This window comes from Symsagittifera roscoffensis, chromosome 1 (genome assembly GCF_963678635.1).
Source record: "Symsagittifera roscoffensis chromosome 1, txSymRosc1.1, whole genome shotgun sequence".
Lineage (NCBI taxonomy): Eukaryota > Metazoa > Xenacoelomorpha > Acoela > Convolutidae > Symsagittifera > Symsagittifera roscoffensis.
This window is the reverse complement of record NC_087062.1, coordinates 66,667,332-66,789,227: the sequence shown is the minus strand read 5'-3', so window position 1 is coordinate 66,789,227 and position 121,896 is coordinate 66,667,332. Positions and strand designations below refer to the sequence as shown.

At 39.8% G+C, this 121,896-nt stretch overlaps 5 protein-coding genes across 5 annotated transcripts; all 5 read right to left on the bottom strand.

Annotated features, from left to right (window-relative positions):
- Nucleotides 1-2,582: 2,582 nt before the first annotated feature.
- LOC134856920 (mitochondrial fission 1 protein-like) lies at nucleotides 2,583-3,185 on the bottom strand. The gene has a single exon (XM_063873210.1). The coding sequence runs from the start codon at nucleotides 3,180-3,182 to the stop codon at nucleotides 2,709-2,711; it is 474 nt and encodes a 157-aa protein (XP_063729280.1). The 5' UTR covers nucleotides 3,183-3,185; the 3' UTR covers nucleotides 2,583-2,708.
- Nucleotides 3,186-7,232: 4,047 nt separating this feature from the next.
- On the bottom strand, nucleotides 7,233-33,309 carry LOC134847925 (uncharacterized). The gene is made up of 13 exons (XM_063865218.1): nucleotides 32,995-33,309; nucleotides 32,360-32,632; nucleotides 31,373-31,621; nucleotides 30,675-30,852; nucleotides 30,397-30,510; nucleotides 28,753-28,947; nucleotides 27,792-27,997; nucleotides 27,432-27,626; nucleotides 21,569-21,661; nucleotides 21,206-21,498; nucleotides 12,540-12,649; nucleotides 12,014-12,310; nucleotides 7,233-8,186 (listed from the first exon to the last, which is right to left on the bottom strand). Exons 1-13 carry the CDS (start codon nucleotides 33,203-33,205, stop codon nucleotides 8,075-8,077), a joined length of 2,526 nt encoding a protein of 841 aa, XP_063721288.1. The 5' UTR covers nucleotides 33,206-33,309; the 3' UTR covers nucleotides 7,233-8,074.
- Nucleotides 33,310-38,207: 4,898 nt separating this feature from the next.
- LOC134847918 (uncharacterized) lies at nucleotides 38,208-56,720 on the bottom strand. The gene is made up of 10 exons (XM_063865206.1): nucleotides 56,394-56,720; nucleotides 56,274-56,327; nucleotides 54,504-54,621; nucleotides 54,135-54,428; nucleotides 52,906-53,102; nucleotides 51,707-51,904; nucleotides 51,311-51,491; nucleotides 50,581-50,733; nucleotides 49,924-50,378; nucleotides 38,208-38,614 (listed from the first exon to the last, which is right to left on the bottom strand). Exons 1-10 carry the CDS (start codon nucleotides 56,714-56,716, stop codon nucleotides 38,320-38,322), a joined length of 2,268 nt encoding a protein of 755 aa, XP_063721276.1. The 5' UTR covers nucleotides 56,717-56,720; the 3' UTR covers nucleotides 38,208-38,319.
- A 79-nt stretch (nucleotides 56,721-56,799) lies between these two features.
- LOC134847912 (ADP-ribosylation factor 3-like) lies at nucleotides 56,800-58,630 on the bottom strand. Its single transcript, XM_063865191.1, has 3 exons — nucleotides 58,236-58,630; nucleotides 57,840-58,066; nucleotides 56,800-57,478 (listed from the first exon to the last, which is right to left on the bottom strand). The coding sequence occupies exons 1-3, from the start codon at nucleotides 58,492-58,494 to the stop codon at nucleotides 57,422-57,424; spliced, it is 543 nt and encodes a 180-aa protein (XP_063721261.1). The 5' UTR covers nucleotides 58,495-58,630; the 3' UTR covers nucleotides 56,800-57,421.
- A 59-nt stretch (nucleotides 58,631-58,689) lies between these two features.
- On the bottom strand, nucleotides 58,690-60,723 carry LOC134847907 (glucose-6-phosphate isomerase-like). The gene has a single exon (XM_063865177.1). The coding sequence runs from the start codon at nucleotides 60,691-60,693 to the stop codon at nucleotides 59,035-59,037; it is 1,659 nt and encodes a 552-aa protein (XP_063721247.1). The 5' UTR covers nucleotides 60,694-60,723; the 3' UTR covers nucleotides 58,690-59,034.
- Between the last annotated feature and the right edge of the window lie 61,173 nt (nucleotides 60,724-121,896).

Below are 121,896 nucleotides of genomic sequence, written 5' to 3'. Positions count from 1 at the left end.
CTTTGATTTGTAAACTTTTCTAAGTTCCAACTATAGTTACGTTTTTCGACGCGATAAATTGAGAGTTCCGGTAAATTTCCTGTCTTAAACTCTGCTGCTCGTTCAGTCGCGGAGTTAGTGTAGCTACAATTTATTTGTGGGGCTACCGGAATTGATTTTTTGATGGAAGCAATTCTTATACCAACGGATGCCTGAAAAGACGTTACTGTGTCATTTCTCTCGCTATCATTCATTTCAGACGTCTGCTTAACATCTAAATAACGTTTTGTCTTTACCGGATTGGAAAATGAAACCAACCGTGCATCGTTTTCTAAGACTCTATCGGCCGTAGTTTTTTGACAGCTATAGAGGTGTCTAACTTCAGAATCACTTTTAAGCCTGCGATAAACACTTTTTCTGAAGTTTCTTGATATACTCAAGTTACTACAGCTTTCGTGGATTAAGCAGGAATAATCCAAATCTGAATCAGAATTTGGAGCACAATCTGCCGTAAAATTCGCTTCTTGGGAAAATTCCCGACGTCGATCAATATCCGAATGATTAAAGGTTTTAGAAACTTTTGCTTTTCCCGATGCGTCCGAAGAAACAATATCGGATAGTAATCTCCTACTTCGTTTCAAAGGGCTGATTATTTTAGCGGTATTATTAGCAATATTTAAGCTACTTGGACGTTCAAGCAAGTTGCTCCTGATAGTTTTGCTTTTAAGTGACTCCATGGATCGTACAAACACATCCGGCCCAGAAGTTGAACTGGAATCCAGCTCAGAACTGGTGCAATTGTCCGAATAGCCAAAAAGGTCGTCACTAGTAAGCATTTCCGTACCATCAAATCTGTTGAATCCATTTTGATAGCTGGGTTCAACTTCTTCTGTTTGAGTGTTTTCCTCATTGCTTTTGTTTATACGTTCCTGGAGAGCCTTCAGGTTCATCCGATTGACTTCAACCACGGCAGTCAAATTCTGTAATTTAGAGTCATTTCTTATTAGTGGATCGGTAATCAAAGTCCATGAGTTAAGGTCATCTGTCTTTAGGCTGAATTCGTTGTTAAGCTTGGCGTAAAGGTCCATGAAAGTCAAAAAATTTGCATTTTCATCAGGAGTGTCCGATCTAAAAAGCTTGATTGATTTCGTGGCTAATTCGTCGCACAGCTCTTTCTCTAAGCGGGCTTCCTGAAACCCACTTTTGAGCGATGGAGATGGAAGCGACTTGCAATTGTTATGTCTGATGTGTCTGCGGAGCTTTCGGTAGGTTCTGAAGTTTTCTCTACAGGATCTGCATTGATAGTGTATGAAAGAAGGCTTCATCAGAATTGCTTCGTGGTACTCCTTGAAATGTTTCGAGGGCGTCGGCATTTCGACGAAACAGTTTCTGCTCAAAACCTCGCTCAAGTTGACCGCATGGCAGCTGTAGTCACAAGACATTTCATTTGAAGGTAATGTGAGCGTGAATTAGTTCACATTCAGTAATAGAACCGAATAAATCTACGGTAAACTCCACAATAACAGAACTGAAAAGAAAACTTGATCACTGTCCTAATTTGAAAACGGTGCTTTGAAACCAAAATGGCGTCTTTAAGGCAAATCAAAAATTCATCACGATTCCGGATTCTAATACGAAATTATGATTAACGTCAAAATCTTTTCGTAGCATTTTGGACGAATTAAAAATTTAGTAGGAACGGCAATAGTTTTCAGAATCGACTGAAAATTTCTATATTATGCTATGAAAAAATGAAGCTACTTATTATTGCATCTAAGCTGTACAGTCGCTTATGGGAATTTCAAACTACAAACCCAGGTAAATGAAAAAAAAACATTACTTTTAACAGCTATTGAAAATTTCACAGATATTGAAATTACATAGAGATGAATCAGCTCGCTATAACCGCCATATACATTTCCAATTATGCAAACTTAGACAATCAGGCTTGGCAAAATTCGGCAATCATAAGCAGCTAAACTTAGCTAAATTATGCGATGCGAACGATTTGCACTAAATTATGCGGGCCTTTGTGGAAAAATAACAATTCTCTGGAAAAATATTGAGGTAATTTCAATGATTATCAACAACAACACTCAATACTATTACATATTGTGCACTATCAGGGGCGGATTTAGGGGGGGGGGGGGGGGGGGCGGACGCCTCCTCCCCTCAGGGATTCGACCCCCCGCCTTTGGTACTTTTTAAGAAATCCATTTTTGGCCGACCGACCCTAAAATTCTTCTAAAGGCGCAAATATATACTAACTATGAGAAGCGTGCGCCAAAAAACGCGATTTTTTTGTCAACATTTTCCAAAAAGTGCCCCCCCCCCCCCTCGAGAAAATCCTAGATCCGCCCCTGTGATTTATACAGGAATAAATTTAGCAATAAAAATGCGAAATAATTAAAGGTGTCAAATTCATCTTCCAGCTATTTCTTGAAACTAAGAACAAGTACAGCATAATTTTTTTATTTAACACTATTTTCCATTAGTATATAAATTAATTCTACCAGCAATATGCGTCAGCGGCAGTTGCCATCAGGTCTAAACATGGGAGTTTCAACTGCTTTAAGGAAACCAGCCGTGATAAGAAAAACAAGTTGAGTTGTGAAAATAAATTAAAATTGCGCAACTAACTATACGGAGATACAATGATTCTAATGGAATTTCAACGATAATTCATAGATGCCCTGGCAAAAAAAAACTATTAAAATCCTTCTGCGAAATCATCGTTTTCTTGAAAATGCTAATAGAGCTCCTGCAGCCAAGGCGCCGATCAGCCCCACCGACGCTGCGCCTCCAAGAACTGCAGCGCCTATGATTCCGTCACGTCTCTGCTTGTTGACAATGAGTTGCTTCAAATCTTGAGCTTGTGAGTTACTTGGTTCCTTTTCTAACACCAGAGAGATCAAAGGTAGTGCCTGTGAGTACTCTTTCAGTTTGTAGTTCCCAACAGCAAGATAGTAGAGACACTCTCTCGCTCCGGCATACGAGTTGTCAACTAGATTCTTGAACATCTTCATGCCCTTTTTGACGTCGTCTTCGTACTGGCTCTTTACAAGACAACAAGCATACTGGAACTCGTCGTCCTGGGTGAGACTCTGGTTTTTGGACGCTAATCTGTACTTTGCCTCAATGTACTTTAGATCTGCCACTGGAATCGGCTCGTTGATCACCTGCTCCGTTTCGCGCAACCCCATAAACTATCTTGAAAAAATAGAACAGTTATTTTATGGTAATTTAGATCAACTACCAACGCTATAGTCCGCCGATATTCGGAATGAAATATAATTGTTGGTTAGTTTTTACTACTGACAAATTTTTGAGTATTCTGGTTGCTGATTGCTTTATCTAAGTAATATATAAAGGGCTTAGTTATCAGTATAAAGAGATAACGAAAAATTTCGAAATAATTGTCGAATAACAAATAATTCAAATATTTGACGGCAAAAAGAAAACGCTTGATTAACCCAATACTATCGCAGAAATGAGAAATACATAACATAACATGATTAACAAAACATTGGGAAGAAGTTCGAAATCATTTTCAAAAATGAAACTTAATGGCAACCCGTACAACTGGTATTCATTAAAATACACGAAAATTGTGCAGTAAGGCTGACAAAATCTTTAACCAAAAAAAATCAGCCGAAAACTTTTCGCGATTACTTTTGGATATAAATTACTTGACATATTCAAGCTATTAAAAACCAATATAACAGAATATCATCGAGTCCAGGCGCGTTTCCAAGGTTTTTTAAGCTCTCCCAAAACACAATTAAGATCATCTTCCGCCCTAAATGATCTTTTAGGACAATTTTGGGAATGTTTTCAGCAAAAAATTGCTTTTTTCCGGCTCGCGCTCGCTTCTCAAACTTAAGATTATAGTGATGCCAAAGGCATATAGCCAAGTGGATACCGGAAAAATATCGCGTGCTAATGATAAGCGATCTTAACATTAAGACTAAAATATCAGAAAAAACCTACAAAATACGAATCTACGAAAATGAAAACAATTGCCAACGTAAGCACTGCCACCAAACAGTTGAAAAAGTCAATGCAGTTAGGAAGACCGAAAAAGGAACGTTGAAAAAGGAATGGACTTTATTGGAAAAAAATATATATACTTTTATATACACAAAATTTTCCACCGATTTTTGGCCCACCTATTGATTTCCACATTTATCTCAAAATACTTAAGACGCTATACCAAATGTGAATTATGGAACAAAGCAGCGTTTTTAACAAATTGGAGTATATGCTGTCTTGAGGGACTTCAGAGCTTAGATTTGAAAATTGTATTTTTCGTTTTCATAAATCTCTCCCCTTGCGCTCTTAGATTGTCGAATTTAACACAATTTGAGAAAACAGAATCAATAGAAAAAATTTATTATTCCGCTGAGAAAACAAAAATTCACCTTCGAAAATGAAGTCGTTGACATTTTTTTTAGCCATTTCCACATTCATTACGACCTACATAAAATTCTTCATTACTTTCATTGAAACTTATATATTAACACAGCCAACAGACAGTTTGAAAAAGTCAAAATGGACGGAAGTAAACAGCAAAAAAAACTGACTTTAAAAAAAAGTTCAATTTTGAAATTCTAACCGAAATATATGGTTTTAAAACTCCGATGAATTTGATCGACAATATCATGAATCAATATAGTTCTAAAACTCCGATGAATTTTATCGGACAATATCATGGATCGATAAATATATTTTTTTATTCCGCTGGTAAAACTGAAACAAAATTCACGTTAAAGTCTAGCTTTTCGTGACCTTTACACTTTCGCTGTTTGATAGTGGAGTTTGCTTCCCTTTTATAAAAAGGGAATGAATTGAACTTGAAAAGAAATCAGAAGTCAAACCGCGAAAAATCAAACTTCAGCGTGATGAAGTTTTGAAACTTTTCCTAAAAAAGGAATAAAAAACTATTACTGTTCCGACCACTTCCGAACTTTTGAAAAATTGCAAGGAACTTCGTATTCGGGTGTTTCAGTTTTTGTTCCGACCACTGAAAATGGGGAGGAACTTTGTGTTCGGGTGTGTTTTATTTGTTTCCTTTTTATTTTCCACGCAAAATCAGCTACCACAAACAAACATCAGACTGGGTTGAGTGATATATCATAAAAAAACTCTTTCAGTCATGATTGGAACTACCCTAAATAATTCCCAATTTTTTTTTCTAGTGTTGAGAAAAACCGGTTTGAAAATTTTGATTTTTTTGTCCTAACTCGATCAAATAAAGCAAGCGAGCAGGTTTACAACAGCTGAAATGCATATACTATGCCTAATTTAAGACCTTGAAACTCAATTTTAAGCAAGTAAAACTAGTTTTGGGAGTTTTTTGCTACATTTCGGGATCTAATTTTTTATAGTTTTTCTTGTCATTTTTCTACAAACATTTTTGTCCAATTTGCCTATATTACTATGACTGTCTAATATGCTTTAATCATATTTTTACGTAAGATGCTTTTATCACACCAAGCAGAAAAAAACTACATTTATTTGAAAAAAAAACTATGGTCGGAACATTCTTTGCTACTTGCAAGTAACTGACTATCCTGTTTTTTGTTTCCTAGCTAAATCAGGTGCTAAAAATAAGCATCGGAGCGGCTGGCCAGATTGGAACCTAGGAATTTTGCCATACCAGGCAAGCTCGTTGCCTCCAGGCTAAGTGAGCCGGGAACGCTAACAATTTGAATTAATTCTGAAACAAGGTACCATTGGAGATGAGTCCAGAAGTACACTAGAGATCAGTCCTGTGAAAACTGGTTTGCTGGAAAACAAAGTCTAGTACCCGATTGCAATACCCTAGCTTATCGCAAGGGCAATAAATTATGAAATTGAAAAATATTGCATTTGACAAAGATTCAGTTGAAAAATTTCTGTAATCGAGTTTTTTTTTATCGTTTTGTTTGAAAAACAGCTTTTTTACTAATCAAATTACAAGTTATTAAAAAGCCGTACATGTGCTCCAGAAGTTGCAACTTAGATTGAAAAAATAGAATAGCCGTACATTAATACTACGCTCGCTTAAGCGCGTTAGTGTAATCATACGATTTGGTCGAGTGTTATTTCATAACACAGAGGCGAAGTTTCGCCTCGGAAACACTAGCATGACCACGCCAAGAAGCATCTCTAAAAAGAGCAATAAAAAAGGTAAAAAAGCCTCGAATTACTAAAAATTTGGCAAGGCTTCGGATTCGATCTGCGGCCTACAGATCACGAGTCTCACGCTTATAGTAAACGTGCCACTTAATAAGTGAACACTTTCCGCTTGCAATGAACACTTTTATTTGCGGGTTAGGTTAGGAAAAAAAAAGAAGATCCGCACTAATACACCAGCTTCTCGCAAGTGTGATAAGCGTTTTCAATGAAACTTCTAAACCAATGTAGAATAAATTGATTTCTTAAAATGTTCGCATATTTTGTCGAAAAAAAACTAGAACATTCGTCGAAAATTGGTCTCTGCTTGAACTATTTTCGAGAATCCAACGAACCAAAAAAGGAACATCAGTTTAAAACCACGACATATAAACACATGAATCGATTGGCATCAGCACCAAAAGATATGAGAAGATTAACGCCTATTAGCTTAACAAAAACGCTTTTCAATCAAAAGAAAGTAGAAAAATTTAAATTCATTTATTAATCTCTAATCATCTAAAATTGCAAATGCGGTTAGTAACCAAATAAAGCAGCAACAAATGCATCATTCACTGATTGACCAAATTAAAACACTTTTTCTGTAAGGGTTGTGATGAAACTGCATAAAGCCCTAATCAGACAAGAATGGAAGGCTAATATGTACTGAAAAATAATTCACTTCTATTGTTATTTTAATTTAAGTTAAAATTAGTTAAAATATCAAATCTGTTCTGAACTATATGAAACAAAAATTCGACCAGACTGGATTGAGAATATAGAAATTGAGAATATAGAAATTGCAGAAAGCTAGAAATAGCTTATGTGTGAACGCTGACCTTTAGTGAAACACCAATCAAACAAACATCTTTTTTCATTCTGAGTCATCTGAGGTATATATTTTTTTCAAATTTCAGAACTTTTTCACATTTTATCATCGTTTTTGCATTTTTGGCGAAAAAGTGACTTGATCAGAAACTTTCACATCAAATCAAGATCTAGACACTTTAAACCAGTTTCATAAAACAAAATAGAAATTGATAATTCTCGACTGATTTGAAAAAATAATTCATATACTAAACGCCTAGATAGGAGTTTCAGAAATAGTTGCGGTAATTTTTCCGTATATCATAAATATTTTCGAATAGCATATCTGATCCGTCAAAAACGCGAGTTTTTAATTACTGGACGATTTTGTACAATGCTTAAACATACATCGCACCTACTAAAGATCACCAAAACGACGTTACAAGCTACACTCAGCAGCTAAAAGGTAATTTCACTAAAAAAAATCATAGCCAATCGAAGATTGGAAAAAACAAATGAACGCAAGTAACATAAAAAACACTGTCTTTGTTGGAAAAATCTGCACTTTCGAACTTCATAGAAAAAAAATAGATGCCCTTTAAGCTCTTTGAATTTCTAGAACGATTTATGATTGGCGCTTTTTTGATAACATTAACCCAACTCGAGAAAACTGGATCAATAGGTAAAATTTTAATTCCGCTGGAAATTTAAAAATTAAATTCCACTTTCTAAACTAGAAATTGTTCGTTTTTTTTGCGCCATCTCCACGTTCGTATTTGGAGAATGCTTTTTAGTATCTTTCTGCAGATGAATTTCAATTGAACTCAAAGAGTGCATATATACCTAAGAGCATTCATAAATGCATCAATATGTATGAATGCACATCTGTAGTTATTAGAGACTTTATGCACATTTTCCTTAAAAAAAACAAAGCAAAAAAAATCAGCAAGACCCACATAAGACGATTCACTACGTTAATTACCATTAATAAATCTAGCTAAGCGCAAGTGTAAATATGGTTCAGCAGTGGATGGCTCTTCTGGTTGCCCTGAGGATAAAAATAAATTGCACATATTTGAATTGACTGTATTTTTGTATGAATGACGTGCACAGTGCAAAGGCGGCAGTGCAGTTATAGAAACGCACCGAGTGCAGTGTAGAACTCCTGCAGGTATTTGATGAGTTTGGAGATGTTCGGTCGCTCCACTGCATCATATGCCCAACAGCTGCACATGCATCGGTATCTAAACACACCTAACTATAGATAAGATTAAAAAATATATATTTCTTTTCTGCAATAATGTTGTTTGCTTTTCTTTTATCAAAGGACTTGAATTGAAATTAAAAAGAAATCACATTTCAAAACGCGAAATATCACATTTGAGCGTAAACAACTTTTAAGAATTTTTCCTGAAAAAAAAACAATCATCACGAACCATAGAAGAGTCTTCACTACGTACTTTCCTTGACTCTAACTAAAAATGCTACTTGTTCCGACCACTGAAATTTCGGTTTTCGGATTATTTTAGTTTTTTTTCGACCATTGAAGATGGGGACAAGCTTTGTCTTCGAGCATTTTTTAAAGTTTTTTTAGCACTTCACGCAAAATCAGGAAACAAAGCTAACTGACAGTTGGAAAAGAGTAATGAACACAAGGAAACTGAAAAAAAAACTGATTTGTTTTTCACAAAAACCTTCATCTTTTAAACTTCGAATAAGAGAATAGATGGCCTTACAGCTCTTTGAATTTGTAGAATAATTAATGGTGGACATTTTTTAGTTAAAATTTGAGAAAACTTCATCAATAGGTAAAACTAATATTTCGCTGAGAAATCTGATAATCAATTTCCGTTTTCGAAATTAGAAGTCGATCACGTTTTTCGTGACCCTTACATTTATGCGGTTCGAGAGCAGAGTTTGCCTTCCTTTTAACACTGGAAATGCACTGAACTTAAAAAGAAATCAAAAGTTAAACCTCGATAAATCAAAGTTGAGCGTAAATAAATTTTAACTTTTTTCTGAAAAAAGAACAAAAAAATCACCCAGACATATATAAGACTACTCAATACGTTCATTTCTCTTAACCAGAAAAAACACTGAAGTGAAGCTGCGCTTTGTAAACTCTGGCGAAAAAATGACAAAAAAGTAGCTCCATAAAGCAAAATAAGAAATATATAAAAACAAGCCTTCAAAAATCAAACTTTTGCTATAGAGGAATCGATGCTACGACCAGGCGTTTTATAGTCTCCTGTCCTCGCATCTACAAAAAGTGCCCTGATAATTTGCAAACACTGGCCGTAAATAAGCAGCTACATAAACTAATAAATAGCCAATGCCATGCAGCAAAAGTGGCACCAAATACAAATAGACACAATTTTGCATGTAATAATTTAGAATATAACAAACAGGCATCCACGCTAACTTTGGATGTGAAAACTTTGAAAACATAAAGTCAAATTACTTACATAGAGGCGAAGCTGCACTTCGCATACACAAGCAAAAATATGACCGACAACGCTACTCGGAAAAACTGAATGAGTAAAACTTTGAGTCTACAAAATTTCTTAAGTGACGCACGCCAATTGAGAGTCTACATAATTGCAAAGTCACGCATGCCAATTATGACGCATTAGCAGTCATTTTCATTTTATAAAAATTTACCAATTAACATGCCTCAATTTATATAGCAGTAATAAAAAAAATTAAAAGTATTAAAAATGTATTTTTTTTTTAAATTCGAGATTTTTTGTGAAAACTATCTCTGCACACGCCATATCAAGTGCAAAGTGATAAATTTCGCTGCTAGTGACAAATCAGTCATGGCAAATAATACTCCTTCAACCAATTTGGAACGATTTCTTTGACGGATTGAATCTCCGCTTACGCTTTTAATGCCCGAATATATCGCGCGTTAGTTGTCCCAAATTGGTCAAAATGGCAATTTTTAAACCCCCATAACTTTACGAGAAAAAAATCACAGGTGAAATATCTCTCCAAATTGAAGCTCCGGATAAAAATACTTTTCGAATGATAGAAAAAATCCCGTCAAAAATGGTAAGTTAAAAAGCCGACATTTGTCTGAAGAAAAAAACCCTCTCGAGCAGAAATATTCCGCTATTTTCGATACGAAAGTCGGAACAAGACTGTTCGTATCAGGGCGAAACCTTGAATGTTCCGCCTGCCTTTTGAGGTCTATGAAGCAAAAAATAACATGAAAAAAATTAAATGTAGTAAGATAAAAATAAAATAAAATTTGAGATTTTTTTTGAAAATCAACCCCTACACGCCATATTTAGTACAAAGTGATAAGCTTCGCTCCTGGAAAAATATCAACTATGGCAAAAAAGTTTCCTTCAACAAATTTGGAACGATTTCTAAGACGGATTAAATCTCTGCTTACGCGTTAATAGCGCGAAAGATATCGCGCGTTAATTGTCCAAAATAAACCAAAATGGCAATATTTGAACCCTCATAACTTTACGAAAAATGATCACAGGTGAAATATCTCTTCAAATTTAGGCTCAAGTCAACAATACCTTTTGAATGATAATAAAAAATTTCGTCAAAATGGCCAGCTAAAAAGTCGAAATTTGTCTGAAAAACCCACCCCGAGCACAAATATTCAGTTACTTTCGTTACGAAAGTTAGAACAATAATAATAATCTGTCTTAACATCCTTAGCCTTGGCTGGACTTAATAGCTGGTAATTGATCAAAATTAACACTTTCAAAATGAAAACATCTTATCGCAACATTATTTGCGTCGCAACAATAGTTGCGACTTAGGTTGGAAAAAAAAAACAGTTCATGCCATAACACAAGCATTGCTTGTGTAATAAAGTAGGCATTTGGAAAATATAGCATCTAAGATATATTGAGTTTGAAAATTTGTGAAACCGAGTTTTTATTATTAGTGTTGTTTGAAAAAAATAGCCTTTTTGGGTTTGTTTGACAAATAAAAATGTATCATTTTGGTTAGCGTAATACTAATTGAATGACAAATCAAAAGCTATCAAAAAACCCGTACAGGTGCCCCAGAAAAATACCAATACTTGAGACTTAATTTGAAAAGAAAGGAAAAGTCGTACTTTGAAACTACTCTCGCTTAAGCTCGCTAGAGTAATCATAGGAATTCGTCCAGTGTTATATCATTAAAAAAAGCTCTTTCAGCCTAGATTCAAGAGACCTTTAAAATTTTACAAAAAGCTTTTAGGATTGAAAAAAAAAACGGTTTGAAATTTCTGACATTTAGTTTAATTTCGAACAGAAAAAGCGAGCGAAAAGTGTTATAAAAAATTTTTATTTGTGACGTAGCCCTGAAATCGTAGTCTAACTCCAGAATCTTTTTAGATTTTTTAGCGCCTTCTTCAAAACGTTTTTATTTAAAGCTTTCTGCAAAAATTTTAGAAAAAATTTCAATTTTTGTGATTTTCTTTTATTTCTATTTTTTGAGAAAAACTGAAGTCGAATATAACTGATTTCGTATAACTATCGAATATGCCTGTTCCAGGCTTTCTTTCAGATCCTTTCATCACGCCACATGAAAAACGACAATTTGAAGAAAAAAAAACGGCTATCCTTGTTATTGCTCCCCTTAGAGCAGCCGTGGCCGTGTTTAAGACGCGCGGCCTTTAACATAACGTCGCGGGTTCGAACCCGATTCGGTCACGATTGTAGGGGTCTCAGTGTCATCCGCGCGTTCAAGGTGGTACCGGCTGCGGCAAAATCGATGACATCTTTCTCCTCCACGGAAAAATTCTCGAAGATGAACGGTAGGAGTTGGGCCGAAAAAATTTCTCCCAATTGGTTTAATGGTCACGTTCATCAAACAACTGATAATATTCTTAATTACTATTCATTGAAATTATATGAAATTTCATTCCTGAGCTGTCCTTCAAGCAGATGTTTTCTATTTCTTCATAGGAGCTATCCATATGCAAGCAATACACCTGCGTCGCGAAAAATGAATTATAATAGAATCTTCAAGCGGAAATAGAAAAACTGAAATCATTATTATTAGGTTCTATAATGAACCCTATTTAGAAGTGCTCATTTAGCCTGTCAAAACTAACAGAGCGTCTGGGCAGTTCTGAGGCTGGTACAGTCTTCCTCCCTCTTTTAGAAAAGACACCATCTCAAAAGGGTCAATGTCTTCGTACGGGTTTTCAGCTAGGGTCCATAACTCCCATAGGGTGATACCAAAACTCCAGACATCGTTAGCCGGCGAGTAGATGTACTTGGAAATAGCTTCGATTGCCAGCCATTTGATAGGCCTGTTCACGTTGTCGCCGAGACACTGGTAGTCTTCTGGGAAGAGATCACGTGCCAACGCAGCATCGCCTATCTTCACCACCCAACCATCGTCTAGGCTAAAATTTGTCAGAAAACCAATTGCAACTAAGTTCAAACAATGATTTTTCAATATAACATCTTATGTGTAAAATATTTGTTCCACGGCTTTCAAGTTCCGAGGGCTTTTGATTCGCATGCATTTGTACTCTTTATCTGATTTCAAATTTCAATTTTGAGAAACCCCCTCAAATTTAATTAAAATTTCGATCCTACTTGAAGATAAAAACAGCTACAAAAAATACTCACAAGCAGTTTCTTGTTGCCAGATCGTTGAACTCTAACTTGCTCTTAACAATAAACTGCAGACCATGCAAAATTTGGATGCCCATGCCCACCACGTCACGCGTCGTGAGAGACTAAACAGAACCCACGGCATGAGAATCACAGTTAGGCTAAGAAAATCGAATCTTCATTTGCTTTGACAAGTCACTTAAAATTTGGAACAAAAACAAATTTACAAAATTATCAATGGAAAAACATTTTGAAAATTCTAATTTTTGTGAAACCACACGCTATGTAAAGTTCAAACTAACAGGTTTCTCGTCTTGTAGCGTATTAATATGACCCAAAATTTTGCTTCAAATATTTTTGGAGACATTTATAAGCCGGATTAATTCATCGCATCAGCATTGAAAGAACGAATAAATTGCACTATACTATCCTCAATTGACACGTTTCAAATCACAACACCTAAACAAAAAAGATAGCAAATTTTCTCAAACAAAAAACCAGACCGATCACAAAAATTCCGTCTTTTTCTTCAAAAATTGAAAACATTACACACAGACGCGAAGCTTCACTTTACCAACGCAAACAAAAAAGCGACAAGAAGTAGCTCTTAAAAAGTCAAACACTAACAAAAATAAAAGAAAAACCTTGAAAAGAAAAACTGCTATGTTCCAAAATCGAACCCGGATCTCGAGATTAAGAATCAGTCCTAGCTTCTGCGTCATGGTGACTTGACAATTATCAAAGACTAATAACCAAAAAACCAAATACGAAGATAAAATTTTAATGCGGCAAAAATAAACCAGAATAGGGGTCCAGTCACAGCTGGAGGTAACTCTTTGATAATATAAAAGGAACTGATGCGAAAGGTAATGCGAAATTTTCAAAATGTCCAAACTGATTATTTATCAAAATTACTGAGGGAACGTTTTTGCGATGGGGATAAAAACATCTCCGTTTAATTGACTTCTTAATCTCAAAACAGGCAAAAAAAAATTAAGCGAAGTCAACCAGGATGTTTACCATGTCTATGGCGAATTCCTTGCAAAAATTGATAGAATCAAATTTCGCAAGGGATACACCTATAACTTGTCTTGTTCCGTTGAATCTTAATTACACAATTGGCACGGTAGTTTTCGAGAAAATCAGAACTGTCAGCATTTCGAAAAACGGACTTTAAGTCCACAAAGACTTTCCTTAAAAATAGCGCATGGTCGCTTAAATAACAAAATTCATGGCACCTGTTCCTTTGATTGAACCTGTTCCTAAATTCAGATTGAGCAAATTAATTGCTTAAGTTAAAAAAAAACTCCAAAAAATCTTGAAAAAAAATTGAACCCAAATTTTCGTATGTCTCTATAAAATCAACTAGAAGCCCAGCTAAGAGTGGAGGTACCTGATTGATATTTTTTGGAACTTTTAATAGTGACGTGGAATGAATTCGTTAAATTCAGAAATTTTAATTTGGACAAAATTTAAGTTGTTTCTCTGCTGAAATAAGCGAGAACGAAAAGCTTGAAAAATGGGAACCTTCCGAACGACAAAAATATTACTCTTGCTATTAATAAAGAGAAGCCGCTTCTGTAGTAAAACTTCTCGCAACCTGTTTATTTGAACCCTTCATCTCAGATTTGATAGGATAGTTTCTAAAAAAAATTCAAAAAGTTTTTAAAAAACGGTCAAAGTTTAAGAACTCGACTTTCCGAAATCCGCAATTTTTTTCTGCTAAAAACAAGTAGTGGCCGGTGAAGTACAAAAAATTCTCGAAATCAAGTTTCTCGGTCAACAAATCAGACAGTTGACGTTTCCGAGAAAAAAATCGGTCAAAAACCAAAACCCTAACTTTCCGAGATCCCTAACTATTTTCTACACAAGGAAGGTCGCGGCCTCTTAATCAGATGAGATACCCAAAGACGGATTTCTCGATTGAATACTTAGCCTAAAATTGGCAAGGAAGTTTTCGAGAAAATAATTCCAAAAAACGTTCAATAAATCTGAAATTTGACACTCATAGCTTTTTGAAGAAAAAAAAATTGCGCGTAGCCGCTTATGCAAAAGAATTTCACATAACCTTTTATTTAGAATGAAATCAGATTTGGAAAGGTAATTTTCTTATGTGTAAAAACCAAATTGGCCGTAGTTGATTATGCAGGGAAGCTTCAAAAGCCCGTGCTTCAATCAACCAATAATCTCAGATTTGGGAGGATAGGTTTCGAGAAAGTTTTTGATTTTTCCGAAGGCAATAACTTTTGTACAGATAAATTTGGACATAGAAGATTATGCACAAGAATTTTGTACAAAACACTCTTTGGATTGAATCCAAAATCTCATATTTAAAAGTGTAGTTTTGAAAAAAAAACGATAAGTTTCAAAAAAACTGTCAAAAAATAAAACTGACTATTCCGAGGGCCATAGATTTTTGGGTAGACAAGTTTGGGCGTAGCCGCTTATGCAGGAAAGATTCACACAGCCCGTTTTATCTATTCAACCGAATATCTCAGATTTGATAGGTTAGTTTTTACGAACACGGGAAAAATAAAAATGTATATGGGTCAAATGTCCTCCACAGACTTTTCCGAAGGCTGTAGACAGTGGGGTAAAGTAAAAAGAGACTAGGTGATTATGCAGGCATACAGGAGAGTAGACAGTCTTTTTACTGATACACTTTCTAGAAATTGGTAGAGAGTTTTTCGAGATATATTAATGATATGCAAAAAATAAATAATTAAAAAGCGTCTCAAAAAATAACAAACCTAAGCCCATACAATTTCAGAATGTCTATCAAACATGTTTATAATGTTTATCAAACAGGAGTTTCAAAAAACACGCAAAGCAAGACACTTGAATTTCAAACTCACAGGCGAATCTGAGCTTCGCAGCATTTGCAATACAAAGTACAGGTTTAAAATTGCATGATACTCAGAACTACTGTCAATTGTTACCCTTGAAAAACCAAACGAGTACAACGAAAAAAAAATATTTTTGTTAAAAATTATTGAAGTGTTTTCAGGGGGTCTCAATGATGTTGAATTCGAGCATTATCTATTGTACAATTAATATTGGAACTTAGGAAACAAAATATTTGGTTAACAAGCCGATGAAATTAAAGCTTAATTTCGATCAAAACATTTCAGCAAAATAATTGACAAAAAAACATGTATGCCCATGTAGCTCCACAAGTGCCAGGATGTTTACCATGTCTATGGCGAATTCCTTGCAAAAATTGATAGAATCAAATTTCGCAAGGGATACACCTATAACTTGTCTTGTTCCGTTGAATCTTAATTACACAATTGGCACGGTAGTTTTCGAGAAAATCAGAACTGTCAGCATTTCGAAAAACGGACTTTAAGTCCACAAAGACTTTCCTTAAAAATAGCGCATGGTCGCTTAAATAACAAAATTCATGGCACCTGTTCCTTTGATTGAACCTGTTCCTAAATTCAGATTGAGCAAATTAATTGCTTAAGTTAAAAAAAAACTCCAAAAAATCTTGAAAAAAAATTGAACCCAAATTTTCGTATGTCTCTATAAAATCAACTAGAAGCCCAGCTAAGAGTGGAGGTACCTGATTGATATTTTTTGGAACTTTTAATAGTGACGTGGAATGAATTCGTTAAATTCAGAAATTTTAATTTGGACAAAATTTAAGTTGTTTCTCTGCTGAAATAAGCGAGAACGAAAAGCTTGAAAAATGGGAACCTTCCGAACGACAAAAATATTACTCTTGCTATTAATAAAGAGAAGCCGCTTCTGTAGTAAAACTTCTCGCAACCTGTTTATTTGAACCCTTCATCTCAGATTTGATAGGATAGTTTCTAAAAAAAATTCAAAAAGTTTTTAAAAAACGGTCAAAGTTTAAGAACTCGACTTTCCGAAATCCGCAATTTTTTTCTGCTAAAAACAAGTAGTGGCCGGTGAAGTACAAAAAATTCTCGAAATCAAGTTTCTCGGTCAACAAATCAGACAGTTGACGTTTCCGAGAAAAAAATCGGTCAAAAACCAAAACCCTAACTTTCCGAGATCCCTAACTATTTTCTACACAAGGAAGGTCGCGGCCTCTTAATCAGATGAGATACCCAAAGACGGATTTCTCGATTGAATACTTAGCCTAAAATTGGCAAGGAAGTTTTCGAGAAAATAATTCCAAAAAACGTTCAATAAATCTGAAATTTGACACTCATAGCTTTTTGAAGAAAAAAAAATTGCGCGTAGCCGCTTATGCAAAAGAATTTCACATAACCTTTTATTTAGAATGAAATCAGATTTGGAAAGGTAATTTTCTTATGTGTAAAAACCAAATTGGCCGTAGTTGATTATGCAGGGAAGCTTCAAAAGCCCGTGCTTCAATCAACCAATAATCTCAGATTTGGGAGGATAGGTTTCGAGAAAGTTTTTGATTTTTCCGAAGGCAATAACTTTTGTACAGATAAATTTGGACATAGAAGATTATGCACAAGAATTTTGTACAAAACACTCTTTGGATTGAATCCAAAATCTCATATTTAAAAGTGTAGTTTTGAAAAAAAAACGATAAGTTTCAAAAAAACTGTCAAAAAATAAAACTGACTATTCCGAGGGCCATAGATTTTTGGGTAGACAAGTTTGGGCGTAGCCGCTTATGCAGGAAAGATTCACACAGCCCGTTTTATCTATTCAACCGAATATCTCAGATTTGATAGGTTAGTTTTTACGAACACGGGAAAAATAAAAATGTATATGGGTCAAATGTCCTCCACAGACTTTTCCGAAGGCTGTAGACAGTGGGGTAAAGTAAAAAGAGACTAGGTGATTATGCAGGCATACAGGAGAGTAGACAGTCTTTTTACTGATACACTTTCTAGAAATTGGTAGAGAGTTTTTCGAGATATATTAATGATATGCAAAAAATAAATAATTAAAAAGCGTCTCAAAAAATAACAAACCTAAGCCCATACAATTTCAGAATGTCTATCAAACATGTTTATAATGTTTATCAAACAGGAGTTTCAAAAAACACGCAAAGCAAGACACTTGAATTTCAAACTCACAGGCGAATCTGAGCTTCGCAGCATTTGCAATACAAAGTACAGGTTTAAAATTGCATGATACTCAGAACTACTGTCAATTGTTACCCTTGAAAAACCAAACGAGTACAACGAAAAAAAAATATTTTTGTTAAAAATTATTGAAGTGTTTTCAGGGGGTCTCAATGATGTTGAATTCGAGCATTATCTATTGTACAATTAATATTGGAACTTAGGAAACAAAATATTTGGTTAACAAGCCGATGAAATTAAAGCTTAATTTCGATCAAAACATTTCAGCAAAATAATTGACAAAAAAACATGTATGCCCATGTAGCTCCACAAGTGCTAAAGATGTACTAAAAGGAATATGCTATACAAAATTCAGAACCTAAAACGAGAGCTTAATCGACAACAATCAAGCCGAAAAACCATCATCCCAAAACAGTTATCTCGAAATTAACAGAGCCCAAAACATCAGAGCAGAAACCCTTCCAGCCGAAAAAAAAATTGATACTACTACAAAAAATTCAAATTCCTTAAGAATTTTTTTTTTCAATTTCATACATACCTATAAGAAACTAAGTCCGGAGCAAACACAAGCGAGGAAATGCAAAAAAGAGCTCCGAACAGGCAAAACAAAACAAAATCAGGAAAGAAAATATTAAAAATACACTATGGGAAAAAATTTTTCTGAGATGAGGAATAACACGTTCTCACATCTGACCCACGTCTCCTAGTATTTTTACTTACACCAGCCACCAATAAAGCAGCTGCAGTTTCTTAACTAATTGCCAATGCTATGCAGCAAAAATTCGACCACAAAAATGTTTCGATGATCCCGATTTGAATCTACCACCTGTTGATTAGAAGTCTCACTTACTCACATTTGCGCCAGGGACGCTTGGAGGTAAACTAGTGGCCCAACTAATGCTGGATGCACCTGTTTTAAAAATTTATTCTCTGATAGTACTGATACCATAAGGCGTAACTTTCAAAGTTTCAAAAAATGGACTAAACGCAAAACCCTAGTGATTTCCCTGCTTAAGTAAGGGATTATCCGTTTAATTAAAGGAGAAAAATAGTATTCACTCTTTCAACTGAATTCTTTATCTCAGATTTTGCTGGGTAGTTTTCGAAAAAAGTGAAATAAGATTCCAAGAAACTATAAATCCATCAACTTTTCTCTAATAAAGCATGGGAATAGCATCTTATGCAGGGAAGACTTTCACATCCTGATTTTTAGATTGAACCCTTGATATAAGATTTAGCCAGAAATTTTTGTGAAAAAAAGCATGAAGTTTCTACAAAAAAAACAGTAACAATTTCAAAAAACGGATTTTTACGATAACGTTATCGGCTTTTCAAAGAAAAAAAATAGGTTGAAACACTTTAAACAGGGAAAATCTAAGCACCATGATAGTATGATTGAAGTAACAACCTCAGAATCAGCGAATTAGTTTTTGAAAAAAAAATAAGTTTCCAAGAAACTATCAATTAATAAAACAATTGACATTTCCTAAATCCATCAACTTTTCTCTAATAAAGCATGGGAATAGCATCTTATGCAGGGAAGACTTTCACATCCTGATTTTTAGATTGAACCCTTAATATCAGATTTAGCTAGTAATTTTCGTTAAAAAAAGCATGAATTTCTACAAAAAAAAACAGTAACAATTTCAAAAAACGGATTTTTGCGATAACGTTATCAGCTTTTCAAAGAAAAAAATAGGTTGAAACACTTTAAACGGGGAAAACCTAAGCACCATGTTAGTATGATTGAATTAACAACCTCAGAATCAGCGAATTAGTTTTTGAAAAAAAATAGGTTTCCAAGATAACGGGCAAAATTTCAAAAATTGGATATTTTCTAAGGCCATAATTTTTTCAAAACACAGGGCTTGGCCGCTTACACAAGGAAGATTCGCATAATTTTTTTTTTCGGTTCAACCCTTTATCTCTAATTTGACGGGGTAATTTTTGAAAAAATTCACCAAAGTTTCAAGAACTAACAAAAATGTCAAAAAATGGGCTTGTTTCAGGCCACAACTTTTTTTCTACCGAATTTAGGGAAAAGCCGCCTAGAAAGGAGGATCCCCATGATTTGTTTTTTTTTTAAATTGAAACGTTCATCTCAGATTTGCGCATTTAAAGTTTGAGAAAAAATGAAGTAACACGAAAGAGCCGCCAGTTTGCCCATTGGTACCATTTTTTTGCACCAAGTTCAATAATTTTCCAGAGCGTCGCAAAAAAAACATCAAAACCCATATATTTTCATAATACCTGTTGTTTTCAGCAGGACATTAAGCTAGCCAAAACCGAAGCCGCAGCATGTGCTATTAAATTCCCTATGCTTAAATATGATTAAATTGAAATATACCAAAAGTTCCACCAATAAGCACTTTTATTTGCGACTTAAATCGGAAAAAAAATTCTTCGTAATAATACACTACGCTTCGCTTTAAAGACTTTTTCCCGAAAAAAAGAAAACCATACGACCAAATTGAGTTTCTTCATTTCGTTCATTGACACATAGAAGATTGAAGCCTAATGAATGATTGACCGAATTATCCCTATTTCGAGCCATCAGACAAAAAAACTTTTTCAAATAATGTGAATAATGGGAAGCAAAAAAAATCAAAGCGTTGCAATTTCCAAGAAAAACCATCAATCCGAGAAAACCGTCAACTGCTCACTTCATGAAAAAAAAACTAGCAATACACCCAGTATCATGCAAATCAAAAATATTGAAGAATACGAAAAAAAAACACGACTGTCGTCAAAAGTTGAATTTTTGAAAAATGACTTCTAAACTTATGTTCGATTTCTGTTCGAAAAATAAAAAGCAAAACATTAACACAGAGGCGAAGCTGATTTATGCACTACTTACGATACAAAACAAGAAAGCGACCAAGTCGGCAAAAAACCGAAAATGTCGAAACAGCAAAATAACAATTCCGCGATGTCGCAACTAAGCCGACGAAACGTAAGCAGACAAATAATAAGCCCACATTTTTTTTTGAAATGGAATGTTTCCGATTGAAAAAAATCGGTCCAGTTATATTCGAATCCACAACCTTTGCCGTACCAGATTCATTCGCTATCTCCATATCAATTGCGCCAGAGGCGCAGAAAAATTTGAATTTATCATGAAATGAGCCAAAATTAACTTATTCTAATTTTGACCAATTTGTGAAGAAAGTTATTTGCGGAAACCCAATTGCAATACCTTTTTTTCAACAGTCTAGTAGCATTATTTAATTCGTCAAAATTTTTCGTAAAATCCAAACTAAAGTGAGTGTTTTAAAAAAAAATGCTGAACTTTTGATTTCAAGAACCTTTCTCTCTATTGAAACAACTAAACGTTAAAAAATCTCATGAACTAAAAACGAAAAAAAAATGTTCGAGTTACGAAGAAAAACACATTACCTAAAGTTTTTTAAATTCAAGAGACTTATGATTGACATTTATTGACTTCTGATAAAAACTAATACTATTTGAGAAAACAAAGCCATTACTTTTATTCCTCTGAGAAACCATTAATTTAAAAATCCACTAAAAAGCATTAGGTATACAGCAAAACAACATCGCTTGACTAACTCGTCGATACTATTTTTATAAAGGAATTTTAAAAGAATTAATTTGCGTGATTCGACGCATGAAATACTATCGTTATACCTGTCTGGTAGATCGAAGATGTCGAAGATGCAGTTTCAAAATCCCAAATGTAGTCTGTGGGTACACGACCAGAGGAGGTGGATAGTACTTGTTTACTTCCTTATCCCTTTCCCCCTTCACTCCCTGTATCTCTTTCGGGTTGTGTTCCGATTGGGAGGAGGGTAGATTGTTTTCCTGGTTGCCGTAGACTACTGTGAGACAGGGCAGCACGTGGGTGCACTCGGAAGCACTGACTGAGGAGAATACATGACACTCGTGCAACATCGTGTCAATCTGACCCACCGATGACTGCTCTGCAAACATAGCATTAGAATGTTCACAAGTTATTCATTTATATTTTGGATTCTTGTAAGTAAGTGCTACCTTTGACTGTTTTCACTGTGATCGGGTACTGGAAGATGTCACCACTGGCCCCCTTCATGGCAACAGATGCGTTGTGTAACAGTCCAAATGTACCTGATAAACAAAAACAAACATAGGATCTTGTTAACTATTCTCCCTGTTTCGATTTTCAGAAATTCGACATTGGCTGCCACATTTTCAATATTTTAAAACAATTTTCAGGTAATATATTTGTTTTAAAATTCCTAATCTATGTATTATATAAATACGAGTAATACGAATACGAACGCGCGAAAATGAAAACCCAATTAATTCGTGGCATTTTTGAAATGTACTTTATACAGAAAAAAAATTGTCAAAAACAATACATGCATAGGGGGAAATCACAAGGAAGAAATAAAAATCAGGAAATAGTTAACAAACATAGCCTACATTCAGTTGGAAAAGAGACAACGAACGCAAGAAAACAAAAAATACTGACTTGTTGTTTGAAAAAATCTCAACTATCGCACTTGAAAGAGAAAAATAGATAGCCTTAAAGCCATTTGAATTTCAAATACAATTCTTGATTGACATTTTTTGCTTGCATTAACTGAATTTCGAAAAACTGGATTGATGGGTAAGTTTTTAACTTCACTGGAAAATCTTAAAATTAACTTCCTTTTTCGAAACCAGAATTCGATCGTTTTTCGTGACCTTACACTTTTGCTGTTCGATAGTCGAGTCAACCTTCCTAGTAACTAAGTAAATGAACTTATATATAGCTTTTACTGAATAGCCATCAAGACCTATATCAGATTCTGAACTATGCTCATCGACTCTTAAATGCCTTATGATCAGATGAATAACGAGCTTTAAAGAGGAGCACTTTAAACTTAAATCAACTTTTGCGTTTAAAAAACCCAACCATAAATTAGACAGCTTTAAAAAAAGCTCGAGCAACTCTAAGACTATAAGCAGTTTTAGGATAATATTGTTCATTTGCTTCAAAACATTTCCAAATACTCTTTTTTGAAAAACAAACTCCAATACTTTGTTTTCCGAAATTTTTCAAAACCTGACTTTTCTTTCAGAAAAATATGATTTCATACATTTTAATACAGAGTCGAAGCTGAGCTCCGCACCACATGAGATACAAAAATGAACTGATTAAAATCAGAAAATAAATTTAGAAAAAATTGAAAAAAAAACATTCAAATAACCGATAAAAATAACCTTTTTCTCGATACAAATTGCAAGAAAAGCCCAAAATGTCCGAAACAAATTTTCCTAATTTACAAGCAGCTTTCTGAAATGTACAACGCCAAATTTTCTCTGCAGAACTAAGCCGACAAAAATCAAAACCAATTTTTCAGATTGCCAAAAAAAAACAGGCCTCGATCGCAACGGAACTCCCGGACTCTGTCGTCTCAGGCATGTAACAGTAACTTCAGCAAAAAGTCGCGATACGAGAACTAAGCCGACACAAATTAACAGACGGACCATATTCCAAAAAAGCGCCATAACTATTTCTAAAAAAGCAAGTACCAGCAGAACTCGAACCAAAAGCCTTTAATGTCAAGCAGTTGCGTTGCCTTTACACCAGATGGTTGAGTTAATTTATAAGTAGCAAGCGATAACAAAAGCCGAAAACAGATGAGCATAAACCCTTCATTTCAAAAAATTAAACATAGCCAATCGAAGATTGGAACAGAGTAATGAAAACAAGAACGCATAAAAAAATATCTTATGTCGCATTTCCAAGAAAAAAATAGATACCTTTTAAGCTCTTTGAATTTCTAGAACAATTTATGACTGGCACTTTTTTGATAACATGAACTCAAGTAGAGAAAACTGCAAGAAAAACCCATTCAACGGGAAAAATGACAAAAACTGGAAAAAAAATGAAATTTTAACCAATCGATTTGGAAAAATAACCAGAAAAAAAGAAAATTCACTTAAGCCGGATATTTATACTGCTAACATGCTCAAATCATGTCCATGACAACAGAAAGGCCCCGAAGATGAATTAGTCCAGAATATGTTCCAGGAAATGTTCCAAAAACATGACTATGACTTATTCGAGAACGAACAGTTAAACACATGCAGGATTTCTTCGCGAATGAAAAATTGAAAACAAATTTTGTACGTATTTTAATTTTTCGCATTAAAAAGCGTCCAGGAGAACTTTCTTTACACATGCAAAAAGTATACAGAACTGTGCACGCTGATGAAAATTACATATAAATATTGCCTACTACTTCTAAAAAATATATCTTGTTCATGCCATTACTAACAATTACTAGCTCCCTATGGTTAAATTCTTGTGACATTAAACTGAGTACCGGCAAGCGTTTTAAATGATAGAGAAACATGACTTGTTTTTAGAGATGACAGAAACTGCAATTGTTTTGAAAAAGCAGCTATGTCAGCCTTTCAAATTTAATTTTTCATTCTCTCAGGCTGTAATGAAGTTGTTTAAAAGAACGTGGAAAATTGCACACAAAAAAAATCGATTTTAAGACAGCTCGTTAGCACGCTGGCAAAGATTTTAACAGCTAGGAATAAGTTACGTTCAAACAATGGACAGAACTTCATTCAGCAAATAAGAAAAAAATACAGCTAGGCAGAAAAATGTCTTATTCGTTTAAAATCTATAAAAAAAAAAGATACCACAAACCATCAAAACATTGATCTTATTTCTCAGCACGAAGCTTATTCAGTAGTTTTTATCAGCAATTGTGCTTTATATCAAAAATCTTCTGACGTCTCACGAAGAAATTTCACCGCCTTTTTCACATTGAAGGGTCAGATTAAATAAAACTAAACATAAGTTTCATTTTCACCCTAGTTGTCAGTTAACTATTTTCTGGTTGCGTTAGTATTTTTCGTTACAAGTTGTCACTATACCGGTCAAATAACTTCGATTGAGTCAAAAAAATTGGTTCCTAAAAACCAAACACAGCCAGCAGAGAGTTGGAAAACAGTGAATGGACGCAAAAATAACAGTATATTCTCAAGCAGTTGTTTTAAGCCTAGACAAAAACTAAAGGCTTGTTTTCTTTTAAATAGAAGTTCAATAAAAAACACATAGCCTTAATTTTCCTTGAATTTCGTAAAACAATTTATGATTGGCATTTTTGATTAAGTTGACACAACTTGAGAAAATTGGTTCAATTGGTGAAATTTTTTTTCCGCGTGGACATCTGAAACTTTAATTTAGTCTTCGAAACCAGAAGTCGATCATATGTTTAGTGATCTTTACACTTGTTCGATAGTGAAGTTTGCTTTTTTCACACAGAGGCGAAGCTGAGCTTCGCAGACACAAGCGAGGAAAATTCAAAAAAGCGCTCAAACAAGCCAACAAAAAAGCAGCAACAATTCGAAAACAAAACTATGTCAATGTTCCGGATTTTATCTCCGACCTGATAAATAGGAGTGTAACTGATGTCCTTGCATTTGCAACACGGTTATTTGGAAGTAAACTAGTGTCCCAGCTAATGCAGGATGTTCCTGTTTTAACATTTTTATTCATATATTTTTTTGTTACGGAAATGCGACTTTCAATATTTCAAAAAATTGGACTTTAAGCAAAAGTCTAGTAGTTTCTCTGCTCAATTAGGCAATTAGCTGCTTATTTAAAAGAAAAAAACTACAAATTGCCCTTCCAGTTGATATCTTTATCTGAGAGTTGGCTGGTCAGTTTTCGAAAAAATTGGGGAAAAAAATCCAAAAAACGATCAAAAGAGCAAAAAGTCAAACAACTTGACTTTTCCTCAAACTTTTATAAACTTGGATAAAATGAAATTTCCCGAAGTCCATATCGGCTTTTCTTGAATAAAATAGGGTAAAGCAGATGACGCAGGGAAAATCCAAGCACCATGTAAGTTTGATTTAACTATCAACATCAAAATAAGGAGGTTAGCTTTTGAAAAAAAGCCTGGCAGCTAGAGCAGGAAGGACTATGGAAGATTCATATGTGGAAGATTCATATATGAACAAATGCTATCGAATTGCTTATGTTTAACACAGAGGCGAAGTTGCACTTCGCATACACAAGCAAAAATATGACCGATAACGCTACTGGGAAAAACTGAATGAAAAAAAACTTTGAGTCTACAAAATTTTATAACTGACGCACGCCAATTATGAGTCTACATAATTGCTAAGTGACGCAAGCCAATGAAGACGCATTAGCAGTACCAGTCAATTTGAAAAAACAAATTTACCAACTAACATGCCTCAATTTATAGAGCTGACGCATTTAAACTAGTATACGAAAAAGTTCATTAAAAACATCCGACCCTGCCCAGGTTCGAACCCTCTTGTTTTGCTGCTGGTCTCTTTCTCTACCTCTACGCTACACATCCATGATGCCTTAAAGCTAAAGTGCTATTTGTAATGTAATAGTCTGTGTTAATATCCTTAGCATTGGCTGTACTTAATTGCTGGATCAAAATGAACACATTTCGTCGCAACCATTGCATCGCAACAATATTTGCGACTTAGGCTGGAAAAAAAGAAAGGTCATACTATAAGGCAAGCTATGCTTGTGGTATTAGGCTTAAATATGACTAGCGTGTAACGCACCTCCGGTGCTTCGAATTTTCAACAACTCAAAAAACTATTCTTTGAGTACACTCTGACAGCACCCAATTACAGGGTTCGTATTTACAAAATTCGCAAAGTTTTTTACTACCGTTTTTTTATACAAATTTTGAAGAACCATAAAATTTTGTACAGTTTTAAAAAATATCTTCGAAAAAATGAACTAAAAAACGTCACATCTGGGAAACTGAAAGCAATTGAGCAGTCGCATTTGAAAGATTTCATAAATCATATCTCGAAAAAGAAAAGGATTTGAGCAGTCATATGTGGAGGCAAAATTCGCGAACCCTGAGAGTTCCCTCAAATTTTCAACAACAGGATTGCAATCTTCAAAGTTTTTGTCATATCTCGAAAACTACAAGGAATTGAGAAGTGAGATTTGGAGGCAAGATTTGTAACCCCTGAGAGTACCCTGACAGCACTCAACTACAGGGTCAGAATTTCAAAAATTGAGAAATTTTTTCTAAATTAAATGTTCTAGAAATTTTGAAAAATCTCAAAATTGCCTATCTCGTAAACTAAAAGGATTTGGTTATTCATATATGGAGGCCAGAATCGCAAAAGCTGGGAAAACTGACAAATTCCTATTATTGGGTTGCTTATTTCAAACTTGATGAAATAAACACTGAATTTAAATTGGAAAATTGAAAAAAAAACCTTAACCATTGCAATATACGATATAGCTTAAACGTGAAAAAATTCTTTTGTTAAACATGCTAAAATAATACGTTGAAAAAGCTTAAACATGGCGAGATAGTGAAGCCCGAATTTAAATATATAATAGATTATTTTAAAATATACCAAATGAGCACTCAAAGTTTATTCCACGTAAACAAAGGAAATGAACTGATTTTAAATGAAACCATGAAAAATCAAATTGAGCCCGAAAGCCTGAAAGAACGAAAAAAAATCGTCAGCACTATGTGAAAGTCTGAACTACAGGCAACGACTCTTAATAATCCGAACCTTTTCCGAACAAAGAAACAATCACAAGACTTGCATGGACCACTTAAAAACCAATAACGATCCCTAGATAAGTAGTTAATATGTAGGTGGTATATTAAAAAACTTGGAAATGATAAATTAACAAAAATGACCATTCTGTGTACAAATTTATTTATGGGTGAAAGTTTTGTACTCGATGGTCTTATCGCAAGGGTAAATATGAAAGATATTCAAGAATCTGAAACAAACTTGAGATTCTTCAATTCATGATTCTTCAAATTTTAAAGAGTTTAAAGCGATTTCGATCGATAGTCAAGGTAAATTTACCCATAAACAAAAAGCGCAATGTTACCTTGTAACACCATCTCAGTCATGTTCACTTGCTGCCTGGTGATGTTGGTCAATACCACTTCTGGTGGCAACAGAGGGTGCTGCATGCCAGAGGAGCCAGGAGTAGTGGGACTCATTAGATTACTTTCTGAACCTCGAACGCCCCCACCCAAATTCATGACTGGCTCACTCGCAGCTGGAGTTACACATGTGGGACCTTAAAATTGATGCTCTGGATTAGACATCACTTCACTGCCCAACACAATGTAGATACCTGATACTTCCGAATTCAAAAGAAATTATTCTGGCTTCTTATTTCACTTTCTAAGACTTATGGATTCCCCTTTAGGACACTTCTGAAGACGTGACTACATTTTGCTACCTGATCCTCCTCCGACTGAGTTAGCAGCTGTGTGCATGGGGGCCATAAAGCCGGAAGTGGCCGGAGAGAGACTATTCATCAACTCCAGTCCCATCCCCATTCCCCCTGGTGGCAGTGCATGATGCATAGGGTGCACGTGTTCCATAGGCACAGGACTACCTTGAACCATGCCTCCGTTGGCAGATGACAAAAACATGTTGCGATTGCTGAAACAGTGCTCACTATTGAAATCCTTTACTATACAATCACCAGTCAAACTTTTGCCCTTTATTCTCTTTATATCCTTAACATAGCTTTTTCTTCCGAAAAAGATTTATGAATAACCAACCTTGGCAAAAAAATTCGAATAAACTTGTCAAGAAACACAATTGCCAAGCACGGAGACGTAACCGAGTCAAATAACAAGGAGACGAAACAAAGATATTCAAATTGCTTATATCACACAGAAATTTGATGCTTTGCTAAGTTAGCCGATGAAAATGAGAGGACCAGCGATAGTCTTACCCTAAAAATTTTCCTAGAAAACAATTTTCAATATGAAAAAACAGCTCCCGGTCGGAATTGAAATCAGCACCTTCATCGTCCCAAACATAGGCGTTTCGAAGAATTTACTTGAGTTGTAACACGCGGAACCGTCAGGCTAAACGTGCAGAAACTATTATTTGAAATGAACATCACATCATACGTGCGATTCTATCGGCAAAGTTGTTTATGGGAAACACGTCAGGCATCCGATTACAATATTTTTGCAAAACGCTAAGACAAAAATCAAAATTTTTCTGGGTAATATTTGGAAGCGCAATACTATCCGGTGATTCCAAATTTACCAAATTTAACAAAACTATTTTAAAGACTTGAATTTGACTGAGTTTTCTAAAGATAATCAGCTAATAAAATCTTCAATCATCTCGTTAAAATTACATCCGCGAATTCATCAGCTTTCGTTTAATTCAATCCTTACCTGCTCCCCATTTTATTGAGCAGTCCGTGACTCATGTTAGCATTATTGTAGTCAGGTGGCTGCAACTGAGTAAGAGAAGACACAATGCCATTCGCAGCGTCCACTCCCCCTCCCCCCGTACGAGGGAGGAATTGACTGCCGTGATTGTTGCTGCCCCCTATTATTGTACCACCGCCAGTTGAAGATGAGTTCGATCTGAACAAAGAACCTGTTTTTTTATTATTCCCGCGGAAAAACTATTCTCAAATTAGACAAATTGTAACTCAAAATTCTGGGGCGAAAATGTCTTTTGGAGATGCGCAACTAACTGCTAACTTATCAACATAGCCAGCGGACAGTTGCAAAAGAGTACTAAACGCAAGTAAACAGAAAAAAAACTTAGTTGAAAAAGTCTAACTTTCGAAATTCAAAGAAAAAAAATAGATGCCCTTTAAGCTCTCTGAATTTCTAGAAAAATTTATGATTGGCGCTTTTTTAACACCATTAACCCAAGTTGAGAAAACTGGATCAAAAGGTAAAGTTTTTATTCCGCTGCCAATTAAATTACACTTTCGGGACTAGAAGTCAATCATAATTTTCGTGGTCTTTACGCTTTTGATGTTAGTGGAGTTAGTCCTTTGAACAAAAAATGAGCTGAATTATATGCCATTTCCACGTTCGTATTTGGAGAGTGCTATTTGCGTAACTTTCAGCAGATAAATTTTAATTTAACTCAAAAAGTGCATATACAGTGCTGATTTAAGTTAACCGGAAAAAACGAAAATTTGAAATTTCAAACTCGTTTTTCTCAAATTGGGTTGATGTTAGACAAAAAATGAAGAGAACAAAAATTGCTTAGATTGTCCCCAGAATTAATAAGGTGCATTTTTTCTCAAAATAATTCTCAACCAAAATATTACCCCTAAAATGGGTCATTATGGCTCTTTTCAATTAATCAAACATTACGCTGAAACTACTTCGTTAATTGATGAAAAATATATATCACAAGAAGCCTCTTACACAGCCCAACAAAGTTCTATAAGGGTTAAACCTCCAAAAACCAGTATACGAGAAACTATTTTTGCTTGATATTCAGGAAACGTGATTTTTACTTATATAAACCCAAAATCTTTGCTTAAAAACAAATTTTAAAGTATTTACTCAAAATTTTGAAGATTCAACTTTTCTGGAACTCTGTTGGGCTGTGTGAAAGACTTCTTGTGATATATATTTCTCATCAATTAACAAAGTAGTTTCAGCGTAATTTTTGATTAATTGAAAAAAACCAAAATGAACCATTTTTGGGTTAAAATTTTGAAGAAGAAATTGTACCATATGAATTCTGGTGAAATTCTAAGCAAATTTTTTTGTCTAATCTTAACCCAATTTGAGAAAATGCGTTTGAAAATTCGAGTTTTGTTTATTTTGTCCGGTTAATTTAAATCAGCACTGTAAACCTAAGTTCATTCATAAATGCATTAATATGTATGAATGCTTATCTGTAGTTATTAGAGCATTTTAAGACTTTTTTCTGAAAAAAAATCACCAAAACCTATATAAAAGTCTTCATTACTCAAAATAACGAAAAAAGATGACTGTCCTTACAAAGTCATTATGTAAATACTCCACCTAACTTCGGCCAATTTACCAAAGATGTGAACTTACCTGTAGTTGAGTTGTGATGCTAGAACTGATTCGCTGAATTGTCCGCTGAGAAGAAGAGCGGCCCTCTGCTGCTGCTGACTTCCACGTACATTACTCATGTTCATTTTGAAAGACCTAAAATTACCAAAAAATGAGGATCGAAATGAGATACAAGAACTTGCGGCGTACTTTAGCAGAGCCCGGAAATGAGAAAAAACTCTGAATCTATAAGGTGCAAACTCGTAAGTTCAGATAATGATTGCACATTTCGTAATTTTTTTTTCTGAACTCGCACTCACTGTGCAGTAGCTGCCCCTGAGGCGCCATTTGGCTTCATGTCCCTCAGATGGTAGAAAGACACTGCCAGCGTGGACACGACAACTAACAGGAGAGTGGCCAGAGCAGAGCACAAAAACACAGCCACCGAAGACATCTTCATTCTAGTGCCCACTCTCGCCACTGTTGACACCACAGGCTCTATACAGGTAGAAAGAAAGAAGAAAAATTTATTTATCCAAATCATTTCAAAGTAAGAAATTTCATCAAAAATTACAGCAAGAATTTATTAGCACCTAAATTTATGAAAAGAGACTAGGAGAGGACAGACAACGGGACTAATGTCTACTTTACAGTCTGCTTGATATGATTCTTCATTGTATTGTCAACAATTTCTTGGAGAGAAAAAAATTATGTTTATTCATACTTATTTTGCAAAACTGACATTTTTTGACATTTGATATTTTGCAACATTTCTACTGACCTACATGAATAGGAAGAACGGAGAGTTGGCGGCAACTTGCTTTTTCAAGAACTTAAGTAAAATTGAGATTGACCTGTACGGAAACATTGAAAAAAGATAAAAGGCAAAAAATGACAACGACAGAAGTTTTCTTGCTAAAACTTTCTGTTCAAATAACATAATTTTTTCTCATAACTTGAAAAGAATCTTCTATTTCTGTGTTTTTGTCCTAGAAAAAAGCAACGAGTACCACCCCACCTGGCTTGAGTCTGCACACTTTGATGACGGTGAATAGGACGGTCCTCGAGTTGATCTTGCTACCATTATCACCCAGACCCCCCTTGGACATGGCGGCCGAACTGTACATTGCTGCAAAGGTGAAGTTCAGTTTCAGTTCTACCGAGTAGGTCGAGTCGTCTCCTGGTGACTTCGAGGTCTGTTTAGTGTTGTCGGAGGAGTGAACAGATTGTCCCGGTGACTCATGGCATGACACGAAGATGGACATTTCTGCAATAAATCAAAGAATAGCACTTAAGAACCAACTAAATTTAGTTGCCTGATTATTTCCAATAGAAGTTTACGGCAGACAATCTGTCAAGGAAATACGTTTCTTTGATCATTATTAAAACCATAAATATCATTTTTTGGCTACTTAAAATATCGAAACAATTCATAGCTGTTACGATCCTGAGCTCCAATATCTCAAATGATTGCGCCAGTACTCATTTTAATTCTACTAATTGCGCAGGTGAGCTTCCTAAAATTCATTCGCACTTCAGATATCTTCAAGCGTTGAATATTCTCGGTTGACAATTATTTGGATCGTAAAAATATGGTATCTGGCTCAGCTGTTCTTCACTTTCTTCATAGGCACTAGTGGTAAAGCGTTCACTTTCAGATAGTCAGACCAAAAAAATTGCATGTAGTTCTTAAGCAGGGGCACAACAGCGGTTCGCCGTGATGAGCTGTACAGCTCGTATGTTGGTCCTATCCCTCGTGGATAAATGATCTTAATAATAGCTCTCACTTAATCTCTAGCTTCAGGTCTACCACAGCCTGGCCGACTTCGACTGTAATAGTGGCACCCCGTGAAAATTCTACACGCAAAAAAACGACCTTGAGTTTCGCTAGGCAAAATAACTCGTCTAGTATGAGGGGAAACCTTAGAAATTGATTAATTTTAGACAGGCTGGATAGCGTTTCATATATCCTCTGCGAATCGCAGACACTAAAATTATTACTCACTTCCCCACTTGTTTGGGTCGTTGTTGAAGGACGAGTGCTCCTCGCTCCAACAAGGTGACTCCACTTTGCAGTTCTCTGGCCGGCTGAAGTTATACCACACCATGCCCAGACTGTCATTTACAATTGTGGCTCTGGTCTCGAACAGGAGCACCAGAAGAGGAGATACAAACATAAGTTGCACCTGGTTAACCTCTGGTTCCAACGTGATCGGACGTCTTAAAGCGCCTCGCATCGCAATCCCATTTCTGATGAAGTGCATTTGACCCCTGATACCTGAAATTAACTCAACTCTTATTATCATTTTCCTGCCGATCGCCATCTCATAAACAACATTTCCTGGAAAAAACTGAATTCCGCGTGAAAGACTTCATAAGTCTTAATATTTGAAATCCAGATACGTAAACAGATCACACTATCTGGTGTCAGCAATAAAAAACAATACTTCGCAGTTCATTTCAGCTAATTCATTAGTAACACCAGTGTGCCACATAATGGAATCAGAAATTGTTATAATGGAACTTTGGCAAGCAAAATATGCAAAATTCTTTGTCTTAGTTTTAACAAGCAATCTGGACGACTTGATTCTGTTTTTGTTATACTGTGTTGGTACAGAGATGGTGGTAGCAGTTACTAACCATAGAGATCGTAGCAGTTCTCTTCGGGCATGTAGAGATCTAACTGGGTTCCCTTCATCAACTGGTCATCTTCATCTCCCTCTTCTAGAGAGATGAGTTTGTTCACTGACCTGCCACTTTCTACAGTGGACTGGACAACATCCAATACACCCAGAGAGAGAAAGACACTGAGTGACAGCAGGGAACAGCCAATCACAGTCCTGCTCTTCATTTTAGTCAGTCCGAGCGCCAGAGGTCTACATCAACCTCACTTGACTAGGCAGTGTCAGTTAAGATGCCGGCTCATTATTACTTATTTTTGATTGGTTTCAATTCAAATCTGAAACAAATCTTTCGATGAATTTTAATAGGGTTATCGCCAGCTTTTGATAGCTACTTGCAGTCAAATCATTATTTCCGCTTAAAATTGCCTTTGTGAGCACATCTGATTGAAGTGAAAGACAATCACAGGACTAAGACCAGATTTAATTGACACTTCAATTTCAAAAGTTACGGAGTCGATACTACGTCGATCAATCATTAGCTTATCAGATTTCAACATCAACACTACCGCTCGCATAAACAATCAACCTTTTTTTTCAATTTTCATTTTGTTCTGATCATCGTAGGTGAACAATTTTTTGTTTCAGGCAGTTTTCGATGATCGAAACATCAGTTTTAGACAGCATCCAAAACAGTTCAATGACGACAATTTCCAACAGCAGTCATTTTTGTAGTTTTAATCGTTTACAATTTCGCACAGGAGAGGCTACTTTTTTCGCACAATTAAAATTGAACGGAACTCTAAACGCAGCCAACAGACAGTTGGAAAAGAGTCAATGAACGCAATTAAACAGAAAGAAAACTGACTTATGAAAAATCTCAACTTTCGAATTTCAAAAAAAAATAGATGCCCTTGAAGCTCTTTGAATTTCTCGAACAATTTATGATCGGCACTTTTTTCGAACTATGAGAAAACAGGATCAATAGGTAAATTTTTCATTTCCCTGGGAAATCTGAGAGATAAATTCCACTTTTGAAACTATAAGTCGATCAGTTTTTCGTGAAAAAAAAACAACAGAAACACCAAGACCTATTTAGAGTACTGACTACGTTCATTACTCTTAACAAAAAAATACCCCAATTACGGTAATCAGATTAACATAAAAATATGTTTTCAGAAAGAAAAACGATGTTTCAAGTGATCTCCGCTTGTGAATAATTCAATTTGAGCAACCACGACTTTTAAGACTTTTTCCTGAAAAAATTATCATGGCCTACATAACTGATAAATCATTTCGTTCATTTGCAATTAACACGTTTTAACAGGATTTTAATATTTGAGAAATATTTCTGCCCTCAGCTCCAGCCGCGACCAATTTTCGGGAGTTTGAAAAATGACAATTTGTCCAACTTTGTTAACTTCTAAAAATTTTTCTAACACAGAGGCAAAGCAAAAAATAATAAAACATTGCAAGTTAGCAAACAGAAAAAAAAAGAAAGCCAGTAAATCGAAAAACGTTTAAAAAAGAATGAAAAAACATACAAATATGAAAATCCGAATTTCGTCTCAATAATTTTCAAATGAATACTCGGAAATTTAGCAAGAGTTCAGAAAAGTTTATCTAGCGGCAAATAAAGGATGAAAATCCATTCTTTTTGAAAGGCGCAAAATTAAGTCACTTACCTATTAATTCATTATCAGAAACCGTTTAGACGGATTAAAGCCTTAAAATTAAAAAAAAATCAACGTTCAAACCGCAGATAGCGTTCAAACCGTGGACACCTTTTAGAGCTTTAAAGATATTTATTGCGCTGGGCTCCAGCTGCGACCAATTTTCAGAAAAATACGGGGATTTGAAAATTGTCAATTTGTTCTGCTTGTGTTAATTGAATACAAATTTCTAACCCAGAGGCGAAGCAAGCATTAAAACGCGTAGCAAGAATCAGGCTCAGATAATAATCCGAACTGAATTGAGGCACTATTTAAATAAAAATAATGTTTATGACGAAAAATTAATCATTTCGTAATCAGTGCGTACTAAATTTTTGGTGTAAAACCCTCCGAAAACTGGCATCTCATAAAATTCTTTTATCTTTAACCACTCACGGATATTTTTCAGACTCTCTACGGGAGGTATCCGAACTTTTTTATCAAAATTTTTGTCGACCATTTTCTAGGTCGAACAAAATGATTTTCAGAGCTCTCCCAAAAAAATCAAGACGCTATACTTTATTTTGAGAATATGTTAAATTTTGAGTCACTGTTAAGGGCGGTTTTTACAAATTGGCTTATGTATAGTGTCTTGTGGGACTTCGGAGCTTAGGTTCAAGAACTGATTTTTTCCAAAAATGCCCTTTTCGCGCTTTTAGATCCAACAAGTGTGAAAATCTTCAAACGGCTCTTTTTATTAATAGCCTACATTATTTTACTTTTACATCTCGTGCTCACATAGTCCAATTGTTACACTAAATAATCAAGATATTCCATCAATAGTTGGTCTTCATGCCTAACCTCGTTGGTCTTCTCACCACTCTTTACTCTGTATCATTGACTGATAAGTGAAATTTGGCAAAACGTCATTGAACGCGATGAAACCGAACTTTCGAATTTCAAGAAAATACAAGTGCTTCGAGTAAATTATGATTGACTTTTTTGGATTTACAAAAATACTTAATTTGACAAAACTTGATCACAAAGTAATTAACTTTATTCCGCTGGGAAAACTATAATTTGAATCCAATTTTGAACTAGATGTCGATCACGTTTTTCGAGCTCTTTACAGTGAAAAAAAAACATGCATTGAAAATTTTCAAACTTTAACAGAAAATTCCTCCAGCAAGTTCAAACAACTCCCCCCTCTCTCCTCCCAAAGAAAGTCCAAGTGAATATTTTCAACTCCAAAACTCTTATTTGAGCTTTGCAACTTAAAATCATGGCCAACAAGCAATTAGAAAAAAGTCAATTAACGCAAAGGAAACAGAAGAAAAGCTGACGCAACTTCAAACTTTGAAATCCAAACTTAAAATATATGTCTTTAAAACTATATGAACTTCACAAACAATTTATGATTAAATTAGCTCTAGTTCAATAAGCAAAGTTTTTATTCCGCTCCAAAATCTGAAAACTAAGATCCACTTTCGAATTTAGATGTAGATTACAATTTTCGTGACCTTTACGCTTTTACTTTTTGATAGTTAAGTTTGTCTTCCTTTAACAATGAACTGAACGTAAAAAGAAAATATAAGTCAAACTGCGAAAAATCAAATTTTCCAAAAAAAAACCATCAAGAAAAAAGTGTCAAAAAAAGTGTCTTCTTTCGTTCAATGAAACTTGAAAAATATTATTCAAGCAAAAGAAAAATTTAACGTCGGCTCAACAAATTTAGGCTTAAGGAAAAATCTAATTCATTTTCCAAACGTTTTGCGTTTGGTTATGCGCAAATTACTCGTTTCTGATTGGTTCAAAAATAAACAATTTGTTCAGTAATTAAGTGAATGAATCTCCTCCTGAAACAAAATTGGTATGGGGGAGATCGCTTTATTGGTCCAACTATTAAAGATTATTTATATTAAAAAAGCAAAACTGTGAGCAAACAGGCCTTTTTCACAATTTCTATATTTCTATATGCGGCTTTGGTCACACCAATACAAACTGGAAAGCTATTAAGCTCACAAGCAAATCCACTGATTTTTTCACAATAGCTAGAAATGCAAATGAGTCAGTTCACTTTAACAATTCCAACGGATTTCATCTAAATACGGTAGAGCTACTACATTAACACAGATGCGAAGCTGAGCTTCGCAAACACTAGCGAGAACACGACAAAAAAGCAGCTTTATGAAATTAAATAACAGATAGAAATAAGCCTCGAGTTAGTAAAACTCGACTAAGTGTGGGCTTCGAGCAATTCTCAAACCTCAAGAATTGGAGTCTCACGCCCTGCCCTCTCGGCCACCAACGCTTAACAACCGGCAAACATTAGTCACAAATAAAAACAGCTATATATGCGAACACATTGCTAATGATATGCAGCAAAAGTGGCAACGAAACACACTAATTTTGCATGCAATTAAATGAAAAGCAGAAAACCACATTAAGTATAAATTATGCATTTCAAAAAATTGCGAGATATAATCGATTAGAAAAATTCTGAAACCCGAGCTTTAATTATTGTTATGTTCTTTGAAACAAATAGCTTTTTTCGGTTTATTTGATGAATTAGAAATGTATCAACTGTGTTAACTTATTACTACTCGAATGTCAAAGCACATGCTATCAAAAAACCGTCAATATTTGCGACTCAGGTTAGAAAAAAAGAATAGTCGTAGTATAACACCAATGATGAATTAGAAATGTATCAACTGTGTTAACTTATTACTATTCGAATGTCAAAGCACATGCTATCAAAAAGCCGTCAATATTTGCGACTCAGGTTAGAAAAAAAAAGAATAGTCGTAGTATAACACCAATGAAAAGCAGAAAACCACATTCAGTATAAATTATGCATTTCAAAAAATTACGAGATATAATCAGTTAGAAAATTTCTGAAACCTAGTTTCAATTATTGTTATGTTGTTTGAAACAAATAGCTTTTTTCAGTTTATTTGATGAATTAGAAAAGTATCAACTGTGTTAACTTATTACTATTCGAATGTCAAAGCACATACTATCAAAAAGCCGTCAATATTTGCGACTCAGGTTAGAAAAAAAAGAATAGTCGTAGTATAACACAAGCGCTCGCTAAAGCTATTTGTTTGAAACAAATAGCTTTTTTCGGTTTAAATGATGAATTAGAAATGTATCAACTGTGTTAACTTATTACTATTCGAATGTCAAAGCACATGCTATCAAAAAGCCGTCAATATTTGCGACTCAGGTTAGAAAAAAAAATAGTCGTAGTATAACACCAACGCTCACTAAAGCTGGCTAGTGTAAGCAGCTTAAGATAGAAAACTTTCTCCCAGACATTTTCGCAAGAATTAAGTCTCCTATAATCTCATCAAGACTAACTACTAACACAACATTAATGAAACTTATAACAACGCTGATCAAAAAGAAGGCAAAGACAGACAAATTTCTCAATAAACAATTCAACGATTTAATATAAGATATAGGAGTAAACACTATGATCAGGGGACTTAATGAGAATTTGGTAGTTAATTCCAAAAAATGCCAAATTTCAGTTCTTGAGAAAGCTTGAAAAAACTGACTGCTTTATTGCATTATAAAACAAACTACATGAACAATCATAGATACTTTAAAAAATACCGTAAAAAAACCCACGAAATTATTTCGAATATTTTTCAAAAGGCAATTCATTAAGTATCTGACCATACTTAGCATTAGCACCCAAACGATCCGGAAACAGCAGAGCTAAACCCTTTTTTCCATCGAGAAATATTCAGACTGGTTTGAGTGGGACGCAAAAAGAAGTCTACAAAAGCATCTCTCTCCATCTTCGCAGCAGGGTTCGAATCCCAGTACCTCTGCATGTTAGCCCATTGTGTCATGTGGCCTCCTAGTTGCATTTCTATGTGGCTCAAGTCCTTCGCAAAAGATTGCTTGCACTTTGAAAGCTCCGCTTGAGACTGCTTGAGGCGTGAAAGAGACGCCTCGCACTTTGTTACAGATTCCTCGCTGAAACAAAAACTTAGATCTACATTTCCAGTTTTAGAGGAAGCACTGAATTGATTCATTTTGTATAACTTCTACTCAATATCCACTCAAAAACAACAGCTACACAGACCCGCTGAAACGGACCCAAATTTTACATTGATCAGAAAATTATCAGCATCTTGAACACATTATTATTTAACACAGAGCCGATGACGAGTTTCGTTACACTTGAGATACAACACAAATACAGCATTGCAAGCTAGCGGATAGAAAATTCGAAACAAATATATTCACATCAAAATTATATATCGAAAATGGCCTTAGAATACGAAGTTACGCGCTTCACCACTAAACTAAGTGAAGAATGGGCCTGCAATTGAGAGAGGTTTTAGGAAAAAAGCAAGATTAGTTTCATATAAATTTGAAAAAAAAAGTCGAGTTCCCGATTACAAGTACACTTGCTTTCGCAAACAAACAGCTGAGACTATACCAATGAATTAAAGAAAACAAAAAAAGATGTATCACGTTAAAGCTCTTAAGTACACAGAGTCTAGTAGGTAATTTTTTTATTCTGCTGGAAAACTTAAAAATGATATGCATTTCAAAACTCGAAATCAGTCACATTTTTGCGCCATTTGCAAATTCATTTTCGCAAATGAATTTGAATTGAACTAAAGACATCAAAAGTCAAATCTCGAGTATAAACAATTTTTAAAACATTTTACTGAAAAAACTGACCTTAATAACTGTCTTCGCAATGCTCATTGCGAATCCTAAAAAAACACAGACCCCCAGCTTCTGTTTTTGTTGCGACCATTGAAAATGGCGAGTATTCGGGTGTTTTATTTATTTATTTTTTTGTTTTCCGCGCAAAAAAATCAAGTTCCACAAATAATCATTGAAATGAGTTGAGTGATATAACATATTAAAGCCTTTTTAGTCGTGATTCGAAAAACCGTGTCGAGAAAAACCGGTTTAAATTTTTCGTCTAATTTCAAGCAAAACAAATCGAGCGAGGAGGCTTGTAATAGGCTTAAAACGTTGTTTTAATTTTTCAAAAACTAACTATTACTTACTTTAACACAAGTGAAATCAGTTACCAAGAAGACGTTTAGCGCCTACTTGGGATTAAGAAAATAAAAACGAATCGACAAAAAATTCTGTAACAAAATACGCCTGACTTTTAAAAAATATAAATTTATTTAATATAAAGCACTGATGACAAATCTCCTTGATTTTTTTTACTATCGAAACTTTAGGCTTTCGTTTAGATTCTCTCGTCACACCAAAAACAAAAAACGACCCGGAAAAGAACTTAATATTATGGGGCTGGGCAAAAACTTTCTGGTGGCGGGGGCTTTCATTGGAAAGAGCCGGAATATTTGAACTTTTATGTCCGTAAACTCCGCAGGAAATTTCGTTTGGTTAATCAAATATGTGGCAAGCCTAGTCTGCCGAGAACTGGTGGACTGCAGAAACCAACTTCAGGTGCGTATACGCGAAAAAAAATTAGCTCGATAAAAATAAATCACATCGCTTTTTCTTCGTATTTGTGGTACGGTGTAGTACTGTTGCCACAGTAACCTTGAGAATAAGTGGTATTAATATTCTGTTATGTATTGTTAGTATTATTCAAGGCCATTCAGGCTGGCCGAACGCAACAGTCATTTGGACGTTTGCAATCTGAAGAGAGATATGAAAAGATAAACATGATCTCTTAACAAAAACCAAGTTTCAACAAGAGGTAAATTACAATTTATTACTCTTCTGTTTTATTACTAACTAACACCCATAGCATAGGAATATCACATGGCGCAGTCAGTAGGATTTATGTCCCAAGACAATAGAACGGATATGGGAATTCCTGTATTTTGGACTACCGCGAATTCCGACCCTCCGTGGAATTTTAAGATATGGCTAGATCAACTTTTACTGGCAGTAACAGTAAAGGAGAGCGTGAATCCGGAACTATTGTTAGAAGAACCAAAGGAAGTTTTGTTGGAACCGTTACCTAGGCCGGAGACTCCACGAGAATGCACAAGCGATTGCAGAGAGAGAGGCCAGAAACCAACTCGCACGGTACAAAATTCTTCTTGAAAACGATGAAAGAGCTAGAGGACCAAAGGTTGGACACAACGTATATTATAATGAAGTACAAAAAAAGGGTAGCCTCTAGATTATTCCTAGCGTTAGGAACAGAAGGGAAAAAGAAATTTGTACAAAAGAATCCGCATGTGGAAGTTTCAAAGTTAGAATTTCGAGAGATGGTTGCTTTGGCAAAGATTGCATTTGACAAAACACAAAGCGTTACGTATGAGCGTTACAAACTGTTTAATCGAGCTCAAGAAACAGGCGAAACATTAGAGGTCTTTCATGCAGCATTAACTGCCCAAGCAGCCAAAGCGGAGTTAGGAACACTTGAAGATGAACTAGTGCGTGATTTATTCATATCGAAAATGAAGAATGTGGCATTGCAGGACACATTAACATTTGAAACATTCTCACCAGAGGAAGTATTGAAGAGGGCATTGAAATTTGAACAGAGCAAACAGACAACTCAGGCATTTCAAAAAGCGAACTCACTGACTGCAAGTGCAGGTCAAATTCACGGAACAATGAAAATAAAGCAAGAACCAATCATGAATATTGGTAATAAGAATTATAATGGCAGGAGACAATCGAGCAATACGTACAAAAAGAAATCATACTCGGATAAAAGAGAGAGGAGAAATCCTATAGATTCGAAAACGTGTACTCGATGTGGTCGATTATTTGGAGAAGAGTGTAATTTGATTCAGTCATTTGACTCGTGCGATGAGTTTGAAATAATGGCTATCGAATTTTAGTTGTCGTCGTTAGAACAGATAGACGAATACATAAAACAGCAAGCGAATAGAAAACAAGAAACCAGGGACAGCGGTAAGGACATACAGAAGGTCGATATTCGCAGAAATACACGATCGCAACAAATAAGGTCATTGAAAGCTTTGGTGAGAATAGATGACCATTGATACCGGAAGTCCAGTATCGTTTCTTAATTGGGCAACCGCAAAGCAAATATTAGAGACTTCGAAAAATACGAAGTTCACTCCACGGGAAAATCTAAATTTGACTGCTCAATTTGTGGACTACAATAAACAGCCAATTAATATACTGGGCGCAATCACTACAACTATCCGTTCGGCAGGGTGGGAAGTAGTGGGAGCATCGTTCTTGATCATAGAAAGACGCACGAGATGTATATTGGGGCTGGATTTACAGAGCAAAGTGGGGATTCACACAACACAGAAGTTGGCACCCAAAGAAAAGACGAGGTTTGATGTATTGCTGTGCGAACAGTCAGAAGGTTGGAAAAATAAATTTTATAGTAAATTTAAAGACCTTTTTGATCGTCAGGGGTGTTCGAAGAATCATATTGTCAGTACAAAGTTCAAGTATCCACTTTGTCCCTTACAAGAAAAAGGGAGGCGAATTGCAATACACATTCAGGAGAAGGTGTATGAGGAAATGAAAAAACTGTTAAAAGAAGGGCATATAAAACGTCTGGACAAATGTACTAGTGATTGTTTTATAGCGCCTAATGTAATAACAGTGAAAAAAGATGATTCCATAAAATTGGCCCTAGATGCAAAACCCATAAACAGACAGTTATTCAAAAATAAATATCAAATGCCTAATGTTGATAAATTACTGGATGGAGTCAGCCAAATAGTTACAGCAAATACAAACGGCACGCTGTATTTCTCAGTACTAGATTTGAAGTACGCGTACAGTCAACTCAAACTGACTGCAGAGACAGCTAAACAATGTAATTTTAACATCATAGGAGGACAAGCTACTGGAACATACAGATTCCTGACCGGATTCTATGGCCTGGCAGACATGCCGGCGGAGTTCCAAAAGGCTATGGATAGAACGTTAAATCATGTGGAAAATACATTCTGTTTTCTGGATGACATACTCATTGTGTCAAAGGGAAGTGCAGAAGAACACGAAAAATTGATTATGAACGTACTGGAAAAGTTAGACAAAGAAAACTTGGCACTAAAATTATCGAAATTTGAATTCTTTTAGAATGAAGTAAATTGGCTGGGTCATAAGTTATCGCTGGACGGTATTTCACCAAAAATAACAAAAAACGGAAGCGATATTGAAGCTTAGTCCGCCAACTTCTTTGAAACAACTCAGGTCATTTCTGGGTAGCATAAATCATTTAGCTAAATTCATACCCAACGCGGCTAATCTGACTGATAAACTGAGACCTCTCATGCGAGAAGAAAATGAGAAGAAAAAACTCAAAAGCGTGAAAATCCAGGTTAAAAAATTCGAATGGGAGGAAAAACATTCGGAGATTTTCGAATCGATAAAAGCAGCGGTTGCGAACATAACCAACATTCACTATTACGATCCTAAGTTGGCTACTAGGGTAAAATGTGATGCCAGCCACAGTGGGCTAGGTGCATCGTTGGAACAACAAGAAGTGGAGGGGGAGTAAATACCGATCGCATTTGCGTCGAGATATTTAAACACACAAGAAAAAAAATACTCCACAAATGAGTCGGAACTGCTAGCAGTAGTATGGTCGGTTGACCGATTTGAACACTATTTGCTAGGAAAAGAATTCGTGATAGCCACAAACCATAAAGCACTTGTTTCTGCCCTGGATGAAAATAAGTCAAATAAAACCTACCAATCTAGGTTAACCAGATGGGTAGACAGACTATTACCCTATCAATTTAAGGTTATTCATATACCAGGGAAAGATATGGGGATAGTAGATTATTTGTCTAGAGACCCGAAGGGTGAACCGTGGCCGGAATCAGTATTGGATGAAAAATTTGTAGTCACATCGATTGAAAGCTTTCATAAAGCTCTCGACTGTTTACACAGTCGACTGAGTGATCACGATAGACTCGACCGGAACGAAAACGTTCTAGAATATTCTAGAATTGATCAAAATGTATCAAATCAGAACATGTCATCCAACAGTTGCTATGGCAACCAAAACGGTTTAAAATGGACAAGGCACGACCGGAACGAAAGAAAAACGAATTCGCGTTCGTTGCAACGAGAAATGTGCGAAAAATCAAAATTCAACTCAAAAATCAGTTTATCTCAAAATTGTCAGCGAATACAGTCGGTTGAATCACTTAAATTGGATAAAAATTCAGCAAATTGCGAATATACAGAAATGAACCCAGGAGAAACATCGAAGACAGGAAAAGGAAAGAAGATGGTCAGGATAGAGGATCGGAATGATACCTTGAGGGAAGAAGTAACGGAAACATTTCAAAGAACTAGAACGATACAGCGGACCCCGAATAGATCAGATTCAGAAAATTCGGACGCAGAAGAAATACCACAGGTGGAATGGCATTCAATGAATAGACAAAACTGGACAAACACTGCAAACAACGGTCAGTCAACATCAACTGCTGAAACAGCCCACCCATCGATAGTCTCGTTTTGGGAACTCATGGGATCGGAGAAAAGTGATGACCGCAGATCAGTAATAGAATTAGAAGCTGATTCGTTAATGCAAAGCCCAAAATCACCGAGGCAGAATACATCAGGAGATGAAACGAAAACAGGACAAATCATTGAAGTGGATTTAACTGTAGACAGCATTGACGACAGGGAGTTTGGTTCAGAGGTTAGCGTGGTCACGCCGCAACAGACAAAAAGGGTTGGCCACAGATCCAGGAAACACGAACATCAACTAGCAGAGCAAGCAAATGGTGAGAACGGCCCGTTATCACTCACAAAATTATTTGATAAAAGTCTACTGGCGGAATTGGTATCAGAAGATACTTGGATGGATCGGCTAAGACGAGTGGTTGAGCGGAACGACAGACAAGGATTCGAGATGATGGGTCCCTACACCAACCCGCTCTGGCATCAAATGTCTGTAATAGATGACTGCCTCCTAGTAAATAATCGCTTAGCAGTACCAGAGAAGTTGAGACAAGCTGTGCTTCGGCGACTTCACCAAGGACATCCCGGACAAGAAGCGATGCTGGAGGTTTCCAACTACTTATGGTGGCCACATATAAATAAAGACATAGTTAACATGGCCGAAGAGAGTAGGAGTTGCACTCGTTACGGTAAGAACGTTAAATATATAATCCCAAAAAAACTCGGCAAAACCACTTCCATTGTTGACACAGCCGGGACAAGAATTGCAATTAGACTATGCAGGCCCACTTGAAGACCATAAGGTAAAGCAGATATATTTATTGGTTGCTATTGACAGATACTCTAAGTTTCCATCAGTTAAGGTCACGAAATCTACAGGGGGAAAGTCAACCATAAAATTTCTGCGTACCTACATTGACACACATGGGATACCAGAATCGATCAAAACGGATCAGTTTTCAGGATTTAAAGGAAAAGCAATGAAAAAATTTTGCACAGAAAATAATATTTCTCAAAAATTCTGTCCAGTCGGTGATCATCGAGGATGTGGCTTGGTTGAACGCACAATACAAACTATTAAACGAAGATTGGGTGTAATGCTTCTCGATGAAAATGTACAGTCGATTAAACTGTGTCTGAGCACAATAATTAGGGATTTAAGATGGAACAAACAGAAAACGATCAAATTGTCACCATTTGAGGCGCATTTCGGTCGAATTTAAAATTGTAAGAGATAAATTTCTTAATGATTCTGACCGTTTAGATAAAGAACATTTGGAAAGATCGGCGCTAACAGCTTCGCAGTTGAAGAGACGCATTGATCAATCGCGAGACAATGTCAAAATTATCCGAAAGGGTCAAAATAGTCGGGACGTCAGCCCACTATTTTTGCGTAATACTACGGCAGCTCAAGAAAGGGCCGGAGCAAAGGAACTGAAGCAGCTACTAGAGGCCAATGCGCGATGGAATGCCACTCGAAGGGACATTTCAGACAGCGAGTTACGAAGAGTCGTAGACGAGACCAGCACGATAAATCCCGAGCTGAGAAAAGAACTATTATATCCATGGGAGCGAGGATTTATTGAGGACAAACAGCCTACAGTGACTGACAATTTGTCGGGTAGCTTCCTTCGCACACGAACAGAGAAAAAGTTGAAAAGCCCTAACAACACCTCTAAAAGGGAAAGTTGTATCGGAGACACCATCGGCAGTAAAAACGGCTGCTGGTGCATTTTATCGGAAGAGCGACATAGCGAGATCAAAACTGCCTGTACCGTCCAGAATAGAAGGTTCGGAGAAAAAGAGAAGCCCAACAGGGGAAGAACCAAGAAGTAAACAACATAAGACAGTAACACAGGATGAAGACGGTGACAGTGAGTCGGCCGAAGAACATGACGTAAAAGATCAGAGGCCAAGAGACCAGGAAATAGAAGATAGTTGGTTGGTGGACAAGTTTCAAAATTCGCCTAGCATAGTAACGTCGAAAGATACAAAGACGGGCGGGGGCATTAACCTAGGAGGGAAAAGGAATAAGCCAAATCGAGCGGGACCGTTCGTACATAACCCGAGAAGCTATCAGAGTAAGTCCACAACGCAAGAACTGAGGGAACCAAAAGCTGCCAAAGCAGCAACAAAAGAATCCAAAAAGCGGGATACAAGCAATGAAGAAGTCTACACTGAGTCGTCTGCTCCTAAGGAAGCATCAGTGAGTAAACCCATTACCCGACAAACCGACGAAAAAGAATAAGTGACATGACATCAAAAGATTGGGAGTCACTCTCTAATCAGGTCTTGACCAGAGGGGTGCAAAAAGAAGCGGAAAATTACTAACTCAACAAGCAGGGCCAGCCGATACTTTTCCCCCACCAGGGTTTTCTGACGAGTCGGATAAAGAAGAGGAGGAAACGACAGTTAGGAGTAATAGACAAACGAAGAACCAGGGGCCAAAGAGATATGGTAGCCCAGTATCCCATTCGGTCAAACTTATTAGTTGTGAGGACGATGTCACGGAGATAAATTTGGCAGCACTAGAGGCTTACAGAACGAGATTAGCGAATTTAAATCTCAACAACAAAGAAACAACGCCGGAAAACAACACGTTCAACCTATTAGAGAGACACCTATTCAAACGGAAATTTGGGGCTACATCGTTGGACAATTCTGGGTCGTGGAACGCTGCGAGAAACAAAGCGGAAGTAAAGAAAAATAACAAAGGAAACTGAGTCAAACACTAAACAACTTAGTAAACTGAGATACAAACTCATACATATTGATTATAAAATTTTATAAGGTATTATATAAAATTTTGTTGTCCTCAGGGGAATGTGGTACGGTGTAGTACTGTTGCCACAGTAACCTTGGAGAATAAGTGGTATTAATATTCTGTTATGTATTGTTAGTATTATTCAAGGCCATTCATGCTGGCCGAACGCAACAGTCAATTGGACGTTTGCAATCTGAAGAGAGATATGAAAAGATAAACATGATCTCTAAACAAAAACCAAAGTTTCAACAAGAGTTAAATTACAATTTATTACTCTTCTGTTTTATTACTAACTAACACCCATAGCATAGGAATATCACAGTATTCAATAATCAATCGGCTGGCAAAAAATTATTTGATGTTCTGATCAAGCCATTCAAGCACTGAAAAATAGAACAATTTCATGTTGTATCATAAAGCGAATCATTTGGGGAAAAGTTAACTTTTTCTTAGTAAGCTATGAACTTTGAAATACTTCAAATTACTTCTTTAAGCGAATCGGATTGCGAAAAAAGTAAAACTCTCTAAGCAAGCTATTCAAGCTATCAAACTTTGAAGAAATTCAAGTTAATTCATGGAACAAAGCGGATGGCAAAAAAGTTTAGGTTTTTTTAATGAAACCATTCTAGCAATGAAACTTCGAACAATTTCAAAATGTATCATGGAGCGAATCAGTTGGCCAAAAATTTGAGTTTTTCGTAATAAGCTATTCAAGTTAAGAAACTTCGAAACATTTCAAGTTATTTCATAGAGCGATCTAGTTCGCAAAAGATAAGCTTTTCTATGCAAGCGATTAGGCGAAAAACTTTGAAAGATTCCAACTTATTTGATAGAAAAATTGGTTCGCGAAAAACTCAATATTTCTCAAACATCATCATCCAGTGATAAAACTTTTCGAGGTATTTCGAAATATTTCAAGGTATTTCAAAGGACAAACTGGTTTGCAAACGATTCAAGTTCTTCTATGCAAGCTAATGAGCAAAACTTTGAAAGTTCTCAACTCATTTGATAGACCAATTTCACCATCAAAAAAATGATAAAGCAACTTGTTCAAGCCAAGAAACTTTGAAAACTTTCAAGTTATTCCATAGAGCGACCTGGTTCGCAAACGCACAAGTTTTTTCATGCAAGCTACTTAGCAAAAAATTTAAAAACATTTCAACATATATTTAGACCGAATAGGTTCGGGAAAACTTAAAACTTTTTTACGCAAGCTATTGAAGCTATGAAACTTTGAAAGGAAGTGAATCAGATGCTGAAAAAATTGACGTTTTCTATTGAAGCCATTATTCAAGCTATGAAAATTTTGAAACACTTCAAACTATTTCACAGAGCGGATCGATCCACGAAAAATCATTAAACTTTATATCGGCAACCTATTCAGTCTACAAAATTTTTAAAAATTTGAATTAATTCCTGAATAAACAAGTTCCCGGAAAATTCAAGTTTTCCTAAGCACCCAATTCGCGCTATGAAACTTTGAAATATTTTAAATTATTTCTTATTTATTAAATGAACGTTAATGCGCTATGGATGCAACATTTTAAGTTTTCTATCATGCGCGACATTCAAGATGGCAAAGAAGAAACGCGTTCAATTATCATTCAGAGCAACCATCGAGCTCAATGTCTGAGAGCCATTTAGGCAAGAAATTTCAATCATTTTAAAGAGGAACAATCTATATTTAAAAAAACCGAATCTCTTCAATTGCGATGAGCTCGATTCAGCTTAAAGCTTAACAGTACTTGCCCACTTGTTGTCCAAAATTTTACGTTTTGAGATTCATTTCAGTAAGAAACGAATCAACTAAAAACGGCAACCTTCATGCTTAGAAAACGAAAAATTTAGCCAAATTTAATTTTCCGATTTGGGCTAAGAATTAACTTGAAAAAGTTTCTTACTTTTATTGGATTCAATAGAAAACTTTTCGCCATCCGGATTGCTGCTTGAAATAATTTGAAATATTTCAAAACTTCGATTTAGTCTATAAATTAACTTGAAATTCTTCAAAAATACAAAGCTGGAATAGTTTGTTTAAGAACTATTCGCGAACCAATTCAGTCTATGAAATAACTTGAAATACTAAATTTCTTAAATTGAATAACGGTAATTGAAACAATTTAATTAATTTGCAAACTGATTCGGCTCTTTGAAACAACCTGAATATTTTTCCTGAAGAATCAACTTGGAATAAATTAAAGTTTCATCGCTTGAGTGGGTTCAAAACGAAAAAGTTGTCGCCATAAAATCTGCCTCATGAACAACTTGAAATAATTCTAAGTTTCATAGCTTGAATTGCCAGCTTGAAATTTTTTTCACGCATTCTTAATAAGTAAGCTATTCAAGCTACAAAACTTGAAAATATTTTAAAATATTCGAGACTATATAAGTTCGCGAACAAATTAAGTTTTTCTAAGCAGGCAATTCAAGCTATGAAGCATTGAAACATTTTTTCTTTCATGAGGCGAATCTGACGGCGAAATATTGTTCTTTTTTTAAAAGTTATTAAAATAAGGAAACTTCTGAAAAATTTCAGGTTGTTTCATAGAGCCGAGTGAGTTGGCAAAAACTGAAATTTTCGAATTTAAGATAATTAAACTAAGAAAATAATTCAAGTTATTTCATAGACTGAACCGGCTTTCGAAAAACTTTTTGAGCAAACTATTCCAGTTATGTAATTTTGAAATGTTTCAAGTGAATTTATAGACCAAACGGAAACAATTTTTGAAATATTTCAAGTTAGTTCATAAAGCGATCCGGATGGCAAAAAACTTAAATTTTTCTATTGAATCCAATTAAGCGTTGAAACTTCGAAATATTTCATAGCGCGATTCGGTTCGCTAACATTTAGTTTTTCTAAGCATGGAGGTTTTTGTTTTTAGTTGATTTGTTTCAGACGGAAATGAATCTGAAAACGTAAAATTTTGGATAATAAGTGGGCAGTTAATGTCTAGCCTTAAAGCTGAATCGAGTTTAACATCTTGTTTAAAGAGTGTCGGACTTCATAAAAATTTAGAATGTTCCTCTTTAAAATGATAGAAAGTTCTAGAAATTTCTTGACTTAACGCCTCGTAAACATTAGCTCGATGGTTGGTCTGAATGGTTAGTGAACGTTTTAATCTAGGCCTTCTTAAATTGTTTAGGAACTCACAGCGCTTTGATTTCATCTCTCTTCACTCGCATAGCAGCTGCAACTTCCTTGCTCCTCAACGAAATATCTTTCTCCAGTCTATGTACGAACTGTAGCAAATCATCATATGTCAGCAGCTCCACGCTATTTGCATGCCCAAACTCATGCTTGAAAACGGTTTTCGCGGCTGAAATCGAATTGGTTATGTCTCGCTTCAAATTTCGCCCAAAATTTGAACTATCTTTTGATACAATTGATGAGCATGACGAAGTTGATTCATTCAGAGGTTCCTCTTTGACGGCGATATATTTCTGAGATTTTACATGACTAGCTTGGGATAATGTGCTAGCGCAGGTTTCTGTTCGGAGTTGTGCATTCTTGAAAACAATGAGAAGTTTTTGCGCCAATTCGTCTTTGTGAGCGATAGTTAACCGCTGCCTGCGTTGTCCAGAAAAATTCAGTCTTTTCAGATCTTCCTGCAAATAGGACACAGATCATTATAGAAGTAAAGGTAACATTTTTTGATACATTGTTACAGGCGCGGATCTAAAAAGTTACAAAAAAATGAAGCTTTCTGAGGAACAAAAGAAACTCTAAACCTAATGTAGACCATGATATTCTTTTAATGGTCTGTTCCTCTTCAACCCATTTTTCCTGATTTGATAAATTTGAGCTCACCTGTAGCTGTTTCGTGAACTGGTCCAGACTGTGCACTTCTGCAAAAGCAGCCTCAGCATGAAGGGTCTGTTTGCGCAGTCCAGTCTGCTCTCCTTCTAGAATATTCCGAGTTCTATCTCCCCGCTCACGCACTGTGTTCAGGTAGCTCAGGATCTAAACTAGTCTGTTAGTAGAAAAAAAAGAGAAAGACAAGAAAATAAAACTATTTATGACCTCTATCGGAATAGAACCCCATGCCTCGAGCATCAAGGTTGACTGCCCTACACAACTGTGCTACTGACGCTTAGAACCAAAACATAAGTCACTCATAAAGCGGAGAGCACAATTTATTGAACTACCAATACTATGCAGCGAAGTGCCACCAAAAAAAAGGACTATTTTAATGCGAGTTGAATTGGCAAAAAGTCGTAATAGGACTCGTGATACAACACAATGCTTGCTTGTGTAAATAAAATCGCAAAATAAACTTGTATTTCAGGCAATTTTTCCAACTTAGTATACTTTTCTAGCACAGGGGGAAAAAACGTCGTTGGTAATATACTCTACAATCGTAAAAATCCGCGACAAAAGCATAAGAATATCTAGTGGTTGTCACCGCGGTAGTCCCATTGGAAAACAAGTCACTTGGGCCCATTATCACCAGCTTTCAATCTTTATGTTGATTCAAAGAAAAAATAAAGAGGGAAGCGTTCATCTAAAGTAATCAGTTCTTTATATAGAAATAGAATACCTTGTTTTGTTGACTGACGAAGTTCTGCAGCCTGTCTCTCTTAACTAGAAAAGAGAGGTTCTCGTGTGAACAGTTGCAGCTGTTGCCCACTGCTTTGCACAGCAGCTGCAAACTCTTTAGCCTCTCTTCCACCTCCCCTCTCAACACGGACTGTCTCTCTCGCAGGTGTAATATTTGACTCCTACAACAAGCATTTCAAGTGAATGCTTGCTAAACGAATAAGCTATCGCTTATACTCAGTCAAAAGGCCAATCTACTACCTGTAGTCTAAAAAGCTCTTAATGACATTTGCTCCGTTTTTTGGCTCTTGAAGTCTTTTAATGTAGATATAATTAGACGTCTGAGCTGATGATTTCCGTGAACATTCTGTTTTAATAGGAATGAGACTTATGTTACCTCAATTGCAATGAGCTGGGTCGGTCGACTATCTTGACGTTTGAGTCCCTGACGACGTCACTGTCGTTATGCTGAGCTTGGATCTCTTTGACCTCGATCGCATTGGCCTTCAAGTCTTTTCTGACCTGAGACAACGCAGACTGTATAGCACCAGTCGCAACACTTTGTTTTACTCTTCTTTCGACTAGCCGTCCATACCTTTAAAAAATCAGATCATCTAGCCAAGTACACAGAAAGGACGGATCTCTAGCTTATGTATTCTACAACAATACAAAGCTGCGCATCGCAAGCACAAGCGACTAATCGGCAAAACTGAGCTTTAAAATTGCAAGTGCATGTATAAATAACAAATAGGTTTCACGGAAACCGAAATATATACGTTTTTCTTCTTATTTTTTGAGGAAAACTGTTGTTGAATAAACCTAATTTAGTATTATCGAATATGCCTAAGTTCTAGGCCTTTACACAATTTGAATGTACAGAATTTTTTATTGTTTTTTATTGTGGTCGGAATTTTCTGAACTACTTTTACAACAATCGGCTATCCTTGTAGTATTGGAGAAAAAATACATTAAAAATTGAAAGTTCGTTTAACACACATCCATAATAAAATCAATCGCTAGCAAAAGACCGAGATTTTTGAGCAAAAACATATCTGAAAAAGTTTACAAAAGCTGCCCAATAATATCAGAACAACGTTACCTTCTGCTCACTTAAAAACCATCGATTTTGTAGAAAGAATTGAAAATTTTTTCGAATTTGCTGAAAAATAGTTGAAGAACGCAAAAACTACATATCAAGGATCAGCTACCATAATTACTGAAAAAATGCAAAAAAAATTTAAAACTTAGGCATAATGAACCATCGAAAAAACTACAAAAATCAGCGAAAGTTAAAACTATTTTGCAACCACTACCAACATCCAATACCAACCTTCAACTTAAGCAATTTCAGATGAAAATCCAGAGAAAAAAAAATAAGCAATTTTAAGCAAAAACATTAACCCAAATTTTTTTTCAATTTAGAGTAACAAAACTTACAACCAATAACAAAAACAACTTTCTATTGTTTATTGCGGAAGAAAGTCTTAGTACCCTGTTGCAATACCTTTGCTCTCGCAAGTTTAGAAATTTTTTCTAAAAAAAAAACTATTTAGTTCTAAGCATAAAAAATTTGGCGTTTTGACCAATCCAGCTTACATTGTGTTTGCTTCCCGCAGCTCTCCTGATTTCAGGTCATAGGCCTTCACGTTCACGGCTAGTTTTCTCGGCGATGCTCTGTCTGGAGAGGAGAAAAAGGAACAGGATGTAGTGTTCTCACTCATCAATGAGTCGTTCAGATTGGCTGTTGCGTCCTCGGGAGGTAGCGATGGGTTGAAAGTTGCGCCAAATTTCTCCTTCAGATTAACAGCAGTTAAGTTAGAAGAAAATGAACCGGAACTTACGAAAAAATGAGCAAATTTCATTCCGAACTTTCGAACTCAATGGAGGCTGTAAAAAAATTAATTATTTATTTAGCAGATACTTATATTTTTATGATCGAAAGTCCATAAACAAAAGGATTTTGATCACATTGTAGAAAATTCTGTCTGATTAATGTAAGAGTAATGAACGCAAGTAAACATTTAAAAAAACACTGACTTTCTCGAAAAAAAATTTTCGAATTTCAAAAAAAATAGATTCCCTTTAAGCTCTTTGAATTTCTAGAACGATTTTTGATTTCCGCTTTTTTGATAACATTAAGCCAACTTGAGAAAACTGGATCAAAGGGTTAAGTTTTTATTCCGCTGGAAATCTTAAAATTAAATTCCACTTTCGAAACTAGAAATCGTTCACGAATTTTTGCGCCATTTGTACGTTCGTAATTGGAGAGTGCTTTTTATGTCAATTTCAATAGATGAATTTCAATTGAACTCAAAAGTGCATATATACTTAAGTGCATCAATATTTTAAGACTTTTTCCGAAAAAAAAATTATATAAGACCTATATAGGAGTCTTCACTACGTTCATTACTTTTAATAACAAAATGCTTTTTTAGCTTCCAATTAGCGTCGTTTCTTCCGCTTGGTGATTACATAACTGAACAAACGAGTAGAAATTTAGAAAATTTGGCATAAAATACAAGTTTTCTCCAAAAACTAAATAAACGAAAAAACATCTAAAATGTTTCTTAATTTTTTCACTATTATATAGCCCAGGAAGCGCTAAATGAAGCTTCCAAAACTAGTTTTCTTTTTAGTAAAATCAAAAATTTTAGCCTAAATGGCCAACCTTTAAATATAACGAACGTAACTCGATTGCTTTACTCGCTCGAAGTCTCTAACTTCACTAGTGTAAACAAAGGAAATCAATTGAACTTAAAAAATGTCAAAAAATGTTAAAACCAACCGATTGGCACTGGACAGCGATGGGAAATCATCTTACTTACTTCACGAAGCAGCAATTTACAATATTTGGTCAGCAATCGAAGTACTTTTTGCTGTTGATCATAAAAATAGTCCATTTTGTCATCTTGAAGACATAACAATGAATTACTGGGGATCTCCGAAGATGTCAGTTTTTTATCGCCAACGCCGTCAGTAAATTCTTCTTTTATGTGGGGCATGGTCTCCTCGTGAACTTTGTGCATTTCATCACAAGCGTTATATTTCTTGAGCTCGCATAATATTTTGCCTTTTAGACGCTCACATGATTGCATAAGTTCTTTTATTGTTTCTGGAAGCTAAAAAATTCCATAACTCATAAATTGGTGAAAATATTAATAATGACTGATTAAAAAAACGCATAATCTACTTGCATTGTTCTCAACAACAGGCATGTATCGCTTCGAAAGAATTTCGTTTTCTGTTCTGAAATGTAAAATCTTCTTCTCGAGATTCGTCTTTTCAGCCTTAAATTCTACATTTCTCCAAACCCTAGAATCAAATCAAAAAAATATTTAAAAACAAGGACATGAAGCCGCCGCTGTAATACATTTGTTCGCTGCAGATGTTGGCAAATATTTTTGAGGGTTTGAGGTGCTAATTTAAAATATCCGGACAGAACACTGAAATTTAAAACGAGGTTTTCCCCAATTGGGCTGACTTTAGATGAAAACTGATGAAAACAATTCTTGCTTTAAAATTTAGCTAAATTGAATGGATACAATTTGTTTAGCAAAATTCAAACCAAAATTTTTACCCCATCAAAACGAATAATTTTAAGAGTTAGGTTAAAACTATCAAATCAAAGACTGAAAACTTAAAAAAATACTCGTCAAACAATTGTGCCACTCAAATTAGTTTTGAGTACCCCCGTCAAAACACGCACACAAAAACTTTTTTCGCACGTCAAACGGTGCAAAAAATGAAAACTTCCATTTTTCTAAGAGCCATAACTTTCTGTGTAATTTAATTGAAATTCCTAAACCTGTTGTATCTATTGAACCCAAAATCTCAGATTTGGGTGGGCAGGGGCGGATCTAAGATTTTCTCGAGGGGGCGCGGATTTTCAAAAAATTTTGAAAATTTTGTCGACCTTTTTTTTTAGGTCGATCAAATTGATTTTCTGAGCTCTCCCAAAGCACTAAAAAGACCCTGTTTTGGCCAAAATTTCTGCGCCTCAGGCATAATTTTGAAAAAACAGGCCAACAAAGGCGTTTTTAGGCACTTTTTGGAAAATGTTTACCAAAAAATAGCGTTTTTTCGGCGCGCGCTACCCCCTCAAAATTAGTACATATTGGCGCCTTAGGCGCCTTTAGAAAAATTTTAGGGTCCGTCCCCAAAGGATATCTCAAAATAGTACAAAGGGGACCCTTTGGGTCAGCAGGGGTTCGAATGCCTGAGGGGGGGTCTCCCCCCCTAAATTCGCCCCTGTGGGTGTGTAATTTTTTATTTAAGTCAAAATGTTTAGAAAAAAACGAGGAACAAACTGAATATTTGACTTTTCTGAAAGCTATAACCTTTTTCATAAAAAAAATTGGGTGTAGCCGTTTAAGCAAGCGAGCTTACAACGTTTCCTTTCGATTGAAATCAAAATTTCAAATTTGCGAGGGTAATTTTCGAGAAAAGTTTCAAAAAACGGTTAAAAAATCTAAAATTTGACTTTCCTTTGAAGGCCATAAATTTTTGTGTAAAAATTCTGGTGTAGATGCTTAAACAGGGGAGCGTCACACAAACCACTCTATCGATTGAACCCAAAACATTAGATTTGGAGGGTAGTTTTCGAGAAAAGGAAAAATCCAAAAACTTGAGTTAACTACTCCCCCATACATTTTGAAAGCGGTAGAAAGTAGGGTAAAAAAAAAGATTAGTGGATTAAGCTGGCACACAGTGGAGTGGGCGGAATTTCCATTGGAATCATTTTTTGAAAATCGGCAGAGTAGTTTGAGAGAAAACTTAAATTTTTGAGAGAAGCGAAAAAAATTTTCAGAGCGTCTCACAAAAATTTTAAAAAAAACCTGATCCCAATAATTTTTTCATAACCCGTTTTTATCAAACAGGAAGTTTTATAATACTTGTTTTTATCAAACAGGAACTAATTACTTTATTCAGATGTCAATTTCGATTTGATATCGGATTGTACTTACGTCATTTGGTCAGCATGCCTTTTCAGTGTATTACTCCAAACAGACGAGCTCGACCTTGAAAACAATTCAGTTCAAAAATATCGTATATTTTAAACCGAGGTATTTTGTATAATTGCTTACCTAAGTGGCTCTCTACTCGTTTTAGGTGCCGGTTCAAACAAAATCACATAATTTTCCAAATGTAACAATCGTTTTTCCATCTTTTCCCGAGCATATTGGTCCCAGGGAAGCTTAGGTACATTTTCTTTTGAAACAAACATTTCAGACAGCTCCGAAGTCTCTTCCGACCACAGGCTTAAAACATGGCATAAATTCGTATACTCCTGCATTATAATCCTATCAGAAACTTCAACTTTTGAATAAGTGCTGCCTCTTTCTTTTTCAGATGCCGATAAAACATCTTGTCTACTTGACTTCTTGCCTTTCGATATTTTCAACGACATAACACAACCTGAAACCACGTTTAAATGAAAAACAAATTATTTCTTTGGACACTTTAACACGTGGGTTTTCAAATAATTGATAATTGGCTCTGGCTAATGTTAAATTTTATATTTATATGAACATAATCGTCGAAATAACAAATTTGCATCAAATATGATATAGTGATGTATATATAAGCATAATTCAACATGGATTTTAAACGGAGATAAAAACCTCGAAACTCGTGCTATCTTGACAACAAGAATGCATTATAGAGCGATATATTAATTCGCTTGTCACGATAGCTTAAAACTTATGAACTTCTGATAACGTCGGGCCTTTGTAGGAACACGCAAAATTGCTCTCCAAAAATCTCGACTGATTTAAAAGTTTTAAAGCACATTGATCTAAAAAACACTTTGCAAATATTGCTTTTTTTAAAAACTCCATCATGTACTTCCTTCCCATTCACCGTTTTAAGAATATTTACACAGAATACAATACATTCTGACTTATATCGAGCGCTCCAACACACATGATAATTAATGATTAACTTGACAAGTACCATGGCGACAGGCGATTTGGAAAGTGTTATGACTATTCAATTTAACACTAGCATTTAACATAAACGGAGTTCCGGTCGAAAGGAATTTTAAAAATGACTCAAATTCAAATTACCGCCGGGCCATCGTGTTTCTCCTTACTTTTTTTCTCTTATCGCTTGATTATTTTCGCTCGAGCAGTTCTCTCAGCTGGTCAAGTCCTTCGTACAGACCATCTCCCTAAAAATCAAATATTCTGATTTAAACCAAGCCAAACATAGAGAGGCCAGCGGTTCCTTCGCCAACTTGGATTACAAAATATTTTATTTAATTTGTGCACTATCTCTTAAAAATCAAGGCAGCAAAAATTTGATTGTTAAAACGAGTACCTAATGAAGTGCCACAGAACTACGACTTATGATAACCGCAATGGTAAAAAAAAACTCGGCAGGGCAAATTTGTGCTTCAGTCAGTCTTATTTCAGCCATTGCAAGAGTTAAATATTCAACCCTCTCCCGTCACCCAAAAAAACGGCTCAACATTGTGCGCTACTTGTATAGCATTCAAAAACTCTCAATTCAATGCGTTAGGGTGGACTTACCCTGGTGGCACAGGTGCCCTGAACGTGCCACTTCCTGGCCTTTAGGTTATGAAGTCCGAGTTGCTGGGACACCTCTGCTACTGAGTAGGCGTTTGGCAGGTCCTGTTTATTGGCAAACACCAACAGCACCGCATCTCGCAGCTCGTCCTCTTCCAACATCTTCTTAAGCTCCTCCCTCGCCTCATTTATCCGCTCTCTGTCATTCGAATCCACCACGAATATCAATCCTGCAACATAGTTAGAAACATAATTATTTAGCCCCCAAACAAAAAACTTTATAACGGATAATGCAAAAATGATATGAATATCATGAATAATTGCATGAAAAATTATTTTTTCGACCAACTGTTCAGGTTAAAATTACAATCGGCTAGATTTGTAGAAGAACAGACATGCCTTGTGTGTTCTGGAAGTAGTGTCTCCAGAGAGGTCTGATTCTGTCCTGACCGCCGACGTCCCACACTGTGAAGCTGATGTTCTTGTACTCGACAGTTTCCACGTTGAAGCCAATGGTCGGAATAGTCGTCACCACCTCGCCCAGCTTCAACTTGTACAACACTGTAGTCTTACCAGCCGCATCCAAACCCACCATCAATATCCTCATCGACTTCTTGCCGAGGAACTGCTGGAAAAGACTGGTGAATGTAAGTCCCATGTTTTAACTGCTACTGCTTAATCTGAGGTCTCTGTTGATGTGATACCAACAAGATATATGTTTGAAGTATGAGTAAAATAACTGTTCTCCAACAGTCAGTTATCTGAAAGAAAAGAATGAAATACCAATTTAAAAATGTGACTCTCCTTTTCTTACTAAACGTGAGAACTATTGGCATTGGAAGGCATTACAACATTGCTGTTTAAAAATATATTGTTAATTTCAATACAATTACAATTCAGAATCAATTTTTTCTACTTCAGTAGAAAATGGTTCCTTTAAATTTCAGTTTCAAAACAACTCGAGTGAACTAAGCATACAAAATGAGAGTCAGTTAGCATATAGGTTCTACCAACATATTAGAAATCAATTATTTCAGCCGTGCTTTATAGGGTGTAAAGCATCATACAATATCATGTAGTGCATAATTAGAATATTGTTGTTACTAAATACTGGATTAAGTGTACGACAAGAGCATCAGCGTTTCAAACGCATCGCTCAAATCTAGCATATCATATGTGTAGTATATCCGTCAACTTGTCAATCGAAATTGGCTCGCTTCTTGATGTGGTTGATAAGTGCGTTCGTCGACTGATCGTGTGAAGTTATTTCCTCGGTTCCGCCCAATTCTTTCTCTATCACTTTTGCCAACTGCTTTCCCAACTCCACTCCCCATTGATCGTAAGAGTTGATGTCCCAAATGACACCCTGCACGAAGATCTTGTGCTCATACATCGCAACCATAGCTCCCAAGGTGAAGGGGTCTAGCTTCTCGTAGATAATTGAGTTGGTTGGCCTGTTTCCTTTGAATACCCGATGAGGTAAAATTTCTTCAATTCTCTCAGGAGATGTCCCTGCCTTTTTCATTTCCTCTTTCACTTCTTCTGGGGACTTGCCTTTCATGAGCGCTTCAGTTTGAGCCAAGAAGTTCGCTAACAGAATCTTGTGGTGGATTCTGTTGGAGATTGGATTCAAAGTATGAACTGGTGCCAGAAAGTCGCAGGGGATCAGTTTGGTTCCTTGATGAATGAGTTGGTAGAATGCGTGCTGACCATTGGTACCAGGCTCTCCCCAAATAATTGGTCCAGTTTCCCACTCGACTTCTTTTCCTGACCTGGTGCGGTATTTCCCGTTAGATTCCATATCACCCTGCTGGAAGTATGCTGCAAATCGTGACAGATACTGATCGTACGGAAGAATCGCTTGACTTTGAGCTCCCAGGAAATTGTTATTCCAAATACCGACAAGCGCCAAAATCACTGGCAAGTTTTCTTCTAACTTTGCATTGCAAAAATGTTCGTCCATGAAGTGCGCGCCATGTAAAAGTTGGTCGAAATGTTCAAACCCAACATACAAAGCAATTGACATTCCAATCGCAGACCATAGGGAGTAGCGGCCTCCTACCCAGTCCCAAAATCCAAACATATTCTTCGCGTCAATTCCAAACTCAGTGACTTTTTCTTTGTTGGTTGACAGAGCTACGAAATGCTTAGCAACGTGGTTTTGATCGGCAGCGGCAGACAAGAACCAGGCCTTGGCAGAGTTAGCATTCGTAATAGTTTCTTGGGTCGTGAAAGTTTTCGAGGCAATGATGAAGAGCACTGTCTCCGGGTTTACACTTTTCAGTGTTTCCGCCATATGGGTTCCATCAATATTCGAAACAAAGTGGCATTTCAAATTGCCAGCATAGTGTTTCAGAGCCTCTGTTACCATAACTGGGCCCAAGTCAGATCCTCCGATTCCAATATTAACAACGTCGGTAATACTTTTTCCAGTGTAGCCTTTCCATTCTCCAGATCGAACTGAGTCAACGAAACCCTTCATCTTATTTAACACTTCATTCACAAGAGGCATAACATTTTCGCCTCCGGACAATATTGGCCTTCCCGATTTATTTCGCAACGCAACATGCAAAACACTCCTGTTCTCAGTGAAATTGATCGGCTCTCCGCTGAACATTTTCTCTCGCATCTTAGGCACCTCAGCATCACCGGCAAGTTTAAATAAAAGGCTCATCGTTTCAGCCGTTATTCGATTTTTCGAATAATCCAGTAACAAAGAACCATGACCAGGCAACTCAACCAGTTGGTTGAAATTTTCATAGCGGCTAGCATCACTGTTGAACAGACTATTTATTTCAACATCTTTCACAGCAGAAAGATGATCTGACAAGGCTTTCCAGGTAGCAGATCCAGCCATTTAGTAACTACAAAAAACAGCGTTACCAAGCGATTAATTTTTAGACAGTGCTTTCACTTAAAAACAAGTACAAAATTTAAAGTGTACAAAGCAACCAGCCAAATAGCAAAGCTATTTTCCTGTTTTCCAACCCTCTCGAAAATGTATATTAGAAGCTCGGAATTTATCATGATAAGGGAAGATACTACAAGAGTTTTTCAGCATTTCACCTGGTGTATTCCCACAGCGCTGGATATTCACACCGAAAATTAAAAAGCTATTAGTAGTAGTATTAGTAGAATAGGCTTCAGAGCATTGGCTCTAGGGAATTTCACCCCTTTTACAGTCCATGTTTTATCTCAGTTTGTTGTGAACATTGCAGTTGCATAAGAGTTTCCATGTACATTTGTTGACTTCACTGTACATTTTTTTGAAGTATTTCTGGTATATGTAGGTCAGAGTCGCTTTGCTTGGTCTAAGGCTAAAAGTTGGGCAGGCTCGGATAAGACAGTTGTATAGATGTTTCACTCGTCTGAAAAAATTGTCGTCCGTTCTTTGCAAGCGGCTTTTTGGGATTTGAATTTCGCCTCTTTATGACTGTCGGGTGATTTCGCATGATTCAGATTGTTTTCGTTCTATTTCTACATCGTAACGATTTTCAAGAAGGGTTATTAGTATTAAAATGTCGTGCATTTCCATGTATAGGTTCAAAGGAAGAAGGTTCAGGTCCTTCAGTCTTTCAGTATAAGTTTTGCTTGTCCCCAAAATCCATTTTGTTGATAACTTTTGAACTCGTTCGAGTTGTTCCATGTTCGATCTGCTAGCAGTCCATGCTTGGGATGCGTATGTTACTATGGGTACTACATACCCAGTATATGCGTTAAGCCTGGTGGTCACACTGCTTTTCATAGTCAGACTTCGTTTAATCTGGAAGAGAGCACTAATTGCTTTGGATGTCCGACGAGAGCAATTTTCGTTCCATGTGAGCTTGTTGGACACAATCAGTCCTAGGTCACGCTGTGAGTTTACTGAAGAAAGATTTTTGTTCAGGAGACTAGCTTTCAAATCACCTTTGATGCCGAGGAGCGTTGATTTTTTGATGTTGGGTTGCATTTTGTTTTCATGTAGCCATTTCTCTATTTTCAGAGTTGCAGTGTCAAGGGAAATTTGATTTAGAAGAATGGCCTTAAAGTCATCTGCGTACCCAAAACTGTCTGTGTCATTCATGGTTTCAGGTAGATCGTTTATGAAAAGTAAGAACAGCAGCGGTCCCAGAATTGAACCTTGCAGAACTCCACTGGTGACTTCTTTTAGGGTTGAGCTACAGTCTTCAATCTTAACGCATTGCTTTCTGTTGTTGAGGTATGAATATATCAGTGACAGCCATTTCCCGCCAATTCCAAAAATTTTGATCTTCGTAAGCAGAATATCATGAGGTACAGTGTCGAATGCCTTGGCAAAATCCAAGTATAGAACTGCAAGTTCTTGTACATCCTGTTGATCGTTCAATTCGTATATTCGGTCAAGAAATAGAAGAAGTTGAATTGTGGTGGATCTACGCTTTCGAAATCCATGTTGACTTTCATGTAATCTAAATTTCACTTTAGTATAGAATTTGTCAAATATTATTTTTTCAAGCCATTTTGAGCAGCAGCAAAGTAGGCTGATTGGTCTATAGCAACTGACATCGGTTTTACTTCCTTCCTTGAAAACAGGGGTTACTTCACTAGTTTTCCATATTTCAGGAAAAATTCCTTTGTTAAGGCAGGTTTGAAATATAAGGGTAAGTGATTTGCTTAGAGTTTTGTGACATGATTTCAAAATGAGATTGCCAATGTTGTCGAGTCCCATTGATTTATTGACATTAAGTTGCCTCATTATTTCGCTAACTTGACTTTGGTCAACAATAAATCTATTCAGCTCACCGGTTTGATGTTCTTTTGTGCCAAACACGCTGACGAAATAGTCATTGAATAATTCACATTTTTCTCTTTCATTTGATGATTCAGTGTTTCCGTATTTGACCGTCGAAGGAATTGTTGGGGTCTTGCTTATGCATTTAAGGTTTTTTTGAATTTCGCTGAAAGTTCTTCCTTCTAGGACGGTTTTTTCATATTCCGCTAGGTCATCTTCGGAAAACCTTTGAATATCTTTTTCAAGTTTTTTGATCCAATTACAGGGTTGTTAACTTCGAACTTTTTAATTCCCATTTTAAAAGCGTCATCTTGAAAATTTAATGGGCCTCTGGAGACATTTGGAGGCCAAATTTGCAACCACTGAGAGTCCCTGAGAGCACCCTACAATAAGGCTAGGTATTCAAAATTTTGTGAATTTTTTTAAACATAAGTTTCCCGAAAAAAAATTGAAAAAACGTCTTATCTCGGAAACTAATGGGATTTGAGCAATCATATTAAGAGGAAAGATTTGAGACGCCTGGGTGTACGCTGACAATAAGGTTGTATCTTCATCAAATTAGTGGTTTCAAATTTAGTGGTTTCAGCATTTGAGCAGTCGCGTTTAGCAGTCGCATGTGGCAAGATTTGCAACTTTTTAGAGTGGCCTGACAACACCGAACTATAGCGTTGGGAATTTCAAATTTTGAAAAAAAATTAATTTAAACTTTCTGAAAATTTTGCAAAAATCACAAAAAACGCCACATCTCGAAAACTCAAAGAAATTGAGCAGTCATGCTTGGAGGCAAGATTCGCAATCCTTGAGAGTACTCTGACAGGACCTAACTACAGCGTTGGGAAATTCAGATTTTTAAATCATAATAATTTGAATTTTCTGAAAAAATTTTGAAAAAATCACAAAAAACGTCATATCTCAAAAACTAAAAAGAATTGAGCAGTCATGCTTGGAGGCAAGATTCGCAATCCTTGAGAGTTTTCTGACAGGACCTAACTACAGGGTTGGGAATCTCAGATATTTAAATCATAATAATTTAAATTTTCTGAAAAAATTTTGCAAAAATCACAAAAAACGCCACATCTCGAAAGCTCAAAGGAAATGAGCAGTCATGCTTGGAGGCAAGATTCGCAATCCTTGAGAGTACTCTGACAGGACCTAACTAGAGGGTTGGGAATTTCAGATTTTTAAATCATTGTGACATTCGACCAGAATGGACAAAAATGAAGATTCAACAGACTCGAAACTTTAGCAGCTAACCTTCCGATTTGACGGTTTTAAGAGATTAACAACGTTAGTGGGACGATTAGTCAAACGGTGAAGGTCAAGATATTCTGGTATTTTGAAATTTTAAAATTCGAAGTGCTGACGTAATAATTCTGAGAAGCGTCAAAAACGGCCATTTTAGAGAAAAACCGGAATAAAATCAGAACAACGATAGTTGCGACGAAGATCACTACGAGAAAATAGAGAATCAGAATTGGAGAAAAAGCAGAATTAGCAGAGATCGTTCCGAATTGCAACTATTGTGTCGCTACAATAGTTGCAAGTCGGAACGATCTCTGCTAATTCTGCTTTTTCTCCAATTCTGATTCTCTATTTTCTCGTAGTGATCTTCGTCGCAACTATCGTTGTTCTGATTTTATTCCGGTTTTTCTCTAAAATGGCCTTTTTTGACGCTTCTCAGAAATATTACATCATCACTTCGAATTTTTAAAATTTCAAAATACCAGAATATCATGACCTTCACCGTTTGACTAATCGTCCCAATAACGTTGTTAATCTCCTAAAACCATCAATTTGGAAGGCTAGCTGCTAAAATTTCGAATCTGTTGAATCTGCATTTTTGTCCATTCTTGTCGAATGTCACATACTCCCCGGACAGCGCGGTTAATGTCCCCATTGAATCTCGCATTGTTCGTAAAAGTGGTACAGTGTCATCGAACAGAATTTACAAAATGCACAAAATTACTTTTATCCGCGTCATATCGACTCACTGCGAAATATGAATGGCATCATACTACATTGCTATAGCCTTAAACATTTTTAGATAAAACATTTTTTCTGACTTCCAACGTCAATGCCCTGATTTAAAACTTTTTCTTCTAGATTCTAAAAGGTGTTAGTTAGCAGGACAGTCCTGCCAACCAACAAGCTAAAATTATCCTACTATGCTTCTTCCCTTCGGAATTTCTAGTTGTTATTGTCTTGAATATTAAAATTAAGGAACTCTGTGGTTCGAAAGAACAATGAACAATCTCCCTCTTCAAGAGATTATCCAAGCCTTTCATGTCACCACAAAGTGATCAGTTCTCCTAGTTGATTAAAAACAATCATGCAGGCTGGAATACTTAAATATACTCTTTGCTCAAGCCTTTCTAAATAAATAGTAAGTGTCTCTAAAGCCACTAACTAAAATCAAAACGCAAATTTATAAATGCAACAAATTCTTTAATGCTCAAAACTCAACTAAATGTTTCAGTTTTCAATCACAACTTGGTTGCTTAGTTTCTCACTTGAATTTTCGTCACACACATAAAACAATTCTGAGTTTTAACTTCTTCTCTTTCGTCACTTCTTTGTTTCTTCTTTTTTCGTCGTTTAGAAGTTCTAAAACTTCTAAATTCTTCTAATTGTCTTTCTTTTTGCATCTTGTTTTTCGGCCATTTGTCAATGCTCCATCTCCTCCTCCTGCGACATTGACTCTGCAATTTCAGTTTCTGTGTCTTGCAACACATCATTAGCTATTCTGACGCTGTTGGAAGCAGTCCTCCAACACTTCTGCTCTTCTACCCTCTGTTTACAACAAGGTAGGGGATCCACATTAGATTCTCTGTTCCGACAGAAGCTGTTGTGGAGACACAACGTCACGTTTCTCTCCAAATCTTCCTTCAACGTCTCTTCTTTTTCCTTTCCACTACGTTCATTTGTCCTGGAAATTCTCTTCACCGCGGTGGTCACTGCATTCCGATGAGTCACGAAAGCTCGCTTGAAAGCTCCTGCCCCAATGTCCAGCTGATACCCACTGTACACTCTGCCGTGTTTCGACATATGCTTTTTGGCATATTCATACAACCATGCAGTCATGTTGGCTCTAAACCATGGCATCAATCGTCTTCTTGCTCATATCTGTTTTACTTCCATCGGATTGTTCAGAATTTTGCACATTGTCTCAAAAAGATCTAAATCTTTTAGACAATCCAATTTCTGCAATTGTTCTCTCGTTGGCGCCTCCTGTCTATTGTTATCTCCTTATCGCCATCATTATCGCCATCATAACTCCCACTATCACTATTGTTATGGGCCGTGATGAGTCTGGTAAACAGAAGGAGAGAAGCTCTCCAGAGTCCCAGATCAACACCAGATTACTACGCCCGGGATACCACCATGTTTGCAGCAAGCAATGGCAGGGAAACTCTTCATGTGTCAACATGATGCTCCTCCAATTACGCTTTCCCGAAGCTTCCAGTGATGGTTCCACTTTCATCATCACTCGGTGGACTTCATCATTCTCGTCTACTGTATTGTAATCTGTAACGGTTGATCCTCTCTGTTTGTGTCTCTCAAAGTCACTGAAGTTCCCGTTCACGTATCCCTTGAACTTCTTTCCCAGTATCGATTCCAACTCCTCCTTTGTTCTCTCTGGAACTGCTGAGAACATTTTACACAGTAACTCGTAAGATTTTTCCGACATTCTCGTTAGTCTCACACACTTTGGCACTGAGAAGGCTTGATCCACGATCTTTCTCGTACTCTTTACATCCACAGCTACAAAATGCACCGGGTATCTGCTCTTGCACATTGGAGCTAATGTCGATCCCACCAAATATCGTGCTCCTGATGGTCTACGATAAGTTTCACTGTTTCGGATATTCATTTCCGCCTCGATCGCTTCACTCCATTTTCCTATGTGCTTTTGCTCAATTTGCAAAACTCCTGGGAACACTTCTACACTGATGTTTGTGACCATCTCATGTTTCTGCTCTAGATTCAATAGTGACTCTAAAGAACCAAACATGCTGTAGAATCCTAGTGCAGTCACTAGATTCACCTCGGTTCCTCCATGGCAATCTGCGATCAGTTCCGTTTCCGTCCTTGCTTTCATCACAACGTTCCCAAACAATATCGTCAACTGCTTGTGTTGTCTCTCTAGGGTTTTCACGCAATCCAGACTACATAAAACGTGACCTTCCAGTCCACAGACTTCTGCCAGACTGCTACCACGCTTGACCCAGTCTTCTGGTCCCCAGTCAGGCAATTCCACTTAATCTTCTCCGTTGCTCCTAGAGGCTGTTGTCATTACATTATATATGATGTTAAGGTCACGCAGGTTACAGTCTGCATTTAGTTCCCTCTGCACGTCTTGTGTCAATCGTAGTATCGAGTCAGCATTGGGACTAGGACACCATCAGTTCCCACACTACCATCAAGCTCGTTCTCAGTAATTCATCTGAGAATCCCAATCCAAACTCCACTCGTTTGTCGGATTTTGGCACGGAAGGTTCAGTCACCTTTTCCTCCAAGACTAGTCTCAACTTGGTCGGCGGGTTAGCAGCTTTTTTAATCGTTACAATTCTCGACGTCCAGAACCTTAGCAACACCGCCTGCTCGTAATCAAAGAAGCAATTGCGTATGTCTTTACTCAGGAAAGGGTTGTACGCTATCCCTATGACTCCGGACACGTAGCTGTATGACTTCTTCCTGATCGGTCCACAGTACTCACTGGATTTCGGCAGTGCCGCCATAGATTCTTTAGTGAGTCTCAGCTCCTTGTTTGAGAATCTCCTGATTTCGTCTATTTTCCTCCTGGATTCTAGCTCTTCAGGTTCTTTCATATTCACCCTCATCGGTTTGCTCTGATGCATATCCTGCAGTGCTAGCAAGAGTAAGGCTTTCACTCGTTCATCGCCCTCCCTCAGCATCTTGACACAGATGTTCAATGCTGGCACTGAAATATGCTCTATCAGGAATCGAATGAAACAGAGAGCGCCTCTCCGCTTTGCGCACGCTACTGCCATTCCCTCCTGGGTTATCAGATCCCTCAGATTCGTCATCAGGAATACCTTCGCTTCTTTTGACCTTTTACTTTCTTCTGAGTCATATTCCCCGCGAGTCAATCCCATCATGCACCAGGCGAACCTCAGTTGTAATTCGGTTCTCACGTAAGGTACTGCCATGAGAGCGTGTATTCTAGAGAGTGCGGTCACTCCTGTTGGATTTATAACCTGTTGATGTTATCCCTGCCATGAGAATGGGTGGCACCGTTGCTACATCAGTTAACATTCTGTCCGTGCCAGGCAATTGATAATCACCTTGTCCCAAATCCATGACCTCTTCGACTCGTTTTCTTTTCGCTGAATTGACAGCTCTTATCGACATCTCCGAATCCACCTTCGTCTTTCCTGCTCTCCTCGGTATCACTTTGCTGCCTAATTTCATCTTCATCTCGTTGATCTTATCAATCACCAGTTTCGATCGCATCGTTCCTTTCCTGGTTCTTGACAGATACACCACCTCTCCTTTATCCTTCTGCGGTGTCATCTTGATGGGAGAATTCACTTCACTTTCGTCAGTGGCTGAGTCAATCAACAACTCACTCAATCTCCCTTCACACTCATCAAGTTTGTCAAGGACTTCCCGCATCAAAATGGACTGGGTCCCGTAGCTCTGAACTACTATCCAGACTTCTTCCATGAACGCTACTCTGTCCATTCTACATCCCTTCCTATTTTCATGGTCTCTGTGATGCACTTCCCACTCTTCTTCGGACAGCGTTCCCAAGAAAGGTACCCTGGCAGCGCCTTCTATTCTTCTCCTCCTCGGTGATTCCATGAGGAGTCTTTGTTCGTTATCTTTTGAATTGCCCGGAGAGCTGCTCTCCGGCAAATTCCGTTTCATTTCCATAAAGGCCGACGGAGGTTCCAGTGTCGACGTGCCTTCGTCTGCTGGCTCAGCCGCTTCCAGCGTATCCGCATTATTCTCAAAGTCACTGAAGAAATTGTTATCCAGGCTGGATATTCCCCCTGTCGATGCCTTGTCGCCTTCCCTATCTGCTTGATCGGTACCTTGTTGCATGGGTTCCTCCGTACGACGGCTTTATCCCTGCCCATCATCTCCTTCTGATGTATCTTTTTTCGAGCTTGAGGGTCCTTGCTTTTCAGTCGCGGCCCATTCCGGAAATTTTGGTATGATCAGTATGCCGGCTGATTTATCTTCCTCTTCTCTATGGACCATTTTGATTTCGTCACAGCCGAAGGGTGCCATGAAGGTTCTCGTCTGCAACGTTCCTCCCACTGTTAACTCCTGCTTCACAATGCTCAAAATCAGGGAGGCCTCAGGTAATTCGGCTCTGCCTCTCATTCTCATGGGCGCTAGGTTTAATTCCGCCCTTTCCGTGTCAAACGCTCCAGGCTTCGGAGTCGCGGCGTTTCTTATTCGCCTTCTCCACGCATGATCCGTGTAGGCAAATCGCGTGTACTGTAGCACGACGGCATTGCTCCCCAGAAGTATGGATCCGTCGTTTCCACGAATTTCCCTATCCTCCTTTCATTGGTTTCAAACGCTCTTAGTTTAGGAGTTTGTACTACGGAAACTGCTCCGAGCAAAATCCTTCTTATCAGAGGGAAATCAGAGATTTCCTCTGGCAGCTTTTCGTAATCACCCCAATCTTTTGTCTCTTCTCTCACCTTGTGATATGCTGCAGTGAGACGAGGAACTCTGGTTATTTCACCGTTCGTCTTATCACAGGGTCTTAGATTCCAGAGCTTCGGAAACACCTCGATGTGCCCTATCTCTACTTCTCCCATACGATTACGGAAGTGATCGTCAAAATTGATGACTGTCATTTCTGGCTCTGATTTTTTCGCAAATAACAGATCTTCGCTCATGAGCTCCCGCAATACGTGCTGCTACCGTCCACTGCTGATATGAGGTTCAGGTGCAGCACCGACCTCCTGTATGCTTCCACCTTGACATCAGGGAAGGCAAACGTGACCGCTGGTCCATAAATCATTGTCACAAACTCTGTGGCTCCTCTGATCAACGCTAGGGGATCAGTCCTCATAGCAAAGCTTAGATCAGTTAGTAGGGGCATGCCCCAACATGTCGTCTCAAGTCTTCTTCCCTCTCAATCGTCTCATCCTCTCCTGTTCCAAAGCGATTCTGATGCAGGAGGTACTGGATAAGAGTATGTCTCAGATATCTTATCTTATTCCACGAATCCGTGGCTTTCTTCACTTCAAATTTTTTCACATTCTCTCTCATCTGTTCTGGGTAACGTGTCAGTTTCATTAGTCCTCCCAAGTTTCCATCGGTAATCGCAATCAATGTTAGAAGCCCTCTAACCGCAAGTTCTGGATTCCTTCGGTGAGCAGTATCACCGGTCCCTTCACGAAGCTCTCTGCTCCAAACGTCACGAACAAGGCCAGTAGTTCCACAATCGACACTTCCACTACTGCTTGGAGGAATTCCTTTATCAAGTAACGAAGGAGTTTCGGGTAGACTTTTGCCAAGAAGGACGCGGTCCATCCGGCTCCCAGCCCTTCCAGCATACTATCAGTCCGTTCGAAGCCTTCTTCTCCCTTTACCTTCTCAGTCCAGAAAGTTTCCAGGGTAACTTGGCACACTCTGCTTACAAATTCGGCTGTCTTTTCTTCAGCATTCTCCGCCAGGTTCACCTCCTTTAACAAGTAGGCATGGATCTTCTTGATAATTACTGGACCTTGCTCAAAAGCATCCGCAACAATGCCGCTACTCGAGGAGTTAGATGTAGCCACTGATTAGCCTCTGGTTTGGTTCTCAAAACCATCGCCTCCAAGTGAGCTCTAGTCTCCTGGGAATTTTTCCTTCTCTCTCTTTCTCCCGTTGCTTCCATTCCTCGGAACCATAAGTCGTTCGACATTGCTACGATCACTCGATGTTCGTCGCCTATTCCCGGTTTCAGTTTGAGCTGTCGACTGAAGTTGGACAGTTCCAACCCCAGCACCTCGTCCAGCACCAGAATGTGTAGCGCATGGTCCTTGAATCCTCTCAATGCGTTTGAGATATCCGACCACACTGCAGGTAGCTCAGCCCTGAGTGGTCTCAGGTTCTCCATGTCTATCATGCGATTTGGGGCGGACATGATTACATCATATTTCCCTTCCGAAAGAATATTTTCCTTCATCGCATCCACCACTTCACCCATTGACTCGAGGATGTCTTTTATTGCTGGCCATACAGCATGTTCCGTCGTTGTAGGCTCTCTGAGTCTGCTCAGGAAACCTCTACTGTGTAGATGGTCATTGATGCCAGCAAACAAGATTGTGGTTGGGTTCATCTCCGTCTGTCTTTGTACTCCGATAATCATTGACACGGATTGCAGTAGGTCCAGATCGACCGCTGCCAACATTATGGCGTCCGGCCAAAACAGAGACTTGGAAGTGTGTACGAACTCTGTGTTCGCTACTATCATAATCTTGGCCTTCCTCATTTCTGCTTTGCCGTACGTGGGCATCACCTTCCTGGTTTACTTGCTTTGGCTATACTCTTTCTTTCACATGACCTGGGGGTGTCTTCAGCTGCCTGAACATATTCACATGTTGTCCAATCGGCGCCCTTGTTATCAGAAATCTTCCAGGTCTCTCTTCTCGATTCCCCTCATCGTGATTCAGTTTTACGTCTTGTAACGGTCGGGCGTTCACTGGTCCCATTGTGTTAATAGAGGGCAGTCCCTCTGGATCAGCAAACCTCAAGGCAGTTGTAGACCTGAAGTTTATGCCAGCCGCTATCAACCAGTCCACTCCTGTTATCGAGTACAATCCACTGACCGATAACCTTGCTCCGTTCAGCATCCTCATGGCATCCGCTGCGAAGCTCACCGTCTGAAGTGTCAGTTTCATCAGGTCATCCTTGTATATGAGCCATGGAGAAGGTATTGGCCTCGACCACATTAGAGAGCTCCTGTTAGAGCGTCTTTCCTCTCGACTGGTCCTTGTCGTCTTCGGTGTGACCTGCACCGTTTTATCCAATAATGAGAGGCTGTTTATGTTCATGCGAGAGAGTTCCTGCTGGACCAGGTTTGAGCGCAGCAACAGATCCAAGGGGACCGGGTCCTCCTTGGATAGGATCTTTATCTCGGCTGCTTTCTCTACAGGTAACTCAGGATGTCCTTGAATTGGATGTCCAGACTCGTCCAACCATCTCGTTAAGGGAAGCGCTTCATAAGTTTCTTTGCCATAAACGAGAATCCTTCCTTTATTTCTGCCTGATTGGCTTGCTTCTGTTCCAATCTTTCATAGAACTCAGTTTTCTTGCTGAGGTTGTCAGCATTCTGGGGTTTATCACGCATCCTGTGCTCGATTATCATGTGGTAGCCATCCAATCTTACTGTCCATCTACCAATCTAATTCTGATCCATCGAGTAGGTCTTCAACCAGGATAACGCTCTGTTGTCTACGCGTAACTTAAAGGGAGCGCTCCCTAAGTATGCGCGGTATTTTTCCACAAATGTGACTTGTGCAAACATTTCTGCTTTTGGTGCACCATGTTTCATCTCAGTGTCACTCAAGACCTTGCTGCCATATGCAATAGGACAGAGAACCGTTCTTCCATTCATTCTTGTTCCTGATGCAATATTCCTGAGATGGCTACTACCGATTCGTCTGTGTCAAGAACATACATGCCCTTTTCTGTAGGCATGCCTAGCACTGGCGCTTCGCACAGTTCCCGCTTTATGTTCTCGAAGGCAGCTTGTGCTTCATCGCTCCATTCGAACTTTTTCCCTTTGTTGCGCATCAGCTTCTGCATCGGAGACACCTTGTCTGCATATCCTTTTATGAACTCACGGTAGTAGTTGGAAAACCCTAGGAAGCTCAGGAGCTGTGTGTCCGTTCTGGGAGCCTTCCATGTCAACACAGCTTCTACTGCTTCCGGGTCCGGCCTCACACCATGCCTGTCCACCATTCTTCTCAGGTACTTGATTGATTCCCTATGGATTTCACATTTCGATGGTTTGCACTTCAAGCCTGCTCTTTTCATGCATTCAAAGACCTCATCGAGCCGATCAATGTGGTCTTCCAGGGTCGGTGTTGCTATGACTACGTCATCCACGTAGCACATCACAAGATTCCCGTACTTCTTTGTCACTCTGGTCAAAACCTGAGCCATCAGTCTTTGAAAAGTGGCCGTTGCGTTGCACAAGCCAAAGGGCATCATCTTCCACTGGTACAACCCCAACTCACACGCGAATCCGGTCTTTTCTCTATCCTTCTTTCCCAGAGGGACCTGCCAGAAGGCAGAACCCAAGTCCAATGTGGTGAAGAACTTGGCATCACCAAGTTTAGAGAGGCTCTCGTCTATTCGCGGTATCGGGTACGCATCTTTTACCGTTACCGCGTTCAAGAAGCAAAAGTCGCAACAAAACCTAAGCTGCCCCCCCTTCTTTTTCGCCATTACTACCCCGCAAGCCCATGGCCATTTCGAGGCTTCTATCATGTCGTATTCGAGCAACATTTCTATTTCCGCTCGGCGCGCTTCCAATTTATGTGGCGTCATTCGTCTTGCGCCTTCCCTATGGGGAACGGCGCCTTCCTCAAGTTCGATTTCGTGTTCGACGAAATTACAGCAACCGATATCCGCCTTCTGTCTTGAAAATACATCCGCATTCCGATTTAAAACCTCCGGTAGTAGCTCAAAATCTCCCTCGCCTATTTTCCCTTTTAAGTGTTCTATCTCTGGCAAAACCGGTTTGTCAGACTCTAGTTCATATGACGAGGGGCGTTCCGGAAAATTCGAGCAGCTCGATAAGCCGTCGTCCGTGTCGGACTTCATTGAAAACAATTTATGAATAGATTTTCATTCATTAATCTTTTTAAAATTTTATCTTTATTGGCATGATAAGGACAGTCTTTCACACTATGTTTCTTCAAGTTTTGTGTCTCTCCATAGTCGGTCCTCATCGGCAAATCGTAACCAAGCTTCTTTCCACGCTGGATTGAAACCGTGGTGTCCAGTGTGTTCAATAACACACTGACACACAGTCCGTTTCGCGTTACCGAGAAGCTCCGGCCTAAAATTACTGAGCTTTGACTATTTGGATTCGGTACCAAACAATCCTGTTTACTATCGTTTAACGAATTTAAATTTCTCATTCTAAAAATTGCTACCACAGCCTGCCCTGGCTGTAGTTTTACTTTTCTGTCTAAAAAAATTGTTCCTTGTTTTCGTCTGTTATTATCCTATTAATTGGTTTGTTAACATACTTCCCATCCGGGTTCCTAATCTTTATTAGACCGTTGTTCAAGTCGATCATCACGTCAAAATTCCTGACGAAATCTCTGCCCAAGATGATTTGGTCGGCGTCGTCCAAATTCTCTACCACCAGGAAGCTCATCCAAAGACCCCGTCCTCCCATGTGGAGAACCGTTATTGGTGTTCTTCCGGCTACGTAAATTGCTCCTCGATTGGCGGCGCCCAGTCGGAAATTCGTTGGAATTAGATCTTCCCTCGTGAAGCCCATTCTTTCCCAAGTTTTTATCGGCATCACACTCACTACCGCTCCTGTGTCCAGAAGCCCTGTGACTCCGATTTTCTTGCCATTGGTGTCGAGCAGATGTGCAGTCACATCTGCTTCGTACCCAATGTGTACTGCGTCTTGTTCCATCATGGCGTCATGGCGTATCCTGCGGACTTTGAGTTCTCCTCACCCAAATAGATCTGCCCTATTTGGTCACTATCTGTTGTCACATAAGTCCTAGTGTAGATACTGATTCCATCCACGTTCAGCATCACTTGATACGGCCCATAGACCTCCACGTAGCGTCTATGAAGCTTCTTTATGCGAGGGCCAGCTGTTGTTAGTAGTGCTCGCACAGCTCTTGACTCAGTTCGTGGCTCCACCTGCCTCAGATAATCTGCATATGTGTCCAAATGCATCAAAGTGAACTCTGATGGTTCGCTCAGATTTCTGATTACCTGGTGTCCTGCTACCGAGATGATTGACTGTATTTTGCTTCCTTGTGGCACCATGCCGAACCTCTGACCGGAGATCATATTAAGTTTCATGCTCAAACTACTCGGTGCCTTTGTCTCTTCGATTTCTGTTGCCTCGAAGGTATTCAGTTTCTCCTGTAGTTTCTCATTTTCCAGTTCGAGTTTCACTTTTTGTTCAATCTCTTTTGTCACCAGTTCCTGCTGCACTCTATTTAGAGTATCCCTCGCGGCTGCCCTATAATCAATCTTGAAGTCATCGGCCGCAGTCACTGGTTCCGGTTCGCATGTCTCTTCAGTTACCGCTTGCATTTTCTTTGTCGCCAGCTGTTGCGGTTTGTCTTTTCTGCGCGCCTCCGCTTCACTCAATAGGCGAGCCTTGCTGGCTTTCACTCCTGATAAAGCTTCCTCATGCCCTGGATGCTTGATGTCTGCTACAGCATCCCAGAATTGCGGACAATCCGATTTAAAATGACCTTCCAAGTTAAAAAGAAACACCTCGGGCCGAATTTTGCAATTACTCCTCTCATGAAATCTTCATGATCGACTTCTGACGCATCTTCGTCCTCGAGGCTTAAGCCTATTGCTTTCATGCCCTGTTTATAAGTTGGGCATGCTGACACATTATGATCCGTTGAACTGCAATTGGCACAAGAGCGTCTCTTGTCCATATCATCCCTCGGTTTGTACCAGTTGTTCCCTTGGTTTGCTGGTCCGTTGTTAGAATTGCCATAATTGTTCTTATAATATCCAGATCTCGAAGGAGGTTTCAACAAAAGATACTCTTTTGACTTGAGCCTCAACTCCTCCGGTATTGGCGCATTGGTTGATAGTGGTGTGAAATGCGTTGCCAGCATTGTTCGAAGTTCATCGTTCTTCACACCATCGATGAATTTTGAGGCTACAGCCAAGTTCATCCTCCTGTTCGACTCGTCCGGTTGGCTACGCTTTCTAAGCATCTCCAAATCGTCTAGAAACTTGTCTATCGTCTCATCTTCTCGTTGCCTTCTTTTCTCGAAGCGCATCATTGCTTGGTGTCCCTGCACCCCTGAGCCAAAACGATTCAACAAGATTTCGAGGATTTTCTCAGCAGTATCCCGCTGATATTGCTTTTTGGCCATAACACAGTTTAGGGCTGTCCCTTCCAAGTCACTGGTGAGCGCACTGCACTCATGCCTTTCTGACAGGTCTTCTTCCTCAAAATGCAGTTTCATCACCTCCATCCAGGTGTCAATGCAGCCGTCACATTCGTCTTTATAGCATCTTGGTTTCTTAAAGACTCTTCTAGACTTCTCACTGCGTTCATTGGTTCTGGATAACCTCGTCAGGAATGTCTCCAAAGACCTGTTTAGGGGTTCAAAGGCTGTGGCCATTGCCGTAGCATCTCTCGAGTGCCCCGCCTGAGTATCATCGCACCTGGTTAAGGGCTCTGTATTCGGTGCATCCCTGCAATCCGAATCGCCGTGACTGTTTCTCCCTTGGCCCTCACCTCATGACTCCTACCTGGGCTCGCATGTCTCCTGTTACCAGAATCACCTGTCCCAATTGCATGTGTACCTTGCGTCGGTCGATCGTTTGAAGTCTGTCTGTTCCCAGTTGAACTTGCTCTACTGTTTGGGCCCCATGTTCTATTATCCCTTGTGGCATAGCCTGATGAACTGCCCCTACCTCTAGTGGATCCATATGTCCTCCTCCTTTGATGGTCATTGAAGTTCACCTTCGGCTCCCTGCTGGGACCTCCCGAGTTAGGTTCCCCTTCTTTTGGTCCACTCTTGCTGCCTAGTAGCCGGTCCAACCTATCCATGATAGCCTGAGTTCGCTTCTCCATCATCGCATCTATCTTTCTGTCAAGAGTCCCAAGAGACTGCTCTTGCTGAATTCTTAACTTCTCCATGTCGTCTCTTAAGCGTAACTCTCTCTGTTCCGCTTCTTTTTTCGTTCGCGACAAGTTCTTCGCTATGTGCTCGTCCGTTCTTTCCTTCAAGCTTTTTTCGCTCCTACCAACTTCTTGTCTATTGCGGTTTTTTTCTTCCCGCAGACTTTCTCTTTCAACGTGGACTGCTCTTTCTAGTACACTCATTCTTATGGACATCTGTTCATTTTGTTCTCCTATACTGCCCACTATGTTGTTCAAGGCTTCTTCTAATGATGCCCCGTTTTCTACTAGTGACGTCACTAGTGGCGGTGTCACCCTGTCGATCCCAGGTAGCTTCGTGCTGGTCGAGATTCGGGCTTTGATTCTCTGCCTCGACGTCTTTTCATTTTACACCTCAGGATCCGCCGATGCGTTGCTTAGCCCTATGTTTATATTCTCCCCAGTTTGCGTCTCTGAATTTGTCATACTCGCAAAGTCTCTTGACTGGCCTGATGTGTTTGCGTCTTTGCTTATCGTTCTCACCACACCGAATTTGTCCATGGTTCCAGTCTCTCTGTCGGTGTATGCCTCACTCTCCTGGGTCGAACTATTGAGGCTAACTTGAGATCCAAAGTCCACTTGCTCCTCATCGTCTTCTTCTTTCTCCTGGGATTCACCTTCATTTCCTGTACCCACTCCCATGGTGAATGGGAAGATGTTTCCGAAAGTGTTCTTCATTCTTTCTGAGAACGATGAGGACGTTGTCTGTTTCTCCGTCACGCCTGCCATCATGGTGTTGTCTATGGGAGATCTTCAAGTTGCCACATATTCAGTAGAGATGTCGGACAGTTCCGACATCTCCTCTCGGTCCAGTGTCCCGGTGGAAGTGGCAAAATCTTGGCCTTGTTCTACCGGAGTAGATTCATTTGCCAGCCTTCTGTTTCTCCCCTCCGGTCCATGTATTTCCTGGTTCTCATTCATGGCCTGGTCCGGATGGACCTCTACTTCTAGCCTAGCTTTTCGCTCTACTGAGGACTTCTGACTCCTGGTTTCAACCATTCTGCCTGAAACCGTCTCCCCTTTGTCGGTCCGGGTTCGTGTGATCAGTTCCACAAAAGGGTCGGTCATTGCTTTTCTTTGCTTTTCAGGTATGAATTTCCTAGAGCTATTACCTCGTTTAGGTATTCTTGACTTGTCTAGACTCATTTTCACCTTATCACTTCTTACTATCTATACACTCAGTTCGATTGTTAGTGTCCTTTTGATCTGACTACTGATGATAATAATACAACACAAGAAATTCCAAAAGTTTCTATTAAATAGTGACCACGAATCCTTGTATGTTATCACGGCACAGCGTATTTACAACTTATTCACAATAATCGATTATTAGTCGTAAGATTTGAGAACTAGCACAATATGATGATATCAGTCAATTTAAAAGATAGTGTATTAACTAAACAATCAAGCACAAACTGCTGATTTAAAACCAGATGTAACCAAATAAGAATATCTCTATGAAAAACGTATATGTATTGTACTTTTAGTCGGTCGCAGTACAATAGTCGAACTTGCTTTATAAAGAAAGAGCTTTCCCTGCTTGGTGCTGCACCAAACAGACAAAACTTGAAGGTAGTAATTTTCTCAAGTGGGCGTATATTGCACCCACCGAGTACTGTGTTACCTATTTGCCTTCGGACTGCCCGAGCTAGACCTACTAAAATCCTCAGGGCAGTCATTTTCTCAAAAACGTTTTGGATTTCAATCCTTACCAATGAAATACACACTCTTTTTTAATTTAGACTTAGTGTCGCGAATATCCGTGTTTGGACCTGTTTTGTTTTGGTCTGGTCTTTTTCTTCAAAGGCAAGTTACCAGTGCAGTCACTGGTTCCTAGCCTGTCTCTTAATAACCTAACACCCCTCACTATTATCTTTTTTTCTGTTTACCTAAGTCCTTAAACAAAATAATACCCCTCCGGGTTGACAAAAACAGTACCCCTCCGGATTTGGCAAAAATAGGACCCCTCCGGATCGGCAAAATTGAGACTCCTCCAGTTTTGTGAAAAAAAGACCCCTCCGGATTGGGACTCCTCCGAATTAGAAAAAAAAAAATTTGACCCCTCCGGATTGGGAGCCCTCCGGTTTTGTAAAAGTAGCTTTTCTGAGACTTCCTTGATTTTCAACCTATACCCCTTCGGATACGTTCTCCGATGCTATTATGCTGTTTGTATCAACTAGGAAGGGTAAGTGGTCCTTCCCTAGACCCTTCCGGATTGAAGTTAAGCCTCTTATTTGATAAATCACACTAACGGTGTAGGGTCTTATCGCTAGCCTAATTCCGGCTTTATCAAGGTTTTCTGGTGCCTTTAGCCTCCCCTATTCTTCTAGAACAGCGTAAAATTGCCTTATTCAACCGTTTCTACCCTTTGGTAGGGGTGTAAGGGCTTTCCAAATTTTTTTTTTTAAAACGTGAGGGGTCTACCCTCCCGAATTGGTGAATTTGCTAAAAAAAATCTGAAAAAAAAAATTCACGCTTACTTTTTCGAATGAATTTTGTTCATATTAGTAAGCTCAGCTAAATTCTGATCTAATGCTACTAAGGTTAACTGGATCTGTCCAGTAGTTCCAAAGTTATTAACCAAAATGATTTTTTTCTAAAGTCAAGAAATTTCTCTCTTATAGGTTCCGCCTAACTTTTTCCGCAATTCTGTTCTTTTCGACCTAAAATTTATTGATCGGAGCTCAAAAGGCCTATACTCTTCTATTTAAATGCAAAAAAATCCGATCTAAAACGCTATAGTTGAAAAGAAAGAAAAACTATGCTATTTGCCCTCCGGATTGATGAATCCTCCGGATTGATGAATCCACTGAATCAAACACGTTAAGTTCGATTTCTCTGTAACCCGGAAGGCTTTCGGGAAGCGGGTTTTAGAACCTGTAGATTCACTAGTCGACGTTGTCCGAACAACTATTTTTTCTGTCCTAACTCAAAAATTTTTTAAAAATTTTCTAATTTTATAGTGTTCCCTTTTCTCAAAAATCGCGAAATTTCAGTTTTTGGTACCAAAACAGTTCCAACCACTTCCGAACTAAACTTAACCGGTTCTACCTACTATAGTAATGCAATTACGATGTAACACACTAATTTAGTGCTTTTTTCCGTTTCAAAAAATATCGATATGTCAAAAATCGCGCTTTGTGGGGGATCAAAATATCGCTATTTTGATCCTAAAAACCGTTCTGTTTTCTTTGTTTTTTCACTGAAAAACGATATAGGAGTTTTAATATGGGCTATATAAGTAATGAAATTAGTAATACTAGACCCCTCCGGGTTTGTTCAATATCCGAATTAAGGTGCTTAACTCGGATATTCGCCTTTCGGTGAAGGGTCACTACAGTGCAGCATTGTCGAGCCCCCCACAGATTTTTATCTTAATTTTTGTACCAAAAGGGATACAAAACTTGTTAACGATACCCAACAGTCGACTGTCGTTGTCTTTGAGCCCTCCTTTTTGCTCCTTGTACTGCTTGCCGGATCAGTCTTCTCCCAAGACTCCTCCGGATTGAGCGCACATCAGCAGACCCTTCCGGATTGAGCGCAAATTAGCATTAACGTGCTTAAATACTCAAACAACCCTACAGTACAAGCCTCACAAACGGGTTACAAAAATGATCGTAGCAATCCTGATTGATATAAATGCCTGTAACAACAATATATTTATCAGCAACAAACGGGAGGGTCGGATCACATCTTGTCTGGGGGGATGATTTCTACTGATTTTTTTTAAAACTTTTTTACTGTTTTTGATTTTTTCGGTTATTTTTTATGTTTTTTGTTTTTCTTGGGTACTATACTACTTTTTGTTTGGTTTTATATATATTTTGCGGACCACTGAGGACCACTGAGGAGATGACGGGACCGCGAATCCAAACCCCCCCCACCCTTCCTGGTTCGTGAATCTGCCCCGGCTCTTAGGACGTATTAAGAGCGTTATTTTGAGCATCCGCGCGGCGAGTAGTGCTCGTTAACGGTTCTGCCGGTCATGATGTTAAAAAAGAATAACACCCAGGAGCGCCATAAAAACGTCTATGTAACATTCGCCCGGAAGTACATATCGACGGAAAACAAAGCTAAGCTATAAAATGACTGGCCAGCGTCTAAACTAAGCTCTACATGCTTTTGCACCGTCTCTACCAAAGCCAGTTCTTTTGGTGGTCTTTCTAACATCGGGTCGACAAAAAACTTTACTGCTTTCGGCTTCGGTCAAAACACTCAAATTAACTCAATTACATGCAGAAATAGTGAGCTCATGGCTGGATCTCAGTATTCCCAGACCACGAGGTCACTCTTAAAAAATAGGGCTACTAATATTTATTGAATTGTTATTGTTTTTATTCAGTAGATAAAAATCATCATCTCCATCGAAGATGGATCAACCCTTTCCCCCAACTCCTAGCTTCTCATCCTTGCAAAATGAATTCAGATGTTAATTAAATTCAATTCAGGACATAATAGGGAAGATAAAAGTTTGTATAAAATGAAATAAGTTCCAGTACCGAGACCCCTCCGGATTCTTGAATCCGGGGAAATAAGACCCTTATCTTCCTTCCGGAAGGCTGTCCTCTACCCTTCACCGTTGTTTACAACGGCCTTGCAACTATTGTAGCGCAACAATAGTTGCAATTCGGAACGGTCTCTGCTACTTCTGCTTTTCTCCGATTCTGATTCTCAATTTTCTCGTTGTTGTCGTCGTCGCAACTATTGTTGTTCTGATTTTATTCTGGTTTTTCTCAAAAATGGCCATTTTTGACGCTTCTCAGAATTATTACGTCATCACTTCGAATTTTTAAAATCTCAAAATACCAGAATATCTTGACCTTCACCGTTTGACTAATCGTCCCAAAAACGTTGTTAATCTCTTAAAACCGTCAATTTGGAAGGTTAGCTACTAAAATTTCGAATCTGCGTTTTCGTTCATTCTGATCGAATGTCACAAGATGTGCTCCGACCCTCCCGTTTGTTGTTGATAGATATATTGTTGTTACTAGCATTAATACCAATCAGGATTGCTACGATCATTTTTGTAGCACGTTTGTGAGGCTTGTACTGTAGGGTTGTTTGAGTATTTAAGCGCGTTAATGCTAATTTGCGCTCAATCCGGAAGGGTCTGCTGATTTGCGCTCAATCCGGAGGAGTCTTGGGAGAAGACTGATCCGGCAAGCAGTACAAGGAGCAACAAGGAGGGCTCAAAGACAACGACAGTCGACTGTTGGGTATCGTTAACAAGTTTTGTATCCCTTTTGGTACAAAAATTAAGATAAAAATCTGTGGGGGGCTCGACAGTGCTGCACTGTAGTGACCCTTCACCGAACTGCGAATATCCGAGTTAAGCACCTTAATTCGGATATTGAACAAACCCGCAGGGGTATAGTATTACTAATTTTATTACTTATATAGCCCATATTAATACTCCTATATCGTTTTTCAGTGAAAAACCAAAGAAAACAGACCGGTTTTTAGGGTCAAAATAGCGATATTTTGATCCCCCCACAAATCGCGATTTTTGACATATCGATATTTTTTGAAACAAAAAAAGCGCTAAATTAGTGTGTTACATCGTAATTGCACTACAATAGTACGTAGAACCGGTTAAGTTTAGTTCGGAAGTGGTTGGAACTATTTTGGTACCAAAAACCGCATTTTCGCGATTTTTGAGAAAACGGAACACTATAAAATCAGACAATTTTTTGATATTTTTGAGTTAGGACAGTAAAATTAGTTGTTCGGACAACGTCCACTAGTGAATCTACAAGTTCTAAAACCCGCTTCCTGAAAGCCTTCCGGGTTACAGAGAAATCGAACTTAACGTGTTTGATTCAGTGGATTCATCAATCCGGAGGGGTCCAAATAGCATAGTTTTTCGTAAATTTTTTCAACTATAGAATTTTGGATCGGGTTGTTTTTTGCATTGAATTAGAAGAGTATAGGCCTTCTGAGCTCGAATCAATAATTTTTAGGTCGAAAAGAACAGAATTGCGGAAAAAGTTAGGCGGAACCTATAAGAGAGAAATTTCTTGAATTTAGAAGAAAGACGTTTTGGTTAATAACCTTGGAACTACTTGACAAATCTAGTTAATCTTGGTACCAATAGATCAGAAGTTAGCTGAGCTTACTAATAGGAACAAAAGTTGTTCGAAGAAGTAAGCGTGAAAATTTTTTTGAGATTGTTTTTAGCAAATTCACCAATTCGGGAGGGTAGACCCCTCACGTTTTCTGAAATTTTTTTTGGAAAGCCCTTACACCCCTACCAAAGGGTAGAAACGTTGAATAAGGCAAATTTACGCTGTTCTAGAAGAATAGGGGAGGCTAAAGGCACCAGAAAACCTTGACAAAGCCGGAATTAGGCTAGCGATAAGACCCTTCACCGTTAGTGTGAATTATCAAATAAGAGGCTTAACTTCAATCCGGAAGGGTCTAGGGAAGGACCACATACCCTTTCTAGTTGATTCAAACAGCATAATAGCATCGGAGAACATATCCGGAGGGGTATAGGTTGAAAATCAAGGAAGTCTCAGAAAAGCAATTTTTACAAAACCGGAGGGCTCCCAATCCGGAGGGGTCAAAATTTTTTTGTAACTAGGAGGGGTCCCAATCCGGAGGGGTCTTGTTTTCAAAAAACCGGAGGGGTCCCAATCCGGAGGGGTTTTACATTTGCTAACCCAGAGGGGTCCCAAACCGGAGGGGTCTCAATTTTGCCGATCCGGAGGGGTCCTATTTTTTGCCAATCCGGAGGGGTACTGTTTTTGTCAACCCGGAGGGGTATTATTTTGTTTAAGGACTTAGGTAAACAGAAGAAAAGATAATAGTGAGGGGTGTTAGGTTATTAAGAGACAGGCTAGGAACCAGTGACTGCACTGGTAACTTGCCTTTAAAGAAAAAAACAGGTTCAAACTCGGATATTCGCGACACTAAGTCTAAATTAAAAAAGAGTGTGTAACTCATTGGTGTGGATTGAAATTCAAAACGTTTTTGAGAAAAGTGACTGCCCTGAGGATTTTAGTAGGTCTAGCTCGGGCAGTCCGAAGGCAAATAGGTAACACAGTACTCGGTGGGTGCAATAGACGCCCACTTGAGAAAATTACTGCCTTCAAGTTTTGTCTGTTTGGTGAAGCACCAAGCAGGGAAAGTTCTTTCTTTTTACAACAAGTTCGACTATTGTACTGCGACCGACTAAAAGTACAATACACATACGTTTTTAACAAAAATTTTCTTATTTTGTTATATCTGGTTTTAAATCAACAGTTTGTGCTTGATTGGGTAGTGAATACACTATCTTTTAAATTGACTGATATCATCATACTGTGCTAGTTCTCAAATCTTACGACTAATAATCGATTATTGTGAATAAGTTGTAAATACGCTGTGCCGTGATAACATACAAGGATTCGTGGTCACTATTTAATAGAAACTTTTGGAATTTATTGTGTTGTGTTTTTATTATCAGTAGTCAGATCAAAAGGACACTAATAATCGAACTGAGTGTATAGATAGTAAGAAGTGATAAAGTAAAAACGACTCTAGAAAAGTCAAGAATACCTAAACGAGGTAATAGTTCTAGGAAATTCATACCTGAAAAGCAAAGAAAAGCAATGACCGACCCTTTTGTGGAACGGATCACACGAACCCGGACCGACAAAGGGGAGACGGTTTCAGGCAGAATGGTTGAAACCAGGAGTCAGAAGTCCTCAGTAGAGCGAAAAGCTAGGCTAGAAGTAGAGGTCCATCCGGACCAGGCCATGAATGAGAACCAGGAAATACATGGACCGGAGGGGAGAAACAGAAGGCTGGCAAATGAATCTACTCCGGTAGAACAAGGCCAAGATTTTGCCACTTCCACCGGGACACTGGACCGAGAGGAGATGTCGGAACTGTCCGACATCTCTACTGAAATTGTGGCAACTTGAAGATCTCCCATAGACAACACCATGATGGCAGGCGTGACGGAGAAACAGACAACGTCCTCATCGTTCTCAGAAAGAATGAAGAACACTTTCGGAAACATCTTTCCATTCACCATGGGAGTGGGTACAGGAAATGAAGGTGAATCCCAGGAGAAAGAAGAGGACAATGAGGAGCAAGTGGACTTTGGATCTCAAGTCAGCCTCAATAGTTCGACCCAGGAGAATGAGGCATACACCGACAGAGAGACTGGAACCATGGACAAATTTGGTGTGGTGAGAACGATAAGCAAAGACGCAAACACATCAGGCCAGTCAAAAGACTTTGCGAGTATGACAAAGTCAGAGACGCGAACTGATATATAAACATAGGGCTAGGCAACGCATCGGTGGATCCTGAGGTGGATAATGAAAAGACGTCGAGGCAGAGAATCAAAGCCCGAATCTCGACCAGCACGAAGCTACCTGGGATCGACAGGGTGACACCGCCACTAGTGACGCCACTAGTAGAAAACGGGGCATCATTAGAAGAAGCCTTGAACAACATAGTGGGCAGTATAGGAGAACAAAATGAACAGATGTCCATAAGAATGAGTGAACTAGAAAGAGCAGTCCACGTTGAAAGAGAAAGTATGCGGGAAGAAATAAACCGCAATAGACAAGAAGTTGGTAGGAGCGAAAAAAGCTTGAAGGAAAGAACGGACGAGCACATAGCGAAGAACTTGTCGCGAATGAAAAAAGAAGCGGAACAGAGAGAGTTACGCTTAAGAGACGACATGGAGAAGTTAAGAATTCAGCAAGAGCAGTCTCTTGGGACTCTTGACAGAAAGATAGATGCGATGATGGAGAGGCGAACTCAGGCTATCATGGATAGGTTGGACCGGCTACTAGGCAGCAAGAGTGGACCAAAAGAAGGGGAACCTAACTCGGGAGGTCCCAGCAGGGAGCCGAAGGTGAATTTCAATGACCATCAAAGGAGGAGGACATATGGATCCACTAGAGGTAGGGGCAGTTCATCAGGCTATGCCACAAGGGATAATAGAACATGGGGCCCAAACAGTAGAGCAAGTTCAACTGGGAACAGACAGACTTCAAACGATCGACCGACGCAAGGTACATATGCAATTGGGAGAGGTGATTCCGGTAACAGGAGACATGCGAGCCCAGGTAGGAGTCATGAGGGCCAAGGGAGAAACAGTCACGGCGATTCGGATTGCAGGGATGCACCGAATACAGAGCCCTTAACCAGGTGCGATGATAGTCAGGCGGGGCACTCGAGATGGCCACAGCGGGGCACTGGCCACAGCCTTTGAACCCTTGAACAGGTCTTTGGAGACATTCCTGGCGAGGTTGACCAGAACCAATGAACGCAGTGAGAAGTCCAGAAGAGTCTTTAAAAAACCAAGATGCTATAAAGACGAATGTGATGGCTGTATTGATACCTGGATAGAGGTAATGAAACTGCATTTCGAGGAAAAGGATTTGTCGGAAAGACAAGAATGCAGTGCGCTCACCAGTAACTTGGAAGGGACAGCCCTGAACTGTGTCATGGCCAATATCAGCAAGACACAGCTGAGAAAATCTTCGAAATCTTGTTAAATCATTTTGGATCAGGGGTGCAGGGGCACCAGGCAATGATGCGCTTCGAGAAACGGAGGCAACGAGAAGATGAAACGATAGACAATTTCCTAGACAACTTGGAAATGCTGAGAAGGCGCAGCCAACCGGATGAGTCAAACAGAAGGATGAACCTGGCTGTAGCTTCAAAATTCATCGATGGTGTGAAGAACGATGAATTTCGAACAATGCTAGCAACGCATTACACACCACTATCAACCAATGCGCCAACACCAGAGGAGTTGAGGCTCAAGTAAAAAGAGTATCTTTTGTTGAAACTTCCTTCGAGATCTGGATATTATAAGAACACTTATGGCTATTTTAACAACGGACCACCAAACCAGGGAACAACTGGTACAAACCGAGGGATGATATGGACAAGAGACGCTCTTGTGCCAATTGCAGTTCAACGGACCATCATGTGTCAGCATGCCCAACTTATAAACAGGGCATGAAAGCAATAGGTTTTAGCCTCGAGGACGAAGATGCGTCAGAAGTCAATCATGAAGATTTCATGAGAGGAGTAATTGCAAAATTAGGCCCGAGGTGTTTCTTTTTAACTTGGAAGGTCATTCTAAATCGGATTGTCCGCAATTCTGGGATGCTGTAGCAGACATCAAGCATCCAAGGCATGAGGAAGCTTTATCAGGAGTGAAAGCCAGTAAGGCTCGCCTATTGAGTGAAGCGGAGGCGCGCCGAAAAGACAAACCGCAAGAGCTGGCGACGAAGAAAATGCAAGCGGTAACTGAAGAAACATGCGAACCGGAACTAGTGACTGTGGCCAATGACTTCAAGATTGATTTTAGGGCAGCCGCGAGGAATGCTCTAAATAGAGTGCAGCAGGAACCGGTGACAAAAGAGATCGAACGAAAAATGAAAATCGAACTGGAAAATGAGAAACTACAGGAGAAACTGAATACTTTTGAGGCAACAGAAATCGAAGAGACAAAGGCACCAAGTAGTTTGTGCATGAAACTTAATGTGATCTCCACATTAAGTTCTAAGGGCCGTATCAAGTGATGCTGAACGTGGATGGAATCAGTATCTACACTAGGACTTATGTGAAAACAGATAGTGACCAAATAGGGCAGATCTATTTGGGTGAGGAGAACTCAAAGTCCGCAGGATACGCCATGACGCCATGATGGAACAAGACGCAGTACACATTGGGTACGAAGCAGATGTGACTGCACATCTGCTCGACACCAATGGCAAGAAAATCGGAGTCACAGGGCTTCTGGACACAGGAGCGGTAGTGAGTGTGATGCCGATAAAAACTTGGGAAAGAATGGGCTTCACGAGGGAAGATCTAATTCCAACGAATCTCCGACTGGCCGCCGCCAATCGAGGAGCGATTTACGTAGCCGGAAGAACACCAATAACGGTTCTCCACATGGGAGGACGGGGTCTTTGGATGAGCTTCCTGGTGGTAGAGAATTTGGACGACGCCGACCAAATCATCTTGGGCAGAGATTTCGTCAGGAATTTTGACGTGATGATCGACTTGAACAACGGTCTAATAAAGATTAGGAACCCGGATGGGAAAAATGTTAAGAAACCAATTAATAGGATAATATTAGACGAAAACAAGGACCAATTTTTTAAGACAGAAAAGTAAAACTACAGCCAGGGCAGGCTGTGGTAGCAATTTTTAGAATGAGAAATTTGAATTCGTTAAACGATAGTAAACAGGATTGTTTGGTACCGAATCCAAATAGTCAAAGCTCAGTAATTTTAGGCCGGAGCTTCTCGGTAACGCGAAACGGACTGTGTGTCATTGTGTTATTGAACACACTGGACACCACGGTTTCAATCCAGCGTGGAAAGAAGCTTGGTTACGCTTTGCCGATGAGGACCGACTATGAAGAGACAGAAAACTTGAAGAAACATAGTTTGAAAGACTGTCCTTATCATGCAAATAAAAAGAAAATTTTAAAAAGAATTAATGAATTAAAATCTATTTATAAATTGTTTTCAATGAAGTCCGACACGGACGACGGCTTATCGAGCTGCTAGAATTTTCCGGAACGCCCCTCGTCATATGAACTAGAGTCTGACAAACCGGTTTTGATAGAGATAGAACACTTAAAAGGGAAAATAGGCGAGGGAGATTTTGAGCTACTACGAGAGGTTTTTAATCTGAACGCGGATGTATTTTCAAGACATAAGGCGGATATCGGTTGCTTTAATTTCGTCGAACACGAAATCGAACTTGAGGAAGGCGCCGTTCCCCACAGGGAAGGCGCAAGACGAATGACGCCACATAAATCGGAAGCGTGCCGAGCGGAAATAGAAAAGTAGCTCGAATACGACATGATAGAACCCTCAAAATTGCCATGGGCTTGCGGGGTAGTGATAGTGATAAAAAGAAAGGGGGCAGCTTAGGTTTTGTTGCCACTTTCGCTACTTGAACGCGGTAACGATAAAAGATGCGTACCCGATACCGCGAATAGACGAGAGCCTCTCTAAACTTGGTGATGCCAAGTTCTTCACCACATTGGATTGGGTTCTGCCTTCTGGCAGGTCCCGCTGCGGAAGAAGGATAGAGAAAAGACCGGATTCTCGTGTTAGTTGGGGTTGTACCAGTGGAAGAGGATGCCCTTCGGCTTGTGCAACGCAACGGCCACTTTTCAAAGACTGATGGCTCAGGCTTTGACCAGAGTAACAAAGAAGTACGGGAATCTTGTGATGTGCTACGTGGATGACGTAGTCATAGCAACACCGACCCTGGAAGACCACATTGATAGGCTCGATGAGGTCTTTGGATGCATGAAAAGAGCAGGCTTGCGGGCAAACCATCGATGTGTGAAATCATTAGGGATTCAATCAAGTACCTGGGAAGAATGGTGGACAGGCATGGTGTGAGGCCGGACCCCGAAGCAGTAGAAGCTGTGTTGACATGGAAGGCTCCCAGAACGGACACACAGCTCCTGAGCTTCCTAGGGTTTTCCAACTACTACCGTGAGTTCATAAAAGGATATGCAGACAAGGTGTATCCGATGCAGAAGCTGATGCGCAACAAAGGGAAAAAGTTCGAATGGAACGATGAAGCACAAGTTGCCTTTGAGAGCATAAAGCGGGAACTGTGCGAAGCGCCAGTGCTAGGCATGCCTACAGAAAAGGGCATGTATGTTCTTGACACAGACGCATCGGTAGTAGCCATCTCAGGAATATTGCATCAGGAGGAAGAATGGAATGGAAGAACGGTTCTCCTTCCCATTGCATATGGCAGCAAGGTCCTGAGTGACACTGAGATGAAATATGGTGCACCAAAAGCAGAAATGTTTGCACTAGTCACATTTGTGGAAAAATACCGCGCATACTTGGGGAGCGCTCCCTTTAAGTTACGCGAAGACAACAGAGCGTTATCCTGGTTGAAGACCTACTCGATGGATCAGAGTTAGATTGGTAGATGGACAGTAAGATTGGATGGCTACCACATGATAATCGAGCACAGGATGCGTGATAAACCCCAGAATGCTGACAGCCTCAGCAAGAAAACTGAGTTCTATGAAAGATTGGAACAGAAGCAAGCCATCAGGCAGAAATAAAGGAAAGATTCTCGTTTATGGACAAAGAAACTTATGAAGCGCTTCCCTTAACGAGATGGTTGGACGAGTCTGGACATCCAATTCAAGGACATCCTGAGTTACCTGTAGAGAAAGCAGCCGAGATAAAGATCCTATCCAAGGAGGACCCGGTCCCCTTGGATCTGTTGCTGCGCTTAAACCTGGCCCAGCAAGAACTCTCTCGCATGAACTTAAACAGCCTCTCATTATTGGATAAAACGGTGCAGGTCACACCGCAAGTGATGCGGATGCTGGATGGATTTTTAGAAAGAGAAGAGACCAGAGATGACCCCGAGTGGGCAGCAGCAGTGGCATCACTGACAGTCAGGGAGAAGGTGAAGATCATGCCGTCAAGACGACAAAACGAAGAGAACGAGAGGGATTGTAGGACAATAGTTCAGCAACTAGTATCCTCAATACCACACGAGGTTTTAACCAGTACTTCTTACGGACGGAAAGAACAGGGGAGCAATACGCGAAGGAAAACCGTTACCTTTGTGGACCAGGATAAAGAAGGTGAAAAGGTAGAACGAAACCTGGTGCAAGATTGTTTGTCCGGGGAGACGAGCGATGAAAAAAGCCAGAGAGTTCAAGATCAACACCCGCGACAAGGAAGTTTGTCCGGGGAGTCTGATGTAGATGAGGAAGTTCCTGATGGGAAGCAGGACCTGGAGAACAAAGTTTTGTCCGGGGAGTTCAGATGGATGAGAAGAAAGCACAGAACTGACCCAGGAGATGGTGCAGACTCCGTAGCAGACTCTTCAACAGATGACAACTCCCGAAACTCAGGAATTGACACCTACTCAGACAGGAACTCGAGCTCAGGATCGGAACTGTCAGAATTAGCGATCCACACACTACTAGTGGAAACTCGAGCAAAGGATCTGGATAGAGAGGTATACCAGGACCTTGATAGTGATCGCTACCTCATACCAGGTGAAAGAGTCTTTGACAACGCAGCGGATGATTTGGAAACAATAGCGGTATCGAAACTTTCGATAAGTCTTTTGCCACTAAAAGAGGTAGTCAGGACTGATCTGCAGCCGTTCAAACAAGAAACACAGCCATTGGCAAAGATTTGGTGTGTTAAGATGGAAGAAGACACACACCAGCCAAAGGAGCTGAATAGTCAGATGAGAGTCATGAAGACGTACTTGAAGGCGAAATACAGACTCTCGGATCTTCTTAGAGCGCAGAGAAATCACCGCATGACAAGCAACCTGAAAAGGTGGATCAAAATGGTTCTCCGGACAAAGGGGACCTCGAGTAAGACAGTTACCGTATCCTGAGAGAGTATTTCATGCAGAAAAAGGGAAGGTTAACTTGAAAAAGGACGGGATTGTGGCTTGCAAGAGAAGAGAAGAAGACAAAGTCCTATACAAGTATAACGCGATAGTGTTGCCGCAACTCTATCAGACAGAACTATTATTTAGGTCGCATGATCAGATGGGCCATCAAGGGATCGACAAAGTGTATCAGAGGATCTTGAAGCGCTTTGAGTGGCCTGGAATGAAAAATGCATGTGAGAAGTGGGTAACAGCGTGCCTGTCATGCCAACAGGTCAAGGATCCAAGGAAATTGCGATTTCCTTTACAGTCGATCGAGTCGTCTGAATTCAACGAGGTGGTGCAGATAGATCACCAAAAGATATGCATGACAGACAGTGGTTATAATCAAGTCCTGGTCATGATAGATCACTTCACGAAGTATGCAGAGGCCGTGCCCTGCATAACAGCCTCAGCAGAAGAGACATGCGACCACCTGATCAATACGTGGATAGCGAGACATGGTTGTCCGATGACGTTTCAATCGGATAACGGAACAGCTTTCGTAGGAGAACTAACGAAAGAGCTTATGAGACGCTCACGGGTTGCTCAAGCTCATTACATGACATACCATCCCCAGACGAATGGCTTAGTGGAAAGGCAGAATAGAACGTTAGTGTCGATGCTGAGGGTATATTGTTCCAGGTACATGACCGATTGGGACAGATACCTTCCCGGGTGATGGGAGCCTATAATAGCACGAAACACTCAACCACCGGAGTTAGTCCGCACATGATGCTAACTGGACACGAGAAGTCTTTGCCCTTGACCTTTTTCTACCCAGAGTATGAGGGAAGGAAAACGTCTCCACAGGTCTACGTGAGGGATGTGATTAGACGTCAGCAAGAGTTGAACGACTTGTGTAGACGAAATACTCAGCAAGCACAGGCAAGGCAGAGGAAAAAATTTGACAAGAAAGCAGCTGGTGCAAAAGCTTACTCGGTAGGAGATTACATATGGGTATTTCAGAACGTCATACCACCGAAAGGAACGAAGAAGCTTTTAAAAAACTGGAGGGAACCCTTCATGATTACGGAGGTGCACCAGGAGGGACGCTTTTGTAGACTGAGTACTGGCCGAGCCGCCCACTACGAGAGCTTAATGTACTGACCGAGCCGCCCACTACGAGAGCTTAAGCCACACAATCCATCGACAGAAGACTGGTGTATACCCGCAGACAGGGAAGAAGGGGATTATCTAATGATGGACCCTGCTTGTGAGGTCAATGAAAAGGGCACCAGGGAAAAGAACGATGGAAATGAGGTCATAGAGGAAGGAACAAGTACACCACTGGACCTGGACCATAATGACGTGATTGAAGCAGACGATGAAACTTTACCCTACGCAGAAGAGGACTGGCAAGACCCTGAACAAAGGGAGGTTCCTAAGAACTTGGAACCGGATCTTCCGTTCACGATACAGACTCGTCAGAATGACAGGACAAGATCCAAGAGGAAATATAAGCCTTACGGCGACGATTTTGTAGTGGACAGGATAGACCTAAAGAAGATAGGGGAAGAAGTAGTGGGTCTAGAAGAAATAACTGTGTCACAGGACATTGACATGGTCGATGATCACGACGATGAGTGGATCGATGACCGGTCGAAACCCGAGGTAGAATCCGACGACGAGCAACAGCAGTCATGTGAACAAGACTTGACGAATCTGCGTGTCTTGGAATGGCTGAACGAAATGACGTCGGACCCAAAGGAGACCAGTGTCACAATTCAAGATGTAGATCGTGAAAGCCTGAAATACATGAAATTCGAACGAGAAGATCCTTCCTGGGCTGCCCAGGAGGGGTGACTACTCATTCCGGCTTCCAATCTCGATTTAATAACCGGTTTGCGATCGACGGGGACGTCGATGGATATTTTTGTCCGGGGAGTGGGGGTAGGACCTACCCACACTGAAAATTTAATAATAAAAAAAATTAAGAATAGCAAGAGAGACAGGAGACTTAGACGCAGAAACAGGCAAAGAACCTAAGAAACCTGACATAGGGAGGGTACTTGAGTCAAATTTTAACTTATGCAATGAATATTCAAGTAGCATAATACTACCAGACAGCGATTTCATACTCACGGATAGAACATGTGCAATAGCAAACACAGCAGAAATGAGTTTTAAGACAGCATTAGCAGCAGATTTTAAGAGAGAATATAAAAACATAGAATTCCTTTGGAAGCAAAGACCAGGAATAGGGGGCGTAGCAGCCTTGCCTCCGGCGGCGTCACAGATACCGGGAAAATACCTATGTTTCTTAGTGACACGGGCGACGGAGAAGCGGCACGTAGACCCGGAAAACCTAGTCTTGTCCTTGACGAGATTGAGAGACTTCCTCGTGGAAAGTGATGTGAAGGAGCTTTCGCTTCCAGTGTACGACCCGAACAGAGGACGACTGCATCCTCGAGAACTGTACGCGCTCATACACGTAATATTCTCTGATACTAATATACAAGTATACTCACATAAGAAATATTACTTAAGTATAGGCTGAGTTAAGGTGACGTGCAAGAGGGTGTCAGGCTAAAGTAGGTAATGTGTGTTATGTTATGTTATGTGTTATGTTATTTAGGTCCTGGGTAAGAAGGAGTTAGTGACCACGAACAACTGAATAACGATCTTAGAAATAGATCCAAATTTTGGACTGTCCAATCTTAGGTCGAATTCCAAAATTTTAGAGACCGATTGATTTTAATGAATTTTAGGATCAAAATTTTTTTATCTGACTGTTTTAAATAAATTTTAGCAAGAAGTTAAGGAGAAACTGACAAGTGTGATAATCGTGACCTCTTTTGTATATCCTGATTGATCGTTTAATTGCTCACTTGAGTCAAACCTTTGAATCAAATTGAATCAAACCTGAAAAAACAATGGATAATTTCAACTTGGATGAATTGATGGACCTGGCAGAGGCATATGTAGGACCGATGGTAGATGCGATCTATCGTCGGCTAATGGACCGAGACTTCGCTCTGGAGGACCCAGAGGTAGTCATGTTGCTGACCGCCCTGATAAACATCTTGGGGCATGACAACCGTGGGGACCGCCCCACGGAAGTATTATTGATGGCAGCATACGGAGAAAGGGGAGTACTAGGCCGCCTGATAATGAGAGCCATGAAGTGGAGAAACGGGGCTCTCTCAGGGATTGACTTGGCGAATGAGCCTGGATTGGGAAGTTCTAGGACTTATCAACCAAGTGAAATGCCTTTGCCCTCCAAGCCCAAGCCTGGGCTGACGAGAATGCATCAATAAATGAACAGCGAGGCTGCCTCGTCTGGTTCACCACTGAGAGCAGCTGTGCCACCAAAGAGGGCGAAAGTAGAACAAAGGGTTCAAACGAACCGATCATGCAAGATCTAGATGGGATGAAAGACGAGCTGGAAAAGACCAGAAAGGAGCTGGATGAGATGACTAAGACCATGCTCAGTACGGAGGAAGATAAAAACATGTGGAAGAGATTGTTGGAAGACTGCAACAAAAAGCAGGGTGAAGAAAATGAGCGCTTGAGGCAGGAATACAAAGAGCGGATGGCGTTGACAACAACCGTGGAGAGGGTGATACCTGCAAGGAGTGTTCCTCGTGGGCAGTCCCCGATGGAGCTCTTGATGAGCTCCAGAGATGAGTCAGACAACGGAAACGCAACCCCCGACAACACCAGAACAGGTCGAGTGACAATCCCGGACCCGATTGACACCTTGGGTGACCCAGTCGTGGAACAAACAGTGAGGAAGCTGATAGAGACAGCTGGACGACTAGTCGCCAACAAGAATGCGCCAGGTTCCGGGGTGACTGCACCCTATGGAACGATCGACGATACGGGCAGAGTACGACTCTGCCAAAGCGTGATGACCAGACAGGGAGTTAGCGACACAACGCCACCAATGGGGAGCTCTATGGTCCCAGAGAGGAGGATACAAAAGATGCCGGCGAAGAAAGTGTCACGTGTAATAGATGTACAGAAGAACAATCAGTTGAAAAATAACTTCACAGGAGTTCCAGAGGCGGATTCGAGAGCTTGCTTCAATCGAGCGACCTGGAACCCGGCAGTGAACCTGCAGCAAACACCGCTAGGGACATCACATCTGATACTGGGAGATAGCTTAGTCAGAGTACTCTCGAACTTGAGGACCTCTTGGGTCACCACGGTGATGGCCTTCGGAGGCGCGACCATAGCCCAGTTATTTCGGATGGTGGAGTTGATGAACCCAAGGAGAATCCCTAATGTAATGATCCTAGTTGGGACAAATAACATCTCGAGAAGCTCGGATGAGGAGGAGGCACTATGGGAATCAATGATGTTGTGCTTGTTTACTACTCTCTGGCAGAAGTTCAACTGCGCTGTACTGACCGCTTGCACTGTGCCAATGAATGCAAGGAGTTTGACTGCAACAGGGAGAAGGCACAACGAAGGAGTGGTCAGGTGGAATAACAGCCTAAGGAATCTCGCAAGTCGGAATGCCGGAAGGATGATTCTCGTGGACATCGAACATGAGTTGAGAGCTATTGATCAGATCAGGCTGACTACGGACGGCATCCACTTCGATAATATAGAAGGACAGGCTTGGTTGAACAGAGTCTTCCAAGAACGATTGGATGAGTTGGAAGAAGAAAACTTTGACACAGGAGTGCTAAAGGAGGAGGGAGCATTGAACGAACCTGTGATTACCACCTTTGTGCCTCCTAGCCTGGAAACACGATTGAGGACGGTCCCGGCCGTGACTAACTATAGACAGCAGAGTTCTAGCGAACCAGGTCAAAGAACAGACGTTCAAGATCGGTTGGGAGAAGCGCCAATGAGGAGGACCATTAATCCTAGGAGAAGACTAGGGCCTGTCAACCCGATGGAGGAGACAGCCAGCACCTCTAGATCGGACACGAGGTTGGAGGCGACAAGGACAGGTCGAGAGGAAAGACGCCCTAACAGGAGCTCTCTAATGTGGTCGAGGCCAATACCTTCTCCATGGCACATATACCATATACAATGATGTGCCTCCTAGCCTGGAAACATGCTTGAGGACGGTCCCGGGCGTGACGAACTATAGACAGCAGAGTTCTAGCGAACCAGGTCAAAGAACAGACGTTCAAGATTGGTTGGGAGAAGCGCCAATGAGGAGGACCATTAACCCTAGGAGAAGACTAGGGCCTGTCAACCCGATGGAGGAGACAGCCAGCACCTCTAGATCGGACACGAGGTTGGAGACGACAAGGACCAGTCGAGATGAAAGACGCCCTAACAGGAGCTCTCTAATGTGGTCGAGGCCAATACCTTCTCCATGGCACATATACAATGATGACCTGATGAAACTGAACCTTCAGACGGTGAGCTTCGCAGCGGAAGCCATGAGGATGCTGAATGGAGCAAGGTTATCGGTCAGCGAATTGTATTCGATAACAGGAGTTGACTGGTTGATAGCGGCTGGCATAAACTTCAGCTCTACAATTGCCTTGAGGTTTGCTGACCTAGAGGGACTGTCCTCTAATAACACAATGGGACCAGTGAACGCACGACCGTTACAAGACGTAAAACTGAATCAAGGAAAGGGGAATCGAGAAGAGAGACCTGGAAGATTTTTGATAACGAAGGCGCCGATTGGACAACATGTGAAGATGTTCAGGCAGCTGAAGACACCCCCAGGTCATGTGAAACAAAGAGTATACCCGAAGCAAGTGAATCAAGAAGGTGATGCCCAAAGATACGGCGAATTGAAAGCGATAAAGAAAGATGAGACCATCTTTGCCGCGTACGACAAAGCAGAAATGAGGAAGGCCAAGATTATGATAGTAGCGAATTCAGAGTTCGTACACACTTCCAAGTCTCTGTTTTGGCCGGACGTCATAATGTTGGCAGCGGTCGATCTGGACCTACTGCAATCCGTGTCAATGGCTATCGGAGTACAAACACAGACGGAGATGAACCCAATCACGATCTTGTTTGCTGGCATCAATGACCATCTACACAGTAGAGGTTTCCTGAGCAGACTCAGAGAGCCCACAACGGCGGAAAATGCTGTATGGCCAGCAATAAAAGACATCCTCGAGTCAACGGATGAAGTGGTGGATGCGATGAAGGAGGGGTCCTTCACCAAGATGACACCGAGAGCAGTGTTCGCGCTGTCTCCGGGGTATGCACATCTCCCGGATGGACTGAAATTCGTGTATGCGATCGTGGTCTTGCTTTCGGAAGGGAAATATGATGTAATATGATGCCCCAAATCGCATGATAGAGATGGAGAACCTGAGACTACTCAGGGCTGAGCTACCTGCCGTGTGGTCTGATATCTCAAACGCATTGAGAGGATTCAAGGACCATGCGCTACACATGCTGGTGCTGGACGAGGTGCTGGGGTTGGAACTGTCCAACTTCAGTCGACAGCTCAAATTGAAACCGGGAATAGGAGACGACCATCGAGTGATCGTAGCGATGTCGAACGACTTATGGTTCCGAGGAATGGAAGCAGCAGGAGAAAGAGAGAGAAGGAAAAATTCCCAGGAGACTAGAGCTCACTTGGAGGCGATGGTTTTGAGAAACAAACCAGAGGATAATCAGTGGCTACATCTAACTCCTCGAGTAGCGACATTAGGTGCGGATGCTTTTGAGCAAGGCCCAGTAATGATCAAGAAGATCCATGCCTACTTTGTAAAGGAGGTGAACCTGGCGGAGAATGCTGAAGAAAAAACAGCCGAATTCGTAAACAGAGTGTGCTAAGTTACTCTGGAAACTTTCTGGACTGAGAAGGTAAAGGGAGAAGAAGGCTTCGAACGGACTGATAGCATGCTGGAAGGGCTGGGAGCCGGATGGACCGCGTTCTTCTTGGCAAAAGTCTACCCGAAACTCTCTCGTTACTTGATAAAGGAGTTCCTCCAAGCAGTAGTGGAAGTGTCGATTGCGGAACTACTAGCCTTGTTCGTGACGTTGGAGCAGAGAGCTTCGTGAAGGGACCGGTGATACTGCTCACCGAAGGAATCCAGAACTTGCGGTTAGATGGGCTTCTAACATTGATTGCGATTACCCATGGAAACTTGGGAGGACTAATGAAACTGATACGTTACCCAGAACAGATGAGAGAAAATGTGAAGAAATTTGATGTGAAGAAAGCCACGGATTCGTGGAATAAGATAAGAGGTCTGAGACATACTCTTATCCAGTACCTCCTGCATCAGAATTGCTTTGGAACAGGAGAATATGAGACGATTGAGAGGGAGGAAGACGTGAGACGACATGTTGGGGGCATGCCCCTACTAACTGATCTAAGCTTGGCTATGAGGACCGATCCCTTAGCGTTGATCAGAGGAGCCACAGAGTTTGTGACAGTGATTTATGGACCAGCGGTCACGTTTGCGTTCCCTGATGTCAAGGTGGAAGCATACAGGAGGTCGGTGCTGCACCTGAACCTCATGTCAGCAGTGGACGGTAGTCCGCAGAACTGGTGTGAGCAGCACGTATTGCGGGAGCTCATGAGCGAAGATCTGTTATTTGCGAAAATATCAGAGCCAAAAATGACAGTCATCAACTTTGACGATCACTTCCGTGATCGCATGGGAGAAGTAGAGAGAGGGCACATCGAGGTATTTCCGAAGCTCTGGAATCTAAGACCCTATGATAAGACGAATGGTGAAATGCCCAGAGTTCCTCGTCTCACTGCAGCATATCACAAGGTGAGAGAAGAGACGAAAGATTGGTGTGGTTACGAAAAGCTGCCAGAGGAAATCCCTGAATTCCCTCTGATAAGAAGGATTTTGCTCGGAGCAGTCTCCGTAGTACAAAATCCTAGACTAAGAGCGTTTGAAACCAATGAAAGGAGGATAGGGAAATTCGTGGAAACGATGGATCGATACTTTGTGGGGAGGAATTACGCCGTACTACAGTTAAGCTATTTGCCTACACGGATCAAGCGACGAGAAGGCGAATAAGCAACGCCACGACTCCGAAGCCTGGAGCGTTTGACACGGAATGGGCGGAATTAAATCTAGCGCCCATGAGAATGAGAGGCAGAGCCGAATTACCTGAGGCCTCCCTGATTTTGAACAGTGTGAAGCAGGAGTTAACAGTGGGAGGAACGTTGCAGACGAGAACCTTCCTGGCACCCTTCGGCTGTGGGGAAATCAAAGTGATCCGTGGAGAAGAGGAAGACAAATCAGCCGGCATACTGATCATACCAAAATTTCCGGAATGGGCCGAGACTGAAAAGCAAGGACCCTCAAGCTCGAAAAAAGATACATCAGAAGGAGATGATGGGCAGGGAGGAAGCCGTCGAACGGAGGAACCCATGCAACAAGGTACCAATCAAGCAGATAGGGAAGACGACAAGGCATCGACAGGGGGAATATCCAGCCTGGATAACAATTTCTTCAGTGACTTTGAGAATAATGCGGATACGCTGGAAGCGGCTGAGCCAGCAGACGAAGGCACGTCGACACTGGAACCTCCGTCGGCCTTTATGGAAATGAAACGGAATTTGCCGGAGAGCAGCTCTCCGGGCAATTCAAAAGATAACGAACAAAGACTCCTCATGGAATCACCGAGGAGGAGAAGAATAGAAGGCGCTGCCAGAGTACCTTTCTTGGGAACGTTGCCCAAAGAAGAGTGGGAAGTACATCACCGAGTTCATGAAAATAGGACGGGATGTAGATTGGACAGAGTGACGTTCAAGGAAGATGTCTGGACAGTAGTTCAGAGCTACGGGACCCAGTCCATTTTGAAAGTAGGTCTCAACCGACCATTGATGCGGGAAGTCCTTGACAAACTTGATGAGTGTGAAGGGAGAGTGAGTGAGTTGTTGATTGACTCAGCCACTGACGAAAGTGAAGTGAACTCTCCCATCAAGATGACACCGCAGGAGGATAAAGGAGAGGTGGTGTATCTGTCAAGAACCAGAAAAGGAACGATGCGATCGAAACTGGTGATTGATAAGATTAACGAGATGAAGATGAAGTAAGGCAGCAAAGTGATACCGAGGAGAGCAGGAAAGACGAAGGTGGATTCGGAGATATCGATGAGAGCTGTCAATTCAGCGAAAAGAAAACGAGTCGAAGAGGTCATGGATTTGGGACAAGGTGATTATCAATTGCCTGGCACGGACAGAATGTTAACTGATGTAGCAACGGTGCCACCCATTCTCATGGCAGGGATAACATCAACAGGTTATAAATCCAACAGGAGTGACCGCACTCTGACTGGAGCAACCTTGAAAATGGAGATACTCAGCCAATGTGGAGAAAGTACCATGAAAGACTTTAAACCGTCTCCCATGAACCACGGAAAGGGAAGTGTCGCAGGACAATTAGTACAAGTGGAGTATAACCGACTGACAGTGTAGGAGACTGTGTCAATAGATGAACCCGCCGATGGATACATGGAGATGTTGGAATACCGAAACCCGGCTAGAGGATATGTGATGGCTCTGGAACACAATAGTGCCATGGAAGGTTATCTGGAGACGATGTTGCAAGGCACCACCCTCAAGCAGAAGGCGTACGGGACTCTAGCGTCGTCTGAGATGCAGGCGGAAACGATTGAGCAATTAGTGAGCCTTCCATGGAAAGCAGTGGTGTTGAGGTACTTTGAAGATGAAATGAGGACTACGCCGAGAATACACGCTCTCATGACAGTACCTTACGTGAGAACCGAATTACAACTGAGGTTCGCCTGGTGCATGATGGGATTGACTCGCGGGAAATATGACTCAGAAGAAAGGAAAAGGTCAAAAGAAGCGAAGGTATTCCTGATGACGAATCTGAGGGATCTGATAACCCAGGAGGGAATGGCAGTAGCGTGCGCAAAGCGGAGAGGCGCTCTCTGTTTCATTCGATTCCTGATAGAGCATATTTCAGTGCCAGCATTGAACATCTGTGTCAAGATGCTGAGGGAGGGCGATGAACGAGTGAAAGCCTTACTCTTGCTAGCACTGCAGGATATGCATCAGAGCAAGCCGATGAGGGTGAATATGAAAGAACTTGAAGAGCTAGAACCCGTAAGGAAGATAAACGAAATCAGGAGATTGTCAAACAAGGAGTTGAGACTCACTAAAAAGAATCTATGGCGGCACTGCCGAAATCCAGTGAGTACTGTGGACCGAACAGGAAGAAGTCATACAGCTACGTGTCCGGAGTCATAGGGATAGCGTACATCCCTTTCTTGAGTGAAGACATACGCGATTGCTTCTTTGATTACGAACAGGCAGTGTTGCTAAGGTTCTGGACGTCGAGAATTGTAACGATTAAAAGCGCTGCTAACCCGCAGACCAAGTTGGGACTAGTCTTGGAGGAAAAAGTGACTGCACCTTCCGTGCCAAAATCCGACAAACGAGTGGAGTTTGGATTGGGATTCTCAGATGAATTACTGAGAACTAGCTTGATGGTAGTGTGGGAACTGATGAGACCATCATGGTGTCCTAATCCCAATGCTGACTCGATACTACGAGCGACACAAGACGTGCAGAGGGAACTAAATGCAGACTGTAACCTGCGTGACCTGAACATCATATATAATGTGATGACAACAGCCTCTAGGAGCAACGGGGAAGACAAAGTGGAGTTGCCTGGCTGGGGACCAGAAGACTGAGTTAAACTTGGTAGCTGTCTGGCGGAAGTCTATGGACTGGTGGGTCACGTTTGTGGAAGTCTGGATTGCGTGAAAACCCTAGAGAGACAACACAAGCAGTTGACGATATTGTTTGAGAACGTTGTGATGAAAGCAAGGACGGAAACGGAACTTATCGCAGATTGCCATGGAGGAACCGAGGTGAATCTAATGACTGCACTAGGATTCTACAGCATGTTTGGTTCTTTAGAGTCACTATTGAATCTAGAACAGAAACATGAGATGGTCACAGCCATCAGTGTAGAAGTGTTCCCAGGAGTTTTGCAAACTGAGTAAAAGCACATAGGAAAATGGAGGGAAGCGATCGAGGCGGAAATGAACATCCGACACAGTGAAACTTATCGTAGACCATCAGGAGCACGATATTTGGTGGGATCGACATTAGCTCCAATGTGCAAGAGCAGATACCCGGTGCATTTTGTAGCTGTGGATGTAAAGAGTACGAGAACGATTGTGGATCAAGCCTTCTCAGTGCCAAAGTGTGTGAGACCAACGAGAATGTTGGAAAAATCTTACGAGTTACTGTAAAAAAATGTTCTCAGCAGTTCCAGAGAGAACAAAGGAGGAGTTGGAATTGATACTGGGAAGGAAGTTCATGGGATACGTGAGTGGGAACTTCAGTGACTTTGAGAGACAGAAACAGAGAGGATCAACCGTTACAGATTACAATACAGTAGACGAGAATGATGAAGTCCACCGAGTGATGATGGAAGTGGAACCATTACTGGAAGCTTCAGGAAAGCGTAATTGGAGGAGCATCATGTTGACACATGACGAGTTTTCCTGCCACTGCTTGCTGCAGACCTGGTGGTATCCCAAGCGTAGTAATCTGGTGTTGATCTGGAACTCTGGAGAGCTGCTCTCCATGGGTTTACCAGACTAATCACGGCCCAAAACAATAGTGATAGTGGGAGTTATGATGGCGATAAGGTGGCTGGAGGCTCATGAGAGAGAGAACAATAGACAGGAGGCGCCAACGAGAGAACAATTGCGGAAACTGGATTGTCTAAAAGATTTAGATCTTTTTTAGACCATGTGCAAGATTCTGAACATTCCGATGGAAAAGAAAAAGATATGGACAAGGAGACGACTGATGCCATGGTTTAGAGCCAACATGACTGCATGGTTGTACGAATATGCCAAAAAGCATATGTCGAAGCACGACAGAGTGTACAGTGGGTATCAGCTGGACATTGGGGCAGGAGCTTTCAAGCGAGTTTTCGTGACTCATCGGAATGCAGTGACCACCGCGGTGAAGAGAATTTTCAGGACAAGTGAACGTAGTGGAAAAGAAAAAGAAGAGATGTTGAAGGAAGATTTGGAGAGAAACGTGACGTTGTGTCTCCACAACAGCTTCTGCCGGAACAGAGAATCTAATGTGGATCCCCTACCTTGTTGTAAACAGAAGGTGGAAGAGCAAAAGTGTTGGAGGACTGCTTCCAACGGCGTCAGAATAGCTAATGATGTGTTGCAAGACACAGAAACTGAAAGTGCAGAGTCAATGTCGCAGGAGGAGGAGATGGAGCATTGACAAATGGCCGAAAAAGATGCAAAAAGAAAGAGAATTAGAAGAATTTAGAAGTTTTTGAACTTCTAAACAACGAAAAAAGAAGAAACAAAGAAGTGACGAAAGAAGAAGTTAAAACACAGAATTGTTTTATGTGTGTGACAAAAACTCAAGTGAGAAACTAAGCAACCAAGTTGCAATTGAAAACTGAAACATTTAGTTGAGTTTTGAACATTAAAGAATTTGTTGCATTTATAAATTTGCATTTTAATTTTAGTTAGTGGCTTTAGAGACACTTACTATTTATTTAGAAAGGCTTGAGCAAAGAGTATATTTAAATATTCCAGCCTGCATGACTGTTTTTAATCAACTAGGAAAACTGATCACTTTGGGGTGACATGAAAGGCTTGGATAATCTCTTGAAGAGGGAGATTGTTTCATTGTTCTTTCTAACCACAGAGTTCCTTAATTTCAATATTCAGGACAATAACAACTAGAATTTCCGAAGGGAAGAAGATTAGGATAATTTTAGCTTGTTGGTTGGCAGGACTGTCCTGCAAACTAACACCTTTTAGAACCTAGGAGAAAAAGTTTTAAATCAGGGCATTGACGTTGGAAGTCAGAAAAAATGTTTTATCTTAAGTCATATCCTCAAAGTGCAGATTAGTGAAAGAGTTTGGTTTATATTTTTACTTATTTACATTATTTATATATTTACTTGGAAAATTTAGTACATTTTGGAATTTTTACTTGAGCAAAGCTAGGCCAAAGGCTGATGCAAAAAACCGTCTACCGCTTTTAAGACATCTTACTTCCGCCTTTTGTGTATTTTACGGGGCCCTCAAAATCCAGTTCAACCATATCATTCGGTTCATTCGGTTTGTATGTTCTACCAGGCTATAGCAATGTAGTATGATGCCATTTATATTCTGCAGTGAGTCGATGTGACGCGGATAAAAGTAATTTCGTGCATTTTGTAAATTCTGTTCGATGACACTGTACCAATTTTACGAACATTGCGAGATTCAATGGGGAAATTGACCGGGCTGTCCGGGGAGTATGTGACATTCGACCAGAATGAACGAAAACGCAGATTCGAAATTTTAGCAGCTAACCTTCCAAATTGACGGTTTTAAGAGATTAACAACGTTATTGGGACGATTAGTCAAACGACGAAGGTGAAGATATTCTGGTATTTTGAGATTTTAAAAATTCGAAGTGATGACGTAATAATTCTGAGAAGCGTCAAAAACGGCCATTTTAGAGAAAAACCAGAATAAAATCAGAACAACAATAGTTGCGACGACGACAACAACGAGAAAATTGAGAATCCGAATTGGAGAAAAGCAGAAGTAGCAGAGACCGTTCCGAATTGCAACTATTGTTGCGCTACAATAGTTGCAAGGCAGTTGCAAACAACGGTGAAGGGTAGAGGACAGCCTTCCGGAAGGAAGATAAGGGTCTTATTTCCCCGGATTCAAGAATCCGGAGGGGTCTCGGGACTGGAACTTATATCACTTTATACAAACTTTTAGCTTCCCTATTATGTCCTGAATTGAATTTAATTAACATCTGAATTCATTTTGCAAGGATGAGAAGCTAGGAGTTGGGGGAAAGGGTTGATCCATCTTGGATGGAGATGATGATTTTTATCTACTGAACAAAAACAATAGTAATATAATAAGTAGTAGTAGCCCTGTTTTTAGGAGTGACCTCGTGGTCTGGGGATACTGAGACCCAGCCATGAGCTCACTATTTCTGCATGTAATTAAGTTAATCTGAGTGTTTTGACCGAAGCCGAAAGCAGTAACGTTTTTGTCGACCCGATGTTAGAAAGACCACCAAAAAAACTGGCTTTGGTAGAGACGGTGAAAAGCATGTAGAGCTTAGTTTAGACGCTGGCCAGTCGTTTTATAGCTTAGCTTTATTTTCCGTCGATATGTACTTCTGGGCGAATGTTACACATAATAATTTAAATTTTCTGAAAAAATTTTGAAAAAATCACAAAATTCTTCATATCTCGAAAACTAAAAAGAATTGAGCAGTCATACTTGGACGCAAAATTTGCAATCTTTGAGAGTACTCTGACAGGACGTAACTATTGGGTTGGGAATTTCAGATTTTAAAAAATCTTAATAAATTGAGTTTTCTGAAAATTTTTGAAAAAATTACAAAAAAACGTCAAACCTTGAAACCTACAAAGAATTGAGCAGTCATATTTGGAGGCAAGATTCGCAATCTTTGAGATTACTCTGACAGGACCCAACTACAGGGTTGGGAATTTCAGGTTTTGCGAAAAAAAAATTGATATAAGTTTTCTGAACATTTTATGGAAAAATCACAAAAAACGTCATATCTCGAAAACTACAAGAATTTGAACAGTCATATTTGGAGGCAAGAATTGTTATTTCTTAGAGTACTCTGACAGCACCCAACTACAAGGTTGGGAATTTCAAATTTTCAGATTCGCAATCTTTGAGATTACTCTGACAGGACCCAACAGGTCAGAGAGTGTTATTTAAAGTTTCTGAAAACTTATGAAAAAATCTCAAAAATTGTCGCTCTCGTTAGCTAAAAAGATTCGGGCATTCAAACTTGGAGACCAAATTCGCAATCCCTAATTCGATATTGGGCTGCTTAATTTAAACTCGGTAAAATAACCACTAAAATTAAATAGGAAAATCGAAAAAAAATCTTAATCATTGCAATATACGGTATATCTTAAACATGCAAAATTAATATGTTGAAAAAGCTTAAACATGGCGAGATAGTAAAGCCCGCACTTAAATATATAATAGAGCAACCCCTAATTTGATATTGGGCTGCTTAATTTAAACTCGGTAAAATAACCACTAAAATCAAATAGGAAAATCGAAAAAAAAAATTCTTAATCATTGCAATAAACGATATAGCTCAAACATGCAAAATTAATGCGTTAAAAAAGCTTAAACATGGCGAGATAGTGAAGCCCGCACTTAAATATATAATAGATATATAATAGATTTGAAATTTCTGAAAACTTTTGAAAAAATCTCAAAAATCGTCGTATCTCGTTAGCTAAAATGATTCGGGCATTCAAAATTGGAGACCAAATTCGCAATCCCTAATTCGATATTGGGCTGCTTAATTTAAACTCGGTAAAATAACCACTAAAATTAAATAGGAAAATCGAAAAAAAATCTTAATCATTGCAATATACGGTATAGCTTAAACATGCAAAATTAATACGTTGAAAAAGCTTAAACATGGCGAGATAGTAAAGACCGCACTTAAATATATAATAGAGCAACCCCTAATTTAATATTGGGCTGCTTAATTTAAACTCGATAAAATAACCACTAAAATCAAATAGGAAAATCGAAGAAAAAATTATTAATCATTGCAATAAACGATATAGCTCAAACATGCAAAATTAATGCGTTGAAAAAGCTTAAACATGGCGAGATAGTGAAGCCCGCACTTAAATATATAATAGATATATAATAGATTTGAAATTTCTGAAAACTTTTGAAAAAATCTCAAAAATCGTCGTATCTCGTTAGCTAAAATGATTCGGGCATTCAAAATTGGAGACCAAATTCGCAATCCCTAATTCGATATTGGGCTGCTTAATTTAAACTCGGTAAAATAACCACTAAAATTAAATAGGAAAATCGAAAAAAAATCTTAATCATTGCAATATACGGTATAGCTTAAACATGCAAAATTAATACGTTGAAAAAGCTTAAACATGGCGAGATAGTAAAACCCGCACTTAAATATATAATAGAGCAACCCCTATTTCGATATTGGGCTTCTTAATTTAAACTCGGTAAAATAACCACTAAAATCAAATTAGAAAATCAAAAAAAATTTTAACCATTGCAATATACGATATAGCTTAAACATGCAAAAATAGTACGTTGAAAAAGCTTAAACATGGTGAGATAGCGAAGCCCGCACTTAATTATATAATAAATTGTGAGAAATATAAAATGGAAAAAATAGTAAAGCTTAAATATTTTAAAATATGCTGCTTAAAATAATTTTAAGCAGTTTTACCGCAGAGTAGGCCAGAATTTGAAAGAATACTGGACTGTGATGTCGGATTTTTACCGCAGGTAATTATATTCAAACAAATTTTCGGCGCTGTGAATACGACTCTTTCACCCAGCAAAAAACCTTGCAATTTCTAAATTAGGGAAAAAAGGAAAGTTTAACGTGACCGAAAGGGCGATGAGAGTCATATATTGGTTCTCTCAAGAAAAGCCTTCTTCGATGGTTTTGGAATTATTTCACTGTATATTTTGATGAAGGTGTTACCTGCACTTGGAAAATGCATTGTGATTGTTTACAGTGCAACTGCAGAAAATTAATAAGAATAAACCAATTTGTTATCATCTCAGGGGATCGATGAACCATCACGGACTCTCCCGTGGAGCTCCTATTATTAATAAAAATCATAATCATAATAATCATAATAAAAAATGATAATAATCCCAACTACATCCCAACTAAGATAGTTTAGAATTTTTAAAACATGAAGATGCACAAAATTGTGCGAAAACGTTTGTTTGAATATACAATTTTAACGCAATTACAATTTGAAATTACGAAGAAAGTTTTATTAAAAGTAAATTTCAAACGTTTTCGCAACTATGTGCATCGTCAGGTTTTTTACGATAAACTAATCTAAATGACGATAAAACATCAATTTACAAATGTTATTTACAATAATTCACATAGACTTTGATTCTAATCCATCATGTTAAAAAATTAACCAATCACAGTTGACCTCAAAACAACTATTACGATTAAAATACTTTTAACCTCTAAAATTAATTCAACAAAATTAAATTAATTTGTCTGGAAGTTTCTTAGTCATAATTTCGATTTAGACATGTACGTTTTAAATAAAAAACCAAAAACATTTTGGGACTAAATTTTCATTGTTAACTCCCTGATCTTAAGCTCTTCGCGCGTGTTGAAGCCCGGTTTCTTTTTCTTGATATATATTGCCTCTAGTGTTAACGATTTTGTTTTGTTGTTGACCTATCTATAATTTCCTAACTAAGATCTGCGCTATTTCCCTCAACTTGGCATTGCTGAAGGTGGAGGCCTACCGGTGAGTCTGCTTTCTTGTTTTCCTCAATTCTAGTGGTCAGGCGTAGAACAGTTTGTCCGACATAGGTGGAAGTACATCCACTTCATGACAGTTTAAAAACCACGCTTGACTTGAGGTCATTAGAAAATGCTGACTTCAAGGATGATAAACATGATTCTAATTTTCTTGTGGTGTAGTTAATTTTCGTAACCTGCTAGCAAAATATTGGCTTTGTTTACCTCTATATTGCACCATCAGCATTATGGGCTTCACATCCTTTGGTGAATGAAGTGACAAACTCCTCTCACTATCCAGGGGCTTGCCCTTACCCTAGATGATTTTGCACAAGGCGTCTGAAGCCACCTTTGCGGACCAATTTTCAGGGTTTCATTTGTCAGCCATTGCGCCCTTTCAGTTTCCATAGCCTTATCAAATTGCTCCCAGCTAGATGTACTCCTAAAAACTCTGATTACAGTGCCTTGGATAACACTACGCTTATACTGCCTTGGGGTGGAGCTTCTATAGTTCAGTATAGTCCCTGTATCTGTTGGTTTTTGATACCAATTGCAAGTTACACCCCTACCCTGCGATACATTTATGTTCAAATCATAAATAATAATATAATGATTTATCTTCATATCCTATTTATGTTCAAAGTTTTCACAAAAATATAATATAATTTGTATATATTATAATTTATATATATATATACATAAAATAATTTTTTATAAATTGAACATAAATAATATTATGAGTGGGACTCGAGTAAACCAGATTGAGAAAATTTGTAACCAGGGAATTGGGTATATCGGAGTAGGTCAATATCGAATATCGAAATCATGACAGTATCGATATATCGATATTTGGTTTGAAATATCGGATATCGATATTTTGCTCAAAATTGTCACCGACACAGAAAAGATGCATTCAATTGTAAGAAATATATAATATTTTTGTGAAAACTTGCAAATTTTGCCACCGACACAGAAAAGATGCATTCAATTGTACAAATTATTTTATATTTTTGTAAAAACTTACAATTTTTGCCACTGACACAGAAAAAATGAATTCAATCGTAAAAAAAATATTAAATTTTTGTGAAAACTTGCAAATTTTTTTCATTAGCCAAACTAGAAAATTAAAACATGAAAGTATCAAAAAAAATCAATAAAAGTCGTAATACTTTTACATTTTTAAGGAAAATTCATTTTTATGGTGTCAAAGTATCAATATCGATATTATATCGAAAATTGCTTTGGAAAAAACCACTATTTGTATCGAATATCGATAAAAATTTTGATATATATCGCATTCCTTGCTTTTAACAGTCCTCCGCTTGCGTCACATATGAGCTCAGGAGAAATAGGCCCTAAAACCATTGGCTCAAGGGTCAGGGACACTACCTCTTGTGTTTTTGCACTTTATTCTGTCGGAGCCAAATCTGTTCGCTTAAGACATGGGACTACAAAATCCTGTTACAGCTTAAATGCCACTATCAAAACACCCCCACTCTGGGAAAAAGAACGCCGCCAGGCTAAGTCTCTAAATATCTTAAACACCCGAACGCCGATGAAAACAGGATTAGAAACTCATGTATGACCTTACCTTTTCATGGACTTTGAACCTATCCAATCAGCCTAAAACCAGACGTATCTCAAAATGACTGTGTAAAATACCCGCATAAATTTTAATTCAGTTTTAAAGGAGTGACGCGACTCTAGAAATAAGTAAATAACGTAATGAAAGCCAACTCTGCTGGAACTGATTGTTATCATTAGACAAATTGCGAACAGCATTCTGTCTCCAGAATGACTCTTTGTCCACCTTCGCGCCAATAAATTTCAAGTCTTTGATTTCCTAGACTTACTTTTTCAGTTGCTGCGACAAATTTGATGGTGACATGGCCGAATCGAATTTTTCAAAAACTAAAATTTCCCCATACGTCAAGATAAAACTTCAGAGTATGACCGACTGGCACAAGATCGATGTCCTCATCGCGTGTCGTCATCATGACTTCCAGAATTGTGAGTGTTTCCAGAAGGATACAATGCCAGTGGTCATTTACAGAAGTATGCAGCAGATTCAACTTGATCTTCATCACCAAAGTTCACAGCCATGTAAAATTGTAACTCTAAAGCCAAGTAGCAATTATATTTTTTCGTTCAACTGCACTTTGGACTTTAGCTTTAGAGGCCGTTTAAAATTCCTTTTGCTCAGCTCAGTCAGAAAATTGTCATACAAAACTTTGATATATAAAACAGATATATGATTCTAATTAACAATAGTTTGTGGGTTAAAATCTCGTTTTCGTTCCCTCAGATCTCATCTAAGTCCACGCTCAAGCCCCATGACCTTCTCCCCGCTCAAGCCTCAATAATCCAGCCAGAACACCTGACTTAATTTGTTCACCTTGCCTTCGAGGTACTGGGCCCAGACGCGCTCTACACCTTGATCTGCCTTGTCAATTCTTCTTCATCATCAGATCTAATCACGATTTCTTCGCACGCCTTCAGTTGCTCGTAAGCCCGCATCCACTCTTTTTGTTTCTGCAAATTTCTGGAATGATTCGATAGTTTCTTCACCCTGGGCTCTCTGTTCAAACCAAAGGAGTGATGTAGGTACTGCTCACATTTTCCGCTAGATCTTCCTCTAGTACCAATTCCCTCGCTTTAGTATTGTCTTTTCATACCTTGACAACTTGATACCTTGCCAACCTGTGGTTAATCCATTGCAATGTGTAAGCAGCGGCGTCAGCGGTCTCAATCCTACTGCTGTAATCGATCGCATGAATTGCTTCCACGGTCGGTACTTTCGACTCTCGGTATTTCATCACGTTCTCCTCGATCCATCGCTTTGTCAGCATCGAGCTCACCACAAAGAGGGTCACCTTCTGTTGGTGATCTGGTAACGGTATCGCCTGAATTTCCTCATCATCTCATATCAATCAGAAGTTGCTCTTCTCTGGTTACCACACGGTCTGTGCCACATAATGACATGGATAGTCTCCATGCGCCAAGTTAATACACCGGAGACTGCCTTCTCCAGATGCTTCGAGCAAGTGTTCAAACTCCGTCATCTTCGTGTGGATTGGGTCAATTTTGTCCTCGGCGGGGTAATTATTGAGTGTTTTGCAACTCGTTCTTTGTTTTTCAAAATCACTACAACTCTCCCACTCGAGACTCAAGAGTTCTTTTCCCCAAATATCACTTAAATCTTCTACTCTGGGTCCGAGCACTGCTCCTCCTCCGCATGACTGTCCTCCTCCTCTGGTTGCCAATTCGAGACAAGTGCCTGGCTCTATTTTCTTCGGCAGTTCGTCTCTAGACTTTCCGCTTTGTCTTTGGACTCTTCACGATAAAGCAAAATCAGCTTGTGTATCACATTAAAGTTTCCCCGGTCCTCATTTTTTCTGGTGACAACACAGTCCGCTCTGTTCTCTCTTCATTCAAACTCGCTTGAGGATGTCGGCCCCGTGAAGTTCTTAACAGCTTCCAGACCACTCCCAGGTTTGTGAAAAATGAGTTGTCTTCGCCACCTAGCCTCAGTTCCACTCTTTTCTCTGATCGTGGCACACAGATGGTCTCTGGTTCATTCTCAAGAAGCAAGCCCAAGCTAGAACTCTCTCTCTCTCTCTCTCTCTCTCTCTCTGTTGTGTCGATTTCAACTATCTTTTCCGTCCAGAATCCAGCAACTCTGTAGCCTTAAAATTCATGTAAGCTGCTCCGGCTTCTGTGCTCAAGAAGTTGTTGTTTGATGTCCCCATGACGCCAGAGACATACTGATAGTCTCCTCGATTTTAGGGCTTCGAGTACTCCTCTACCTCGATCATGCTACGATGCACGTCATGGCTGCTGTCGAATTTCGCATGGTTCTCTGACCTCGACTCTTTGCTCGGGGGCGTAGACACAATCGGTTGTCGGGGCATAAACACCAAAGCGGCCTCCTTTTCATGGGCCTCTTCCCTTGACACTTGCCTTCCGTGTTCACTCATTTCAAGTATCTTTTTCCCATTTTTAGCCTTAGGTATAATAAAATTTTAGCTTTAATAATAGGTTTATCTTTTTTACTCATCTGGGTCTTAACTGTTTTACTATTTAATTTTCACCTTTTCTTTTTAGAGTAGAGCTGTTTTTATAGGATCTAGGTGCGGTATTCGGCCTCGTTTCCTGGGTTTGAATCATTTTGCTCAGCAACTCTTCTCGTGCCATTTTGTCCAATTCAGTCCCCATCAAGATAGGCTCTCTGAACTCCACGACGATGTCCCTTATTTCCTCCTTGAACTTCTCGACGCCCACTTTCAGTCCCTTATCTGATTGTATTCTGCTAAGAAATTTTGCCATCCCTCTGTATCCAGAGCACTCATGAACATCCTTTTGTGTCCCTCGAAAGTGTTTTTCTCTTTGCTCTCGCTTCTAAAGAATACCATGCCCATGTCTGCTGGCTGACTCCCAAGCTGCAACTCCAGATTCTTCCGAGGAGATCCCAGAGGTGGCGTTGCTGTGTCCGCCCATTCCTCTCCACTCAGGTCCTGTAATAGTTCTCGCGTGGTGCCAGGACTGTACGTTTCGACTGCCACCTCTTCAGCTGGGGTCGTTCCCGTGTCCATATTTTCTGCGGGAACATTGAGAGCTTCCTCCATCTTTTCTCCTCTGTCACTTCCGAACGCTCTCACGTCAAGGCATCCTCAAATCTATTCTCCACTGGAAGGTTTTTTTTTGTCTCCAGGAGTGTCAATTGACAGAGGTGAGGGTGTGACTTTATTCTTTGGTATTCCGTGACGGGTACGCAAAGAGCGCCAGTATCATCAAACCCATGTTCCTCATGCTGTAATTCCATGTCTTCTAAACCGTAGAGAGCCAGATGCGTCCTCGAGCTGCATCTCGACCCCGCCTTCAGGCCCAAGTGTCCTTCCTCCACTATGACTCGGCCATCATGGTGTACTGTTTCCGGCGCGCACGTCACATCTCGGTGGCATTGACCCTCTCATCTTTCTCGCTGCGTTCGTCCAGGAATTTATCTTGATCTCACTGGAATGAAAAAAAAAAACCCAGCCGCGGAGTACCCGATAAACAGAGGATCCCAGCCGTGCGCGATTACTCTTTGTTATCGCTCTACGTCCTTTGTAACCTACACTGACGGCACTTTCAGCAGATTATTCATTCCCAAGGTCATCCGTCTCACAGTAGGGAATTCCGGGAGAGTTGCTGGCAGCACATTCCGCTCAAGAGTTACCTCTAGTTCCTTTCTTATCAAGTCGAAGGCATCCATCCAAGTCGGTATCTCCAAGATCTCTCCAGCCTGTTTCTCCAGAGGGTTCAAATTCCAGAACTTCGGGTAAACCTCAATCGGATTCTCTCGTTTTCCACTCATCCTACACTGCAGCTGGCTACTAAAGTTCAGCACTATCAATTCGGGATCTTTGACTTCTCCAAACAATACCGTCTCGCTCATTTGGGCTCTCAAGTGCCCTTGTTTGCACCAGTTCAGTGCCGTCCCATCTAGAATGCTGATCAAGCTCACATGTATCACTGAAGGTCGATACGCTATAATCAAGGGGTCTGGAAAGGCATAGGTTACTGCTGGACCATAAGCGCAGGTCAGCACTTCTCCCAGCCCTCTCGCTTCTTCTAGAGGATCAGATCGCATTGCTAGGCATAGATCCGTTAGGAGAATCATACCTACATTCACTTCCATAACTTGTTCTTTAGTCTTCGAGCCTGTTTCTTCCCCAGTCAAGTGTCTGTTTTGCATCAAAAGATACTCCATCAGTAGCGTTTACAACCCCGCTGCACATTTGTTGTAGTAGATCTCAAGACTTGGGTGAGCTCTATTCATGGCAATTAGGTCCACATATTTCATCAGATGATGATATACCGACAAATTCCCATGCGTCAGAGGCTCAGCGTCAAGTATCCGTCGATCCTCAGAAACTCCCCACCCCTACTGAACATGAAGACCGGGCCCATTTTAAACAAGTATATAGAGAACACCAGGTATAACGCCAGCAGTAGGTTGATTGACATGCTCAAGAAGTCCTGGATGATTGAATCAAAGATGGTCTTCCCCTTGGAGGACAAACCATCCAGTTACTTTTTCTCCCAGCACGGACTCAAGAATCCCAAGATCTCATGCGCTTTTCTCGTTTTTAGGTCTCCCTTGGCGTGTCATTCGCCAAAAAAAGAAGTTTTCTCACCATCAATTCCTTCTTTTCTGCTGGCTCGAGCTGCTTCTGCATAAAATCCCACACTCCTTTGTCCTGTGACCCACGCTTTCTAGCCTCGGCTTCAGGAATGGCATCTTCCTCTCTCTTGAATGAGGCAATTGACCATAGATTCCAGTTGCTTCTCTGCGTACACCACATTTATTTGGTCATGTACGGGTCGTTTTGAGCTGCTCGTGGAGCTCACAATTGTGAGCTCCATGTTCCGTAACCACAAGCTCTTTGTCAAATGTTTGATCAAATAATGATCATCATTTTTCGCTGGCTTGAACTTGAGTTGACTCGTCAGATTTGAGATCTCCAAACACTTCATCAAGTACTGTCAAGATATCCGCAAGCACGTAAAAGCCTCTCAAGGCATAAAATGAGTTCGCCCAAGCTGCCGCCAATTCCGACCTCAAGAGTCTCAAGTTCTTCGGTTCTAATTCTCGATTACGCAGTCCGCTGCCTTCCGCTATTAGGAACAGTACCGTTACACGGGTTGAAGGGCAGGCGTCATGCTCGCGTAACCTGGTGAAGACGTGACCACCACCTTCGTCTTCGACCCCAGTCTGACCGCCACTAACTCTTGTATCTCATTCATAGCGGAGAACAACGTTTGCTTTACCTCTCAGATTTTCTTCGGCGCAGGTTCACCGCTCCTCAAGGGCTCTAGAAGTCCAGCTGGGTGCAGGTGGTCATTCTTTCCCTCGAACAGTAGCAATTCCGGCTTGCATGAACTCTCCGACGTTACTGCTACTACCAGCGACAACATCTGGTTCAGTTCGGCCCGCTCAATATGTATATGAGAGTTTCCGGCCCAAAACAATTTCTCCGACGTTACCGCGAAGTACGAACCCACGACGATCACCAATCGAGCGGTTCTCGGATCTGAGAGATCATAGGCAGCCAGTACTCCTCTCCGTATCTCGAATTTTTCGCCAAATTTGGGCCCTCGTAGGCAGTTTCAGGAAGCCCCAGAGGCTTGGGCTCTAGAAGTTTCTCCACCGCTCGCAAATGCGCCGCTACTGCCACCCTTATTCTGGCCAGGACTGTGCGGTGTTTTGGTGGTCCCGCAATCATGACTGGACTCCCCAGCTCTTTCGGTGGTCGATAGTTGATCGGGCAAAAGATTGATCTCCTCGGGACACCTGTCAAGTCCACCGTCTCCAAAGTCCTTTCTCGAGAAAAACGCGTCTCGTGCCTCTTCAGCCAGTCTACGCAATAATGACTGCTCAGGTCCTCATGATACTGGCTCTTGTGCTCTAGAATTTCCATTAACTCTCGCCGGCAAGCCAATTCCTTCATGTTCAGGTCCTTTACCTTTTCTATGTATCTAGCCTTGCTCGTGCCTTCCAGGGCTTCTCCGGAGGGTCTGTTCTCGTTGCCTCGTTCCACCACTACGACTGACAACACCACTGAGCTTCGTGGCGTCGAAGAGTCTCTCATGTCCTTCTCCATTGACGTCGAGCTCGGCTTCCTGCTCCTGCTGCTCCCTGAGCCGTGTCTAAAATCAATTCTTTCTCCCAACCTGTCTTCCAACGGTCAGACTGAGAAAAAGGGAGGTCTTGGGGATGACCAAAAGTAAACTGCCAAGTTTCCAGCAAATCCGACTCTAGATTGTTGATATGCCTCTGGAAGACTTTGTTCAACCATCCCACGCCTTTAGGTCGAACAAAACAGATGCCATCGGAGGAGCATCCGCCCGGTAGGGAATCCTCTATCATAGGAGCAAAATCAAGCAACCTCAACGGCAGAATACTGCTCCTCTGGATCTCGCCTATTATCCCATTGATGCGACGCACCCTCTCGTTTATGATCAGTTCATTTTCGTCGTTCATCACGTTGAATGGCATCGTGCAAATCGTCAGTATCGTAGGATCCAGGTAGATCATCGCCTTCCGCAATATACAGCTCACCGTCTCCGGTAACATCAGTATTTTCATCGATTCGCCTCAATTCGCCTCGATTCGCCTCTATTTCTGCCCCTCATTAAGAGACGGTGTGTGTTTTCCATACCTCTAACTTTTCCAGGGAAGCTAACATCCGAGGGATCGCCGCACCTGAGAATTTTGCCAGTGTGCTCGGACTCTCGTGAGAACCCTGGCCAGGCTGTCTTCTCTTATCAAGTGAACAGCTCAAATCAAGATCTCGACTCAATTCTAGATCCCTCAAGAACGGCGTGGGTTCCGGAGGGGTCCACGTCTCTAGATCTTCGCTCATCTGCTGCTGAGCTATCCGGTTGAGATTGAAGCGACCAGTCGCCCTGGGTGTCTCGTCCACTTCCATCTTCAGTTCCGGCCTTGATCTAGCCATCAGAGGTCTAATCGGCATCCTCACTTTGCACTCCTTGCTATTTTCACTCTCTTGTTTCCGCCTTTGCATTTGCTCGAGTTCTGACTGTAGCTGGTCGCGGGTTGCCGCTGTCTCTTGTAGCTTCCGGGTCTGTTCTAGCCTTGCCCCGTTTTGAACGGCTGGGTCCCTATCCCGAGTGGTTTGGTCCCGTTCGCTTTGGGTCTTTTCCCATTCCTCCTTAATCTGCTGGTGCACGGATATGCCTCTTCCGTTTGTTGAGATCGAATCATCGACGTGGGTTTGCGCGCTGATCGGAGCCACCATTCTCGTCGTCGGCCTGGTAAGGAGATGAGTTTCACCAGCTCCATATTACGTGGTGTTGCTCAAGCCAAGATTTCTTGCCAAGTCAAATCCTCATCAAGCTTATTCCATTGCTGACTGCCTGCCGTCTCCTTGCAATTCCAGCTGCAAGATGGCATTCAACATCACCGCCATCCTCTTGTCCACTTGAAAATAATCCAGATCTATCAGACGCATGTACAATTCGCCAAGTGTGGGTTTCTTCAATGCCGCTGGTATCGATTTCCAGAAGCGATCAGCCATGGTTGAAGACAGCAGAGTGCTCAAGAAAGTACCAAAGCAAGTACTTAAGAAAGTACCAAAGAAAATTGAGATTACGACTCAACAACGAACCAGGTTACCACTCTGAATTTTCGAAACAGATTACCTCTTAAGAAGATCTGCTTCAATGCCTCATGACAGCGCAGCCTCATGATCAGCGCAGCTAGATCCCCACTATTATTTTTGCTTGTTATCTTTGATAGTTTCAGTTTGATTCCTTTCGATGATTTATCAATTCGAATCTAAAAACAAATCTGAGTTTTAGACTTGTCCTGTTCCTACCACAGGTTTTTTCTCATTCACAAATTTCTAAAAATTGCTTAAACAATGCTTTTGTCAATCAGTCCGTTACAATAATTGCGTGCACCATTTCAAACGTTTAATTACAGATAAAATCATGCAGCTCCTATTATAATTTAGCACCATGTGATTTGAATTAGTATTTTAGTTCAAATGTTAAGCTGTTCTTATTTAAATCTTAATCTCACACTGTATACCATCCTCCCCTTACTCTAGACCATTGTGCCAACTCAAGACCCAAGCCCCAGCCCAAGACCGTTATACCAACTCATGACTTAAGAAATGCTCAGGTAAAATTTCTTGTGTAGGTTTACTGTTATCCTCGTTTCCGCGAAAACCATGTGCAAGAGAGCACACCCGAGGGTTCAATGTGCCTCTGCTTGGATCGTAAACGGGTATTGAGACTTCTTTTATTTCCCTTTCGACCAGGAAGTCTCCTGATTGCGTCAAAGCCAGTACCATCTGATCAGGGTCTACCACATTCTCCTCACTGATCTTCGTCATCAAAAAAGCTCAGGCATTTACCTGGCAACTGCGATACAGAGGGTGGCAACGCCGCCAGGTCTCCCAATACTGGTCTATGTCTGAACATGATTTCCACATTTTGATGTTCTCTTTTGAAATCCGCCTCTAGCCGGTCTTGAAGCTTCGCTGCTATGCATATTGTGCTGGTCCTGTCTGAAAAGATGAAATTGCTGTCCCTAATCAAGATATTCTTCGAGTATTTGTTCGGTATTTCAAGTTTTATCTGGAATTTTTTTTCCAGTAGTGGGTTCAAATCCCTGTTGTTCCACTTCCAGTCCACTGGTTTCTCTTGTTTCGAATATTCTTTCTCATTTAGTTCTTTATCATTAAATTTTTGTTGTGGGTATGTCCTACCCCCACTATCCGGACAAAAAATTCTATTGCTGTCCCAGTCGATGGTGTCGTGTTCAGGTTAATTGAGTGTACGTCTAGCAGTCGTTTCGTCGCTATCCATTCAAACGAGGAGTTTTTTCCTTAACATATTTGGCTGCAGATAGGTCGGCTTCGTGCTTGCTTTTCCCGATTGTTCACCTTTTTTTCCCTCTTGGCCATAAATCCACTCAGAATTCTCAAGTTTACCTGTTCTCTCTCTTCCGTTTCGCACTGCTCTAAATCCATCTCCCGCTCTGGCATACTAATATCCTCTTGCCAGAATTATTCATCATCATCAACAATCTGCCACTCTCGCTTCGGGATTAAGTGACTTACGCTCACCATCTCTGCTTTATTTTGTCAATCAAGACGTCGTCTCCATATCTGTTGTAGCTCATGCCTGTTTTCTTGCGTCCGCCTCTTCTTGTCTCCATCTTTATGGGCTTGTCTGGTTCGACCGACTCCGGCAGCTCATTCTGCTCCCGTTCAGTCCAGTCCTCTGTAGCAAAAGAACCTTTATATGAGTAGACTTTTATCCTCTGATAGTGATAGAATCGATCTTGCTGGTGAACCTTTGGTATCATGAATGGGCCTCCCCATTTTTTCAATAATTTCTTTGTTCCTTATGGCGGGATGACGTTCTGAAACAACCAGACATGTTTTCCCCTCAGTGTACGCTTTCGGTTGTAGTATCTTCTCGTTGTAGTTTTTGCGCTGTCTCATCTGTGCTTGCTTTGTGTTACGACTGCACAGGTAATTCAGTTCTTGTTGTTTTTTGATTGTCTCTCTCATGTAAGCTGGGGTGAAGTCTTCTGTCCTTCGTATTCTGGGTAGAAAAATGTCAGCGACATTGCTCTCTCTTGGCCTGTCAGCATCATGAAGGGACTGAACCCCATTTTCGAGTTTTGCGTGCTGTTATAAGCACCCACTACTTGCGGCAAGTACTCTTCCCAATCTTTAATGTACGTGGAGCAGTACAATCTAAGCATGTTTACTAGTGTCCTATATTGCCGTTCTACCAGTTCATTCGTCGGTTGATTATGAGTCATTGAGTACTTGAACGATATGGGATATCTTCATCAAGGCTTTCGTTAGATCCACGACGAAGGCCTTCCTGGTGTCCAATTGAAAGGTTATGGCAAAATCGTATCTTCAGATCCAATTTGAGATTAGGTGATTGCAAGCTTCCTCTGCTTACGCTGTCTGACGCGGTATTGCTTCGGTCAATTTCTCGAAATGATTTATGTCTACTAGGATCTGGTTGTACCCCGTTTCCGACATGCAGCTTTTTTGGAGGTCTATCTGCACAACTTCATTGAAATCCGAGCTCTCCACCGACTTCACTGGGAACTTCATTTTTCTTGGGTCCTTCACCTGCAGGCATGACAGGCACGCCTTGATCCCTCTCTCGCAAGCCTTCATCAAGCCAGGTCAATCAAACCGATGAAGTTTTCAATGTTGAACTTTTCCCTTTCCCTGATGCCCCATTTGATCAAGCGATCTAAGCAACACTTCTGTCTAATGCTGCAATTATAGTATGATGAGGTTGTATTTGTGTATTATTTTCTCGTCATCTAACCTCAAGTCATCTTGTAACTTGACACATTCCAACTTAATCATGATTCCCCCAATGATCTCGGGCTCAAGATTCTTGCTTATTTTCGAGTTGCATGATAACTGCCTGGAGGGTTTCCTTCATGCCGCTATCATCTCCAGTTCTTCTCCTCCACTTGCATAATCAGAGTCAAAAGTGCACATTCCAGACGGGGGGTCCGTACGAATCTCTCTGTCCTAATTCGTCATCTTTGTCGCCACTATTATCAGTCACAGGCTGGGTGGTTCGTCTTCACTTTCCGTGGAGTCTTCGTCCGCTGCGTTTGACTCCCCGGACAAATCGTCTCTTTCACTATCTTCCACATGGATCATTCACTTTCCGAACTCTTGATCTGCTCCGAGCTCTTCAGCCTCCTCTTTGAAGGACACCCTTTTTCTCAATGTGGTCTGCATGAGTATCTCCTCAAGGATTCTCTCGATAGCGTTCACACCACTTCTTTACTTTCTAGTTCTTTGTCTGCCGATTGACTAACTCCGTGCGAACCTACTTTGGTTTTTTTCATTGTCGTGACTTCTGTTTAATCGTTCATCTCGATCGGCTTGATCGTGTCCACGGGCTTGTTGTCCGCCAGCTTTTTCTCATCAGATCTTGTCCCACCACTGCTCTTTTTTTTCTCGTTATCCTCTAGGTCATAAATTTTTTCTTCTTTAACGTCTCCCTCACTAGTTTCGACTTGAGCAAAAATTCTACAGGCATTCGTGATTGCCTCCCTAGGAGTTTTGTCTCCTTGTGTTCAGTAAGTAACTCTGGATGACCGTCGATTGGTTTCTTTGATTTGTCGAGCCATCTTGTGAGTGGCAAACTGCCATAGGTATCTTTGTCAATAATTATAAATCCATTTTTTATTTCAGGTATGTCAGCTTCCCTCTGCTCTTGTCTCTCGTTAAACTTCATCTTTTTGCTCAAGCTGTCTGCATTCTGGTGCTTGTCTCTCTTCCTGTGCTCAATTATCATATTGTAACCATCTGGACGCTTTATCCATCTCCTGAGGTAACTCTGATTCATTGAGTACGTTTTCAGCCAAGTCAATGCTCTGTTATCCAACCGTAGCTTGAATGGCTCGCTGCCCAGATATGCTCTGCACTTCTCTACGAAGGTAACTATTGCAAACATCTCCGCTTTGGGCGCCCAGTACCTCATCTCCGTGTCGTTTAGGAGCTTGCTCCCGTGCGCTATTGGTCTAAAGACGGTCCTGCCAATCGACCCTGCTCTTGATCGAGTATCGCAGAAATCACAAGCGCTGAGGCATCTGTGTCTAGGACGTACAAGCCATTCTCTGTTGGCATGCCCAATACTGGCGCCTCACACAGCTCTCGTTTTGTTCTCTGAAAGTACTCCTCTGCCGCGTTGTTCTATGTAAGCTTCTTGCCTTTATGTCTCATGAGTTGTTGCACCGGGTATACTTTGTCCACGTAATTTTTGAGGAAAGTTCTATTGTAGTTCGCGAAACCAAGAAAGCTCATCCACTGATGTTCAGTTTTGAGTCATTTCCCAGTCAGAACTGCCTCAATTGCGTCTTGATCTAGTCTGATGCCATTTTTGTCCACCATTCTTCGAGGTTTTTTTGAGACCTTCGAGATTTCGCATTTCAATGGCTCGCATTCCAACCCTGCCCTTTCCATACATGCAAACACTTTGTCCAAATGCTCGATGTGATCCTCAATGGTTGGTGTTGCTATCACCACGTCGTACACGTAACACATTACCGAATTTCCATTCATCTTTGTTACGCTTGGTAGAGCTTGTGACATCAATCTGGAATGTGGCTGTCGCATTGCATAGGCCGAAAGGCATCCTTTTCCTTTGAAACAATCTCAGCTTGCAAGCAAATCCCATTTTCTCCCTCTCTTACTTCCTAAATGGTACCTGCCAGAAACCCGATCCCAGATCAAGAGTA

Excerpts from the sequence above, each read along its gene's own strand:
- LOC134856920 (XM_063873210.1), bottom strand. The coding sequence starts at position 3,182 with ATGGGGTTGCGCGAAACGGAGCAGGTGATCAACGAGCCGATTCCAGTG.
- LOC134847925 (XM_063865218.1), bottom strand. The coding sequence starts at position 33,205 with ATGAAGAGCAGGACTGTGATTGGCTGTTCCCTGCTGTCACTCAGTGTC. Across the intron at positions 27,627-27,791 it reads CTCAGTCGGAGGAGGATCAG|GTCCCACATGTGTAACTCCA; the intron begins GTAGCAAAATGT and ends ATCAATTTTAAG. Across the intron at positions 8,187-12,013 it reads CAGAACTGCCCAGACGCTCT|ATACCGATGCATGTGCAGCT; the intron begins GTTAGTTTTGAC and ends AGGTGTGTTTAG.
- LOC134847918 (XM_063865206.1), bottom strand. The coding sequence starts at position 56,716 with ATGTCGTTGAAAATATCGAAAGGCAAGAAGTCAAGTAGACAAGATGTT. Across the intron at positions 51,492-51,706 it reads CCCAGCTCATTGCAATTGAG|GAGTCAAATATTACACCTGC; the intron begins GTAACATAAGTC and ends TGCTTGTTGTAG. Across the intron at positions 38,615-49,923 it reads AGAGATGAAATCAAAGCGCT|CGAGGAATCTGTAACAAAGT; the intron begins GTGAGTTCCTAA and ends TTTTTGTTTCAG.
- LOC134847912 (XM_063865191.1), bottom strand. The coding sequence starts at position 58,494 with ATGGGACTTACATTCACCAGTCTTTTCCAGCAGTTCCTCGGCAAGAAG. Across the intron at positions 58,067-58,235 it reads CTACTTCCAGAACACACAAG|GATTGATATTCGTGGTGGAT; the intron begins GCATGTCTGTTC and ends ACTATGTTGCAG. Across the intron at positions 57,479-57,839 it reads AGGGCACCTGTGCCACCAGG|GGAGATGGTCTGTACGAAGG; the intron begins GTAAGTCCACCC and ends TTTGATTTTTAG.
- LOC134847907 (XM_063865177.1), bottom strand. The coding sequence starts at position 60,693 with ATGGCTGGATCTGCTACCTGGAAAGCCTTGTCAGATCATCTTTCTGCT.